A 144,179-nucleotide genomic window follows, 5' to 3' on the forward strand; every position below is an offset into this window, starting at 1 on the left:
CTTTTCTCTTTGTATCATGATTAATCTTGTCAGATATTTTTCTAATTTATCAGTCTTTCAAAGAACCAACTTTTGGCTTTCTGATTCCATTATGTTTACTTTCTACTACATAAGTTTTTGCCCTTTATGACACAGCTCCAGAGTAGGTAGAAATTGGTGTCAATTACAGGAACACTACAAGCAAAAGGCCACACTTTAAACTGCAGGCTTGAGTTGTTTTGTTTTTTCCTTTGTGCCTCTCCTTTGCATGAATTTGGACTGCACACCTATGTGAAAAAACAAACAAAAACCACATATACAGAAAAAAGCCTAATGACATACACTAAAATGTTAACAGTGGTTATCTCTGGATATTAGGATTAGGGATGATGTTCTTCCGCACTCTTTTCTGTATTAAAAAGTATATACTTCTAATAATTAAACACAATTCAATATTCTTTTTTTAAAAAATATTTTATTTGTTTGTTTATTTATTTTTGGCTGCATTGGGTCTTCATCATTGGGTCTTTGTTGCTGCATGCAGGCTTTCTCTAGCTGTGGCGAGCAGGGGCTACTCTTTGATGCGGTGCACGGGCTTCTCATTGCAGTGGCTTCTCTTGCTGCAGAGCACTGGCTCTAGGCGCACGGGCTTCAGTAGCTGTAGCACGTGGGCTCAGTAGTTGTGGCTCACGAGCTCTAGAGTGCAGGCTCAGTAGTTGTGGTGCAAGGGCTTAGCTGCTCCACGGCATGTGGGATCTTCCCAGACCAGGGCTCGAACCTGTGCCCCCTTCATTGGCAGGCGGATTCTTAACCACTGAACCACCAGGGAAGTCCCAATTCAACATTCTTGATTGATCCTAGATTTGGGGGGAAAAAGGCTAAAAAGGGCACTTTGGGGGAAATTTTTTTTAAAAATATTTATTTATTTATTTATTTGGCTACCCCAGGTTTTAGTTGCAGCATGTGAACTCCTAGTTGCAGCATGTGGGATCCAGTTCCCCAACCAGGGATTGAACTCAGGCCCCCTGCATTGGGAGCGTGCAGTCTTGCCCACTGGACCACCAGGGAAGTCCCAAAGATTTTTTTTTCTTAAAAGAAGTTTAATATTATATAGAAAAGGAATAAGTATGATATTTCTTGGTTTCAAAGTTCTGATTTGTAAGTTAAACCAGGTCAATACAAAAACCTTCCTTCAACCAAACAAAAGTAGGAGATTAAAAAAACCTTTTGCAGGGACTTCCCTGGTGGTCCAGTGGTTAAGACTCCACACTTCCACTCCCAGGGGGTACGGGTTCAATCCCTGGTTGGGGAACTAAGATCCTGCATGCCGCATGGCGTGGCCAAAGGAACGAAAGAAAGAAAAAACTTTTTGCAAATCCTTGGTGTTATCAGGTTCCTATGGATCTGAAATATAACACTCAAGGATTATATCCTTAAGTATTATACACTGTGGTAATAAGTAAGTTGAGGAAGTAAAAACAAAATACATGTCAATAAACATGCTTTCCAAAGTAATATAAATAAACTTTTACTTCAGGATCTTGAAATCAAAATTAATTCATACATAATTAATTCAGAATCAAACCTAATGACAAAGCAAGATGAACCAGACAACAGCATAGTAACAATAGCTGATATGTATATAAAACATTACTATGTGCCAGGTAAGTGCTTTTACCTCATTTAATTCTCATAACAACCCTCTAAAGTAGTTACTATTAATATACCCATTTTACAGATGAGTGGACAAAGGCTAGAACTTGCCCAAGGTTATTTAGCTGGTAGTATTGCAGTGGTCCTTTGAGCCCAGGTAGTCTGGCTTTGAAATCTGTGCTCCTAACCTCTATGCTACAATGTTTCTCAATACCAGCTACTAACTAAACAATCAGAAATGTATTCCTTCCCAACCTTAATCATCATGAGACAAGGAATATCCTTTGGCTCCTACACATCTAAATTTTCAACATATTTTGTTCCTTCCAACCTATAAAACTACCCTCGATTTTGAGCCACCTGATTTTACTACTATCCCCCTACCCCAACCCCACCCCTTGTACTTTGCCCTCATTAAGTGGCTGCATTTGTATTAAGTTCTGCTTAGAATACTAACCAAAAAAATGTATGAACTACTTAATTAAATCTTGTTTGTTCAAAATAAAAGAGGAGTTAAACACTTCCCATTACTCTTCAACCACTCTCTTATCAAGGCTTCAAAGACTTGCTCAGAAAAGCACTGCTGATGCTGATAACCAGAGTAGCTTACCAGGAGCACATTATGCGCTGGGCTGCAATGCCATCAAAACAGTATCTTCAATTCTCTTCTGTGTGTATACTGTGTAATAGGATGGGGGGTGGTAGAAATTACGGTAATAAATATACAATATATTTTCTAGAAACACTTCCATTTCATGGAAATACAATATGAAGATCATATCAAGCTAAATATGGAAATGTGAAAGTTTTATTTAAAAAAAAAAAGGCTACACAAATAATTAAAAGTAATATATGAAGAAACTGCCAAAACAAACAAAAGGTCTCATCTACAAAATTATTTACATGTCTAGGGCCCATATTAAAAAAAATACATGGTCCCCTGGGGCCAGTATAGACATAGAGAGCAGTCTATGGTAACACACTTGGGAAGAGGACTTCTGTAGTACTTCCCAGTACATGATATGAACCAAACAAGGAAAACCCTACAAGGTACTTCAATGCTCAGAGGTTTTAAGACCTTGGCTTTGATGATTTTGAAGGTAAGAAACAAAATCAAATCAGCTTCCAATGGGACACGACAGTGGCCTCCAGTCAGTGACCATGACCACAATGCTTCTGAATGGCCCTCTATTTGGGGACAGAGCAATCTGAAGAGATGATAGTTTTGACAGATGCCCTGCTACCTACACCAATATAATTACTACATTATCTTATAAAGACAAACAGCAGTCTTTAAACTCTTTTAAAAATATATAAAGAGTTTCCTAAAGATTTTTTTAAAAGGTCTAGATTCATCAAAGATGAGTAAAAAATCCATTACTTTCCTAAGTTCACTTCCTTACTCTATTCCTGATTAAATGCAAAAGCTGACAGTTTCTGATTCGTAGAAAGATCTAAAGGTTTTTGCTTTTTAGGCAAATTCAGATTCTCCTTCGTTCTTTCTTTCTGGTTTTCAGTTTCGTGACTATCATCGACCACACGTTTTCGTTTCTTTTCTTCAGCTCCATCACTTGCAGTTCCTCCTTTGGCCTTGGCAGCCCATGCCTTTATAAAAATATTGCAGGAGAAAAGTTTTTAGGCACTAACAAAGAAATAGGAAGGACATGATTTTGTTACTTTTGCAGGCAACATTCCTTTATGTAAAGCAGCATAATTAGCACTTGAATTGTTAAACTAATCATTAAGGGTTCTCTTTTTTTTTTTTTTAAACAAATCTCTTATTACTTAATTGCAGGGCACCTTAAAAAATTTACATTCTACCTCTATAACATTTCAATCTAAACTCTGCTTGTATTTAACCATATTAAGTGCAAAACACTGTAACTGCAGGTACTTTTTTAAAAAGAAAACCTTTTATTTTAAGATTATTATAGATTTCCATGCAGTTGTAGGAAATAATACAGAAAGCCACCGTGTTCCCTTTACTCAGTTTCCCTCAATGGTTGCATCTTGCAAAACTGTAGTGCGCTATTACAACTAGGATATTGACATTGATAAAATCCCCTTTTTTATTTCTACTTGTTTGTGTGTGTGTGTGTGTGTGTGTGTGTGTGTGTGTATAATTCTATTGTAGGCTGTGTATTTACCACCGCATTCAGGATACAGAACAGTAGTTCCATAAACATGAGGATCCCACATGTTGCCCCACCCCACTCCTCTCCCAGGTCCTAACCCCTGGCAATCAGTTCTCTGTTCTTCATCCCCATCACTTTGTCATATCAGGAACGTTATATACAGTATACGCTCTTTTGGGATTGGTTTCTACTCACTAAGCAAGAACCTAACAAGCTTCACTCATTTCATTTACCTCTTAAACCTCTTTTAATCTATAACAATTCCTCTTCCTCCTACTTTATTTTCCTTCCTAGTCATTATTGTTGAAAAGGGACCATCTGACCTGTAGTATTTTTCACATTAACAGACTGGATTTAAGAAATGTTTAAGGTTTACACTAAAAATATTGATTACATTTTTAAGTATTCAAAAACACAATCACAACTTTTGCCAAGTCTCTTACTCTTTTCCTGAATAAGGTCTTATTCAGATGTCATTTTATCTAATTCTTTACAATTTTTATCCTTTTACAAATACTTATAAAAAATGAGAAATACAAAGATGCTAATGAGATTCTAAAGGAGGCTAGAGGTGGTAAGACCAGTTTCTAGCTTCCTCATTTTGCAATACTTTTATTCGTAAAAACCAGCTTATCAAGGTAAGTAACTATGTCACAAGGTGCCCATGCTGCACGCAGTCATTCCTAGGGAAGGGAAGTCTGAGATTTATTGATACAACACACACAATCCTTCCCCTTGCAAAAGAAAGCTGCTCTTAGCCTTCTTTCACATGGCAGAAACTGACATGAGGAGCAATAGGTACAAGCCACCTGTACTAATTTCCATATGAAAGGCTAGAACAGAACATCAGATTTTTCCCCCCAAAGCAGTATCCTCATTTCGTATTCAATGTGGAAGTAAATAGCATTTTAAGAAATTCTGCTTACAAGGACTTTAGAGTAGTAGTCCAAAAATGTGAATTAATTTCATTTTTACTTATTAATCTTTTTTGCTTTTGATAAGTAATGCACTTTTTCTTGGGGTATTCCCCTAACTTACAATATGGAGAAACTTATACAGATGTAAGCAGTACATCTGCCAAAAAATTAACCATCAGCACTAAATAATAATTATTATATATCCATAGGTTCAAAGCTGACATTTTGCTTGTTGTACTTTCTCTCCACCAAGAGTTTATCAGAATGTATTTAATTTCTAAAAACAGAAAAAGGCACTTTCTTTAAGAATTTTTAAAACCTGGGAATTCACTAAAGTCCCCATCTCAGTACAATTATCCTTACAAATGGGACCTAATGAAACTTAAAAGCTTTTGTACAGCAAAGGAAACTATAAACAAGATAAAAAGACAATCCTCAGAATGGGAGAAAATATTTGCAAATGAATCAACGGACAATCAAAGGATTAATCTCCAAAACATATAAACAGTTCATGCAACTCAATATCAAAAAAACAAACAACCCAATCAAAAAATGGGCAAGACCTAAATAGACATTTCTCCAAAGAAGATATACAGATGGCCAAGAGGCACGTGAAAAGCTACTCAACATCACTAATTATTAGAGAACTGCAAGTCAAAACTACAATGATGTATCACCTCACACAGGTCAGAATGGGCATCATCAGAAAATCTACAAACAATAAATGCCAGAGAGGGTGTGGAGAAAAGGGAACCCTCTTGCACTGTTGGTGGGAATGCAAACTGATACAGCCACTATGGAGAACAGTATGGAGGTTCCTTAAAAAATTAAAAATAGAATTACCATATGACCCAGCAATCCCACTACTGGGCATATACCCAGAGAAAACCATAATTCAAAAAGACACATGCACCCCAATGTTCACTGCAGCACTATTTACAATAGCCAGGTCATGGAAGCAACCTAAATGTCCATCAACAGAGGAATGGATAAAGAAGATGTGGTACTTATATACAACAGAATATTACTCAACCATAAAAACAAATGAAATTGGGTCATTTATAGAGACGTGGATGGACCTATAGATTGTCATACAGAGTGAAGTAAGTCAGAAAAAGAAGAACAAATATCGTGTATTAACGCATATATGTGGAACCTGGAAAAATGGTACAGATGAACTGGTGTGCAAGGCAGAAACAGAGACACAGATGTAGAGAACGTATGGACAGCAAGGGAGGAAAGCGAGGGCGGGGGGATGAATTGGGAGATTGGGATTGATATATATACACTAATATGTATAAAATAGATAACTAATAAGAATCTGCTGTATAGCACAGGGAACTCCACTTCACTGTACAGTAGAAACTAACACAACATTGTAAAACAACTATACCCCAATAAAAAAAAACAAAAAACAAAACCCTGGGAATTCACTCAAGTCTCAATCTCAGTACAATTAACCTTACTTACCTTCCTTTCTTCAGTTGACAGTACTCTAAATCGAACCATTCCTTCTTTTATTATGTCTGCTTCATCTGAAAAGTCAGGATTGTCAGACAAAATATTACATCTGTTTTCTTCCAGCCACATCTGGAACCCGGTCTTTGGCCTAAAATAGCAGTTACGTAAAAAAATTTTATAATTAAGACACAGTCTTAAAGTGCTTAATGATTTTTCAGGTTAGTGATTAACCATTAGCATACCTATATATAAAGTAAAAGAGACACAGTTAATTACACTTGTTAATATTCATAATTACATATTACTTAAAACTGCCTAGAGACTGCAGGAATAATGAGCTGAAAAATCCTTTATAAGATCAATTCAAAGGGATTACCCACATTTGTATTTTCCAAGTGCAGCAAAACTCTGAACTTTCAACTCTTTTATGAATGTTGACAGGCTCAAGGTCTCCAATCCTACTTAGCCCCTCTAGCCCAATATAACCCTTCCATGTATCTTTGGTAGCCTTTCTCCATTTCCCAAACCAGCTATTTGAAATCGTCACGACTTCTCTCAAGCTCCTCACCCCTGCCCTCACAGCTGACCTGGGAGTGTGTGTCCTTTCTTGTACCATTATTATGTAAAGCATGGACACAGCATACTTGTCAGTTTTATTAGATTTCAGTTCTGACACAAACTGTCTTTAGGTCACAAGTGAAGATTTAGTGCAAACATTTAATATTTACTGAGCACTTTTTTTCTGTATAACCTGTTGATAGTATAAAAAATGGAATCTTCTTAAATAAAAATTTCAGTGTTTAATATCTAAATTAAATTCAGAACAAAAGAGGAAAAATAAAAACCACAGCTATCCCTTCAAATTAAATTGGTTAACATGAGATATTGGTTAAATGAGATACATAACACTAAAAATGAAATGGTGACTTTTGCAATTTAGCTGATGTATTTTAAATAAATCTAGCATACAAGAGATCAAGAAATCTGGTAACACTGAGTTGGCGGACAAACAGGATATGGACAAATAGGAACTCTCATATTGCTGGGGGTGTACAAAATAATACAACATCCATGCAGAACAATTTTGCAATATCTATCGAAATTACAATTGTACATTAGCTTGAACCATACAGGAATCCATCTTACAGCTATAGGTATATAATATTCATAGAGTTATTCACTGTACTACTATTTGTACTAGCAAAAGACTAGCAACTACCTTTTGTCCACCAGTAGAGAACTAAATAAATTATGGTATAGCCATTCAATGGAAGTAAAAAGATTAAAGAAACTCTTCATGTAGTAATAAGAAATCATCTGCAAAAGCTATTAAATGAAAAAAATAAGGCACAGAACAATGAGTATACTACCATTTCTGTAAAACTAAAAAAAATAGATAAATCTAAGTGTACATGCATAGGATAATTCCAGAAGGCTATATAAGAAACTTGTGCAGTGACTATTTGTGGAGGGGAAACTGGGTGGATAGGGAAAAGATTTACTCTTCATCACACATCTTTTTCTATCTTTTGACTGTGTTTCTCCCATGTAACTATACTAACGATTTAAAAACAAACAAATGAAAAAATGTACTAATTATAAAATATAGTGTCCCAGCAAAACGTATCCACAATTTAAAACATGTATGCAGTTTATCAAAGCATACTTTAATAAGTAATATAAATAGACATTAATCAATATTTGTGGCTTCCCTAAAGTTACAAGTGTTCAGAATGCCTACTACCTGTGCCAATGTATTATTTACATGAATGAATAATAGGGCCACATAATTTTGTATTGCTACTTCTGTATGCCTTTTATTGGAATACTACACCTTGAGAACACTAAATTTCTCTATGTACTGACCTTTGGTTTTCAGTGTTTTGAGGACACATAGCTGGGGTTTCAGATGATGGATTTTTAGGATTTTCTTCTTTTACTTCCTCAGTCCTATCAGCTTGGGAAGTTCTTTTCCGGAAAAAGGATGCTGCAGATGCCTGTAAAAACAAACATAATGAATACCGCAACAAAATCTAGTATGATTTTATATGTTACAAGCAAATTTTGAAAAATGTGGAGAAATATTTATAATTATTTAGAATTCTTACACCAACATGTGAAGTCCCGAGAGGTTCTCTGTTGAAAATAAACATGTATAAACACATACACAAAACCCAAAAAAACTGTACCTCAAATTTCATGTATTCTAGATGAATAAAATTATATGAAATGGAAAGTACAAACGATAGGTCTATTTTACTGATGACAAATCTGTGATAAAATACCAAAACTGGGACAAAATCTGGGAGGCAAAATCAGAATACAGAACAAGGAAAGATTAGGGCCAGGTACTAAACCAGCTGTCATTAAATAGGGACATGCATCAGAACCATTTGGAAAATGAAAAAAAATACAGATAGATGCATGAGTCCCTGTCCTGGGTCTACATATTTTTAAAAAGTGATTCTGATGCAAAACCAGAATTGAGAACCATTGCCCTCACTAGACAATCAGTTATAAACAACTGGAGCCTCCTGTCTCATACCTGAAAGAGTGAACAAAACTAAAGTAAGACAAACAGACTATGAGTTGTGTACTGCAGATGGGGGCAGTTGAAATCATACCTGCTTAGACTTTGGTTTTGGAACCAGAGGCTTTATAACTGGAGACTTTTCATAATTTGTAGCTCGATGAAGTGCAGTAGATTTCTTGGATGATTTGTTCATATTGTCTAAAATATTAGTTGAACGTACTGAATTCACTGAAATGGATGGCTCTTTGGAATTGCCTGATACCTAAAAAGCAAACTAATATTAGCATTTAATGTTTAAAGAAGAAAAAAAGAAAATGCCAAGAGATTTATTTTTCCTTTAAATTTCTGTTAAGTTTGTATTGTAGTCTCACCTTCGGAATTGAATATATTTGGTATAATCCAAATTAAGACTGATGCACATATTCCCAAATACCACATCCCCAAGTTTTGAAAACCTTCAAAACTGTAGGTTCTCAGAAGATAAGTAGAAAATGTAACTCTTGGTCCAAGCAGGAACTAGTGCTGCTTTCATCTTTGTTTATTTTAAAATATTTACTTATTTAAATATTTTAAAATTTAATCTGTTGCAGTCTTTAATGCCTCTTAAGTCTGGGAAGGGTCATCTGGTAGTTTGGAAATATTTCTCTGTATGGAAATGTATTTAAATAATAGAAAACATCACTGGAAAGAGTTTACCTTGAAGGGGTTTATTCGTCCTTGGTTGCTAGAGGTAACTGCACCTTTCATAAGAAAGAAACCCTCACTTAATAGTGGTAAAACTCAGAAGACTTATGACTTCTACAAGAATAATGGAATATTTTAATCTGTATTATATGAAAATAATGTACTTTGCAACTTTAAAACTATTAATAACTATATATGACCTCCTTCCTATTTCTAAGACAAAATAAAAGCTATTAGATGATGGGAACTATCCCAATTTGCCACTAGGAAATATACAGATACAATATGTAGAGATCTATTCTTTTCTCCTGTTACCAGGGAAGAATGGTGCCTTATTTTAGCTAGTTAATAACTCCTCTATGAATGCTCTAGATCCCACGCACTCCTGCTTTTCAAGAAACTTGTGCTATCAATGGCTACACGTGTCATCTTTGACTTTTCCTTCTTTATTGGCTCAAGTTTCCCAACTTAAAGAAACAAACAAAAACCAAACACGCTCTCTGCCACATCCCCTTCTCGCCCCCCACATAATTTTCTCTCACCTCCCCTAAGCAGCCAAATTTCTCAAGAGTTGTCTACACAGCTATTCCCATTTCCTCACTATTCATATGTTCCTCCATCCACTACATGGCTTCCAGCCCTACTACCCTGCAGAATCTGCTCTTGCTAAGAACTCAGTAAACTCTATGAGGCCAAAACTGGTGGATCTTTTCCAGCCATCACCTTGTTTGACCTCTCAACAGCACTCCACATAGCAGAGTGTTCCTTTCTTCTTGATACTATCTCCCCTTTGACTTCTGAGATACTGCATTCCCTGGCTTACCTCCTTCCTCATTTTCTTTTCTTTTTTTTTTTGACTACTACAAATACCAACATTTATTCAACATAACTGATAAAAAGTACTGCATAGTATCCTGTAAAGCAGGTCACTCCTTTAAATAAAGAGAGAGAGACAAGAGTTAAAGGCAAAAACACAAATGGAAACTTCCTAGTTTTATGTTGAATACAAAGGCCTCAAATAAAAACCTATGGCTTTAACCAACATCCTTTGCCACTGTCCTTTGTGTCTTCCTTACAATATGACTTGCTAACAGTCACAAAACAGTTTAATGCCTCTGTCAACCACAAGAAAGTACTAAAATCACCATAATATAGGTTATATTAAGTCTACCAGCAATTTGGCAAAGAACAGAATGACTGAGGTAATACAGGTGGACTGCACGTGGTTACTAAGATAACTGGCACTTTTTGATAACATGATTTTTAAGGATCTGTGCTTGCCACACCCATGCTGAAACTCTGACAATTCCAATCCATAATCTACTTATTCTATGATATTAAGTTTGAAATTAATGCAGAGCAATTCAACTTAAATGTGGTGCTTCAATACCACTAGATGCTACATTGTTCGATTTAAAACCCTGGTTTATTTATCATTTAACTAAAATTTAGGAACGATTTGCTCAGACAAATCACATCTTCTGAATCTATCTTGTCTGTTTCTTAGACTTACATACTGAAAACCACAGGAAAGTTATAGGAAAGACACCTACAAAATTTAAAAAAAAGAATTATACATCTTGATCATTTTTTAAAATTACGAATTGCCTGCAAAACTAACTCAGCACAATTTCAAAACAATTAAAAAAGAAATGAGGGGCTTCCCTGGTGGCGCAGTAGTTGAGAATCTGCCTGCCAATGCAGGGGACAGGGGTTCGAGCCCTGGTCTGGGAAGTTCCCACATGCCGCGGAGCAACTGGGCCCGTGAGCCACAATTACTGAGCCTGCGTGTCTGGAGCCTGTGCTCCGCAACAAGAGGCCGCAATAGTGAGAGGCCCGCGCACCGCGATGAAGAGTGGCCTCCGCTTGCCACAACTAGAGAAAGCCCTTGCAGAGAAACGAAGACCCAACACAGCCATAAATAAAAATAAATAAATTAATTTAAAAACAAACAAACAAACAAATGTGCTCTTTAAAAAAAAAAAAAGAGTAAGGAGAGCTTTTAAAAAAAAAAAAAAAAAAGAAAGAAATGAGGTTGCTTATGAACGCCATAGCTTTGGTGACAACTTAGAACCAAACTTTAGATCTGCAGTTGATCCAGACCTAAACATTTTGCTCATGCCTGATGTTCCCATTTATTTGCAGGGCTTTATGGCTACAGCACATTCTTCACTCATTGCACACATGACAGACACCTGCACATCTTCACCTGCATTGTATTTTCCTTCTATTTCTTTGCCTAGTTCACCTTCTGGCAGCTTAAGATCCTCACGAACTTCACCAGTTTCTGTCAGCAGGGAAAGGTAACCATCCTGAATGCATATCAGTTGATAATCATTTCTCTTAATATTTGGAACATCCGTGTTGTGAGTAGAAGGGCAAATATCTTCATATTTTTTGCCCGTGAAAATATCAATTCCAACAAGGTGAACCTTGACATGACCGTGCTTTCCAGTTTTGGAAGTTGACATCTCCACTATTTTGCATGGTCGTCCTTTGAGCATCACGAAGCCGTTTTTGCGCAGGGCCAAACACTGCATAGGGTAAGTGCTGGAAGCCCCAGCATCTCCAGTAGTGATATCAATTTCATCCGCCATGGTGGGCTGGGGAGATGGTTGCTTTTCTGAGGGTACTTTCAGCAGGGAAAGAGCGCCTTTCGCCTGCATAACCGCGCCAGTCCCCCACAGCTGCGGCAGCGGCAGCGGTGGCGACCGCGGCAGTTCCAAGAGACCCCTCATTTTCTTTTGATGGTTCATCCTCCTCCTCCTCCTTCTCTCTAGGCCTAACCTCATTTTTCTCCTCACTTTGATCCTCCCCCAGTGCTCACTCACCCATACCCATGGTTTAAACTGCTATACTTATGTCAACAATTTTCACTTTATATCTCCATCCCAGAGATACTACTTTCCTGAGCTCCTGACCCAAACAGCCAATAGTAATTCATCGCCCTCCTATCTAAACCTACATTTCCCTAGTGTTTCCTGACTCAGTAAATGGCACCATCATTCACTCAAGTACTCAAGCCAGAAACTGACAGTTATTCTTCACACCCTGAACTTCCATACTCTCTATATCATCTTCAGAAACACCTCTTCAATTCCTCCCATTCTTTCTACCAGCAATCACCACCACCCCAGTCTATTCAATCTCACTTGGGACTACCTCAGAAGTCTCCTTATATGCAGTCCTCCTCTTCACAGTGTGCCATACTCTGCCCCTGATTAAAGCCTACAATAGCCTCCCAGCAACCTCAGAATGAAGATCAAAATCCTACCATGGCCTACATGGATCTGCACGGTTTGGCTCCAAAACCATTCAGCACCCCTTTCTCTTTGCTCTCTGTGCTCTTCAAGCCTCTCTTACAGTCTTCACACATGCTGTTCCTTAAGCCCACATGCTTTTCTTCTGCTCCCACCCACCTTTGCCTGGCTGACTCATTCATCCTTTAGATCTCTGCTTTAAACATTCCACGTGGCGGCTTCCCTGGTGGCGTAGTGGTTAAGAATCCGCCTGCCAATGCAGGGGACACGGGTTCGAGCCCTGGTCTGGGAAGATCCCACATGCTGCAGAGCAACTAAGCCCCTGTGCCACAACTACTAAGCCCGCGTGCCACATCTACTGAAGCCCGCGGGCCTAGAGCCCGTGCTCCGCAACAAGAGAAGCCACCGCCATAAGAAGCCCGCGCACCACAACGAAGAGCAGCCCCTGCTCGCCGCAACTAGAGAAAGCCCGCGGGCAGCAACGAAGACCCAACACAGCCAAAAATAAATTTAAAAAATAAATAAACATTCCATGAAGCCTTCCTTGGGGTCCCAAACCATCCCCCACCACTGACTAGATTACAGCCACCTGTTATATGCTCTTTTAATAATCTGTACACATGTAAAAGTATATTAAAATCAAACTTATATATATATACTTTTAAAAGCCAGCTGGTACTATAAGGTTTATGCAGGGATCAAACATGCATGTCTACTTGACCACTGTAGCCCCCCACCCCAGGCAAATACTAGACACAAAATAGGCATTTAATAAGTATTTGTTAAATGACCACTGTTTCACAAACATTTCTGATTAAAAACAACAACGAAGCAGGCCCTGAAGAGTAAGGTGTATTTGAGTAGATGTATCACTGTAAAGACTACTTCAAAATTTTCTCGATATTACAAAATCAAAATTTTCTTACCTGACTTAATAGCTGGCATATCAGAGGAATTTACACTTTTGAAAAATGGGTTTTCTCCTACAGAATAATTAAGATAAAACAATACAATGTAAATGGGAAGATAAAGTCATCTTCTGTAATCAACAATCAGACAGGAAAGATGTCTTGAAAAAGTATGGGTATTCAATTTCCCTCAGCCAAGTAAAAGGGGAGAAGTCACACACATGACACATCTCATCTTTAAACTGCCTTAAAAATGTTATCTTACCATGTTTGTGTATTTCTGGTTTTTCTTCTATATCATCAGCTTCTCCAGTATCCTCTGAATCTTCTTCAACTTGATTTCTGAGCCTTGGCTGACTCCACTCTGTAGGAGTATTACTGTAACTAAAAGACAATATTATTCAATAAAGAGCTATAAAAAGACCAAGTCAACATTCAGGATGGTAAAACTCAAACATTTCTTACCCAGCATTCAACTTTTTTCTGAAATCCTCTTCTTCTTCTTCCTCTTCTTCAGCATGGGTGGCTGCCGATTCTGCTGCTTTCTCTACAGCCAGTTCACTAAGTCTCTGGGCCAATATTAATCTCCGAGAACGAGAAGCATATTTAATGGCTAAACTCACAGCATTTTGAGTCATTAGATCAGCAAGTTCCACACAACGAAATTCCCGCTCCAGTTTACAAGAAAGCTAAAGGAAAAAAAGGGGGAAAGAAGTCAAATTATGTTGAGTAAAACTTTTTAAAAATAAAAGAATGATACTACTAATAGAACTGAGAAAAGTTTTCTTGATACTGTATCCCTGATTCTAAGAGGCACATTTTTACACATCTTAACATCTCTCTCTGAAGTTGAGAAGCGTCTTACAATTGACGGTGAGTCAGTTTAATTGGCAGCATTTCTTTCTGTCTTAGTGACTTAAATAAGTAAAATAATGGTGCATTTTACAATCAACAATGAAATATGACATATCATTTCAAGTTATTGGTTGCAAGGAGAGTAAGAGATTTATTTAAAAATTCAAAAATGGTTCTCCTAAATTTGTTTTCCTGCTCATTCCACCACCTGCACTCACAAAACAGGGTAGCAAATTGAAAGAAAGAATAAATTGTAAGTGATTTGTTATTACTTTGCCTAGAATTGGCACACAAATGCTACTAAGTGAATGTGGGTAGGCAAATAGATTCATCCATTAGCTTTTTAAGTATGATTGTCCATGATCTCTAACTACCAGAAACAGTTATACAACTTCCAAATTAGCAAACAACCTCCTTTTTCTTGCTCTATTTTTTATACTTACAATATAAAATGAAAAACCTTCATTTATCATGACTTTTTCTTTTGGTATGAATTTTGACGACTCAAAGTGAGGCAACTGAAGTACAATGTGAGGAAAACTAATACTTCGAAGACTACTAAAGGTCTCATAATTCATAGAAGTATTACTTTGTTACTTAGACATGTCAAGTCTGATTCATCAGCACAGACGCTTTAGATATTTACCTGCATGTCCTTCTCAAGTTTTCCAGAATCACTTATCTATAAGCAGTACTTCTCAATCAGGGTGGTACTCTGCCTCAGAGGGCATTTGGAAATGAAAGTAGTATGGTTTTCCCAGTAATTAGGTGGAACTATGGGCATCTGCCTGGGGGCAGGAATGCTAAAGAACTAACAGGATGCTACTAGCACCCTGCTGAGGAACACTTCACCCCAGTGGAAAAGCTCCTCTAAGGCTAAATGGTAAATAAATCAAACATGTTTCCTTACATATGTTGTAGGAAATAAAAAGGTTACTAGTTCATGTTGGTGTACAAATGGGACTTTGTGAATGGAACAAAACTTACTCGATAGTAAACTAATTAAATTTCTTTAACACTAAATGCAAGGCAGTGTTGCATAGAGGTGAGAGTAGTGAATGTCACCTTTTGGAGACAAGTTACAATAAACTCTGTGGTCTCAGATATCACTTTTCCCTCAGGAGTTTTTTTCCTCAACTTTAAAATGAAAAGTCTGAGCCATTTACTCTCTTAGGAAATACTGAGGTGCACTATGTATCAGACACTACATCAGTGCCTGGCATACATTAGTGAACAGGACATGGTCACTGCCCTCAAGGTGTTTACAGTCTAGTGCAAGAAGAGCACAGAAGAAATTACATTATACTCCTCCTCATAAGCCAACCTGGAATGAGGACACAAACTCATGAATCTTATGTTTCAAAAAGTTCTTTTGTCTCTAAAGATAACTGTACTTAAATATCCAGGGGACCAAACCTGGTCACTGGCTACAAACTTTTACCTAAGAGGATAACAAAAGGCAGGCATATCTAAAAGCCTGATCAAAGTTCTTAAGACTGCTCAGCCTGCAGACCTAAACGTCTACACTCAAACTTTATTTGCTGCACATGATAAGAGAGGAGCTACAGCCAGTTCTCAAACTTTATTAATAAGCATCTGAATCACCTACAGGGCCTATTAAAACACAGACCAGTCGGCAAAAACAAAAAAGGGAGGTAGCACCAGAAGAGTTTATTTCCTCCTATGATCTTAGATACAAGGCAATGTCTTAAATATTTTAACTGCAACGTGAACTGGGAAACAGAACTTTTAAGGGAGAAAAACACCATCAGATACAACTTAAGAATTCTAGGTTGTGGAACCTGGTGCTAATTCACATACCATTAAGAAATATATGTATAACTGATTCACTTTGTTATAAAGCAGAAACTAACACACCATTGTAAAGCAATTATACTCCAAAAAAAAAAAAAATTATCAGACAGAACTAGTAAAAGATCACTCTGAAGAATATGCCCCTGGAATATTTCCCCTACATGTGGGTCATTCCAGGAACAATAGCAGGTACTAAACTGTATGGGTAAAAGTCAAAGGTACAATAAAGAGATGTTTCCTATACATAGGGGCTCTTGGGTACAAAAACTAAATTTCAATAATTGTAATAAAAAATGGGAATGATTAACAACCTCTAAGTGGAATTTTTATCCTATATAAGTAGAATTTAACATTCAGTTCACATCAGCACAGTATGATGTTAAAGACCAATTGATTAAAAAAAAAAAAAAAAAGAAATTCAACCTAGAGAAAAGCAATTAACTTTTCTTCCCCACTATACTTATTTTACTCACCGCAAGCATTTTCATTAAAAGTTCCTGTTGTTCTTTTATTGCTTGATTTTTAGTGCTCTCTTCATATTCATAACCATTTTTAGCTAAATAATCAAGGTGGTTGTGAAACGTAACTGAACGCCAGTACTGTTCCTGCAAAAGTGGAAAAACTGCTTAGAGCCAACTATCAGCTGAATACCACGCAAGTGTTAAACATTTATCATACGATACCAGTTTCTGAATAAAATATTTTCTGAAATATTCCTTTCTACAGCTTATTTTACAATTCTAATGTGATATTATGCCCTGACTTAATCTTCTATCCTTAAAAAAAAAAGGGAAATACAGTGACCCTTGAATAATGTAGCAGGTAGAGGCGCCTACCCTCTGTGTAGTTGAAAATCTGCATATAACTTATAGTCAGCCCTCCATATATATGCAGTTCCTCCGTATCTGAGGTTCGGCATCCTCAGATTCAACCAATCTTGCATGGTGCAGTACTGTAGTATTTACTACTGAAAAAAACCCATGTATAAATGGACCCACACAGTTCAAACCCATGTTCTTCAAGGGTCAACTGTATATAGCATTTTAAAGTTTCCTAGCTATCATAGCTGATGCTCAGAGAACTTGGTAAACTAGATTTTTATAAGCTGATTTGTTTCTTGTTTAGAATAACTAACTGCAAGATAGCGAAAGACTTTTGATGACACAGGGCTAGGAGTAAGGTGAGGCAAGCCTGGCGCCTAAGGGTACAAAATTCATGGAGGCACGTCCTCTTAGGCACTTGTCCAAGCCCGAGAGTGAGTGCCTTACCCTAGTGAGGCCCTGACAGTCACACCCATTTACCTCTTAGACAAAGTCCCCGGAAGCAGCCCTCTTCCCTCACAGCTACTGCTATTTCTTTAATTATAGAGTAATGAATACTCAACACTGGTCATCAGAATAATTTTAAATGTCTGTGTCACAGGCAGGGTATTCTCAAACTCAGAGTGTCAAGGTAAGATTTGTGCATACCTCCATTTGTCCTTTCTCTGTGGCAGTCTGACAGTAAGGAAGCTTAAAGGATAATACAGCTACAGCAGGGCGTGGAAGGGTGGGAGGAAATCGAGAACCTTTGCAAGGAATACACCTGTCAGGAAAGAAACGGTCTCACCATAAAAACTTTCTAAAATATCATAAAAACTGCTACATTATAAATTTTCCAAAAGTTAGTAACTTGGAATAATATTATTCCAATAGCTGGCTTAATAATATACAAAAGATTCCTCTTTTAAAAAAGTACTTTAGGCCTGATTAAGTACCAAAATTATCCCTCCACGTACTTCAAGAACTTCAAAAATCCCTCCTCACATCAGTTTTATTAAATTAACAATCACTAAAAGTGAAATCAGCTCTTTTCAGATTTTCCTTAGCAAAATGCCCACTTTCAAAATACAGAAGTTGTGCCATAAACACTTGTTATGGGATCCATCTTATAAAACAGACCGCCCTAAGATAAAATGCTGATAAAGCATATTCACTTTCATTCATCAGTTGGAAATACTTGGTACTGTTGGTAGAAAGTGTCATATAAGAGAAAAAGAGGGTGAAATGTCCAATAAGTGTTTATTATTAGATATTGGTGAGAGTGAAGCAGAAAATCCATTATCATTATAAAAAGGTTATACTGTATATCTGCTCTGCTAAATGAAGGGTTGCCTTATGTGGTAATAGTTCATTTGGCAAGGACTTTTCTGACTAGAATATGTAAGGCACTCATATATGCCCATCAGGATGAGTACCAATGCAATTTATGAATTAAAAAGCATTCATCAGGGCTTCCTTGGTGGCGCAGTGGTTGAGAATCTGCTTGCCAATGCAGGGGACACGGGTTCGAGCCCTGGTCTGGGAAGATCCCACATGCCGCGGAGCAACTGGGCCCGTGAGCCACAATTACTGAGCCTGCGCGTCTGGGCCTGTGCTCCGCAACAAGAGAGGCCCCGATAGTGAAAGGCTCACGCATCGCGATGAAGAGTGGCCCCCGCTTGCCACAACTAGAGAAAGCCCTCGCACAGAAACGAAGACCCAACACAGCCATAAATAAATAAATTAATTAATTAATTTAAAAAAAAAAAAGCATTCATCAGAGTGATTTATATATGCAGAATACTCTTTTAATGTATGTACTCCAAATTATTTATAAGAAAAACATAATTGCACACTCTAAGTACTATAGACAAATTTTCTAATTTTTATAAAGTCATTTAAAAAACATAGACCCTTGTTCAATGATTACTAACAGCCATTCGGTAATACAGTCTTTTCATCAGGGCTTTAAGTTATGACTTTCTTGAAGGAAAATACTAAGTAGAAATTAGGCCCTTAGGTTTAAAATTTTTTTCATAAGTATCTTCTAATATTATCAAATGTCCACTAGAACAGTTAAAAAATAAATAAGTGGCATTACCCAGGAATATTACATAGGTTCCCTTTCTAGTAAGATTTAAATACTCCTTTTCCTTCTTTTTGGGAAAATATAATAAAAACAAACATGTTTTTAGAGTTCCAATATTTTTTAACATAAATCCTCATTTCTTTCTACCTCCTCCCCTTTTATGATTTCACATAAATCAGTGGTTTTCACCACATAGTATGAGGTGGCAATGTGAATACTCAGCGTTTGAAAAACCTCTTGTAGCAATTCTGTTATGCACCTATTCACAAAACCATTTTAGTCATGCAAAACGGAAGACAGAACATGTGCATTCAGAAAGGACGAGTGCAATTACATACGCATATATGTACATTAACAAAACTAGGAGGAACATTGGGAGTAATCTTAATTGCCTTAACATTCTTTTTTCTATAAAGTGACTTAGACTCTCCTGTTTAAAAACATTTTACAACTCTAATACTTTATTTAGTCATAGTAAGCGATTATCATAAAGAAAAATTGATAAGGATTTTACTAATAGCTTTTTTAAAGCCACATTTACATCAAAGCAGAGCACCAATTCACATTTCTTATCCTTTTCTTAGCTTTAAAGACTTGAAGTAAAAAGACCTTTTCTCTGTTAGGTATCTCTTTCATGGAAGAAGAGGAAAAAAACTCATTTGACTGCTAATTTGATGGGTTTTGCCTACAATGAATGAGTTTCCTGGAAACTGTGGCTAAACCATTTGGAGGATAAAATGTGAAAAAATAAACCACAGTTTACTAAGGAGACAAAATTACTTCAATTCCTTTCCAAACCAATCACAAAATTTGTTCTCTTCTATTAAAGAGTTGAAAAATATCAAACTGGAGAAAACTGGGGCCAATGTCCAGACTAAGTTTCTAAGAGTTAGTGAGTTTTGCTTGTCTTCTCTGTTGCATGGGACTCTTTTAGTGTTCGAGGGGATTTAACTCTTTTAGAGCACTGACTCAGGAGTAGATAATGATTTTACCAGCCAACTCTTCAAGGCTGCTGGCCCAATTTAACTTCATGTACCATAGGACATGTAGTCAGTACTTTTAGCAAATGCTTGTTAAATGAACATAACTTGCAAAAAAAAGTTTGTTTTCAAGTGCATTAAATAACTCTTAAGAGTTTTTAAAAACCAAAGAGAATGCCTGATATGATATGAAGTGCCTGCATAAAATATCGTTAAATAAATATGTTCCACTATCAAAAAATAAAGCAGAATAAGGTAAAAAACAAAAACAAAACTAAACTAAACTAAAGAGAAAAGGAACGCTGATGTTTGTAGAAAGCAAATTAGATTGTGGCACGAAAATTAGTAAACTCTCAGTTATGTATTAACCAGTGGTGACAATAAAAAAAAATCTTCAGAGGAAACCATAAAGACAATTTCTGCTAAACTGAAGTTCACTTCAAACAGAGGTAGGAAATCAGATACGCTACACAGCAGTAATTAAAGGCAGGTGTTTTGTACTGATTCAAATGAATTTTTTAAAAATTATTTTTAACAAAATGTATTTCCTCACCACAAAGAAAGCATAGATACTGCTGAATCTGGGTTAGGAAATGTATTTTAAATGGAAAGATTATAGAAACAGATAATCATTAACCATGAAATACAAGGCTAAATGCCTTAAAGTAGTGACGGTAAGAAAACTACTGTTGTTATTAACAACTGACATTCAATGAACACTCACTAAGGACCAGGCACTGTTCTAAGTACTCCTACATCACTTCATCTTCACAGTAGTTCTTTGAGATGGGTACTAGCTTCATCCTGGTTTTAGAAATGAGGAAACAGAGGCACAGAGAGTCTAAATGTCATGGCCAGGGCTACACAGTGAGCATTTCAGCCAGGATACTGCAGCAGGCTCCAGCTCTGGACCATTATGAAATGCTGCTTTTCCAGAGGAGCAAGTGGTTTGCTATCTTTACCACGAACACTGAGAGCAAACGGAAGCGTTAGAGATTTAAATAAATATAAGAATGAATTTCTTGATAGCAAGGATAATTAAGTCTCATTAAACACAGCAGCAGGCTACTAAAGATGGTTGTACAGTTTTCTTCCCTGGGCTTTCATGGACCTCTCTATCAATAGGAAGGAAATTAATCATCCTCTACATGTGTCTAAATGTAAGGAAAGCTGGTATGAGAAGTGCAGTAGGCCATACTGAGAAATGTAGCTTCCAATCTTTGAAAAACATTCTTATTCAAGTTGATTCTTCCAGAATAAAGCCAGGAAAAAATGAAAAACATCCTGATCAATTTATCACGGTATATACAAGTACATATATTTTTCAGCATTATCTTCTCAGTGTTTCAAATGTCAGCCGTATGAGATTCCCCTCAGTAATTCAATTATTCCCCTAGAATAAGCCAGTCCTTAGGGGATAAGTTTATTCTTTCAATCTATTTATCAACTCAACTTCCACTGTTCCTGTATTTCAACAGAGAAAATATAGGAACTTTTTTGCTACTAACTAGCTGTGTGATCCCAAGTTACTTAATCTTTTTGGGCCTCAGTTTTCTCACCTGTAAAAATTGGGGAAAAGGACCAGGAGTAAAGGCAGAGCACAGGAACTGGACCAAAAGAAACTGGTGGTTCTCACTTTTTTTATCCCTGTAGGGCTGCTGAGCTTTGCAAAGTGACCATGCATTCACACGGGCACCATGAACTGTCTACAGAATGAATAAAAGAGCTTCCACTTTATGTACCAGAATTTTCACATGCATGTACATGATGTAACTTATAATACAAATTTATGTTCAAATATAATCTTTAGGTCTATAGAAACTTTCTGCTATTATGGATTTTCTCTATCAACTGATACTCACTGTACAAGCTGCTATCATTTGTAGGTCATGAAATGCTTTGACATTTAAAAGGACTCTTATGCTTAAAAATGTCAGGAGCCACTGGCCTAGACAATTTCTAAAATCCTTCCAAGTCTAAAAACTGTAATTAAGAGTCCATTATTTTTTTTTATCCCATGTTGAATTTTTTTTTAATTAATTAATTAATTTATTATTGGCTGCATTGGGTCTTCGTTACTGCACGCGGGCTTTCTCTAGTTGTGGTGAGCGCGGGCTACTCTTTGTTGTGGTGCACGGGCTTCCCATTGCGGTGGCTTCTTCTGCTGTGGAGCACGGGCTCTAGGTGCGCGGGCTTCAGTAGTTGTGGCTCACGGGCTTCAGAGCGCAGGCTCAGTAGTTGTGGAGCACAGGCTTAGTTGCTCCGTGGCATGTGGGATCTTCCCGGATCAGGGCTTGAACCCATGTCCCCTGCACTGGCAGGCGTATTCTTAACCACGGAGCCACCAGGGAAGCCCTCCCATGTTGAATTTAAGTTAAATGTTACCAGCTGTAATTATCATGTCTTTTAATGAGAGTTAAAACTCTTCACAGATCTTAACTATAAAGCAAGGAAAAAAAGCCAGCTGTACAAATTATTAGGGGGTGTAAAAACTAAACTTGATAAAATAGTTTTAATATTAAATGAAAAACCAAAATTATTCATTACAAATGAATAACTTCACATACTTCCTTAAGATAATGATATTAACAAACAAAATGAATCCTCTTACTTGAATAAACATTAGATGGAATAGTAAAAATCCTTCTAGGTTCAAAACTAAACCTCTGATTAAGATAAAATATGAATTCTTTCATTCAAGTTACTAAAAACTTGATTCCTGGAAACAGACATGTAAAAAAAAAATCCCTGAGAACAACCTACACTATAAGAATTGTTAGAAACAGTTAACTAGGAACTTCCCCGGCGGCGTAGTGGTTAAGAATCTGCCTGCCAATGCAGGGGACACGGGTTCGAGCCCTGGTCTGGGAAGATCCCACATGCTGCAGAGCAACTAAGCCCATGCACCACAACTACTGAGCCTGCGCTCTAGAGCCCGTGAGCCACAACTACTGAAGCCCGCGTGCCTAGAGCCTGTGCTCCGCAACAAGAGAAGCCACCACAATGAGAAGCCCATGCACTGCAACGAAGAGTAGCCCCCGCTCACCGCAACTAGAGAAAGCCCGCGTGCAGCAACAAAGACCCAACGCAGCCAAAAATTAATTAATTAGAATTTTTAAAAAGTTTAATAAATTCCTTCTGATACTAAATATGTCAACAATGGACTATCTGGAGACTTTGAAAACACACAACATACAGAAATAATAACCAGCAATTCCTCTATGATTTTCTACTAAGTTCAATTTCACATTCTTTAAGAAGACTATGTCTTCTCAAACATCCACACTGCCAACCAATGCCTTCAAAAATACCCTCTATCTTGGCACCAAAATACCCTCAAAATCTGCCACCAAAACAGAAGGCATCAGACAGGAATTCCTGTCACCTTTCATCCACTAAATCTATCTGCATTTGCACCTATCTTCTTCCTTCTCATTACATCTGATAAAATATCTTTAAAAAAATCATGTATATATACCACATCTTCTTTATCCATTCAGCTGTCGATGGACACTTAGGTTGCTTCCATAACTTGACAACTGTAAATAATGCTGCTACGAACACTGGGATACATGAATCTTCTGCAATTAGTGTTTTTGGTTTTCTTCAGATATATACCCAGCAGTGGAATTTCTGGGTCATTTCTGGGTTTATTTTTAGCTTTTTAAGAAACTTCCATACTATTCTCCACAGTGGCTGTACCAATTTACATTCCCACCAACAGTATACGTGGGTTCCCTTTTCTCCACACCCTTGCGAACATTTATTATATGTGTTCTTTTCCATGGATTATACTTCAAATAGCAAGTACTAGTTTTTCAGCAGGATAAATCATAAAGACAGATCCACTGGGTCAAAGGGCATACGCATTTCTAATTCTGATAGTTCTTGACAAATTGCCTTCCGCAGGGATTGTGACCAACTTACACTCCCGTCAGCAATACATAAACGTGGTTATTTCCCCACAGCCTCACCAGCTAAGAGTGTTATCAAATTTTCAGATTTTTCTAATTTAATAGGTAAGAAGAGAAATCTCTTTTTAGTTCTGATTTGTGTTTAATCTTACTTCAAGTGACATCAATCATCTTTTCATATATTTGAAAGCCACTTTTATTTCCCTTTCTGATTATTGCTTCTTGAAATAGTCTCCACTTATAGTTTCTATGACATGACCCTCTCCAGGCGATTTTTCTCTTAATTGCTTAGCTAATCTTCCTTTTTCTCATTCAAAAGCTTCTACTCCAATAACTGACCTCTAAATGCTGGAATTTCTTTGGGGTTGGACTGATACCTTTAGTCTCTTTCTTCTCATTTATTACTATAACTTTATATACCTTCTATAATCTGATGATCCCCAAATGTATATAACCAGCCAAAATTTCTGAGTTTGAATCATATATTCCAATACCTTCCTTTATTTTTCTTTTTAAAGTTAAGCATTTTCTCTCTTTTTTTAAAAATTTATTTATTTTTGGCCGTTTCGGGTCTTCGTTGCTGCGAGCGGGCTTCTCTCTGGTTGCGGTGAGTGGGGGCTACTCTTTGCTGTGGTGCGCAGGCTTCTCATTGCGGTGGCTTCTCTTGTTGCGGAGCACGGGCTCTAGGTGCGTGGGCTTCGGTAGTTGTGGCATGCAGGCTCAATAGTTGTGGCATGTGGGCTCTAGAGCGCAGGCTCAGTAGTTGTGGCGCACGGGCTTAGTTGCTCTGTGGCATGTGGGATCTTCCCAGATCAGGGCCCGAACCCGTGTCCCCTGCATTGGCAGGCGGATTCTTAACCACTGCACCACCAGGGAAGCCCCCAATACCTTCTTGATATCTTCCTTTGGATATTGTGCAGGCTTAACACACCCAAGAGAGTATTCATTTTTATCTTCCTTATTTCTATAAATGGTACAACTATCTATCTAGTAGCTTTAACTAGAAATGTAGGTATCATTGATTCTTCTCTCATTCCCAACCCCCAAACTACCAGCAAGTCCTGTTTCTATCTTGAATCTGCTTCTCTTCATTTCCACTGCCCCACACTAGTTCCAGCCTACTCTGAATGACAGAGTAAGTCCTAATCCTTGTGACAACTAAAAACAATACCCCACATTTCCAAACATCCCCAGAAGAGTGGAAAAATCCCTGGTTGAAAAATTGGTCTCCCTGCTTCCAGTCCTACCCTTGCCAATCCATTTACCACATACATTTTTCTTTTTATAGTATAAATCAGATGATATCATTCCCCTGGATAAAACCCTTGAATGACCTCTTGTTATACTTCAAAGAAAATCCAAACTTCTCTATCATGGCCTATAATGCAGCCTATGTCTAACTTACTGATACCAACTTGGATTTATGTTTCTTGCTACCTCTTGTTTCTTTGTACTCCAGCCACGTTTACATCCTTTTAATTCCTCAAACACATCAAGTTCTTTCTGACCTCACAGCCTTTGTACATGCTGTTTACTCTGCACGGATTGCTTTTCAATCCATTCTTCCATAACAGACCCCCTTGGCCTCCAGGTCTCATTCTAAATACTACCTCCATTAAGAGTCTTCTATGACTGGGACTTCCCTGGTGGCGCAGTGGTTAAGAATCCGCCTGCCAATGCAGAGAACATGGGTTCGAGCCCTGGTCCACGAAGATCTCACATGCTGCGGAGCAACTAAGCCCGTGCGCTACAACTACTGAGCCTGCGCTCTAGAGTCCGCGAGCCACAACTACTGAGCCATGTGCCACAACTACTGAGCCCGCAAGCCTAGAGCCTGTGCTCCACAACGAAGTGTAGCCCCCACTCACTGCAACTAGAGAAAGCTCGTGCGCAGCAACGAAGACCCAACGCAGCCAAAAATAAATAAATACATAAATTTATTTTAAAAAAAAGGAATATTCTATGACCATACTATCTAGAAAATGCTCTTCTGTTATTCTTCATCATGGGTCTGCTCAGATTAACGAGCAGTATTTATTCTAAGTAGTAATTAATATTTACTTGTTTCTGTTATCTGTCTCCCCAATCAGACTATAAGCTCCATGAAAGTAGAGACTTCTTTGTTCACCAAGTATCTGTACAATGTCACTGACAGTCTTTTAGACCAAGAAGATATCTGGTGTCAAAAAAGAGGTAGGGGCTTCCCTGGTGGCGCAGTGGTTGAGAATCTGTCTGCCAATGCAGGGGACACGGGTTCGAGCCCTGGTCTGGGAGGATCCCACATGCCGCAGAGCAACTAGGCCCGTGAGCCACAACTACTGAGCCTGCGTGTCTGGAGCCTGTGCTCTGCAACAAGAGAGGTCGCGATAGTGAGAGGCCCGCGCACCGCGATGAAGAGTGGCCCCCGCTTGCCGCAACTAGAGAAAGCCCTCGGACAGAAACGAAGACCCAACACAGCCAAAAATAAATAAATTAATTAATAATAAAAAAAAAAGAGGTAAATACTTAACACAATACTGAATAGAGACTATATGTACTGAGAATTCTACACTTGCAGTCAACTACTAAATTTCTACTAGCCCCCTCCCCTATAACAATAATTAAGCTAAAAATCTCAAAAAGCACCTAAATTATATATTCAATTCTAAATCGAAGTTTAAAATAAAAGGCTATTATAAAAGATGAAATGTGATGTTTACCCAAAACTCCCCTCCCTATCTGGCTGAAATAATGCTAGTCACGCTAATAAACTTGTTTTCTTTTCTTTTTTTTAGGCCATGCAGCTCGGCTTGCGGGATCTTAGTTCTCCGACCAGGGATTAAAACCATGCCCCCTGCAGTGGAAGCGCAGAGTCCTAACCACTGGACCTCCAGGAAATTCCCTTAGTTTCTATTTTGCTCAATAGGTTCCAAGTCAAGCAATTGGTTGAAAACTTCAAAGTGAATGTAAACAAATTCCTAATTTAGTGAATATGGAAAGCAAGTAAATGAGCTAAGGTTAAAGATTTTAAAAATACCTTTAAAGATAAGCATAATAAAGAATTTCAAAGTACTTTTTAAAAAGAGTCAACTAAGCATTTTCTAATAGCCCACCTCAGTTGCTGGGGATTTTCATGGATACCAACCACCCAGTAGTGATCAGATTTTCCTTTGCAGTGTTCTCTTGTGTTACATACAGGAGTCCATGTATGACCAAGTCCTCTGTTAAGCATTCGAACAATGCCTTCTGAATCCACATAAAATGGGGTACCTATATACCAACAGAAAAACAAATCACCTGGAAACATAGCTATGTATTTGTTAAATAAATCCTTTTTGAAATACATACACCGATCAATCAACTTTCAATTCAAAAGCAAAACAAAAAACAAACAAAAAAACCCAACCAAACAAAAAAAAAAACCTCCCCAAAACCAAAAAGACAAATAATCCAAGATTATTTCCCATAAAATTTCACTAACCACATAGAGTAAGACCTAACTGAATCAAAGGAAAAAAAAATTGCATGTGATGTGACTAAAATTTATCCAATAAAAAAGAGGAAAAAAAACCCCTGATCAATTCAGTGAAAACTATGCCACCTGCTGGAATACAGCAGTTTTTTAAAGCCAATCTCAGTAAAGAAGTTAAAATTGAATCTGAAGTTTCCTTGGTCAAGAGAGACTTGGAAAAATGAGGAGAACCTAATGCAAGGTGATGATGTAGAGAAATCTGTCTTTAGTACTCTTCTTCCTCCCCCCTCTCTTGACCTTGTTACTGTTCTGTTCCCCAACAGTTCCCCACTGTTCTACTCCTAGACTTACCTAGGAAACAAGTAAGCATCCCTGTTTCCCACCTACTCTGTTCCCATTTCAGGAAGTACATGGCAAATTCCCTAATTATCCTTTATTTATCTGTGACTTCACACCCCTCTTACTCTGCAAACAGTTTCCTCAGGGTCTAGATCTGATTGGTAACTGGGAGAAAAAAATAGAGCTATATGAATGGAAGTTATTAATGATCACATTATTAAAGCATAAGTGACTAATAATATTCCAATAGAAAACACATCCAGAAATGGTTGGGTTTTTTTAAAGACAAACTGGAGTCTCCAATGATGTAATTAAAGGGCATGAATCTCCAATAATAGAAATATTTAAGCCAGAAGACAGGGTTAACAGGTGCCTTAAAATAAGGTACTCCTCAGTGTCCTTCAAATCATCTGTCATAACCCACTATTAAGTGAGTCTACAACAGCACACTGTTCAATAGAAATATCATGTGGGCCATAAATGTAATTTTTAATTTCCTTCTGCCACATGACAAAAGGGGAAAAAAAAGTGAAGTTAATTTTAATAATATATTTTGTTAAATCCAATATATCCAAAATATTATATTGTAACATGTAATCAATGTAAAAGAATTACTGAAATTTTTTACATTTTTTTTTCATACTAAGCCTTCAAAATTTGGAGAGTATTTTATAGTTATAGCACATCTCAACTCAAATTAGACACTTTTCAAGTGCTCTGTATATAGCCACATGTGGTTAGTGGTTACTATAGTGGAAATCAGTAGAAAATTCCTGATTTTCACGTAGAATCTGCTAAAAAAGCCAAAACTTGAACACTGATTTGTATCTCCTTTTTGCTAGCTAATAAACTTTCAGAAAAATTTATTTCCCTCTTTGTAAGTTTTCTAATCAGAATTCTGATGAAGAAGAGATCTTGTACATAGAAGAGTGGCTACCTCGCCTGGAAATTCCAGTTTCCAGTTCTGCCAATATATTAAAATAAATAAATTTAAACATAAAATATAGACAATTTATCTTTAAGCAAATTAATTAGGAATAAATAATGAAGCAATTTTCTTCTTGAAAAATGACTTTAATATAAATGAATTTATCTTGCCTTCAGCTGAAAAGCCAACCCATACAAGGTAGGATTTCCTTGTAAGAGGAAGAGGATCCCCATGTAAAATTTGTTTTTTCTTTTTCCCCAGCTCTAGCAGCTGAACTCCAAGGCACTGATCCCCATCAAATCCTGTACCTAGTGAGAAAATGTAAATATAAATCAGGTATCAAAGGTTATTTAGCTATGATGCAGTTTAAATTATTTTCTCTGAATTGAATTTTATTTTGTGATAAATTCCTAGATTAATTAGCAGTACTTTTTATAGATAATCCACTTACCTGAGGCACCATTCAGGGATTAGAAGCAGAATAGTATTTTACATGGACTATTTATATAAAGTGTTTATAAGTGGTAATTCATTCACTCAAGAAGTATTTAAAGAGAGCTTACTTTGTACCAGGTACTGAGGCTACAATGGTAAACAAGACAAAGTCAGTGTTCTCCTGAAACTCATATTCAGGTAGGAGAGGAAAAACTAATTTAAAAAGAAAGAAAATACTAAGTGTCATTATCAAAGATTAAAATACTAATGTGATACAGAGTGTCAGACTGAGTGGCTACTTTAGATTGGACAGACAAAGGTGGCCTTTTGAGAAAGTGAAATTTAACCTGAGATATGATTTGCAAGTTGGAGTCAGCCATCCAAATGATAGGCGGAGGAGCACTACAGTAGACAGGGAAAAGCTAATGAAAAGGGCCTAAGTTGGGAACAAGCTTGGTGAGTTTGAAGAACACAAAGAAGCCAGCAGGGCCAGAACCAGTAACAAGAAAAAAAAGTGGTAAGAGATGAGGCTGAAGAGGCAGGCAAAGGTCAGATCATGTAGGACCTTGCCACCTGGGATAACAAGTTTGATTTTTATTCTAAAGCAATAGGAAGACATCAGAGGATTCGGAGCAGAAGAGGGAAGTGATTGGATTTGTGTTTTTAAAAAATCACCTAGGCTGCTATGTGGAGAATGGATTGTGGCAGGCAAGAACTGAAGCTGAAAAGCTAGTTAGGAGGTTATTCCAACAGTCCAAGAGATGATGTCTGGGTTGCACTGGGGTTTTAGTGGAGATAAAAAGAGACAGATGCGCAATGTGTCGTGTGAACTGACATGATAATGACTTTGCTGACAGTGATGTGGGGACGTGAGGGAAAGAAAGGATAACTCTTAACATTTCTGGCTTGAGTAGCTAGATTGATAGTATGCCGTTTACTGAAATGGAAAAACTAAGAAGAAAGTTTGGAGGGAAAAAGAAAGCCCAGAGGCTTTATTGTGACCAAGTTAAGTATGAGATAAATATCAAAACTCCACATCGAGATTTCAAGTCGGCAATTGGATATGTAAGTTTGGAGACACAAGGAGGGGGTAGGGCTGGTGATATTAATTTAGAAGTCATGAACACATAGATGTATTAAAGCCATGGGTGTTAATGAGATATCCCAAAGTAGTTTCTCAAACTGCATTTTTTGACCTATGAGTCATGAAATCAATCCAGAGTTACAACCAGAATTTAAAGAAAAATGAAATCAAAGAGTAAATATTGTCCATGAGACTTTCATTCTAGTTATATCTGCAGGTATGTATAGAATAGCAACATAGACTATATTTCTCACTAGGGCTAAGCAGTCGAAAGACTAATAGCTCCTGACCTAGTGAAAGGAAGAGAAGGGGGCTGTGACTGCGCCCTGGAGTACTCCAGCTAAGAGGCGGGCATAGGAATAGGAGCCAGCAAAGGAGCTGAAAGAGTTATCAGCTCCTAAGGAAAAAAAATGGGAGAGTGACGTCACAGAAGCCAAGACAAGAAAGTATTTCTGGTGGAATTACTTAAATAAATAAGCATAAAAAGATCATCGGTAACCTTAATAAAACCAGTCTTAGCACAGCGATGGGGACTGAGGACAGAATATGAAGTGAGGAAAAGGAGGCAACAACTTTTTAAGTCACATTCAAAGTTGCTTTGGTCCTTCACACAAGGAGTTAGTTTATTTTTTGAGGCATTTAAACTCTGATAATTCTTATAAGATATAGATATGGAAGCAATTAACCAAACTCTACCTTAGAATTCTTTCTATAGTACAGTTTTTCTATAAATAAAATGTTTTCATTTTCATTGCTATTAGTGAATACAACAAAATTCTGTACAAAGACTATACTGATTCAAATACTAAAATAAATGCAAAAGGAGATACAATCCAAAACAGAGAGGAGAAAAGCTTAAGTAATTTCCATTTTACTTCAGGTCATGGTAAAACTATAAAATAGTAGAAAAAATCTACCTCTGTGATAAACAATGACAAGCTGTTCTCCATGTCCTGCCACTGATACAACAGGCCCAGGGAGACTGAAGACCTCTTTTTGAACACCTCCAATGGTAAACAAGCGAAGGAGCAAGGCGCTAGTGGCAGCAGCAGCCCATCCCTGACCAAGACATATGGCTTCAATGTTTTCATTCTGAGGCATGTCTACTATCCACTCTTTGCTTGAATCCCATGAACTAAAGTGCAGGCAGTGAAGCTTGCTAAAAATTAAAACAAGACAGAAACAATCAAACTTTCACATTTGATATTTTATACATATATATAACTAATCATTACACCCAGTAACAATCAAATAGTTTATTTTTCTATTATACACAAATAATACAAAAATGGCTTTAAGAAAGTAATTATGAAATATCCTTAAAATGAACTATGTTAAAACCATTAATAGTCATGTTACTGAAGAATATTTAAAGATACAGGAAAATGCTCACAATATAATGTTAAATGAAAAAAAGCAGGATAAAATCAGCAGAGTGTGATCTTAGGCTGCAAATACACACAAAAATCACAACCAAATTTTTAAAAGGGAAGGAAGCATCAAAATGTTAGGCAAGAGTCCTCTCATTGCAAAAAAAAAAAGAAAATTTAATATGGGAGAACAAAGAGAAAAAGAAAAAAAAATTCATAATCCCACCAGCAAGATTACCAACCACTGCTAACAATCTGATTTGTGTTTCCAGTCTTTTTTCTTTGCATATTTACATACATGCAAGTTATTATGAAACTTAAGCTTCAAAATGTAGATACCATAGTATTTAGAATCAGAGGCAGTACTGACTTCCTAAACAGTAATTTTAAATTCAAATTTAAAATAAAGGGAGATGAGGGACTTCCTTGGTGGTCCAGTGGGTAAGACTCCGTGCTCCCAGTGCAGGGGGCTCGGGTTCCATCCCTGGTTGGGTAACTAGATCCGGCATGCATGCCACAACTAAGAAGTCCGCATGCTGCAACTAAAAGATGCTGCATGCCGCAACGAAGACCCAGTGCAGCCAAAATAAATAAATAAAATAAAGGGGGATGGGAATTCCCTGGTGGTCCAGTGGTTAAGATTCCGCGTTTTCACTACCGAGGATGCGGGTCAATCCCTGGTCAGGGAACTAAGATCCCCCAAGCCATGCAGCTCAGCCGGGAAAAAAAAGGGGGGTGGGGGTGGACCTAGAGATTATCATGTTAATCGAAGTAAATCAGAAAGAGAAAGACAAATACCATATTATATTACTTATATGTGGAATCTAAAATACGACACAAATGAACATATCCACAAAACAGAAACAGACTCACAGACATAGAGAACAGACTTGTGGTTGCCAAGCGGGAGGGTGGGTGGGGGAGGGAAGGATTGGGAGTTTGGGATTAGCAGATGCAAACTAGAATATATAGGATGGATAAACAACAAGGTCCTACTGTATAGCAGAGGGACCTATATTCAATATCCAGTGATAAACCATAATGGAAAGGAATATGAAAAAGAATATACATAACTGAATCACTTCTCTGTACAGCAGTAATTAACACAATATTGTAAATCAACTATACTTCAATAAAATATTTAAAAAATAAAATAAAAGGATAACATTGTATATGACTGTGAAATAATATATCTAGGAAAACAAAGAGAAGAACAATCATCAATCAGGAAATCATAACAATCTTAACAATCTGAAATCAAAACTGCACATGGAGCCAAGGGGGAAGGGGGATGTGGGGGGATGGATTGGGAGTCTGGGGTTAGTAGATGCAAACTATTATATACAGAATTGGATAAACACTAAGGTCCAACTGTATAGCACAGGAAACTATATTCAATATCCTGTGATAAACCATAATGGAAAAGAATATAAAAAAGAATGTATACATATATACATAAATCACTTTGCTATACAGCAGAAACTAACATAACATTGTAAAACAACTGTACTTCAATTTAAAAAAATTGCCAGGGAAATAAATGTTCTAATTATGTAAGATATTCTGAGTTAGAGACACTGAGTCAACAGTGATTATTTTAGTAAACTGATTTAATTCAATAATAAAGTATTGAGTTGACTTTACAATGTGTAAAATTAGGAAACCAATTAAAATATCAAAATGACCCAATTTGGTGTTTCTCAGGCTTTAATGCATACTCTATCACCTGATGATCTTGTTAAAATGCAGATTCTGACTCAGAAGGTCTGGGTTTGGGTCTGTGATTCTGTGTTTTCAACACGCTCCCACATGACCCATGCCCCTAGTTTGTGGACCATAATTTGAGCAGCGAGGAACTAATGTATCCAGTCAGAAGGAATTTAATTTCAAATCACCTGGGAGTTAGTAAAATCTATGATCAAGTGTATAACCACTATGATCAGCTGAAAAAATTAACAGGGCAAGCTGGCTGAAATAACGAAGCTGAATAAAATATTTTTTCTTCTTTAAAAAAAAATACAGATTCTGCATCCATTGCTTTCCCATCATAATTTTCTTGTCTCTATATCTGCCTACCTACCTGGCAACCAACCAATATATCTAAGAAGTCTAAAGTTTTTTAAGTTAAAAAGTCAAAATGACAAATAGTACTAATAACATTTTTAGTGTGTTTTTCCTTTTTTTTTTTTTTAAAGAGAAGTTTCAAATCTAATCTATAGTGACAAAACCCACATCAGTAGTTGTCCAAGGCTGGGATTAGATTAACTGTTCATTGTTAACAGTAATTACATCTGAGAGTAGAATTCTGGGGGGAATTTTCATTTTCTAAAAATTCTGTACTACTTAAGCTTGCTTGTTTACAATTAATCCGTGTATTACTCTTATGTAAGAAGGGGACAATTAAGCAAAAACAGACATATGTTCTGAGGTATTACAGGTGTGCTGCTATTTGTACTAAACTCTTCCTTCTGAAATTCCATACTATAAAAGACATAATTTTGTTTTTTGTCTTACAAACTTTTTGTACTGAATTTCAACATTTTAGTATAACAGTTCAACAGTAACAAATTCTTCCTAATAATCTTGAATTTACCTTGCTAGCTCATCAGTGCTTTCACATGCCAACAAAACAGCTTCGTGGGAAAGATCTGCTACTGTATAATTCAAAGTGTTTGATAAGTGTGTTGCATGGTGTATGGAGGTATCATGGAACTCCACATCTATGGCATTGTCTTGCTCATCATTATAGCAGCGAATAATTCCAATAGAGTTCCACACCTACAAACATGTAAGGTTAAATACAGGTCTGAGAAAGAGTAAAGTTCTTAGAATCAATAGACTAAAATAGTACAAATTAACAAATAATGTAGTCTGTATCAGGGATTAAGTTATGGGAGCAACCACAGCTTACTTACCTCTAAATAGTTTCAGGTAATAGTAGTAACATCAGAGCAACAATTACTAATTATTCTTTTCCTCATGAGAAGAAGGTACATATATACTTATTTATTAGCAAATGGAATATTTTACCTAATATTTTTAAAAATTATATTACTGTCATAAAAAAATACTTTACAATTCACCTTTGAACAACCGAACCATTAAATTCCTCAAACAAAACATTTCGAAAATGTATTTACTTACAAATATGGATATAAATGACTGCATATTTCTTTTGGTCCAACTAACTGGTTTATAGTTATGGCATAAATATATACATTTTAAGGCAGCATAGGACTTCCCTCGTGGCTCAGTGGTTAAGAATCCGCCTGCCAATGCAGGCGACACAGGTTCAAGCCCTGGTCTGGGAAGATCCCACGTGCCACGGAGCAACTAAGCCCATGTGTCGCAACTACTGAGCCTGCACTCTAGAGCCCGTGAGCCACAACTACTGAGCCCACGTGCCACAACTACTGAAGCCCACGTGCTCTAGGGCTCATGCTGCAACTACTGAGCCCGCGTGCCTAGAGCCTGTGCTCTGCAACAAGAGAAGCCACCGCAGTGAGAAGCCCGCGCACCGCAACAAAAGAGTAGCCCCCACTCGCCGCACCTAGAGAAAGCCTGCTTGCAGCAGCGAAGACCCAACACAGCCAAAACTAAATAAAAATAATTAATTAAACACGCACACACACACACACACACACACACACAAAACAGGAATTAAAAAAAAAAAAAGGCAGCATAAATTGATACCATTTGGAAAACTTGTCTTCCACTCATGTACACTACAGGCTCACACTAGGCAGGGTAGGCCCTAGTGTTTCCTTTCCTCTACCACAAATACAACTATAAAGTACTTGACAATATTAGAAAAATTAAGATCTATTACTTGATGATGATTACTGACGGCAATACAAAGGTTTTTTTTTTTTTTAAATAAAACAACACCTTTAATATTTATCTACAAATTTATGCCAGGACCATACCATTTAAAAAGGACAACTGTCAAAGTCCTCAATGGAAAACCTCAAATAATCAACAAATAAAAATATTAAACTTTTTTAGCTCTCAAACTTAAGACAAAAAGTTAATATAGTCATTCATCCATAAATATATATTGAATGCCTATTGTGCCATACCTTGTTCTAAATGCTATCAGTAAACAAAACAGAAAAATCTCTGTGCTTGTGGAGAATATATTCCAGTGGCATGGGGAAAAGGGGCAGATAGCTTTTTTTTTCATAGCACTTATCACCTTCTAATAGTATACCATACCAGTGGTTGCTTTCTAAAAAACACCTTCTAATGTTCTGGAATCAGTACAATCTCCTATATAAAAACTAATATGAGAAGTAAAGTTTGAAAGTATAGCCAAGAGGTACTGCAAGATATACAGTCACATTTATTATGTTCATTATATGTCATTTTGCAAAGCAGAATTTTATTTAACACAACATTCAATAATAAGGTTGAAATAAGATTAAAACTGTGAGTTAACCATAAAATAAATCAAGCACAAAATTATAATCAACCAAAGTGCTCCAGGCCAGTTAACCAAGGTTTTTAAAAAAATATTTTTACCAAACAAAATTAACTACAGTGAGATAAAATGCTTAAAAGTGAGATAAAACTATTTAAAAGTTACATGTAGATGCAAGGCTTACCATGAATCTGTGAGTGAGATGCAAGGGTGTAGAACCTGACTGGAATGGCCTTTGCCGGGGCGTTGGCATAGGACCATCATAAAATGGCCTTTGGGATGTTACAACTGGTAGATTGTGAATGCTGCCTGCCTGATCATCTTCCTCCTCTTCTTTGAGAAAACTAGAACCAGTTTTTATCATTGTAACATCTAGAAAACAAAGGATTATAATTAGAGAATCATAAATACCTATTACCTTGAAAAAGAAAAGCATTACGAAATCTAATAACCTTGTCCATTCATAGTTAATAATACTAACATTTTAATACTATTTGCCTCTTTCACTGTGTTAACATCTGCAGTGATAATTCGAAAGCAATGGAGGGTAAAACTGCTGGTACCTTAGCATGAATCAAAGCAGTGGCACCAATCTGTATTAGTAGTCAGTGTATTGTTAACCAATTGCAGTAAAAATAGTAAAAATATTAATTTTATTAAATCTTGATCTTTGCATAGATTTTTTAAAAATGTTCTCTGTGTTAAAATGGGAAGTGTGCATAAAGAATTGTGATGGGGGATTTCCCTGGTGGTCCAGTGGTTAAGACTCTGTGCTTCCAATGCAGGGGTTGTAGGTTCGATCCCTGGTCAGGGAACTAGATCCCACATGCTGCGCAGCACGGTCAAAAAATTTAAAAAAAAACATGCTGCGTGGTGTGGCCAAAAAATTAAAAAAAAAAAAAAAAGAACTGTGATGGTTATCTCAAAAAAAAAGCATTTCTGCAATTGAGTTGTAAGCTGAACTAGCTAATTTTTTCATGTAACACCGTTTTTACTTGAAATACCAGATAAACTATGGTTATACCAACTCAAGTATGTGGCAAACATTTTCTTAAAAATGAAGTGAGCTGGTCATTTAAGAAAAATAACTGACAGAATTTGTGGTCAATGATAAAATTTGAGCTTTCAAGCGAAAATCAGAATAGTGAAAAACGTGTATCTGCCACCATGAGCTTGACTGCTTTGTAATATTTAAAAACTTCTGATGAGATTGGAGATGATACTAACAAATATTATTCTGGATAACGTGTCAATATTAGGAAGGTCTGCAAAGCTCAGGAAACAGTATTTTCCAAATTACCAATGCATATGTGAAAAAATCAAACATGGTAAAAGATCCATTCAAGTTAGACCAATGGATTTTTATGTAATAATAGAGTTGAAAAGTTCACCAAAAAGTTTTCAGATTCCACATCGCAAGTAATCTTTAAGAAACTATCATTTGTTGCGTTTTGGTGCAACATCGAAGAATACCCGCAATTCTTTCAATAGGCTATTAAAATACTTCTCCTTTTTCAAACTACATATTGTGTGAGGCTAAATTTTTTTCACATACTTCAAACGAAAACAAATATATGGCAGTAGACTGAATCCTGAAGCACATGAAAGAATCCAGCTGTCTTCTATGCTAAGATCTGCAAAAGGGTAAAATAATACCATTTTTCTAGAGTTGTTTTATTTTCATAAAAAATGTTATTTACGTTTACATATAATGAGTTTATTAACGTTACTTTAAAGTGAATAAATATTTTTAAAATTTCTCGGTTTTAATTTCTAACATAGTAAATAACAATAAATATAACTCCACAAACAATTTTCTTTGGGGTCCTCAAAAAATTTTAGGAATGTAATGAGCTCCTGAAACCAAACATTTGAGGAGTGCTATCCTATAAACCCTATATGCTTTAAATGCAGCACAACTTACCACTGTACACTGGCATTTCACTTGGTAATGTTCAAATGTGTTAATTTTAGCATATAAGTTTAATAGTCACTTCATTTAAAGGTTTTTCATTATAATCCCAATATCTTTAACAGATACCAAACTATTCAGGTTACCTATTTCTTTTTGTTTAAAAATTTTAATATTTATTTATTTATTTAATTGGCTGCACCGGGTCTTAGTTGCCACGTGCGGGATCTTTAGTTGCAGTACCCAGGATCTTTTAGTTGTGGCCAGGTTACCTATTTCTTGAGTTAGCTTGGTAGTTTGTGTCTTTCAAAGAATTTGTCCATTTTATCTAAGTTGTTGAATTTATGGACACAAAGTTGTTCATAATATTCACCTATTAAACTTTTGTTATTAATAGCAGTGCTATCTTACAGAAATATAATGTGAGTTACATATGTAATTTAAAATTTTCTAGTAGCCATATTTTAAATAGTAAAAAGAAACAGGTGTAATTAATTGTAATAATATACTGCATTTAAAATATAATTTCAACATGTACTCAATGTAAAAAACGACCAAGATATTTTACATTCTCTTTTTTGTACTGTCTTCAAAATCTGGTTGCATTTTATACTTAAAACACACCTCAATTTGAACTAGCCACATTTTAAGTGCTCAAAAGCCACAAGTGGCTACAGCCTATCATATTGGATAGTGAAGATCTATGGGATACACGGTGATGATACCCCTTTCATTTCTTATATTAGTCATTTGTGTCTTTCCTTCTTGACCAATCAGGATAGAGATTTATCAGTTTTATTGATCTTTTCAAAGAATAAGCTTTTGGTGTTATTGACTTCTCTATAGCTTTTGGTTGTCAATTTCATTGAATTCTGTTCTTTATCATTTCCTTCCTTTTGCTTGCTTGGGGTTTAATTTCCTCTTCTTTTTCTAGTTTGCTAAAGCAGAAGCTTAGATCATTGTTTTGAAACCTTTTTCAACATACGTATTTAATGCTATAGCTACATTCTACCAATCCAGTACTGACTTTAAATAACAGTTTTAATAAAAAATTTAAAATATTGATCAGTAAGATGGATCATCACATTCACAAAGTCAATTCATACCAACTGAGTTTTCATCATCTTCTAGGATATGACTTCGCTGTCTAGGACGACCTGAAGCCAGCATGAGGTCATCGTCATCTTCCCCATCATTTATAATCCCTTTTGAAAAAGAGCGGGTTTCAACTGCATTGTCATTTAGAAAATCACCGGCACTATTTGTATCTTCTCCATCAAAAAGATCGTTATAATCCTTTTCTACTCTGCTAGATACCTTGAACAAATGAATACGAATTAGAAAGTATTAGTGAACTACTTATATAAACACAATTACTCAAAAGGCAATCTTTTAATATGCACCTATAAACTCTACCAAGTAAGCAAGTGCCTTGGTAAAAATAATTAGCAAATATGTTTATGAGGATTGTATTTATATTTATATAAGACCTAGTCCTTACTTTAAATGCCTTATAGTCTACGGATAAGGTGGAAGTGTAAGACAGACATGTAAAGAAATACATGTGTATACCCAAATATAAAGCAAGATTTTATTCCTCACAATCATTCTCCAGAAAAGAAGTCACCTATGAGTCCTTACAAAGTCTCTCATTATAAGATATTCTCTCATTTACTTTTATTTTGAACAAGATACTGCTTAGGTAAGATGTTTACTTTAAATGATCTCAGTTAAAGCTCGTCTTTGGGGTATTTTTTGATGCTTATAGAAGTAAACAAATAGAACCAAAAGAAAAACAAAAGTGGCAAATAAATTCAACATTAATCATTGATTCCTAGGAATATGAACATATCATTGCAAGTACTGAATGTCACTGTAAACAATTTTTGAGATCACTTTAAAAAGTGAATAGTAAGCAGATACATTGTAAGGATCACAATTATTCCTATAGAATGAATAAAAACTGTACAATGTTAAGTCAATGGAAACTTATAGTTGGGTATAAAAGTCTAATGAGAACACCATTAATGGATTCAAAAGGGACTATATCACAAATCTTTTAGATGGAAGTGCATATAACTGTGTTCTGGAAAGTTGACATTTAAAGAAATGAGAGAACAGAAAAAATACTTCTAAATTCAAAAGTTTAAACAAATGATTTGAATAATTAAATTAATAACTATTGATAAATGCTATAAGAAGATATTTAACTATTTTATCCATAGTCCTAAAAGTTTATGTACTCAAGTTGGTTAAAAACTTTTTTCGGACTTTATCAAAAATGAGGGTTTTAACTTATGGTGAGAGGTGTTGTAACAGAAACATGTACTATGAGGAGTAAAAGCAAAAAGGAGAGAGTGGGCACTTCTGGATAGAAGGGTTAAGGTTTTATAAGAGGTGACATTTGAACTAAAATTTTTTTAATTTTTAAAAATTTTATTGACATATAGTTGATTTACAGTGTTGTATTAATTTCTGTTGATTCAGTTATACATATAGGTATTCTTTTTCATATTCTTTCCCATCATGGTTTATCACAGGTTACTGAATATAGTTCCCTGTGCTATACAACAGGACATTGTTGTTGAACTAAAAATTATTTCTCAATTTAATTTTCTTTTTTATCAACGTTAGACATGCATATAAATTAGTCAGTGTTATAAGGTTTAATATAAAAATGAAAACAATCCTCTGCACAGCCTCTGACTTACTTCTCTGCTCTCAATTGTTTCTTTTGATACTTTCCTCCACACTTGTAAATCATATTCCAGTGAAATTTTTTGATTTTTCAGTTTTAATTATCTATTTAATAGACGTTACTAACTTCTTTCTGTTAAGGAAGATGAGGATTTGGTGCCATTTTTCAACCACCACTACTCCCCTTGTATGCATATACACCATTCTCCTACTCCTGTCCACCCAATATAGATATATTCTCATTCTGCTTGGATCAATTTACAGTATTTACATTTATTATGACCATGTAAATGCTATTCATAGCTGAACCCTAAAGCAAAGGAAATAACAGCAAAAATAAATAAATGAAACCTAATTAAACCAAAAAGCTTTTGCATAGCAAAGGAAACCTTTGACAAAACAAAAGGACAACTTACTGAATAGGAGAAAATATTTGCAAATGATATGACCGATAAGGGGTTAGTATCCAAAATACATAAACAGCTCATACAACTCAACATCAAAAAAACAAACAACTCAATTAAAAAATTTTTGCAAAGAGGAAATGCAGATGGCCAACAGGCACACAAAACCATGCTCAACATTGCTAATCATCAGGGAAATGCAAATCAAAACCACAATGAGATATCACCTCACACCTGTCAGAATGGCTATCATCAAAAGGAACACAAATAACAAATATTGGCAAGGATGTGGAGAAAAGGGAACCCTCCTACACTGTTGGTGGGAATGTAAATTGGTGTAGCCACTGTGGAAAACAGTATGGAGGGTTCTCAAAAAACTAAACATAGAACTACCATATGGCCCAGCAATTCCACTCCTGGCTGTACATCTGGAAAAAACCAAATACACTAGCTGGAAAAGATACATGCACCCCAATGTTCATAGCAGCATTATTTACAGTTGTCAAGTTATAGAACCAACCTAAGTGTCCATCAACAGCTGAATGGATAAAGAAGATGTGATATAGATAGACAGATAGATATTGGAATACTACTCAGCCATAAAAAAGAATGAAATTTTGCCATTTGCAACAACATGGATGGACTTAGAGCTTAAGGTACTATGCTAAGAGAAATAAGTCAAACAGAGAAAGACAAATACTATATGATATCACTTACATGCGGAATATAAAAAATATAACAAACTAGTGAGTATAACAAAAAGAAACAGACTCACAGATACAGAGAACAAACTAGTAGGGAGAGGGGTGGGGGGAGGGGCAATATATGGGTAGGGGATTAAAAGGCACAAACTATACTGTATAAAATAAGCTACAAAGATATGTTGTACAACAGGGAATATAGCCAATATTTTATAATAACTATAAATGGAGTCCATCCTTTAAAAATTATGAATCACTATATTGTACACCTGTAACTTACATAATATTGTACATCAACTATACCTCAATAAAAATAAAAATAAAAAAAAGAATCTGTTTTGGTTTTTTCTTACACGGATTCCCCAAAGATCTTCCAATCTCCTGCCTGAAAAACATAAGACTGGCTGACAATGCTCTGGGAGCCAAGTATGAAAAGTGAGCTGGGAATTTCAACGTTCAAGTATATACACTTTCATTTAATCCTTTTCAGTACAGTATTCCTCCTTCACCCAACACCACTCAATTGTACCCAGTGTCCCTGGATCAGTGACCTCTGTTTTACCTCATCTTAGAGAATAAATCTCCAGCTTTCTGCCAGAATGTATACAGGGGTGACGGAGGGCAGTTACCTAACTGTGCCCACTGTTGCTGAGATTGGAGGGATCTACTTGCTTGTTAAATCAACCCTCCTGTTTTCAGCCCCACTTTTTTTTTTTTTTTTTTAAGGTAGTTGTCAGTCATATTGTTCTTTTTTTCTCCTCCCTAGCTTATGTATTTATTTATTTATTTTTATATTTATTTTTGACTATGTTGGGTCTTCGTTTCTGTGCAAGGGCTTTCTCTAGTTGTGGCAAGCGGGGGCCACTCTTCATCGCGGTGTGCGGGCCTCTCACTATTGCGGCCTCTCTTGTTGCGGAGCACAGGCTCCAGATGCGCAGGCTCAGTAGTTATGGCTCACGGGCCTCGTTGCTCCGCGGCATGTGGGATCTTCCCAGACCAGGGCTCGAACCCGTGTCCCCTGTATTAGCAGGCAGATTCTCAACCACTGCACCACCAGGGAAGCCCCCCCCACTTTTTTTTTTTTTTTTTAATATTTACTTATTTATTTGGCTGCACCGGGTCTTAGTTGCAGCACGCAGGATCTTCAGTTGTAGCATGCAAACTCTTAGTTGCAGCATGTGGGATCTAGTTCTCTGACCAGGGATCAAACCTGGGCCCCCTGCATTGTGGGCGTGGAGTCTTAGCCACTGCACCACCAGGGAAGTCCCTTCGGCCCACTTTTAAGTACCTACTGCTACCAAATTCTGAATCTTTGGGGACTCAAGCAAGCTAAGTGGCACCTCAGGGGAAATAATGAACCAAAACAAGGAAGTATAAAACAAGGCAGCCTGTTTAAAGCAGTTCAGTCAGGCTGTGCAGCTAAGCATAAGAAGTATATAGTTAGCTCTAAGAGTTAAGGCTAATTCATGACAGAAAAACTTAGGCTAGACTAAGTTACAGTTATTAACTAATGTTCATCTATAAAACATTTATTTAATTAAAAACACCTAGAACACCAGGATACTAAAATATTACAGTTTTTTACAAAGGTATTCCTTGGAAAGCCATGAAATATTAATGGATATTATATGGAGGGAAAGAAGTTCCTTAGTAAAATGTATTTGGGAAACATTAGGTTAAACAAGTTTAAACATTCTTTGTGATAGAGCATTACTGGGCATCTAATAACATAAATTATAATTTTCAAAGAAAGTAATGTAGTTTGTGGTGTTTCCCAAATTAATATGACCACAGAAAGACTCTGAAGAAACTGTTCTACCCTATTACTTATTACCTTACTGCTTGACATCTTTCCATTGGGGTCACAAACATTCTCCAGGACTCCTAGATTTCCTTCTGCATCAGTATAAGCTATTTGACCACAAGTAGGATGCCATGACAGGCCACAAATTGCGTAACCTTTCTCATGTTTCACCCTAAAAATTAAAAAGTGAATTCTTAAAACACTGTCAAGAAAAATACAAGCTATACATTTCTTTAGGTAAATTTTAGTTAGAAAAAGTTTTGATAAACATAGCTATATGTCTCCATTTTAACAATCTAATGATTGCAGATTTAAAATGTTTAATAATAAAAAAACCAAAAATCTGATAGAAATAAGCAAAAAAGAGACAAAAGATTTACTGAATCATACCTTTCCATGCAATCTTTGGTTTCCACATTCCAAACTATAATTAAACCATTAATACTCCCTGCAGCTAAATATTGTCCACAAGGAGACCAGGTTACTATATTTAGGGTCTAGTAAAGAAAAACAATAAATAAATAATAATTCATATAATTTAAAACTAAAAACTCATTTTATTACCAAATTCAAATTTTTATAACCCTTATTGTATGCAATTTCTAATTAAATCTGATACACAAAGAGCAAGACAAAGTTTGCTTAACTTTTTAACTTTCTTTTTCAATAATATTCAACAATCAAAGTAATAGCAGCTATTACTTTATCACAAGAAAATTACACTAGCACAATTTTAAAAGCAAAAGCTAAAAAATGTTTTTATCCTAGAAAGAAAGACAATACAAGTTATCCTCTTAGCAGTCACCATCAAGATGAAGAGAACTAGGAAGTGAAGTGAATCGTACTAAGCCATTGCTGACCTACTGGGCCTCTGTTTCCTAACTGCAAAATGGGTATGTATGAGAGAAGGGGGCGGGGGGAGGGAGAGAGAGAGAGAAAGAAACACAGACTTAACAACCTTTCCTGCTCTAAAATTCCAGTGTCTATAGTCACAAGTCTCAATGAAACTCACTTAACAATAAATATTACTAATAATGTGAGAATTACCTATTCTAATACTATGCTAGGGGTTAAATTTGACTTCTTATAAATTAAAAGATTTTTCTTATCAAATTTCACAAAGGAGAAAGGTCAGATAGGACCTAGCAAAGACTTATCTACTAGTTATTCACTAAGTGAAGAAAGGCTGAGGGGTAGAAGGTGGACACATGCACAGCAGTCCGGAGTTGTTCTCCATTTCCAACAATATTTAGCTGTAATTGTATTAAAGCAAAGTATGCATTAAATATTCCCATTAGCCTACTGAAAGTATCACTTACAAAACCTACCTGAGAGATGAAATTATCTGAAAGATCAAATTGATTACTCCAAGTTTCTCTTCTATATAGCTTAACAGATTTTTCCACAGGAACTGCTAGTAACTATTAGGAAAGATAAATGATTTAAACAAGTTTACACTAAATTAAGTTTAAAGAGAAAAAAAGCAGAAAATTCATCTAAATAAGACTACAAAACATAAAAGTAAATTTGTATTTTAATTGGCAACTAACAAAACTCAGAAAGCTACTTAAAATTTTGATAAAGAATGGGTGATGATCACTGTATTGCTTGCACTGAAAGACAGAGAACTTATAGTTACTAATATTTTTAATACTATTTCTTAAGGAATATAAGCCCTTTGGATCTAAAAATTCATCTTATTTGCTGGAAGGAGAGAAACAGAGCCAGAATACTTTGAATATCTTTGGAAAAGGAAACATCTTCTTACATATACTTCCAAAAAACAGATTAGTAGAAAAAATAAAACTGACATATTCTTTCCATGCTTATCAAAAAAAGAAGAAAAATGTATTATTTATGAATAGTAAAACTATGTTTAAAATTTTTTTAAATTAATTAGATTAATTGATGTTTCATAAGCAAAGAAGAAATACATACTGGATTTCCCAACTATCACTTTAGTGCAGAATGTACCCTTAAAAGTTTACATGACACAAAAGGTCATACATTGAAAAGAAAGTCTCCCTCCAATCCCTAAATCCTATTCCTACTTCCCAAAGGCAAAAAACATAAGCATAGACTATATAAGAATGCATATGTACATATATACAAGTAGACACACAATTAAACAGTAGCATTATCTACTGTCTATACCTACTGCTCTACAGCTTGATGTTTTTAATATATCTAAAGACTGATTATTCCATGTGAAGACACACAGATATACCTCATTCTAACAGTTGCAGAGTATTCCATTTTCAGGAATAAATTCCACAGTTTATTTAACCAGTTCTCTATTAATGAACATTCAGGATGTTTACAATCTTTTGCTACTACAAACAATGATACAACATTTTCATTACACATACTCTGTAGTGCATATGTATAAATATGTTTAGAGAATATATGCCTAGAACTAGTACTATTGGTCATTCGTTCTAATAAAAACTGCCACATCCTCTTCTACACAGTATATATCAAACTTCTGATCTTTGACCATCTGACAAATGAAAAATAGACAATCATATTTCAATTTGTATTTCTTTTAGTATGAAAGGTTGCATGTATTTTCATATGTTAAAAGCCACCTGTGTATCTTTTTCTGTACACTGTCTGCTCATGTCCTTGTTCATCTTTTTACTTATTGATTTATAAGAACTCATTGAATATTAAGGAAATTAGCTCTGTCATATTGTTTCAAACTTTTTCTCAGTTTATCATTTGTCCTTTGACACTGAAAAATTTATTTTTTTACTTTTCATATTGTCGAGTTTATAAATTTTTTTCTGGAAATTTTCACATATACAGAGAAGTTAAAAAGATGATACAGCAAATACCTATATAATGAGATTCACCATGTGATAGGAAGTCTCCAAGATGGTCCTCGGTAATTCTCACCTCCTGGTATTCATGCCCTTTGCCAGTACATTTATTAAATCTCCTTTTCTCCACCTTTATAATACACTAAATTCCCATATATACTGGATCTATCTCTCTGTTTAATAGATAGCTGTCTATTCATGAATTAGTATCACACTTTTAATTCCCATAGCATTATAATGTTATATCTGATTGAATTAGACTTTACCACTTTTCTTTTTCAAGACTTTTGCTTTTCCATATGGCTTTAGAATCAGTTCTATTTGGTCCCCCCAAACATCTTACTGATATTTTATATTGAATGTTTCAAAACTATAGATAATTCAGGGAAGAACTGACATCTTTATAACAAAAATTCATTTCTAGGAATAGGATATATTTTTCTATGTGTTTTTCTAAATGTTGCCATTTGCAACAACTTGAATGAACCTAGAGGGTATTATGGTTAGTGAAATAAGTCAGACAGAGAAAGACAAATACTGTATGTTATCACTTACATGTGGAATCTAAAAAATAAAAATAAGTAAATAAAATGAATAAATATAACAAAATAGAAACAGACTCAGAGATATAAAGAACAAACTAGTGGTTACCAGTGGGAAGAGGGGAGGGGGGAAGGGTAAAACAGGGGTGGGGGATTAAGAGGTACAAACTATTATGTATAAAATAAATAAGCTAAAAGGATATATTATATAGCACAGGGACTACAGCCAATATTTTATAATAACTTTAAATGGAATATAATCTATACAAATTTTGAATCACTATGCTGTACACCTGAAACTAATACAACATTGTAAATCAGCTATACCTCAATAAATAAATAACAAAAAAGAATGGGATATATTTTTGCTATTTAAGTCTTCTTTTACTCTTCTTTGTAGCATGTTTAAATTTTCTTTACATAGCTCTTTCACATTTTTTGGTAAGTTTATCCCTAGTTATTTTATATTTTTTAAAAATTTTTAAATCTTTTTTGATTTCACAGTTAGTGCATTATTTTCTCTCACCATATTTTCTAAATGGCTATTGTTTGTATATACGACTATAGGTTTCATATATTAATTTTGCTTCCAACTACCTTACTGAATTTTCTTATTAGTAATATTTTTCCCCCAGTTGATTTTCTTGGGATTTCCTCGTATACAAGCATTTCATTTGCAAATAATGAGCATTCTCCTTCCCTTCTTTCCAACCTCTCATATCTTTCTATTGTCTAACTGTATCAGCTAGTACCTCCAAAATGTTAAACACTAGTAGTAAGAGTTGATATAACAAGACTGTTTCCAAAGTTGTCCCATTAAACAAGAATGTAAAGAAAAAGGTAAAATCAATTCATTCCTGCCAAATGTACTCTTCAAAAGAGAACCTTTAAAAAGTTGAAATGTTTCTTACAGCATTTCAATAATAATTAATTTGCTTGGAGCTCTAAAATTTATAATCTAAATGAAATAGTTACAATTAAAAAAACTATTCTTACATTCAAAGATAACAAGGACTGGAACATATAATTAAAACAAAATAAGGGACTTCCCTGGTGGTACAGTGGTTAAGCCTCCGTGTTCCCAATGAAGGGGGCCCAGGTTCCATCCCTGGTCAGGGAACTAGATCCCACATGCATGCCAGAACTAAAGAGTTCGCATGCCACAACTAAGGAGCCTGTGTGCCGCAACTAAGACCCAACACAACCAAATAAGTAAATAAATAAATATTTAAAAAACAAAACAAAACAAAAAACAAAATAAGAGTCACTCACCTTCCCACTTTTTGGCTGCCAAGCAAGTCTGCAGATTGATTTTGCATTTATCACATCATTGCATTTTTGCAGCAGTGGCCAACTAATAGCACATGTCTGATTTAAAAAAAAAAAAAAGAAAATGTAAGTCTTGTGACTGAATAATAATCTTTTTAAATAACTAAAAATGAAAAATAAAATGCCAAAAGAAAAAAAAGAAAATTTATTTCCCCTTATGAAAATTCTCCCAAAAAAAGATATGCAGCACTGAATACATTTAATAAGTGGTTTCTTCAAACTGATAGATAGCTCGGAAAAAAGCAACTTAATTCACTTTAACCTAATTATAATATTTGATTTACCTAAGTTACTTTAAGTTTTTCACAGTTATAAAGAGCACAAGTCTTAAATAATTAACTCAAATAGGAGTATTTCCTATGTAGAATAAGCAAACAGTATACTCACTGAATAAACGTACACAAACAAAAAAAAACCCCAATACATTAAAATCTTAAAGTAACTATGAAAATAAACTTGAGAGATCTACTACGAAATGTTAAGGTGTCAAAGTCAATCCTTTTAAATAGTTCAAATGTGAGGGAAGAAACTGTGGCTATGAGCTGAAGCATATCTGTGAGGGATGTTTTTCTCATCAGCCGCATCATTCCTAGAGACGCCAAGCCTTCTCTGATTGCCTCAGGAAGAATTCATTGTTCCCTCTGCCAATCCAGAAAGCATTTTCTTCATACCTCCTTTAAAGCTATTACCAGGCTGGGTCTGAGTAAGTTATGTGACTCTCCAAATCAAGTGTGGCCCATGCCTTACTTTCGTATCCCCAACATCTGGGGACCAACATACGGTAGTTAGCTTATAAATATATAATGATTGAATTTCCCTTTGTGATTGGATACAGAATCAATTAGTCTTCAACATATTTACTTTTGCTTAGATTGTTGGGGAATTTGAGCACAAAACCAGTATTTAATGCTACTCAAAAGAAACAAACTATGAAGAAGAAGAATTATTAATTTGGTCCAATAATATATTATGTAACGCCCAATATATGATGGAAATAGGTAAAAAGTTTTAAATTCAAATTGATGAGCTTACCTGATCTGAAATTTGCCACACCTTGACAGATCCATCACAACTAGCTGATGCCTGCAGGAATAAAACAATAGATTTCTCTATAGTTACAGCCATAATACTATATGGAGACTGGTTCAACTGATAAATTAAAGAGGCTTTTAACAATTGTGTGAAACTTTTTGCTAATTCTCTTACAGTTTTAAACATATTTGTAAAAAATGCAAAAAGAGAGGGAAAAAAATGATTACCACAAAGATGTCCTTAGGGTCAAAGGAAAGACTTAAAACAGGTGCATCGTGTCCTCGAAATGTTTTCTGTTGGCTGCAATCCACCACATCCACAACTTTGACTAGAAAATCACTAAGAACAAGAGTAACGTACATCAATAAATGCCAATACAAAAGGCTCTCAAAAGCTATGACCCAAATATTTCAAAGTAATAAGAGTAAATGCCATAATTTCTTTATAGCAACATGTGAAATTTGGCACCCATATTACCTTTTAGTTTTGGTCTATAAAGATGCTAAATACATAACTCAAGATTTCCCATATGTTAAAATATAAATACTTTTAGAAAGTCACTTCCTTATTTAGATCTTAAGCTTCTATTAGTTGCTAATCTAATTACAGCCACAACCATTTTTAAAAGCGCTATGCCTTTTACTCCAACTCAGCAATTCACCAATTACATTTTTTTCCTATGACAAACAAGCAACAAGAAAAACAACAAAAATCCTGATTGTACAGTCTAGGTTGTATCTAAAATAATTTTTAAAATTTTGTATCCAACTATCATCTTTCCCCAAACTTTTCCAGCATTTACTGAGCAGGCTGTCGGCAAAGCAATATACCTCAATTCACAAAGAAGCACAAGTTTGTCATCAAAAACCTTTACCAGAAAGAAGACTTGAATATAATAATTAAATACAACAACAAAGAAGGAACAGAGTCCTGAAAATGTTACCCTGAATCCAATGAATGAGGCCATTTTGTTCTAATATTATTTCATTTTCTGATATCAAAGAGCTTACCTAGATCCAGCAGCAATTTTTGCACCATCCCCATTAAAGATCACATGGTTTGCATTTGTGGTGAAGCGAGTCAATATACCATCTGGAACTCCTTCAGGAAACGTGTGCACTTGAACAGTATTGTTAGATACTGCAGTGACCAATTTCCCATTCTAAAAGAAAAATGAGAGAAACATTGGCAAAAATTAGTTAATTAATTGGGAGTCTCTCCATAGTTAAAAATCCTGTAAAAAACAAAAAAAAACTTATAAATGCAGTTCATGTCAAGAGAAAAATAATCAATATATAATTTTTCTGAAATGGCTATTAGCGAGAAAAATTTACTTGCTGCCTTTAGAAAACTTAATTCCCTCTTCATCAGCCAAACTTTTAGCCTCTGATTTCTCTTGTACTTCCGTCAAGAAAAATATTTAAATAGTATTTTTGTGGATTCCCAAATGTCATAAGAAGGAGACTCAGAACAAGAAAACATAGCTAATCTCAATGAGGGAAGAGCACAATGGACACTATTAATATTGCCCTGTGTTTCCAGAAAACAATCATTAGATGTCTTTTCAGAGTAGGGTAAAGTCTAAATGTGAATCCATGAATCCATGGCTCCTTTTTTTTTTTTTTTTTTTGGCGTACTGCAGGGCATGCGGAATCTTAGTTCCCCAACCAGGGATCGAACCTGTGCCCCCTGCAGTGGAAGCGCAGTGTTTATTTAGTGTTTTAAAAACACTAAATAAATAGAAAGTTTTAGGATCCGAAAATGATCTGCAAACACCATTGTTCTGCACAGCTTTCAGCTAAGAATCATAAAAGGTCAGGGATCTGCCCTACCACCTTAATTTTATTACTTACCCAAGAGGAATTAAGTCCTGATGGACTAAATCATAGTCTACCAACCTCATACACAATTCGATATAGCATATGGTCAATTTATTAATTTATATTAAATGATAACTACCAAAAGAAACAAACTACTCAAGTTTGTTAATGAACATACTTTACCCTATAGCAATAGGTCTCAGCCGTATTTGCGCACTTAGGACCCTTAGCTTATCTACAGCGTCTGCTCCCTTTCTAATGGGAAAAGAACCTGGTAATACAATGACATGTTACCATATAGCAATATTTGGGGAAATGTATACATCTGTTCAAATAACAGTATAGATGATTCAAATTTGAACTGTGATAAACACCTTCAAGTTCAATTATTGGAAAACTGGTGAAAAATACTGTTTATGCCTACATTGCAACTACTGTATATAATTAAATCCATAATAAACTAAATTCATAATGTTGAAGTTAAGCTAACAATAATTTAAATGTGAAAACCAGAAGAGAATCAACAAAAAGCTATAACCAACTCAATACAACACTGATGCTGCTAAGTGTTCTTTGGCAAAACTGCAGAAACACCATTTATTTGTGTGCATGTACAGAAATTTTGCAACCTTGGCTGTGCTTCACTTCGCAGGCAGATTTCTTAGTAGAATACTGACTAAGCATCCTCAGTTAGCTCTAGTAAAGAATCTTGGTAATTCTTTAACATAACGTTAACTAGCCCTCTATTCATGTGAAAATGTTAAAGTATATAACTGCACTAACTCACCTGGGAGACCTGAATAAAGGCCTTGCTTTGAAGTCATTTTCAAACAAATCTTCTGGGAAATCAAATCACTACCAGTGTACGGTGTCAACTAGTAAAAATTTTTTAAAAAGAAACCATGCAAAGGATCAGAGCTGTGGTCCGGATCTGGTCAGACTATTCTTCTCCCTGGTGGATAGGGAGGAATGGAACCCAGCACAGGATGACTTGGGCCCACTGTGTTCCTTACTATGTCATTTGACTTTCCTCTGAGCTTTGATTTTCCCAAGAATAAAATGGAGATAATTCCACGTACCTCTCCTTACCTTTGTTAAAGACAACGTAAAATACTATGCAAGCGTTAACTATTACTACCTACAAATATGTTGATATATCCCAGTTTCACTATTTTGGAGGGTGATTTTTTTTCTGCTTTGTTCTCAAATAAAGCACCTAATTGTACTTCCCTATACCACTGAATCCATAAAGTACGTATTTATAAGCAATTAGGCTTTAAATGAAATTGTCAACTTTGCATGGCTATTTGGTAACATCATTTCATTGAAGAACTGTAAACTCCATTCCTAAAGCCAAACATTTTAGCACTGAATATGAGCCTTGTAGTCGGTTGAATAGTGGCCCCTAAAAGACATGTCTAAATCCTAAGCCCAGGTACCTGCTACTGTAGCCCTAAGAAACTACCATAAGCCCACTTTCATTTTTTTCTTCTTTAAAGTCTTTTTCGTATACAAAAGCGGTACATACTTATTGTAGAAAAAAAAATATGAAACTGTCCTGAGCAGACAGTGAGTTTCCCTACTCTGAGAAGTAATTTCCATTAACATGTTGGGGTTAAGTCTTTTTAACTTTATTCTATACATATTCAAATTACAAATATTTGTGTACTTAAATCGTTTATTTTAACAAACATAAGACTATTCTATAAGACTGTTATGAAACTCTATTTTTCATTTTTTCAATTAACTGTAAACATCTTTCCAAATGAAGGTATACAGCACTCCCACATTTTTTTAGTGGCTGCATAGTATTACATTATATGACTACCAAAATATATAAAATGTATTCTCTATTCAGGGACACTTCAATTGTTTCTTTTGCTATTATAAACAATGGTTTTACTAATATTCTTGTCCACACAAATGAATGTGTGTACTTCCTTAGGGTAAACAGCCAGAAATGACTGCGTGCATTCTAACTGTGATACATCATATCAATTTATTCCAAAACAAGTTCATCAGTTATACTTCCAGCAACTGTTGTGTGAAAATACTGTGAAACAGAAAATATATATTGGTATCTACCCTCAGTTCCTGGCACAGAGCTCCTAAAACCCTTGAACTGTCCTAAGTGATAAGAGCACCAGGAGCATCTTTTGTTCCAAAATTTGGTCTTTGATTCCTGACACAAAGCTCCCAAATCCCTTGGAACTTTCTGGGTGACAGGAATGTCTTTTGTTCTAATGAGGTGCGTCTTGGTGGGCTCCTGGATAGCTTCAAGATGGTGGCTGGTCACCAGAAAGATCAAGTCATTATCAGAAGCTTGGAACTTTCAGTCCCACACCCCTATCATCCAGGAAGGGGAGAGGGGCTGGAAATGAAGTTAATAATCAGTCATGCCCATGTGATGAGCCTCCATAAAAATCCCAATAACATGGGGTTCAAGGAGCTTCCAGGTTGGTGGTGCACCCCAACTCCACATCTCCATTCTCCAGACCTCACCCCATGTTCTCTTCATCTGGCTGTTCATCTGTATCCTTTATTATGTAATAAACTGGTAAACGTATTTCCCTGATTTCTGTGAGCTGTTCTAGCAAATGATCTTATCCAAGGAGGGGGTCATGGAAATCCGCATTTGCAGCCAAGCTGAACAGAAGTTGTAGGTAATCTGGGGACCTAATACTTGCGACTGGTGTCTGAAGTGGGGGATAGTCTCGTGGGACTGAGACCTTAACCCATGAGGTCTGAGCTAACTCCAGTTAATGTCAAAATTGAACTGAACTGTAGGACACCCAGTATTGCAAAGAACTTATTGATACGGGGAAAAACCCATATATCTGGTGTCAGAAGTGCTGTGAGCATGGTAGTGTGAGAGTAAAGGAGAAACACAGGAGAAGAGTTGTTTTTCCTTTATAAATACTTCTCCAAGCCCTCACTAATACTGGGATCAGGAATATTTTTCATCCTTGTCAATCTTACAGGAAAAAAAATCCAATTGTTTAATTTGCATTTCGTTGCTCATTAGTGAGATTTAGCTCATATTTAATGTACATTAGTCATTTATATTTTTTCTCCTGCGAATATGTTTTCCATTATACATGACAATTTAAAAAAAAGTATCTAAAGACCATCTCATCTACCTTAATGAGTCTGGGTTTGAAAAAAATATGAATTCTGTAGAAAGATTTTTTTTTTCCTATCCAAATACAATACACTCAACTTAAAATTCATCACAAATAAAAAGGTTAGATACTTAGTTTGCAAAGTCCTTCTGAAAACATATCTCCATTCTCCAAGTAACCTACATCTCATTCCTATATTTACATTACATAAAACATTAGAAATGTGAAATAAGTATATATCTTGAAAAAGTTAATGAAACAGTCCTTTTTTCCAGTACAATTCCTCAAGTTATCTGAATTAGTGAGCTAAAAATTTGAAACTGCACTGAGTTTTCTTTCAAAGAAAAAAAAAGATACATTTAAATCTCTTAAAAGATAAAGTATAATTTCCTGCATATATTTTAACTGGCTCATCATTACTATCCATTAATCACCTTTAATAAACCATTCAGATTTTACCTGTAAAAGTTTTGGGCAAATTATGGCATTATTACACATTTTTAAATATTATTATTTCATAAGAGAAACGAAAAAGTTTATCTGTATTCAAAACTTCTATAAAAATATTTTTCATCCAAGTATAAAACATCACATGGCAGTATCATTTCATATCAGTTGCTGTAATTGTTTTAATACCTTTAAAGCACATGAATATGCTTTTTCTCCAACATTAATGGACTTAGGATCATCATCATCCAAGTCTTCCCAAATCCTCACATCACCATCACTTCCACAAGTTACAATACAACTGTGAAGAAAACACACTCGTTATAAAGTCACCCAGTTTTAGGTTTATTAATTTTTTTGGAATGCTACTTTATCTCTTTTCTAATAAAATCAAGGTATTAGCCAATATGTTTCCTCATTTTTCATACATAAACCTCAATAACAAGGACTGTTAACCTCCTATTCTGTAAAATGAAAGGTAAGTTTATGCTTTCTACAGTTTCTCCTTGGCATAAAATTCCTTATATATCTGTAACAATGTAAGAAAAATGAATGTAATCTCTGTAACAACAGGGACCAGGTCTACTTTGCTTACCATTGTGTCTCTAGCACAAAGTAGTCTCTGACAAATAGAAGCTTTGATAAATGTCAAATATTGAATGAATAAATGGATGAATGGAAGAGCTCAATTAATCAAAGCTGATTATTCAAATGGCTATCTGTCAACTCCCAAATCTTGTTTTCTGAGTGCTTTTCTTCATTCGGTATGTGTCCTCTGGGCACATACAAAAGCAAATAAAATACAAAAATAAAATGGTAAATGGTGGAGTCTCGATGTGCAACTGATCCCAGGTTAAGATGGAGCAGGGAGCCAAGGGCCTAAGCCAGTGGCATGTGGCTCTGCACCAGTTCACAGAGACCCGCCCACAGCATTCCCACTCAGGATACTGAGAAGTCAATGTCCATCTTGGACGTGTCTTCATCTCCCGGAAGCAGTGGAGTGCACACCTCTTGGAACCATGGCCCATCAGGCATTCAACATGTTCCTCAGTGCACAGAGCTGGGGAGGATCGCCTTGGGCTCTGCTGAGGCACCCAGGCAGAATGCCAGTGAAATGGGGCCACACTTCAGTATGTCGCTGCCTGACCACAGTGTGAGCTACTGCCCTCAAGTGACTTTCACTCCTTCCCAGATGATTTACACTCAGGGAATGTCTCCTTCCCAGCCAGGAATGATGATTTTCAAGGGGCCCCAGGTGATGCCCTTAGGAGAGCCCAGGATTCCAGGGGTGGCCCCAACCTTTGGTGGAAATCTAAGGATGCCCCCCAGGGGGCCGCCAGTCTCACCTGCCAGTGGAATCCCAATGATGTCCCACATCAGAATGTGAACAATGCCTTATTCTGGCCTCCCAACAGTAACTTCTAACAGAGGCCCTTTGACACCTAAAACATTATTGGATCCAACCATGCCTTCCACTGAGGCCCCGGCAATGCTCCCCTCTTTGGATCAGATGTTGCCTCCTAGAAACCCCACAACTTTGGGATGCCCCCAGCTGTATCCCCATTATTGCTGGCTTTGGAATCCCAGGGCTCTTTTGTGAGCCAGCCAGTCTCCCAGGAAGACCCCTTCCTACCTAAGCAGCCCTTACCTGCTCCACGGAGAGCGGAGCAGTACTCTGGGGCCCAAGAAAGGGCTACCAGGAGGAGATCCCCAGTTTCAAGGCCTTACCGCTGAGACTATGAGAACTGTGAAAAAGCTTATACTAAGCACTCCCACCTCGTGAGTCACCAACGCAAACACACAGGTGAAAGGCCCTATAAATGCATGTGGGAAGACTGTACTTGGTCCTTCTTCCGTTCCAGTGGACTTAGAAGACATACTCGGATACACACCAAATACCGACCACATAAATGTGACCAGTGCAGCCGACAATTTATGAGATCTGACCATCTCAGGCAACACCAAAGGACTCATATGTGGGTGCCAACATCCCAAGACCCTCCGGCTGACAGTGGACATATGGCTGGTCCTCCTCCTGCTCCTGGTTTTTAGGTCAATCTGCTCTTCCCCTCATTTTGGCTTCTCTGCCCAGATCCTGTCTGCCTCTGACCAGCTAGTCTCTTTGATAGGTGTAGGCTTTGATGAAGACAGAAAGATTATGAGACAGTGTGGAAGCCCATATGAGCTCTGGACCTAGCCGGGGCCCCTCAAAAACTGTCTTGGATGTCCTCACATCTCTGGGGCCACCTACTTTTGTGCCAAGTTCAGCCACATGGGAAGATGGAGCAAAGTAGATTGGAGCTTTATAAAAAGCTCTTTATCTTATGTCACTCCCAGCTTGAAACCCTTTAGCCACTCTCCTTTGCCTGCTACATAAAATCCAAGTCCCTTATCTTGGTCTTTGACAGTTTCCAGAGACAGACTATGTTCAAATCCTGAATTTACCACTTACTAGCCATGTGACTTTGGGAAAGGTCTTTGATCATTATGCCAGGTTCCCTCTTCTGGTAAAAGAATAACAGTACTGGACTGTTGTGAACACATCTTATGTACAAAATCAGATTCTCTCCGGCACTCACCAGCCTCATGCCCAGAGTTTGTCTCCTCCCATCATTTCCAGACTTGGATGGAATGCCCCCACAGGACATGGGATCTGGCACCTCAAGTAGCCACTAGCAACCCAGGAATGTGGAAGAGTTAGTGCTCCCGGGGTAACATTTGACTAATGGGAGATGGGAGAAATCCAGGCTGATAAATTCCCTCTTCTTCCCTCCCTTCCCTGAACTGGTGCAAGACACCATTTCTCCCAATGGGGAGACCTCCCAAGTAGCCAGTGGACACACCTCTGTGCCTCTTCCAGGCTTGTCATGAAGCAGACTCAACCTATCACCTGGCATTGCCTCCCATTCTTCCTTGCGTCGAGTCCCTTTTCTCACTCTCAATGCTCTGTATTTGCATCACCCAAATAAAACACTGGTACTTAAAAAAGAAAAAAAAGGTAAACGGTGGGACTTCCCTGATGGTCCAGTGGGTAAGACTCCACGCTCCCAATGCAGGGGCCCCAGGTTCGATCCCTGGTCAGGGAACTAGATCCCGCATGCATACCACAACTAAAGAGTTTGCATGCTGCAACTAAGAAACCCGCAGGCCACAACTAAGAGCTCACATGCCACAACAAAGGTCCTGCGTGAAGACCTGGTGCAGCCTAAATAAATAAATAATAATTTAAAAGGTAAATGGCAAAGAGAAGCCATATAAAAAACTATGGATGTTCAGAAGACAAAACTTAATTCCCACTTGGAAAATCAGAAGGGTTCATAAGCAAAGTATTTACATTGGGAAATTAAAGGACAGGTAGGATTGGATATGCTGAGATTGGTGAAAAGGACAGTTCCAAACAGACAAAACTACATGAACCAAAATATGAACTTAGCAAAGCATAGGGGAGTTTACATGGAGCAGGCAGGCCAGGAAATTGAGGGGAAAAAAAGTAGATTGGGGTCATCCTATTTAAGATGACCTTAAGGCCAGAGTAAGGAGCTTGGTCTCGGTTCTGTAAGAAATAAATAAGAGGACTATAAGTCTCAGTTTGCCCAGGACATTCCTGATTTATGCATCCAGCTGGTTTGGCATTCGTCCTGATTTTTCACTTTAAAACACATTAGTATTAGTTGCATCAAAATTGGTGAGTTTGACAGACTTCTTTGCACTTCCAGCTTCTGCCATGATCTTGTTTGGCAGTATAACATGTGCAATGAATAGTGTTCTCACCTCAACATGTAGGTAAATCTGAAAGACAACCAGTGATAACCCATCTCTCCCTTTCCAACCCTTTCTTGATGTAACATAACACCTCCTTTCAAGGACAATAGGTGTTAACTGATAAAAAACTGGAGTCAGACATGAGCCCTTAGAAAGAACAATTTCTTTCCATCTCCAGTGGTGATGGGAGGAGCATTTCATATCCCCGTCCCTACTGGCTATTTGGTGTATCAGCTAGGTGCACCGAGGGAGATGTTACAGGTGCCAGTTGGAGACGCCAGTGGGAAATTACAATGAAATAATAGCGGAATTAATGAGAAATATATGGAAGAAATAGAGTTAAGCAGTCCTTTGAAGGTCTTTTGGAGTAGTCTGAACATTCTTCCTACAATGTTTTGTCATTTACTGTAGGAATAAAAGTAACTACATATTAATTTTATTGTTGGCTATGCTTTTAAAATTTTGCAAAAAAACAAAACAAAACCCTTTCAGTAATGAGATGGAAAAAATACATCAAGTACATGTTTAATAAAAAATTAAACACTAAATTTCTGCTTCTCAAAAAGTTCATAATGAAAGTATAAGTTGAACTAAATGTTAGTTGACATTTACCATGAGGGGATGTGGTAATAACACCAACCACAACAAAGTCAGTAGACACAGAACTCCTGAAGAAGCATCAGCATCTACTTCATAACTTAGTAGTTACCTCAAGACTGCCTGAAAACGTTGCTTCTGAAGTAGCACAAAGTGAGTCTGCATCTTGTCAAGCATGACTTTTCCTAAGAATTCAGTGCTATTCAACAAAACTTTCTGAGATAATGGAAATGGTCGACATCTGGCTACTGAGCAATTAAAATGTGGCTAGTGTGACTGAGGAACTGATTTTTTAATTCAGCTAATTTTAATTAATTTAAACCTAAATAGCCACATGTGGCTAGTAGCTACTGTATTGGTCAGAGCAGTGTTAAAACAAATGACAGTTGTTTAAATTAATTTTGTTCATATTTCATTCTAAGTTTTCTAGTGCAAGTATGAAAAGTAAAGTAATAGCTATCAATATGTTGTCTCCCCTAGTAAAAAACTTTCCACACAGTTAAATGATACTGGTTTTATATCAATGTTATCAGAGGTTTTAAAAAGAAAATCAGTCAGATAGCCTATAATGGTGTGGTTTTCCCTTCAGTTCATGGAAATAAAGTAAAGCTTCTGGAAGTTCATTCCATAGAAACTGAAATATCTGACATTACTGGGGGTTCTGTCTAACTTCATTTGAAAAGTTCAGTGCTAAACATAAAATTCTTAATTTTTATAGTAATAATACATATTTTGCTAAAGTACAGCACTGTAGTAAAAACAATATTCTTACTAAATTAAGAAATCTATGTCCTACTGTATAGCACAGGGAACTATATTCAATGTCCTGTGATAAACCATAATGGAAAAGAATATAAAAAAAAAAGAATGTCGATACATGTATAACTGAGTCACTCTGCTATACAGCACGGACTGGCACAACATTGTAAATCAGCTACACTTCAGTTAAAAAAAAAGAAATCTATGGAACACCAATGTACTTGGAATTGGAATTATAATTCATAACTGTGCCCAATGAATTGTGATAATGTACCAATCAAAAGAGAAGCCACAGTTGTCAAATTCTTAAATAATTTTATTTATACCCAGAATAACTGAATGAAATTTTTGTAACAAACTGATGTTAAATACACAAAAATACTTCAACACTGAAGACGATACTTTCTCTGCTGCCTATCATCCGTTAGATTTTTTAAATATTTGAGTCTGAAGAGTGACCCTATAAAACCTGTCTTATAATGATGGTATTATTATTATTGGAAGCAAGTTCTCTAAATCTTAGTTTCATTTTGTTCAAAATCAGTTAGAAATCTTTAATCAAAGTATTCAACTTAAGCCTTTGAAGCTTTTAGTGAAATGCAATTAACGATAACAGAGCTTATACAGAGGAGACACTGAAATTTAATCTCTACAGAAGCAAATGAGAATTGAACAAGTTGTATACTAAAACGTGAAATGGTGAATGATTTAATTTTGAAATTCTGTGATTGCTCTTTGGAATATCTTGACTTTTGGGAAGAATCTTTCGATAGACCTCCTCTTTTTAATTATAGAAATTTATGTTCTGTGCCAAAATGAAATGAAGTAGGCTTAAAATTTGTGAAACATTCAAGGGAATCATGAGTAGAGAGATCTTACTTGATGAATTCTGTGTTTAAAAATATTGTAGGCCTTATTATCGAAAAAGGGTATTCTAAAAGCAGGTGAAAAGACAGAACCTGTAAAAATACTGAAGGTGAAATACTTATCCATTTCAGGTAAGGCAAATTTTTAAAAATTGAGACTCTTCCATTTAGTAGAATTTGCTCTAAGCTTAGCAGGTATTGAGAACCTAAAAAGTGTTTTCTCATTGAAAAATATTATGATATAAAGAAAAGAATTAACTGAAGGTCTCACTTCAAATTTATTAACCATAAAATGCAACTCTGAAGAAGACTGCAGCCAGTTTTATAAGAAAAATAAATATGAGTATAGTGAAAAAAACATTTTTCAGAAAAATATCAGCTACATCATGTTAGACAGACTAAAAAAATTGATTAAAGTACATGAATACATGCCAAGAATGACTATTTCACTTATGTTAATGTTTAGATTGTACATTCAATGTAAAGAAAATTTTTTTAATATTTTAATGTCAAATTTTTTTTAGGAAAAATTGTTTTGAAATAGTTTTTGAATAGAAATATGTTACAGACCTACCAAAACAGAATAATTTGCCAATCAAAAAATAATTTTAAAAAAACTGTACTTTTAATTATTTTGAAATCCTTCTCCCCATTCTCAAAGGTGTGCTGGTTTAGGTGATAAATTAAGAAATCCACTGTAAGTTTCAGAGCAAAGGGCTAATTTTTTTTTTTTAATTTTTTTTGATGTGGACCAGTTCTAAAGTCTTTATTGAGTTTGTTACAATATTGCTTATGTTTTATGTTTTGGTTTTTTGGTCTGCAGGCATGTGGGATCTTAGCTCCCCGGCCAGGGATTGAACCCACACCCCCTGTCTTGGAAGGTGAAGTCTTAACCACTGGACCACCAGGGAAGTCCCAGCAAAGGACTAATTCTATCATGCCTTTATCCTCTTTATGACATAACTCTAAGAAGCCAATGATTACCAAGGCATTTCTATCTGGATCCTCCATCCTCCCACAGCAATGTTCTTTCCCTAATCTGACCACCCCTCCCTAACCCTTCCACTGGGCCTCACGAGATTCATCGTCAGGCACGAGCAAAATCAGCTTTTTTCTGAACATTCCTCTGAGGACACCATTTTCTCTTCAGCCCTCTTAAGTGGTGGCTGATTTCTTTTCTACATCCCTCTGGGATCTGGAGGTGGGCCTTTCCTGCACTTCATTACCACTTCCATTCTATTGTCACACCCTACTCTCTCTTTAAAAAAAAAGGCCTGAAACTGTCATCAGACCAGCTACAAATTCCTCAAGAGAAATCCCCCTTGTTCCCTAAAGATTTTTGGCACAAGGCTCATTGTTATTCCTTCTCTAACAACACTATTCCTATCATAATTCTTAGTATTTTCAATAACCATGTAGATGAAACCTTCTGACACTCGATCTTGTCCTCCACTCCATCTCAGACTCCCATGGTTACAGCCTAGATTTTGTCTTTACCAACATTGCAACTGCTTCATAATCTCAACTTCAAGCATCCTAATCACTTATCGTTTCATCTTATACCCTTAATATCCTAACTCCACAATTTTTAAATTCTATTAGGATCTACAATCTATGGAAACTACCTTTCACTGTTTCTCACTCCCTCAAATTCTCACATCCCTCCTAATCTGGTTTAGATTCCATAGTCTGTCATTAAAATCACTCCTTTGCATTACTCTCAAATCCCTTGCCCTTCTTTCACTTTGTCATACTTACCCGGAAAAACCCGAACCCTGGTTAAATCCAACTCTCTGCCTATTAATAAATTTGCACTTACAGAGCTAAATAGGGCTGGAGAAAACACATAACCAGGTTGTTTGATCTCACTTTAAATTCATGATCACTAATTTGAACTAGGTCTTTAGTCCTGCCCTGCAATCCAATTACATTTTCCTAGTCCATTCAACTTTCCCTCTCTACTAACCATCTATCTCATATCTACTTCTCTTTCTTCAAACCTCTACCTCCTGTCCACTCTCGACTAATGACTTTACTTCCTATTTCACTCAGAATACAGAAGCAATCTATAGACATTATTTACATGTTCTCCCTATTCCTCCTAGGTGTTCCTTCCCTCTACTTATAAAATTGACCATGTTCCTATCTTTGGCCAATCTTTCCTGCTTTTCACTGTATTGTAGCTCCTCTCATCTACTCAAAGACACCACTCCAGCAATTCTCCCTCTTTCTACTCTAACAACAGCTTATCATCCCTCTCTGTTGGATCATCTCCACTCACATATATGCTGTAATCTCTCTCACCTTAAAACAAAAATCACCTTTCCTGACTCCACATTCCTATCCGACTACCCTCATTCTTTGAGTGTCATCCTCATAAAACTCCAATTCCTCCCTTTCCATTCTCCTGAATCCACTGCAACAAAGCTTTTATTAACACTGTTAAAAAAAAAAAAAAAATAAGCTCAAGCTCATCCATAGCCTCCATATCACTACAGGCAGCATTTGCCATAGTTTATTATTTCCTTCTCCTTAAAATACTTTATATTTGGCTTACTGATACCATTCTTGTGTCTTGGTTTTCTACTTTTCTAGCCATCCCTTCTTATTCTCTTTAGCTGGATCCTCCTTCTCTTACTTAATCTCTAAATATTCTGGAGTACCCAGGGTTTAGCCCTCGAACCTTTTTTAAAAAATACATTCACTCCCTCCCTAGGTGGTTTCATCCAAGTTCACAGCATTAAATATCACTTGTATATTGACAACTCCCCCATTTAGATTTTCAGCCAGTACCTCAATCCTGAATTCCAGGAGGTATCAGCTGAAGATGTAGATTTCTATCTTCTAACTCAAGTTTCTTCTCTGATCTTTTGACCCATTTATCTAACTGTCTACATCTCTACTTGTATTTCTCAAAGAAATCTTACACTAACTAGGTTCAAATGCAAACTCATAATCTCCACCCCCTGTTCTACCTCTGAAATATGCTCCTCTCCAAATGTTTCAGGTTATCTCCTAATGGCCAATTACTTCCCCAAACATCCAGAAACGCAGATGTTATGCCAGAAACCTCCCTCTTCTTCATCTTTAATATCTGATCCATTCTACTGATTTCACCTTTTAAATATTTCCTGAATATATCCTCTTTCTCCATACCCATGTCTACTCTAGTCCAAGCTTCCATCACACTCAACCGGACTAATACAGATACCTCCTAATAGTCTCTTTGCATCCATTCCTGCTCCTTTTCCAATTCATTCTCTATGTATCTTTTCAAAAACAAGACTGATCACGTCTCTCTGCTTCAAATCTTTAATACCTTCTTACTGCTTTTAGGATTAAAAACAGGATTCCTTAATAAAGCCAAGAAGGCCTTGGATAGGATGCCCACTCCCTACCTTCACAAATTTCTCTCTCACCAATCTTTGCATCACTCTCTACACTTTAGCATGGCTAGCTTTCTTTCAGTCCTTTGAGAATATCATGATCCCTAACCCCACTAGAACTTTGCAGAGTGTTCCCTCTGCCTGGAATACCAACATCACCACCCCACTGCCACCATCACCCATCTCTTTATACTTCTTAATGTCTAACTCAATCTTCAGATCTCATCTGAAGAAACACTTCCTCAGAGACGCCTTCCCTGCCTTCTCAAATTAGACCAACTTCCCCTCATATATGCTTATCACTGCATGTATCACTTAATATTTCTAAGTGTAATTCTAAATGTACATTTATTTTTGCGATTAATCTGTACTCCCTGTCTGTCAATCTACAAAGACCTTAAGGTCAATAAGGGAAAAGACTGTGCTTTGTTTGCGCTATTGTATCTCTAGCCCCAGTGGAGTAGACATGCAAATATTTGTTCAATGAATGAATCAATATAGGAGTGACAGCAGAAGCCATACAACTGGACAGTCCTGCATAGGAATGGGATTTAGAAAGACAAAAGGGATGATGGAAAAAATATTCACATATTGAGGTATGAGGAAATCACTGTGGCTTATACATGATTTAACTTAAATTTTATGCTAACTAGATGAGCCTGTCTTATGGCCTGTCAAACATACACCACACACTTGCTTTAACCATAAAAGAAAAGAATACACTTAAAAATCAAAAAGGAGTAACTACAGTTCAGGCATTCAATATGGAGCTGGGTGGCCATTGGATACGGTTTTAGACACGTTCCTGCATTACTGAGAACTTGAATTTTCTGAACTGTATCATACTCAAGGATATCATCAGCCGTTCTCAAAACAATATCTGAGTGCAGCTGCCAGCTACAACCTTATGGTCTCAAGGTCTCCCCTTACAACTAGGCATCATATTGGACCCTAATCCTTACTTAACAAGCACCCTTACTTCTTGCAACTCCAATTATAATTCTCACAAACAACTTATGTAATTTTGCAGTCTGTGCTGTTATAAGCCTCCCCCATTTTGTAGTCCGACAGAATGCAATTCAAGTGCTTCTTTAATCTGTGTCTCCTGGGCTATAGTCCTCAGTTTGGCTCAAATAAAACTCTTTTCTGTTCCTCGCACAGATTGTTTATTGATTATACCCCTCCACAGGGGCTAGAATAACCCTGAGAAAATATCACCATTTAGGAATCAAGCAGAGGAAATAAATTAGAAAAAAAGCCGTCAGAAAGTTAAAAACAATTTAAAAAAGGAAAGAGCATCACAAAAGGCAAGGGAGGATAAAATACCGAAAAGTTAGAATGGGCCACTAAATTTGACAAGCAGGCAGCTACCGTTCGGACAAAATAACTGATAATGTGAGATGCAGAAAGGAAGTGAACAAAGGGGAAATGTAGGGGAAAGCTCATATCATTCCAACTCCTCTGGAAGTAAGATTTCACACTCGTTGCCTTTCTTGATATACTAAAACTGCCATGCTGGTCCGAATTAAGCAGTAAATCTAAGAACATTTATGTGCCGTTTTAGATATCAACCTTTTTTCTATCTGGACGAGTAATTTTAGGCAGAACTGCTTACATGACATACAAGAATAACTGTGCTAATGTTCACACCTGAAACGTTCTTTTTGTTTCTCAAAGTACCTTACCTCCCAGAATCATCAAAACAGACATCTGTGTGTCCCTCTGTGTGCCCATATCTCATCGGCTTCTGTGTAGCAGGCATTTTTTCCTTTACCTATCTGAAAATGTTTTATAAAAGTTAGTATTATTTTAAAGGACAGGAAAGCCGGGGGCTGAACAGGAAGAAGGGAGGTTAGTCTCCTGCGGGACACGCCCTCGGCAGCCCCTTTTCCCCCACCCGAGGGGCACAAACAGGGAATAGGGATGGGTCTGTCCGACACTAAGCCGGGAAGAGGACACACTTCTCTTCGTTGGGCCGCACGCACGCGGGCAGCGGGAGGGAGCACTCACCGAAGCTCCGCGACTGAGGAAAGGCGACGAGGAGCAGCACTCGTGGGGTAGCAGCACCAATGCAGGGCGCTTCCCGCGCTCGGCGTGCTCCTACACTGCGCCTGCGCCGGCCCGCCCACGCCCGGCGCGGTCCCGACCCAGGTCGCTGGGTCGCGGTGGCGTCAGCTGCGCGCCCGCCGGCTGGGAAAAGCCGGTTGCTGGGGGAGTGAGGAAGAAAGGGAGGTACCCGAACACGGAAGTGGTGGCAGCGCCGGCGAAGCAGGTGGAGGCGGTGACTGCGACGTCTGAGATGAGAACCCCGCACCGAAGGGTGGGGGCTTGCAGACGGGCATCCGCCTTAGAGGACCTACATGAGGTGCCGGAGTGCTTGGGTCTCCCTTCTCCAGCTTAGCGAGCACCCAGAGTGATGGCGGTGGTGATGGCGGCAGTCACTCGGACAGCCCCAGTTAAACTGCGCTCCGAGAGGTGAGTGGGGGAAGGGTGGTTGCTGCTTGGCCTTGCCCAGCGGGGTCTGCTTCTACTTTCCGGGCGCTCCTCACAGGCAGCCATATCCGGGTCCCCGTACGGGTCCAGCCCCTCCTTGGGACCCGGCTAGAGAACGAGATGTTTGGGCATGTTCTTTCGAGAAAAGGAAGCCGAGACCCTTCTCAAGCCTTTAATTTTGGCATCCTTGGCGTCTTCATCTTGTCATTTCTATACCGGTAAAGGAGGGAAGACTTAATCTCAGTTCATGGTTCCTGGAGGTCTGGCGTGTACATTAATGCTTATTCTATAGGACATTTTACATATATCTCTTAAGAAGAAAGTAATTCGGGTTTCCTTATTCAAACCCAACCTAAAGTTCACTGAAGTGCATATTTAGATATAAAAGAAGAGCTAGAACTAAAGTATATTGTTGAATACTTCCTTCGATCCTTACAATCTTTGCTAAGGTCTTGGCCATTAAGTTTATGCTTTGCTTGGGTCTTCACGTTCTCCATGTTGGGAGACCGGTCTCTGATTAAAACCTTCACAATGATATTTTTCGTGCTACCCACCTTCTAGTCTCAATCGGAACTTGTTTATGACATAAGAGAAACGTTTTTCTGTTGTAGAGTTTTCCCCATTGTTTTCCAGTCTAGTTCCATTGGGAAAAGTTGCAAACACATTTAGACAAACCGTGGTATAGTTCTTACCGTGGTGGCATTGTGAAGGGTGTTGCTTTGAGTACTAGGGCTCCAAATAGGCTTGCTAGACACTGAGGTTTGGTACGTGAATGAAGAGGAAGAGTGGTTGGCTGAAAAAGAACTTGGGATTTGTGGAAAAATAACCAACCTATCCTTGGTTTCCCACAAGAGCAAAAAATACCTGAGATGATTCTTTCCGAGTGACTTAATTTTATTTGGAGAGCATTCGTTGTTTAGATAGACTGATTGCTAATTTTTTTTAAATCCAATTATCACTGGATAGACTGGGGTTCAAGAAGAAGTCCGATAATACATCAAATAAATCATCATGAGATTTCAGTGTAGTGCTTTACAGAGCTCAGCATAAGAAGAATCTGCCAATTTGGAACAAGAGTTATAGCTATAAAATGCCGTAACTATAAAATATGTAACACCATGTGACTTTAAAACTATGAATGGTGTTTGCACTTCTCTCCTTTCACTCTGCTTTAGCAATGAACACGTTTGATTCATAGGGTTTTTTGTTTTGTTTTTTTGTTTTTTGGGTTTTTTTTACAAATTTCACATGTATGGAAAGAGCTAGGGCCTTAGAGTTGAACAACCCTAGATTTTAATTTTGACTCTGACAGTTACTCGTGTGACCTTGAATATACTTCTTTACTTTTATTGAATGTCAGATTCCTCATCTCTAAAATGAAGATGACTCCTTCTTCCATAGAATTGTTATAGTATATAGAAGATACTCATGGATGTATAAAACTAATTGTCTTGTGTTATTAATGGGGTACTTTGGGTGGACATTTAATGGTTTCATTTAAAATGGAGTTGTCTGAATCATTATCCAGTAAATTTTTTCAAATGTTAAAAGATGTATTTTTGCTTTTGCCAGTATGTTTTCACGTGTCCATTTCTGTTTCAGTCAGATTTTAAAAAGACAAATTTTAATGTTCTCAGTGAATTCATGATCTTGGTGAGGGAAACAGACATTCAAATAATATGTACAAGACAATAGTGTGGTAATGAAATGTGTAACTTAAATCTTAGTTAAATTGCCTGGTTATTTAAGATAATATAGCTTTTAAAAAGAAACCAGTGTAGCTGTCCATCACCAATGTGGCTGTCAGGTGCATGTCTCATAGGAGTGGATAGCTGAATGGACTCACTGAAAATCATGCCAAGGTCGCAGCTTCAATTGCAGTGAAGGTTAGTTACCGTTTCTCTGTTGTGACCATTCATAGTACCCTTAGGCTCACAAATATTGTTGTTCTCAAGGACAGTAGGGTGAGAAAGCATGAATATATTACCATTCTACTTGTGGCAGTATTATCTATATAAATAATAATGTCATATAATCTTAGTTTATCCAGGAGGCATATCAGTATTGCCTTATGAGAGGAGTTTTTTAAATTCCTTTTTAATAAAATATGTATTGATATTTGATGTAAACATTATTAATCCTATAAAAGATAAGGCTAGAAGAAGAGAGTAATAACAAAACTGAGAACAGAGTATTGAAAAAAAACATTGAAGGCAGTTTAGAAATCTGAAGATTTTTATCTCTCTGAAAGTGTCCTGAATCTTACCAGCCTATTTAATTTATTTTTGGGGTAAATAATACTTGTGCATGTATAAACTTTCTAAGGTATAAAAGGGAATACAGGAAAGTCCTACTCTCAACCTACCCAGTTCCTATCCCAGTTTCTAATATTTGACTCTTGTGTTGTTACAGTGGCAGTGGATCCTTACCACAGCGAGACAGATATTATCATTGTTTTATGAATGAAAAAACCCAAGGCTCAGAAAGGTTGTGAGTTGTCCAAGGTCACACACCTAACCAACTGTCTGAACTAGAAACAGAACCCAGGTCTATTAACTTCTGATCCAAGTAGTCTACCATACTGCCTCTCCAAGTCATAACTGTTGCCATAAAACTTAGAATTTAGTTTTATCAGAACATGAAAACAATTTTATTTAATTCTAGAATAACATTATGCTAGTTTGTAGGTAAAACTTGTTAACCCAAGCTTAAATGTAATCATACATAGTTATCATAAAACAATGAAAAGAATAATCTATGATCAGTTTTTTTAAAAAAAACTTTGCCTACTATTTCTGTTGAAATCTGTTTATTTACTAAGTTAGCTTGTAAGAAATTACAAACTTTTATAATTAAGTTTGGTTATTTACACCCATACTACTTTTCAAGAATTTAAAGCTTAAAAACACTTTTTAAAAGAGCATGTTTAGTATGAGGAGTAATAGAAAGTGCTTTATGATATTTCAGAAATGCGGAAGCATCCTCAGCCTCAGGTATTTGAGATATGTTTTTGTCTGGATTTTCTAGCCTTATACGTAGCCTTTGTTTCCTTTCATTCTTTTTCCTTAATTTTGCCACTTTCCCATCTCTCATTTTTAGAAATTAGCTTATTCTACATGGAAGGTTCTGAGAAGACAGAACGTGTTACAGAACGTAGTATGTATTCTCATTAAGCTCAATGTATGCTGTTTTCGTAGATTTTAATCCTGGCAGTAAAAACATGGGGCAGCTGACAGTATCCAGATTTAACAATGTGAACACTGAAGCTAAATGAGATTCTAAAAATCAGGAGAGATAGCTAGTAAGTGACAAAGTCTAAATTTTAGATCATGTTTGATGATTTAGCAACTCATGCTGTTGTTTCATCTGCACCATGCTTCATTTTTAAATATGGTATAGTGAAAAACTAGATTGTTAATTTTTTATAGATCTTTATAATTTCCTCTTTAGACTAAATTGCACTCATAGAAAGAAAGACTACAAGGAAATTGGCCAAAATGTCTAAATTGATTGCCTCTAGGTAATTGAATTGCAGGGTTTTTTCCTCCTTTTTGAACTTTTCTGAATGTTCCATATATTTTATAATGAGCATATATTATTTTTATAATTAAAAAATTACAAATTGAAAGGAAGAAGTACATCTGTACAATCCAGTTTATTCTCTAAGAGTCACAATCGAATATCTTAAATATTCTGGTTTCTAAGATTCTGTTAAGGTTCTTGCGCTTTTAAATATTTTTTTTAAATAAATTTATTTATTTTATTTTTATCTTTGGCTGCGTTGTGTCTTCATTGCTGTGCACAGGTTTTCTTTAGTTGCGGCGAGCGGGGGCTACTCTTTGTTGCGGTACGTGGGCTTCTCATTGCGGTGGCTTCTCGTGTTGCAGAGCATGGGCTCTAGGCGGGCGGGCTTCAGTAGTTGTGGCTTGTGGGCTCTAGAGTGCAGGTTCAGTAGTTGTGGCACACAGGCTTAGTTGCTCCGCGGCAGGTGTGATCTTCCCGGACCCAGGCTCAAACCCGTGTCCCCTGCATTGGCAGGTGGATTCTTAACCACTGTGCCACCAGGGAAGTCCTGGTTCTTGCGCTTTTAGAAGTTTATAGTGCCAGCTCTTAGTTTTCTGTTCCCTCTTCACACTAAATTAACCCTCTTCAGTGACAGGTCCTAGACGTTTCTCTTTATCTTTAGCTAGCATGCTCAGGGAATGTACACTTATTTTAATGTTAGCCCAAGTTAATGTTTCTCCCACAGTTTCTTCCACAGAATGGCTCTATGATGAGTTAAATAAAGGAAACTGTGGCTTTAAGCAGGTTTCTTAACTGAAGGACCTCTTGGAACCTTTTGCTAAAGGTGCCTTGTAATCTTTCAGAGGGGAAGTGATTCCCAAACTGGTTTAATAAGGAAACCTCTGTTTCTCTAGAACATGTATATATTAACATCTTTTAGCACTAGTGTACACAGGAGTTCAGATTGGGGGACACTGACATAAGCAAAATATAATTAGGAAAGTAAGTGGAGAAAGTTTGGAGAAGGGAAGTAAGGGTGTAGTGGTGCTAATCAGTGTGTGTGTGTGTGTGTGTGTGTGTGTGTGTTTATGTTTGTTTGTTTTCCCAAATAAATCCAGTTAAGTCCCACGAGCCATGGCTTGGTAGCATGAAAAAGGAGATATTTTAAAATATTTACTGGAAAATGAACCTGTATTGCTTTCGTAATGAGAAAAAAACAGTTTATAGTTCAGAGATGTTTCTCATTTGAACAAACCCATTTTTTATGTTTTTTCATTAACATTCCGGGGAATTTACCTCTCTTGTACTATCCAGTATATTCCATTCATGGACTCTTAAGTGTTCCCGTAGAATCCAACTCAAATATTAGGCGATGATCAAACATCAAGGGCTCTAACCCACAGAATCCAATTCAGATAACATGCACTATGACCAGAATGCATTCAGGGAGTTTGGGACACATAATGGCAGGTACACTTTGGAATCACAGATTTGATAAGGAAATTCCCAGGGTTCAATAACTACCAGAATAATAATTTATTTGTGAATTCTTTGTAGTATAGTAAATTATTCTTTATAACATCAAATTTAATATTTACATGAATTCTGGCCTTAGGTAGACATCAGCATTGTAGACACAGTAGTTCTATGAATGATTAATATGTACAATAATGCTCGATTATCCAACATCATAGAGAATACAATGAAGTTTCTAGATGAATGAAGTTTAACCCTTTAATTACTGGCTTTAAAAAAAGTTTTCAATGGGAATTTGAATTAAAATCACCTTCCCAACCTTATTCAAGAGCACTAACTAAATGTTATTTAAATCTGTTGTTAGCATAGAAGGGTCACATTGGGTATTCATTCGTTTATCACTGTTCAGTGCAATTGATTACAGAACCTGGGATCAAATGGCTAGTGAATCCGAGAACTTGATTTTTTGAAAAAGGTTTAGATAAACTTGCTTTAGACGTTTGCCTCTTGCTCATTAAGAAATAACAATTTAAAAAAGTCACTGTGTATTCCCCAGGGCATTGTAACTTAGATGCCTTCATAAAAAATTAATTATTGAATCAAGAGTCAAAGCAACTTTCTCCCAAGTGATTCTTTCACCCTCTTTAAAAAAAAAAAAAAAAAAAAAGCTTCTTTGCAGTTACTAACAAAGATTGTTGATTTGTGAACACTTTTCAAAGTATCATCATTGATTTCTATACTGCATAAAGATGGTATTAAAGTCACTTTTTTTCCATTTTGTATCTCATCTTCTACTTCATTTCTACAAAGTTTGTATAAAATTCCAACAATTAATGATAGGGTATTTGAAAGGACTCATTCAGATTCAGAACCTTACCCTTTTTTTTTAACATTCAGATTTTACATGTATAGGCAAGACACCAAAAGCACTTTTTTAAAACTCATTTTTAGTCTTTAAAAATAAAAAATTTTTTTCACTAAAAATTAATAATGTTAACACAACATTGTAAAGCAATTATATGCCAATAAAGATGTTTAAAAATTAATAATGTTTTTATTGAGAGCAATGTGATTGAATTTTTTTAATTTTATGAATTTTGATTTAATGCAACTTTTGGAAGAGATTAGAAGATCTTTTGCCATCTGTTTAAAGTGTAAAGATGCGAGAGTTATATGCATGATGCATTTTTATCATTATTGTAATAAAATCATGTGATAGTGAAGGAAATTCTGAATATCTTTTTTTCTAAAAAGATCTCACCATAGCATAAGTTTTTTTTTTAAGTTACCTGAACCATGAAGAGACCAGTTAAATGTTTTGTTTTGCCTTTTTTCTTAATGTATCTGCTAAGTAGCTTCTCAGAGCCACTTATTATCCCAATAAAGGTCATCAAACTTAGAACACTTGTCATTTTGTAAAAGAAAAATACATAACTTGTCTTAAAATTTCAGCAACTTAAGTACTTTGCCCTGAGATAACTAGCAAACCTCGTGTGTTATAAAATTTCCGTGATCACGTCTATTTACAAAGTATTGTAAAGATTCTCTTACGTAAGATAATATAATCCACAAATGTATTCCAGCAACATGGAATCATTTGCGGTGCACTAAAAGTGCACAAAGAAATGGAGAGGGTTGCCATCAAGTCCTTAGCTTTTTGGAGCTCCCACTCTTCCCTCAGGAATAGCATCTCATCAGACAAATAACCATCTCACAATGAGTGATGGGAAGATTGTCAATCATATATTCAATATTCATAAATTTTAAGTTTTCTAATTTTTAGACAAGTATAAATAGAAGTTAAATTTTCTTCCTACTTTGAAGATTACAACATTAAGTGACATTCTGGCCCATATAGTGATGCGGTATATTTTACCAAATATGTTTTTTACCATAACAATTTATAAAAGTGGGACTTCTGAAGCATGAACTCAGTTTTCTAGATTGCTATGTAAAATTTATATAAGGCTGTAGTTCTTAGATACAAAAAGATAACCAGTCAGAAGAAGATTTTCTATGCATTAACTCTTTAAGTACAGGTAAATGTATGGAAAATTCATCTAGGGCAATGGCATTTTTTGCTTTATTTTATGGATCCCTGTAGCATTAGCATATGTAAGAACAATTAACCTAAAATCCAGAGATACTTGATGGATTGCTACCTATTATGAACAAGTTGGTAAGCCTTGCTAAAGTAAATCTGTTATGTTAGCATGTAAACTTGTATAGAGTAAGGCTGGAAATCAGTTCTCTGAGGGAAAATGTCAAATTGTTCTATAGCTTCATGGTCTGTTGAGTTTCAGCTATATCTAGTGTATCGATCCTTTTTTATTTTGAAACATTAGTTATCCTGAAAATTATATTTGCTCATAAACTTAATAGTTAGCATGGGCTAGAGACAGAGGTATTTCTGTGATTTCTTCCTTTATGAACTATTTCTATAAAACTGGCTTGGGTGCTATAATAAAACATATGTTATATCTGTTTCATTTTTAAAAAAGAAAAAATATGTTAAACTTTATTGTATACTTGGTACATTTAGAATCTGAGCTAAGTATATACTTCACATACATTATTTCATTTAATTCCCACCAGCCTAATGAAATAGATAGCATCAGTATCTCCATTTTACAGATGAAGAAACTGAGGTTTCAAGGTCATATGGCTAGTACAAAATAAACTGGACTCAAACTGTATTTCTAATGCCTGCCATCATTGTGCTATGGAACTGCATCCTTGTCATGTACATGTATAGAGATACTGAAAATGTTATAATGGTTACTGCTGGGTGGTAGGATTATGGATAGTTTTTACTTTTTTCTTCATAACTTTAAATTTGAATTTTTCACAGTGAGTATAAAGTACTGTTATTTTTATTTATGGTCATCAAAATGATATGTGTACATAGGTTCAAGTTAAATTAAGCTGAAAAGCTTAGATAAGCTAAGAAATGCTGCATTCCTCTCCTACCCATCTCAAAGGCTTCTACTTTCATAATTTCTGTTTTTCTGATATTTATCTTCACATTTCTAAATCATATGCTTATACTTCTCTCTTGATGCGTCAATTATTAGACATTGGTTGAGTTCCTCTTCTGATAGATGAGGATTTACCTCTCTTTTAGTCTCCTTACTCTCTTTCCATTCTCTTATTACACAAAGAGCCTTACGTCCTTATGTGGTTATATGAACTAGTTGCTCTCTAGCAGCGCCAAACACCCTGTTGTCTGGAAACTTCCCTTCTTAATCATCCCAGGAATTCACATTTCCTTTCTCATATGTTAAAGACCTTGTTTCCTATGTTATGCCATTTGTTTTGGGTTTACACTGGAGCACATCCTCCAATATGAGGTAAAATTGTTGTTACTTTGCATGTCTGAAAATTTCTTTATTTTATCCTATTTGATTGATTGTTAGGCTGGTTATCTTCAAGGTTGGAAACTATCCTCTAGCTTCCACTGTTACTTACTGTTGAGAAAACAGATGCTATTTTATTTACAGTCCTTTGTGACTTTTTTCCCTCAGGAAGGCTTTTTTTTTTTGGCTGGGTTACATACATAAATCGATTAATTGAACACTTAACACGAGGTCTACTCTCTTTAACAGATTTATAAGCATACAATACTTATAGTATTGTTGTCTATAAGGTAGGAAGACTTTGGTATCACCTCTTTATCTCTAGGGTTCTAACATTTTAGAATAATGTAATTTGGTGTGTATTTTCTCTTGTGTGGGGCACTCATTGTGCTCCTTCTGTATGGAGACTCATGTCCTTCAGTTCTGGGAAATTTTCTAATATATTTTCTTTTATAATTTCCCTCTCCATTTTGTTATTTTCTGTGAAGTGTCTGTATTGATCCTCTAATTTTCTTATCTTCTCTGTCTAGTTAACCATTTTTTTCCTCTTTCCTATTATTTCCTCAGCTTACCGCCAACTTTCCTATAGAATATTTTTTTTCCTGCAATCATGGTTTTAATTTCCAAGTTTTTCTTGTTCTCTGATTGTCCCTACCTCATTTTATTCATTGGTGTAATATATTCTCTTAACTTGGAAGAAATCTATTTTATTTCCTGCTGCTTTCATGGTTACTTTTTTCTCCAAGTTCTTTGTTTTAGTCACTTGTTTATTTTAGAGGCTTTCCTCAAAAGTCTGGTGACCTGTCATATTCTAGAGTAAATGAAGCACAACAGTGCTGCCTGAAAGCACTGTGTAAGTAGGCTGGGCTTATGGATGGATGAGCTTCACAGCATGCTGGGGTGGCCCTCCAGCTTTTTATTGGAGGATTTCCAGTTATCAGCATCTATAGGTCTTTTCTCTTTGGCCATTCTGTTTCTCCAGCATAGTATCTTCCAGTCTCCTATTAGGAAATGTAAGTTTGGCTGCTGGAGTTCTAGAAGCTGGATGGAAGAAGGGAGCAGGGAATTTTCTTTCTGATTTTAGTCCCAAGCCTCCCATCTATCCTCACCATGCCTAGTATCCAAAGTCCTGAGCCTCTCTGGTTCAGTTTCTCCAAATAGCATTGATAAATTTCCCGTCTCCTCTAAGTATGAGAGTAACAACCAGAGAGATCTAACTGCACGTATGCAAATTTTCAACCTACCTCCCCACTTTCTGCCCTGTTCTCCATCCATACTTTCTGTAGCACCTGGTACCTCTGGGTGTCCTGGACTTTGCCTGCTCTGTTGGCTTGCTTCTCATCAACGTTGCCATTGTGCCTGGTGTCACCTTCCTCTCCGCTGCTGAGTCAGTCATTGCTCCTCTGTTCATTTTCTGTCCTTGTATTTTGTCACTCAGGTTATAGATATCTGCTAGTTTCATTGAAGATGAGGTTTGTTTTTATTTCTCATTTTCCCTTGTTTTGGGCTGACTTCTGAGAGAAAGATGGAGCAAAAAGATTTTCACATAGCCATTTTAAACTGGATCATTATTTCTTTTATAATTAGAGAAAAACAAAACTATTTTCTTTTTGAGAGGAAATCAAGTTATACTACTCATTAAGAAATTTAATATGGAAAGCAGCAATTATAACTAAAGGAAGCATTGGAATCACTAAAAGAGTTTATAGGAGACTTGGTTGTTTTTGAAGGCAGAGAGAAGTTAAGAGCTAGCAATGGAAGCAGGCCCTGGTAAAGGTGGGAATGTCATCAAGAGCAGAGGTACGGGGTGGGATAGGGAGGATGGAGGGATACGCAAGAGGGAGGAGATATGGGGATATATATATATGTATAGCTGATTCACTTTGTTATACAGCAGAAACTAACACACCATTGTAAAGCAATTATACTCCAATAAAGATGTTTAAAAAAAAAAGAGAGCAGAGGTACAGACTTAGCTCTGATATAGAAATAAAGGAAGATGAAGATGCTCACACCCAGTGGAGTAAAGTTGATCATAGAGTTAATAATCTGCTATTTTGATATTTTTAAAGTAAATAAAAACACCAGGTATTTTAAACCTTACATGATATACTTTTCACATTATTATGCTGAATAAAAAAGTTGAAAGTATGTAGTGTTAACAAAAAAATATCTGCTTGGGACTCCTTTTTAATTTTTTATTTGAAAAATATAAGTGTACGCTGTTAGTAACAAGCGTCTGTTCTAATCACTGACTTCATATTCTTCAGCCTACTTTGTAGCTTCTGCCTGTTTATTTTTGTTCAGTGGAATTTAGTCAATGAACAACCAAGACATGCTGTTGAATATAATTTTGGTATACTAAGTGATGATGTTTCTTTCAAATTTAGATGTTCAAATATTTTTTCCCTGTGGATTTTAAATGATTATGTACCAGTGAGCTCACTAAATCAAAATAATAAGTATAATCACCCGATGCTATTCATTGTTTAGTAATGGGGTACTTTATATGGCAAGCCTGTATCATTAGTTCACACTTTTAAGCACTTCCCAATCATATTTGCCTCTGCAGATGCTTGTTTCAAACCCTACTGCTATGAAAATAGATTCACATAGCTCTAAACATTTACTTGACTGTTGGGATTGTTAATGTTCCTCTGATATAATCAGAAGCTTAATCATGATCAGAATGTTGAGTACAACTGATTTTCTCAGTCTCAAAATTCAACTTTCACTTGTAAAATATTTGAGATTATAGAATCCCTCCCCCCAGTTCTGGGCTTAAATCTTTTTCCATCTAAGAATAGTTAAGTAGTTTCTACCTACGACCAATCATTACTATTAGTCTTAATAAAACTTTATTTACATTATAAATTCTAGTATATCTAGCCAATTTCATAGGAGAGGCATTGCCCTATAGAACTTTATCTGCTTGTTTTTTGAAATTATCAAGAAGAATATAAGGAAGTGTGTGTGTGTATAAAATAACAAATTTTTATCCAATTCCAGATTTTCTACAAACTGCCTAGACTGATAGTGAAGTTGACCAAATATTTAAATGAGTTGACAAAAATTGCATTGGGAATTCTTGCATGACATTCCTACTATTCAGTGGTGATTGTTTATTTAATAAATTCTTAACAGCTTTTATAACTTAAAACTGTTCGTATTTTCGATCAATAGGAAAGAAAACAAGGAGAGAGAAGGAGGGTAGTGGTCATCAAACACCAGCTCATAGGTTTCTCATCTCTTAACAAAGAATTTCCTGATCTGCTGTGAAATTAAAAAATAAGGGGAGGAGAGATTGGCATAAGATGTACCTCAAAACCAGAAGTTGTTCACATTTCAGACATATATTTTGGCTGAGAGGATGCTTAGCTTTTTTGATTCACATCAAAACTAGCTGTGGGAAAAGAACTCAGATTCTTGACTCCATGGCACTATGGAATTATTAGCATAAGGTAAAGTAGTTTATTTAAGTGGGAAGAAAATATCTTGGAACTGCCTTCCAACATTTCCAGTAGTTTGTTTTTAATGTATTAATTATCCTTTTTCATCTTTTCATCTTATGTATAATTGGGGCTTGATATATAATCTATACAATGTTAATGACAAACATTTAATGATCTTTTTTTTCCTTAGATATATCCAGAAAGTGCCCAGAAGAAACATTCTACCGGAAAAACTGAAAGAGCAGTATTTATAACACTGGAATTTGTGGACAGTTTGTTAAAATGGCAGAAAATAGTGAAAGTAATAGTAAAAATGTAGATGTAAGGCCCAAAACTAGTCGGAGTCGAAGTGCTGACAGAAAGGATGGTTATGTATGGAGTGGAAAGAAGTTATCTTGGTCAAAAAAGAGTGAAAGTTGTTCAGATGCTGAAACAGTGAGTGCTATAGAGAAAACTGAAGTTCCTTTAAGGAGCCAAGAAAGGAAGCACAGCTGTTCATCTATCGAGTTGGATTTAGATCGTTCCTGTGGGCATAGATTTTTAGGCCGATCTCTTAAACAGAAACTGCAAGATGCTGTGGGGCAGTGTTTTCCAATAAAGAATTGTAGTAGTCGGCACTCTTCAGGGCTTCCGTCTAAAAGAAAAATTCATATCAGTGAACTCATGTTAGATAAGTGTCCTTTCCCACCTCGATCAGATTTAGCCTTTAGGTGGCATTTTATTAAACGACACACTGCTCCTATAAGTCCCAAATCAGATGAATGGGTAAGCACAGACTTGTCTCAGACTGAATTGAGGGATGGTCAACTAAAACAACGAAGAAACATGGAAGAGGTCAACTGCTTCTCACATACCAGTGTTCAGCCCTGTGTCATAACCAATAACGATTCTTCAGGTAGAGGTGGTTCTGGGACTGGCTCTATAATGAACCTGGCTTCAAATAACAGTATAGAAGATAGTGATATGGATTCAGATGATGAAATTATAACACTTTGCACAAGTTCCAGGAAAAGAAACAAACCCAAATGGGAAATTGATGAAGAAATCCTGCAACTGGAAACACCTCCTAAGTACCATACCCAGATTGATTATGTCCACTGTCTTGTACCAGACCTCCTTCAGATCAATAATAATCCATGTTACTGGGGCGTTATGGATAAATATGCAGCTGAAGCTCTACTAGAAGGAAAACCAGAGGGTACCTTTTTACTGCGAGATTCAGCACAGGAAGACTATTTATTCTCCGTTAGCTTTAGACGCTATAGTCGTTCTCTTCATGCTAGAATTGAACAGTGGAATCACAACTTTAGCTTTGATGCACATGATCCTTGTGTCTTCCATTCTCCTGACATTACTGGGCTCCTAGAGCATTATAAGGACCCGAGTGCCTGTATGTTCTTTGAACCACTTTTATCCACTCCTTTAATTCGGACTTTCCCCTTTCCCCTGCAGCATATATGCAGAACAGTTATTTGTAACTGTACAACTTATGATGGCATTGATGCCCTTCCAATTCCTTCTTCCATGAAATTATATCTGAAAGAATATCACTATAAATCAAAAGTTAGAGTACTCAGGATTGATGCACCAGAACAACAATGCTAGGGAAAGGGTAGGAACACGGGAGTGATTATATACATATTTTCATTTAATATTTTATTTTTCTTATTATGCCACTTTGAATTTTTCTACAGGGGCAGTTGAAGTCCAAAATAAACTTATGCCCTAAATTTTACTTCCAGATCAGTTTATTTTTCTTAGAATACAATAATTGTTTAACAATAATAATTGTTTAATAATTGTTACACACTAGGAGTTAATGGATATTTTTGACTAGGTGTTTGGTTTTTGTTTTCACTATGTAGATTGTATACTTAATTTTTTTCTTTTCTTAACTGTAATTTGCATATGATCCAGGGATATTTGAAGTTTGGTAGGCATTGCAAACAGTTAAATAATCTGTATTTCATACTTTTCTTTAAAAATAATCCTGTCCTTTCTTACATATAAAATGCTTTGTTAACCTATGCCATTGGCATTCCTATACGTAAGATATAGTTTCCCCATCATCCTTTTCAGTTGTTTTAAAAGTCTTCAGTAAAGCTGAGTGTGTTGTAATTTACAATCCATACTAATGTAATTGACTTTTATAATTTACTAATAGGGATGTTAAAGGTTAGCAAAATGGCTTAAAATCAAACTTCATGTGTTTTCATTTTAAATATTAACTGTAAAGCAGAATTACTAAATTTGATTAATCAGGTCAGTAAGAATCAAATGAGGACATGATATTTTGGGGGTGAATTTATTCTTCTATAATGTGGCATGGTCATTTATTATTCCTTGAGTAGATCTTTCTCTCAAACTTGGAAGAGTTACCATCTTCAGAACATAAGTATTGTTCCTTTCTCACTGGAAGCTTTAAAAATAATGATAACACTATTAGTAACTAGTAGTTACTAAAGTAATAAAGCAACTGAGGTTTTTCTGTATTTACTTATGAACTGTTGCTTCTGCTTAGCTCTTTTTTAGAAACTCTGAGCCTGTTAGTTTGGAGAGATGCCACAGTTTATAAACAGCCACAAATTTCCATTGGTAACCAAAGAGACCTAGGTAGTTTTTCATTATTTTAAATTGAGCTTGAATAAAGATTCAAGAAGTAAACATGGAGCTCAGTATTCAGGGAGCTTAATATTGGTTTTGATCTTCAGGTTTCAGATAATTATTCCTATTTTCAGAACTAACATGTCTTCAGTATGGCTTCAAAAAAAGGGAAACATTTTGAGAGCTACGTGGCTTATGCCGTACTGAACAATACTGGGCACCAGGCGTAATATTTTGAATTTAACATCCCCAGAACAGGGAAGTATTTTTAGAAATGTTATAAGGTAGATGGAATGATAGCCTACTCTTCTTTCTTAAAGAATCAGTGAATACTAAATTTCCTAGACAGTTATTCCTTCTGGTGAGTTGTCTACCCCTGTGTACAAGTTGGCATTTTTAATATCATAGTAATTGATTTCTTGATGCTAGTTTAGCTCTAGTAGGAAGCTGCTTCTACCTGGATTGAAAGAAATTTGACTCAGATTTCCACGTTAGAATAGATGTTTCTTAAGTATCATTGCTTTTATGTTGAAGTAGCATTTCCCTTTCCTGCAGTTCTACTGATAACATAAAGATGGCATTTAAAAATAATTGCTTTAAAATAAATTTTTAGCAATTATCACAAAATTAAACAAGAAAATCTGTTACCATTGTCTTCTAGCATATTTTTTTCTCAGTGATCTCAAGATTGTCTTGGTTCCAGTGAGGGTTAGCTACTAAAATGGCACCTCTCTTAGCAGTGATGAGGCTCAGGATATCAACACCAATGTTAGGATAAATATCTCTTCTAAAGATGATATTTCCCTTTTACAAAAGTGGGACAGTCTCATACTACCTCATCTTTATTGTGGAGCTTTTGTAGATCACTGAGAAGCTTATCTTATTTACCAATATAGCACTTCCTAAATGTCCATCTTTGGTGAAAGAAAATTAATAGTATGGTAAGACTCTACCCATAATTATAGTTTTTTATCAGAATTTGATATTGAGACTTTCTGTTTCTATGAAACAATATTGTTTTAAATATTTTTCTTTTAAAAATAACTTTTTATCAATACAGAAAAACCTAAGGAATGACTAGCTAATAAATATTCTGTTAAAAGGTAATTTTATAAAGAAAAATGAAATATTACGTTGTCTTTTATAATGGTAAAAATTAGTATTTATATGAAAATCAAGATCTAAGTAGCCTTTTGTATATTCAAACTGGTTGCTTGTGATATATTTTCTCTGGCTTTCTTATTTTTTCAACTTCAAGGTATTGATAGCTGTTAACATTTTCAAAATACTGCCATTTATATAGCCTTGAAGTAGGTGATCTAGTAAATGAGAGCAGGAAGGAGACTCATTTACGCTGAAACGGTTTGTATTTTTTCCTTTGGTATTTGCTACAGAAAAGAAATCGGGAAAGTAGAAATGTAAGATTTGAGAAAGGAATTGTTTACCATGAAGGAAAAAGAAGAGTAATAATAAATTTTTTAAAGCATGAAGCGATTGGAATTTAGAAAGGTTTAACCCTTTCTCAGTGACTTGTGGACACATTTGGAAGAGCATTCGGTATTCAGAAACTTAACTCATTAAAAATGTAATTACTGAAATTATGTGTAAGTAAATGAGTATAATTTTTGAGAGGAACAATGTGGGAAGATACAAATATATCTAAATATATTGGGTTGGCCAAAAAGTTCGTTCGGGGTTTTCATAGTACACAGAAATACCCGAACGAACTTTTTGGCCAACCCAAAAAATTTTGTAACTAAGTTGGACATGGTGAGCGTTTGAAAAGTGTAAATTTCAGAGTTGAGAAAGCATTCAGCATGGTGGAAATATGTGGCATTTATTGGTGAGAGAGGATGGGGCTAAAAGAAACAAGATAAAATATTAAAATTAAGACTTTAGGCATTACCTCAGGGGAAAGCCTTGACAGTGAAAGGGGACTACTTGATCACTAATAGCTAGTCTGGACCAGACACTTAAATGTGCTTTGGGAATCATCCTGCCCTAACCAGGAAATAAACTTTTCTATTTCTCTCTGAAGCTTTCAGGAATACCCCCAAGCCCGCCTCTCCTTTTTTAAGCTACAGCATCTTGATTCATACTATAATTCCTGAAACATGCTGAATGGATTTTTTAGGTTCCTTGAGCATTTTTGTATGAAGAATCATATCTGATCTTTCTATAACCATGCCATTCACTTAAATAATTCACAGAGGGAATGGTTTAATTTAAAGGAAGACCTAATAGGAAGAAGATTAAAGGAAGCTTTTAGTCAGTCTGTGGCTAGATTTATTGATTTGGTGATCAGACCTGTGTTCCTTCCTGAATGTCAGCTAATGGCAAACTGTGGTCAAAAAAATGGCTTTCAATTAAAAGTTTTGACTTCTCATTGTAAATAATATAAAGAATGTCTAAGTAATTAGAAATCCTTTTTAAAAAAGTAGAGCAAATGTGGCAAAAAGGACTCATTACACAAATTACATTTCTTTTTATAAGAAAAACACAAACCATTATCATTTATTCATGAGCCAAAGCCATTAGGAAGATAAATCAAGTTATCAGCTTCCTGTCTCTCTGAAGTTTGGATCATTATATAGATCCATGTAATAAGAGAGCTTCCTTCCTATGAAACAAAAGCCTTGAGACCTAACTCTTAAAAATATACTCTTAGTTTTCATTAAAAAATCTCTTGTGTCACTTTTAGCTATAATCAGAGTCAAATAGGTTATATATTGATTTTGGTAGAGCAAATTTCACAGGAAGTGGACTTAATTATATAACAATCCTGGAGCTAACACAAGGGAAACAGTGTTTAAATGTAAAATAGATTGTGTGTTAGGTAATTTAATGCCCAAATGAATAAAAGATTTTAAGTCAAGCATATTATTTCTACTTTGGAAGAAAATCTTTACAATCTTAGTTTTACATAATCAGTTTTAACATCCATTTTTATTTCTAAAGATTGAACAGAAAGCACAAGAGGTTTTTCTTTTTTAATGGTCTACTAGAAATGAGCAACACTACAGGAGTCTGTCTATACTATTCTTAACACGTGCAGATATTAGAGACAAAATGGAGGTAATTTTGGAAATGGTTTGGCTTCTAAATAGAAATGTAGACTAAATAGAATAGTAGACTAATGGATATAACCCAATGGAAAGGAATTTAAGGCACATGACTCCTGTTTCAAATAAAGCCAGTCTTTTTGATTTACTTTTTAATTTTGAATAGATTACTCAATCCTAAATCTTTCTTTACTTTCATTTCCGAGCACATAAAATATAGATAATAATACTTGTCTCTTGACTTCCTGAAGGTTAATTCTTCAGTTAAGAGGTGACCCTTGGAGCATACTTGAAAATAATTTCTGTACAGCTGTTAAGTACTAATGTGATGATAGGTTTTCAACGTATTCCCTTAGTGGACCCTGCAGATTCACATTCACTTCTTTTAGTCTGTAATAGGCTTTCTTGACTTATTTGACAATAAAGATAATGTTACAATTTGAATTTATGGTTTAGACTCTGCAATTAGATGAACAGTTGCAATTTCCTCCTACCCTTAATAAGGTTTGTGTGAAATTGATGTTTGCCTAAGTTATTTTAAAAGTTGATTACATTTGCAGGAAGTAAAGATAATCACTTTTGCCATGGTTATAATCAAATCTAAGCTTTCAGACTTGAGAGTGTAAAACTCAAGGAGATTTACTTAAATTATGCTGACTTTGCTAGAATTGGATAAATTCTGTATAAACCAAGTACGCACTCGATATATACTTGAATATACAGAGTTTAAGTAGTAACTTCACAAAGCTATTAGTACTCTTATCAGGCTTGTATCCACCCCTTACCCAAAAAGAAGTAGAGTGTTCCCATTTTTATTTCTAATCCTGAAGTTGAATGTTTCTTCTTGGATGTGAGTTCAAATAAATTGATCTGAATAAATTCTCGTTTATTAATTAAAACTTCATATATAATATCCAAAGGCTTTGTAGTTTGTTTTAAAAACATTGTACTGGGGCTTCCCTGGTGGCGCAGTGGTTGAGACTCTGCCTGCCAATGCAGGGGATGCGGGTTCGAGCCCTGGTCTGGGAAGATCCCACATGCCGCGGAGCAACTGGGCCCGTGAGCCACAACTACTGAGCGTGCGCGTCTGGAGCCTGTGCTCCGCAACAAGAGAGGCCGCGACAGTGAGAGGCCCGCGCACCGCGATGAAGAGTGGCCCCCCACTTGCCACAACCAGAGAAAGCCCTCCCACAGAAACGAAGACCCAACACAGCCAAAAATAAATAAATAAATTTTTAAAAAAAAAGAGCTAGGAAGGGGAGGTGGTGGTGGAAATGTAAAAAAAAAAAAAAAAGTACTGTATGTTACCTGGCACATTCAACTTATAAGAGAAATTTTAAAATCTGTATTACACATTTTCCTTTCAGTTTTTTGTGTCATTTTGGGTCTTCCAGAAACATGTCAAGATGTGATTAAATGTGCAAGAGGTTTATTGAAGGGGGATGGACACCTATGAAGAATAAAGGAGAATGGGACTTCCATGGCGGTCCAGTGGTTAAGACTCTGGGCTTCCACACAAACACACACACACACACAAAGAATAAAGGGGAAGAGAGCAGGAGAAGGTGGGGAAATCTTCATACCACACTGCAGGTCTGACATCTGTGAAAAGAAACTGAAGGAAGCATTGGGTAGGGTGGGCAGTGTAGTTCTAAAAATGCTAGGCGAGGATGTAGTTCCCAACAGGTTACCTGTAGGAGCCCACATGGGACAGGAATGGCCTACCTCTAGAACTCCCGCCATGCTCAGTTATTGACTGGGAACACGGGAAAAGCTGGAGGCTGTCGGTCACTCTAATGCACGTGAACAGGAGTAGAGTGAGACACTCAACGTGGGCACAAATTTTTTTTGACCATTATTTTCAGTAATGAAAATAATTTTTTGTGCAACATTTAAAAATCAGAATGCAAAAAAAAAAGCCCTATGATGAACAAAATATCAAAAACTTAAATATAGCACTATTTTGCTGACTTACTCTTGCCTCAGGCTTCCTATGGCACTGCTTCCCGTGCCACAAGGCACTGCTGATTCACTGCCTCCCATTAGGGCAGGGTAGGTAGTTCACACTAGTGGTATCATTTTCCATAGACCACTGCCCCTAACCAAAAACATGTCTTACCCAGGCTTAGGTATTTGAAGTTTCTCTGTTGCTCATTTTTCAGAATGAGAATTATGTGTGCTGTGGAGTAAACCCAAACAAGTCTTCGTTTAAGAAGTTTATAGTAAAATGTCCACCCACCGATCCACTAACAGCAAATGAAAACAAAGAAGTAAAATGTAAGAATATTGCATACTTTTAATTTTTTCATTAAAATATATGTATGTTATGTGTGTATATTTTGTACACCACATAATTATGACATCTTCATTACTAGCTAGCACGTTCCCTGACGGCTGGGGCCATGTGTCAATCAATCATCTTTTGGGCCTGACACGGAGTAGGTAGGTAAAGGTTTATTCAAAACTGAACTGTGGGAGAAGAAATACTGATCAGAAAAAAATCTGCAAAGACATCCGTTCCTTTAGTTAATATCGATTTGTCAAGCCATTTGCAAACGTCTTCCCCTTCCTGTATTGCTTTTAGCTCTCTCCAATTTTGGCCAACGGATCAGTGTCCCGGGGTTAGGCTGCATTCACACCTAGCCAGCTTCGAGGCCTGGCTCTAAAGACCGCAAGCGTAGGGAATCCACAACCTGCCTTCAACCTTCTCTTCAGGAGACAAGTTAGCAATTTCCGCCAGGCTGCCCAGAACGCCACTGGCCACTGGCGTTTCCTCCAGACTGCTCAGAACTCCGGAACATCGGGGCGCTTTCCTCCCGCCCACCGAGAGAAAACAGCCGCCCGGGAGCGAGCGCAAGGAACAGCCGCGCCGCCTGGGCCGGGCGGGCCGCAGTGCCGCCCGGGCCCTGTAGGGGGCGCGCGCGGCCGGGGCCGGCCGACCAGAGGAGAGGCGGAGCGCGGGCGGGGGCAGAGCGCTCGAAGCTCGGCGCTTCCTGTTCCGGCGCCAGGAGGAGTCGCGCGCTGCTGGTGCTGCTGCCGCCCCTGTCTCCGTCGCCGCTGCCGTCGGTCAGTTTCGCTCGGTTCTTCAGCGCTCAGTTCCCTCGGACCCATCGCCGCTTCTAGACCTTGCTGCGGGTTCGGATCTTGCCGGGTGAGGCTGCCTTGGCGCTGGCGGGGTCGTGGAGGGGAGCAAAGGAGCACGCCCAAGCGGGACGCGGGCGCAGTAACGGAGATGCCTGAGTCGCCTCTTTGGGGGGCCGGGGGCTAAGGGTTTTTCCCCGTCGTCTTCCTCCCGGCTGCGGGATGTCGCCTCTCTCGCCCCCCAAGGAGAAGGCGTCGGAGGCGGGTGACGTCGCGCCCGATGGGTTTCTCCGCGCGTGACGTCAGGCCTGGCTGGGGGCGGGGCGGGGAGCGGCCTGGCCCCTCCCCCACCCCTTCCCGGGCAGGCGCGACCCGCTCGGAGGCCGGTTCGCTCCGGTTGATCCCGGACTCCTTTTGTTCGTTTGGCCCTTTAGGGCTGCCGGCCTCCCGCCCCTTGGCCCTGACCCCCTCCCCCACTCAATAATTTCCAATGAAAGGGAGAGGGAGGCCTAAACAGATTCTTGATGGAGTCTGTGACGCTAGTTTAAGATTTTTCGCATTGTGACGTTTTGGTCATTATTTTCTAGAGGAGTTGCTAGCAGATACCTTAGATGAATACCCCTGACAGAAACGATGAGAAGTGTTGAGTTCTGTAATACTCCCTTTTTTTAGGATTTAGGAGCGCTTGGTGGCTTTGGACCGTTTTCTTCTGAAAACCAAGAGTAGTGCTTTTAATAAATGAGGATTCTAATGTTGAAGCATCGAACCGTACTCACCTGACTGAAAAAAAAATTTTTTATAGCATTGCTACTAAAGAAATACACACTCGTACACGTGGTGGTTGTATGGGCCTCATTACAGGGGAAGGTAGCCTTCAGAAGTCTTTCAGAAGTTCTTTGTTTAGGAGTGTTCATTGGGCAAGGAGAACAGACATTTTTCTTGATACTGGTGTCTTGAACCTCCTATTCAAAACTAGTTTGTCTCAGAAACTTGAGCTGTGTGTACTGGAATGTCCTTTTCCTCTCTCCAGGAGGAACGGAGACCCAGAGACGACCCCTTAACCGAAATCCTTGGGACCAGTGTGTTTTGGAATTCAGACATCTTTGGATTTTATCTTTAGATTTTAGAAAGACAATAAGGTGCAAAGATGAGAGATCACACCAGCAGAGTCGGGGCAGCATCCCCTAATCCAACAGTAATATTTGTGCAGCGAATAGGGGAGAATTAATGGAAACTGTAAATAGCCTCACGTCAGGTTTTGCCACCAAGTAAGTTTTATGCCAAACCTGGGAGCATTTCTTGCATTTTCAGAGGTTTCTGAACTGAGAACTGTAGATAAAGGTTTGTGGGCCTATCGTAGCAATTTGTAGAAGCTAACATTTGTTGAGTTTTCGCTATGTGCCAGACAGTGACCGAGAGAGTTGTTTATTATGTGAGTCAGCAAATCTTTGAGGTGGATGCTACTCCTGTCTGCTTTCACCTCTGGGGTTTGCACAGCTCGGCTTGTGCAGAGCCAGCCAGTGAAGTGCAGTGTTACGTAGTCTGTCATACTGTTGGCGTTCACTCTTTTAACCATAAGTAATATGCCCGTACACAGAGGAAGACAAGATAATGTGTCTGTTTTCCGGGCACTTTTATTATAGGCACTTGATTTACCAGTCCCATTTAGTCTCTCCTGTGACTGGCCCGTTCTTTATAGTTGAAGTAACAGGTTCATTCAGGTGAGCTGACTCTGACATTCAAACCTTGGTCTAGAGACTCTCTGCTAAGGCTTTCATATTCCTCCATTTTCTACATTCTAACCAATTTGAACTGCTTACACCAGGGGCCCCCAACCGCCAGGCCACGGACCCATACGGACCCGCACGTCCGTGGCCAGTTAGGAACCCGGCAGCACGGCAGGAGGTGAGCTGCGGGTGAGCGAGCGAAGCTTCATCTGCCTGCCGCTCCCCATCACTCGCATTACCGCCTGAGCCATCCCCCCCCCACCCCCGCTTCCGTGGAAAATTTGTTTTCCGTGAAACCGGCCCCTGGTGCCGAAAAGGTTGGGCACCGCTGGCTTACACTTCCCACAGATCTCTTGTCCCCCTCTCAGCTTTTGCACAAACTGCTCCTTTCCCTAGGGCCTATCGCACCTCATTGTTCTCCCAGACTGCAGAGGCACCACTCCTCGGGACTCCTCGTCTGATACTCCTTTCCTTGATTCCTTTAGGAGCTTTTCGAGGTGCTCCCATAGTGCCCTGCGCTTACTCCAGGTAACCTACTGTTTAAGTGGTAATTCTCCGCCATACTGTGAACGCCTTTAAGCGTTTATTCCATGCAGTACTATTCATTTCCCCAAGGCCCAACGCAGTACCTGGCACTTACGTTCCATTAAGTATCTGAATGTAGAAAATACGACTGACATGAGGTTGTGGGGAAAAAAATTTTTTTAATTACATGTTTTTAAGTAATTTAAAATGTTCAAAAACTTGCAGAGCCCCAATTTCTTGAGTTGCCCAAATGTAAATTAGTGTATCTGATAAACGCCAATACTAAAATTTATCCTATACGTTCATTCAAAATTTATATTTTCAGTACAGTATATTACCACTACTGTATCCTCTCTCCATACTAAACAAAACCATGCAAAAATCCTGATTTCCCTTAGTGACTCTTAATAAATATGTTACTTGTTTATAACTGTAGATTATTAAATATTTTATTTATCTGTGAAGTAGTCGGGAATTATAACTTTTGCTGATGGGAAGATGGTCTCTGGTTAAAAAGTTTGCCTTTGTCAAAAGATTCAGACGAAAGGATTGGTGTCCATGTTTCATAACTGTGTAGTCCCATACTGTTTATGACTCCACTACAATTTGATGGCCTATTGAAATATTCCTTTCCAATAGTCACTAGTAATTTATGGAGTTCAACTTTTTTAAACCTCCCCATGATAGAATTACCATTTTTACTCTAAAGGTCATACGCTTACAGAAATGTTTTACTTTTCTAGTGCATGTTGAAAGAAATTTTGTACTCTTGTTTTAAAATTACTCCTCAGAAAATACAATGATTGGGCTTCCCTGGTGGCGCAGTGGTTTAGAATCCGCCTGCCAATGCAGGGGACATGGGTTCGAGCCCTGGTCCGGGAAGATCCCACATGCCGCGGAGCAACTAAACCCATGCGCCACAACTACTGAGCCTGCACTCTAGAGCTCGCAAGCCACAACTACTGAGCCCTCATGCCACAACTACTAAAGCCCACGCGCCTAGAGCCCATGGTCCGCAGCAAGAGAAGCCACCGCAATGAGAAGCCCGTGCACCGCAATGAAGAGTAGCCCCTGCTTGCCACAACTAGAGAAAGCCCACACGCAGCAACGAAGACCCAACACAGCCAAAAATTTTAAAAAATAAAAATACAGTGATTATTCTTCACATAATGTGTACTGCCATAAAGTATTAACGGAAAGTTTTGGAAGTGATAGCTTTAGATTATTCTGAAAAGAAAAATTAAAATCTTCCTTGATTTTACACTTTTTTTTTCCTAGTTCAAGGTTGCATTGGCCTCATCTTAATTAGCATAATCCATATGTTTGGGAATCGTTTTTTAGAAAATCTAGGGTTTGGAGAATCCCCTGGCGGTCCATTGGTTAGGACTTGGCACTTTCACTGCTGGGGCCCCAGGTTCAATCCCTGGTAGGGGAGCTAAGATTCCAAAAGCCACGTGGCACGGCCAAAAAAAAGAAATAAAAAAAGAAAACCTAGGGGTTTTTGTGGGGTTTTTTTTTACATTCTGCAACTCTTCTCATATTGGAATAGTGATGTCCAACTCTATTTATTAACCTTTTTATGATGAAAGTATTCTCCAAATAATAAATTGGAATGTTTCCAATTAATATGAACACTGTTTATTCTAGGCATGGAGAGCAGGTCACTTTACTATGCAGTTCTGTAGAACAGGAAGTGACTTATTTCTAATCCCTTTGGTCAGGGCTTTATTATTTCCTCTATCTTTCAGGATTTGATTTTGAATTTAAACTTTTGAAAGCCAGAGTTGTGAATCAGTTTGATATTATTAACTAATGGAATACGATATTTTTATGTAATGCTATGATTAATTAACCATAGGTTTTCAAAAACTAAGAGGGAGATGAGTAATTCTGAAAACCCAAACTGTAAGACCACGTGAAATTCAATGAGTTGCTTAGTTGGTTAGGTTTTCTGCTCCAGAATTAGTGTGAACTTTGATACAGAACTATTTTCTGTTTCGAAAAGGCTCACCCTGTTTGAAAAGAATGTTAGTCTTAGGTAGACTTTAAACTTGTTGTGCACGGATAAACTTTAGTCCTAAGAATTTACTATTGTGTGATGTGACATTTTAGTATAAAACAAACCTTAACATGGGAATGACTAGATAATTGTATTTGCTATACATTCATGATGTGTTTTTTAATATTATGAATTAAGAGCAGGGTTATAGCAGTTGCAGCAGTAGGCTTCCTGTTCATTTTCTTTATCATTCCTCATGATAACCAAATCATAAATAATAAATCTGTAAATGCAAGGATGGCTCAATATTAAGCAATATATATGTAACTATATTGTGTATTGATGGGACAAAGGAGAAGAACTGCAAGATCAACTCATTAGATGCCAAAAATCATCTGAAGAAATTCAGTGTTGGGTTTTTTATTTTTAACTAGCAAAATAGGAGTAAGTAAGTCTAGCAAAATAGGCATAGATAGAAACTTCCTTACTGTAATTTTTTTTTAATCTCAAAACTAAAAATGAGTCATATATAAACATTAGAAGCATTCCCAGGAGAGTTGAGAAGAAGTCTACTGTGCTCACACTATCTTATTTAATATTTCATTGTTGTTTAAGTCCTAGCTTAGGCAAAAGAGAAAATAGGTGTAAATACTGCAAAGAGAAGGTAAAATTATTTTTGGCTAATGACATAATTCTTTATCTGCAGATTCCAGAGAGTCAACTGAGAGACTTTCAGGATAAAATAATTCAATAATGTCACTGCTTACAAAAGTAATACACTAAAATTTGAAAGGCTTTCCCATATATGAACAACCAATTAGAAAATATAATGGAAGAACCAATTTACAACCACAAGAAAACGTTTACCATTTAGAAATCTAACTCACAAAAAATGTGTAGGAGTCTTGATTTTTAAAAACTACTGAGTGATAATAAATGACAGTGATGGGAACTAGGAAGACATACCTTGTTCTTGAATGAGAATATTTTATACTTTAAATGTATGAAATGTCCCCTAAATTAATCTGTAAATTTAATGTGTTTTTTTTTGTTGTGTTGTTGGGTTTTGTTTGTTTGTTTTGTTTTTTTACAAAATGATCTAGAAAAAATAAGCATGAAAATATTCAGGAAAATCTGAAATAAACAGTAATAGTAGGTCATAAAGTTTGTTTAAAATTTAAAGCTGCCCTGATAAGATGAGATGTTATAGTGTGGATCAGTAGGTAAGAATAGAGTTCACAATACCTTTGGGAAATGATGGAGGCTCTATGACTTGGTGGTTAAGAGCCTTGGCTCTGGGGGCTTCCCTGGTGGCACAGTGGTTAAGAATCTGCCTGCCAATGCAGGGGACAGGGGTTCGAGCTCTGGTCCAGGAAGATCCCACATGCCACAGAGCAACTAAGCCCGAGCGCCACAACTACTGAAGCCCACGCGCCTAGAGCCCGTGCTCCGCAACAAGAGAAGCCACCACAATGAGAAGCCGGCGCACTGCAACGAAGAGTAGCCCCCGCTCGCCGCAACTAGAGAAAAGCCCGCGCACAGCAACAAAGACCCGATGCAGCCAAAAATACATAAATAAATAAATAAATGTATTTAAAAAAAAAAAGAATCTGCCTGCCAATGCAGGGGACACAGCTTCGAGCCCTGGTCCGGGAAGATCCCACATGCTGCGGGGCAACCAAGCCCATGCACCACAGCTACTGAGCCTGCGCGCCTAGAGCCTGTGCTCCGCAACAAGAGAAGCTACTGCAGTGAGAAGCCCGTGCACCACCAAGAAGAGTAGCCCCTGCTCACCACAACTAGAGAAAGCCCACGCACAGCAACGAAGACCCAACACAGCCAAAAATAAATAAAATAAATAAATTTATTTTAAATATATATATATTTAAAAAAAAAAAAAGAGCCTTGGCTCTGCAGTCAGACGATATCTGGATTTGAATCTCTTCTCTGCTTGTCACTAGCTCTGATCTTAAACAGGGTAACTTGCTAAGCTTCCTTTTCTCCAGCTGTACACTGAGAGTGGTAATAGAATCTGCATCTATTAAATGAGGTTATACACCTAAAGCACTTAGCATGGTGCCTGTTCCATGATATATTTACATATATGTGTGTATGTATATATATTCAGTGTTTGTTGTCAATAGCAACTGTAGAATGTGTTAAAGGTAGCTTGTCAAATGGGTTCGAGCCCTGGTCCGGGAAGATCCCACATGCCGCAGACCAACTAAGCCTGTGCACCACAACTACTGAGCCTGCGCTCTGGAGCCTGCGCTCCACAACAAGAGAAGCTCCCGCTCACCGCAACTAGAGAAAAGCCCGTGCGCAGCAACGAAGACCCAATGCAGCCAAAAATAAAAATAAATAAATAATAAATAAATTTAAAAAAAAAAGAAGGTAGCTTGCCAAGTCTGTTGAAAAAAGATAGATTATTCAGTAATTGTTGTTTGAAAGAACAAAGATTTTAAACAAGTTAAACCATAGAAGTACTATTAGAAAGTATAGGTGAATTTTTTTTGTGTCATATGACAAACATCTAATTTCCTTAATGTCTTACAAAGCATTAAAAAAAAAGATGTACTACTAAGTAGTAAAATGATCAAAGGCAAAATAGAGTCCATACTGTGTTATTCTATTTATGTGAAGTCAAGGAACAAGAGAAAACTAAGAAAGTGCTGAGTGGCAAAGGGGAATTGATTGGAACGTGGCACAAGTAAACCTATGGAGTGAAGGAAATGTTCTGTCTTGGATGGTTACAGGGGCATATGCAACTGTCAGAGCTTGTTTACCTGAACACTGATCCGTGCATTTTATTGAAAGTTAATTATACTTCAATTATAAAAATTGATAAAAGTGGTCCAAGGGCATGAGCATATTCACAGAAGAAGAAGTCTAAATGTGGTATTAAATTTAAATGGTGCTCTACTTTCACTTAATTAAAGAAATGTAAGTTAAAACAAGATGCCAATTTTTAACCTATCATAATGGAAAATGATTTATAAATTTAATAACATCCAGTGGTGAAGAGGAGTTTTAAAAAGGTAGAGTGTAAATTGGCATGGGCTTTTTGAGATGGATTTTAGATGACCTTACCTGTTGACTATGTATTTCACTTCTATACTTTTTCCTGGTGATAGACTCAAAAAGATAGGTGTTTAAAGATGTTCACTGTGTCATTGTTTAAAACAATTCAAACTGTGAACAACCTAAACTGCCACCAACTTGAGACTGTAAACTAAATTATGGATCACTTTTATATGATGTGCAGCCAGTAAAAAGGGATGAAGTTTACAGAGGTGTATGAACTATTATGGAAATTTTTCCTATATAAAGAAAATCATTATATAAATGATTAAGATTCCATTTAAGTAAAAATAGTGTATGCATAGTTCCTTAAAGAATATATAAGAAATTAAACACTGGTTTTGAAATATTCCTTCTTTCTTTTTTTTTTTTTTTTTTGTTTGTTTGGTTTTGTTTTTAGGAAAATGTCTGATGAATTTTCGGTAAGTTGATGCATTTACTCTTCATAAGTTTTTTGGCTCTTAGAAAAAAGACATGGTCCTAACTGTGGGCCCTAAGTCTTCCAATGTAAAAGAGATGCTTTTTGTGATTCTTGGTTTTTGTTTTTGTTTTTGTTTTTTTAGCATGTGATTTTGATAGATGATTTGCCTTAATTTACTTAGCTATGTTTGAAAATGCATTCTGTCGTATTTATTTCTTTATGAATCCTTAAGTAAAAAATTTTTTAAAGGGTTACTTCTGTTCTCTTTTAACCTGATAGTGTTAATAATAGCCAACATTTATTGAAAATTATATACCAGGCACTATGTTAAGTGCATTAAATGAGTTATCTCATTTAGGCCTCAGGTTAACCCTAAACTGTTGTTTTGAAAATGAGGAAACTGAAGCTCAGAGAGGGTATGTAACTTACTTGAGGTAAAGCCAGGATCGAGATCACACTATGTTGATCAGTTGTATTTAGAAAACTTGAGCTTCTCTGAGGAATTTGCATTGTAAAGCTGCTATTCGAGGTAACTCCTAAATTTTGTATTAAATGAGTTGTTTTTTAAAAAACTGAACAGCTTGGCTTTTGAAGAATCCCTGACCCTATAGCTTACTATCCTTTATGGGTTTGTAATTATGTTTGGCATTGCTTGTCCCTGAATAAGGTCAATAAGACACGCCTGTTTTGTATTCCAGTTGGCAGATGCACTACCTGAACACTCCCCTGCCAAAACCTCTGCTGTGAGCAATACAAAACCCGGCCAACCTCCTCAAGGCTGGCCAGGTTCCAACCCTTGGAATAACCCAAGTGCTCCACCTTCTGTGCCATCTGGACTCCCACCAAGTGCAACACCCTCCACTGTGCCTTTTGGACCAGCACCAACAGGAATGTATCCCTCTGTGCCTCCCACCGGACCACCTCCAGGACCCCCTGCACCCTTTCCTCCTTCTGGACCATCATGCCCCCCACCTGGTGGTCCTTATCCAGCCCCAACTGTGCCAGGCCCTGGCCCCACAGGGCCATATCCTACACCAAATATGCCCTTTCCAGAGCTTCCGAGACCATATGGTGCGCCCACAGATCCAGCCGCAGCTGGTCCTTTAGGTCCATGGGGATCCATGTCTTCTGGACCTTGGGCACCAGGAATGGGAGGGCAGTATCCCACCCCTAATATGCCATATCCATCTCCAGGGCCGTATCCCGCTCCTCCTCCTCCCCAAGCACCAGGGGCTGCACCACCTGTTCCGTGGGGCACTGTTCCACCAGGAGCCTGGGGACCACCAGCGCCATATCCTGCGCCTGCAGGATCATATCCCACACCAGGACTCTATCCCAGTCCCAATAATCCTTTTCAAGTGCCTTCAGGACCTTCCGGTGCTCCACCGATGCCCGGTGGCCCCCATGTGAGTGTTTAATTTGTTATTTAACATGCAGTAATAGTCCCATAAGCACAACTGAAAGATTGTCTCCAGTTTCGGATGGAAGATTAGAAAGCTTTTAAACCTTTTTTAAAAAGGTGTGTGTATATTAAAAAAGAGTAAATTTCAAACTTCAGGTAAACTTAGGTAAAGCATTTAAAAGGATGAAAACACAATATTCCTGGTACTAAAAATAGAAAAATTCCCCAAATATCCCCAAAGACTTTGTAATGTAGTAAGCAGTGTCCTCAGCAGCATCGTTGAGGTAAACTCAAAGATGTGTTTCATTGGATTTTTTTTTTTTTTTAACATTTCTCAGTACTGTTTTATAGCATCACACCAAAGCACAAGTTCATTAAAAGTAATCTCTGCCAGTCTGGCTAGATATAGAGGTAGATTTTTAGAGAATCCAGGGCAGTGAATGTGTAACGTTGCCCACCTTTAATGCAACTGTCCATAGTGTTTCTCAGCCAAGGTTTTGTTAGATCCTTAACAGTACTGAGCTCAAGATTATACCACTCTCTGCATTGCCAATTATATGTAATGCTGTGTGCTTTACTGTCAGCCAAGGTGGAGTAGGGTTGACATCTTAGTTGAGGACCCTTTCGTGGGCGTATAACCAAATAGAAAAGCACCCTGTTTCCCCATGAACTGAGCCAAGTCAGATGCTCCATAGGGGCGAAAAAATCTATTTATTCTTAACAAAGTACTAATCAGATCTCCAACCAGAGTAATCAAACATCCACCTCAATTGCAAAGGAGAAATACCTTAATAAAGTGCCCCTAAAACTTCTTTTCATTAGTGTAACTTTTTGCTCTATATATATTGTCTTAAAAAATTACTTTTGTAAATTGTATGCCAGAATAAGTGAGGTGATTAGCTGTTTGGCTTTATTAAGCAATAAGTTTATTTTAAGCCACAGCAAGGAGTTAATAAACTCCATTTACAAAATCTAGAAGTTTACTTTTTCTTTTTTCTATTGCAGTCTTACCATTAAGTTAACAATGGATGAAGAGATGACGCTTTGCTTTTTGAAGTACATATATATATATGCACTTGAATGCATATATAAAAATTGCTGTTTCACTATTCTTAGAGGGCATTCATGAAAGAACAACTCTTGCACCTCTCAGAAGATATCTGCCTCTTGTGCTTGGATGTATAGTACATCTGATGGAAACAATCAGATAAAAATGTAAAAGTAAATCATTCAAATGTGATTTTTATTCGGTTTTTATGGAAAGTTAAAGTAATTAAGTATATTGAATAGCTCTTTGATACAATTTGTTTAAAACAAATTTTTGATTTGTTTAAATTATGAAACTAAATACTTATATTATCACTTTTTTCCCTAAATAAACACACTTTGAAAACAATCACATTGTCATAATTTAAACAAATGATGCCTCTCAACATCTTGAGCTGCTCTATCTATAGGATAAATAAACCTGGTCCTTCTGAGGTTATCTTTTGGATATACATTTTAAAACTTGGTAATTATTGTCAGATGTTGAGTTCATTTTTATCCTTGAGCTTTTAGTAAAAACTTTACTTCATTTTGAGTTCCACCTGATTTATTTTTAGCCATATGGGTCATACAGCTCTAAAATCTGCCCTTTATGGAAACTGTTTTCTTTTTAATGCAGGCCAACATGTATATGTAAATTATATTCTTAGAGAATTGGTGATCTCTTTGTACTTGTAGAATAGATTATGATGTGTCCATATTACTTTGGAAAGAGCTCAAGGAAGGAAATATTTCTCTCCTTTGTCTTGAACTTCAAACTAGAAGAGACCCTAGGAACTGCTTCATAGTAACAAGTAATTTGCATTCCCACAAAACACTCTTCTACAGGACCCTTCCTGTAGGCCCCTCTCCCTCGGTTCTTTAGAAGGAGCACTTCCCTTAATTCCATCCTGATGTGGAAAACTGGCACACTCTAGGGGTCTGTCACAAACACAGAAGTTATGTTTAGAGAACGTTAGTCATACAGACATGACTGTTCTCTTTGTACAAGTGTGATCGAAACACGTTACGTCTTTCAGAGTCTGGTTAAGCTATGTCATCGTCTCTTGCATAGTTTTCCTGGATCTGTTTGTAACGTGCTTATGGCTAACAGTTCAGTTCTGTATTTGTTGACAGGTAAGACAGGTAAATAGGTAGAAGAATGAGTGCCATCCTCAAAAATTACTCTCTAGCTGTAACACTGAGAATAATCATAAAGTGTAGATCTCTGCAATTGAGTTTAAAGCAGTGTGACTGTGTTACTTAAAAATAAGTGTTGTTTGTAACCTCCAGAACAGCTTTTTGGCACCTTATCTTTAAAACCGATTTTTAGATTTGGGATAGAACTGACCATGTTATTTGTCAAATTTTGAATGTATCCATTAGGTTACTAAAATGTATTGTGACTTTCTTGACCAGTATATGAGAGATTTATGCTGGAGCTCTTACCTTTGCTTAGAAATAAAATATTTAGTAGTTTATTTCTCTTATAGTTAAAATGTCAAGAATGCCAAATGCTGCCAATTTAATGGTTTGATAGCTACCTCCTTTTAAGAAAGCAAGATTGTCACCTTTGAGAGGAACACTCAGTATTTAGGCCTCCCTTAAGTAGATGATAGATTCAGGCTTTCAGAATTGAAACTAATTTGTTTAGATATTTTCAGACTGGGGAATTTTAGACAGCCCTTTCATAGTGGCACAGTCTTTTTTTCTTTCACTTCTTTGCAGGGACAAGTGGCAGCTATCTGTAACACTCTTGGAATCTGTTGCAGCCTTCAATTTATAAGGCAGTAGCCTTAGAAGGTGTCATAGCTTAACTTATCAATCAACATCATAATGTCAGCTAACTCTGGAGGGATGATAGGCAAAGTGAGATGGCAGCAAAGGTATCTCTCCTTTTGGTTATTTTGGTTGTTCTACCTTGGAGTAAGTTGACAACTCTGGCTTTAGAAAAATATTTAACACTAGAGAGGATAACGTTTGACTACAAGAAGAATAGGTAGCAAGTTTGGGAATCTGTTATCGTGGAGTCCATTTACTATCAGAGAAAATCTTATGCTAAAGGATTTGAAGGGCCATGAATACCAGATTTGGCATTATTACCCCTTATAAGTATATTAACTGCTGGTGACCCATACTGCCCAGTGTGCCCTAGATGATACTGCCATTTTAAATTTGGCTCTTCGAGGATTTTCCAACTGATTTTTGGGAAATTTTTTTTAAACATAAGAATTGAAATCAAAGGGAATAGAATTTGCTTTTACATTCTTTTTAATTTCCAAGCATCATTTCTCAACTTGAGGGAGGGGCATCTCAATTCTTGTGGGTACTTGGGGGCAAAAGGTATTTTTAGGTTCAGGGTGGAGTTAAGAAAAGCAGAAGTTGTTTCAAGGGAGGAATGGAGGAAAGCATCTAAGAAGGTTTTTGTCTTTACAGGGGGATAATGTTGCTTTTAAAACAAGTTATGCTAGGCTGAGATTGGTTTGTGGAAGAGACTGCTTGTTAGAAAGTATGTTTGGTCTTAAGGGAACATGGAGTACGGAATATGCTGGCATTTGGACTTTCAGAGCAGGAATTTTAAGATAAATTTGATGGAGATAGTTGAGATGTGTTGAGTAATAGTGTTTCTGAAGTTAGAATCTTAGATTTTGAAATGTTGAGCCTAAAAATGACAATGAAAAATTAAAGTATAGACCTTAGGTCCTCATTCACACACTCAGTCCTCAAGAATCAAGGCTCCTTAAAGGAGTGCTTACAATGCCTTGGCTTGTCTGAACTGGACCCGGCCTGACATTTTTTCATGCTTTTGAAGATGGCTGTTTACAGCTGTGACTCCATAGCCCTGTTTTCTGTAAAGTAATATATTGATTATTTGGGAATAGACAATACATTTTTTTAATTACCCAAGGGCCTCCTTCATTCTTTGTCAGTTTTACTGTTTATTGTTTTCAGCAGAGAATAATAAAAGGGCAGAGAAGAAAGGGGGTGAATTTTGGGCCTTGGTCTGTCATACCACTACAATGGGATATTGGAATATTTTCTAGGAAAGAAGTCAGTTTTTCCCCTGCTTTTTTTACCTCACACTTATTAGTGCTACCTGTTGTAGTCAAATGTACAGCTTTTGAAACTACTTGTGTGTATCAACATAGCTCTACTCAGAGTTTCAATTAAAATACTGTGCCTAGTTTGCATATCAATCAGTTGCCTACACTTCCAAAAGATTCGTGCCAGTGTCTTCCTTCCTCACCCTGAATAATCTAGTGCTAGATTTATAAAATGCCTGGTTTATAAACCTTGGAAATTAAACCTAAGCACAGACCTTCAAGTGTTCAAGTTTTTGAAAAGCGTAAGGCTTGATTCAGATGAATCACACTGATCCACTGTACTGTGCATAGAAAGTGGTGGGTGGCTTTCAGGGAAGACTATAATTTTATTTTAATAAAGCAATACTTAGTATTGAAGACAGACACTGTTTGTTTTATTTTCAGAATTCTGCCAAGTAAAACAAAAATTGCCAATAAAATAATCAGTATTAAAGAAATGGCCATGCAAGCTTCTGGCAATAGACAGCATCTGAAAACTGCATTCATTCAGCAGACTCTCAGATGTCCATGATCCAGGTGCTTTGCCAGATGCCAGAGATACGGAGATGAAGAGAATGCCTGTCTTTCAGAGGCTTACAGCCTAGGGGGAGGCATTACAGAATTGATGAGTACATCCAGTATTAGTTTACCTGGACAAACATATTTTAGTGTTGCCGCTGGTGGAATTTATAGACTAGCCTTTGGGCATTTAAAGAACAAAGTAGGGCATACCTTTTTTTAAAGTAAGAAAATGCTTTCAAGACTGTAGTGTTTGTCAGTGCAACTATCAAGAGTGCAAAGTAATGGGATGTTTTTTTCCTCTAATTTTCCCCTGGATAAAGGCACTTTCACTGCCTGTCACTGATTAGTAGATCCTGATCTATTGCCATTAAGTAAACTTGACTTCTTATGCGTGTTCTATAAAGCATTTTTTTCCTTGATATTTTTATATTTTTTCTTGATATTGTGATTTTTTTCATTGACTTAATAATGACAAATTTAATGTATGTAATTGTCTATGCATTTTAAGTTAAACTGCCTAAAATGTGATTTGACACATACACATTTGTTTGTATTATGAACTGTAAGCAATCTGTTTGAGATGTTAGGTTTTATCACCTGCTGCTGTATTTGTAAACAAAGACAAATGTTGCTTTAAGACGTAATTATAATTAGGAATAGTCTATGGATGTGATACTTGATATTTTTTAAGATAAACTTGTTTGCTTTTGTGTATTACACCTGAAAAGTTTTTTTTTAAAATGTATTTTCATGGTTTCACAGTTTTTCCATTTATTTTAATCTTTAGGCCCAATTCTGGGCTTCCCAGAGCAAGTCCAGAGCTTGATTAACTGCAAATTTGTTGTCATAAAGAGAGAAAGAAAAACAGCCCGAGACATCCCTCTGTATGTGATCTGCCATTCACTAAGGCATTTAAATAGGCTGCCTGGGAACAACCCCTCCTCCACAAACCATCTTTCAGCAACACATTGTCCGCTGTGAGGATTTCCTCTTCTCCCTTCAAGGCTAGCCTATGCTTTGTAACCAGTTTATCTACACATGAAGTCAGGGAACTTTCCCTATCTGCCCCTGCTGCCACCACCCCGCTTTCTTTTATGAAAGATACTGCTATGCCTGTAGTAAGGGTCACATTATTAAACTTGGTGTATAGTTGCTGTTTTCTTTCCACAGGGGGTTTGCTAGCCTTTCTTGAAACCCAGTGTGAGTGGGGCTATAAACAAGTGAATAATTTGTGGTATATTCTGTTTTTGGAAAGGATTTCTGCTTTTTGCCTTTGGACAAAAAAAACATAAATTTTTAAAGTTGTATTTGATGTCTTAACATATCTCCTAAAAGTACCCACCTAAAGTGGAGCTGTGAAATAGGTAGTGAAATATAAGATCACTCTGGAGCAGGGCTGGGGGTTTCCCATCGTGAAATGACATTCCTTTGACAAACACATTCTTGCCTGGGTACCTGACACAAGCAGGTCCTTTTTTTACCACCATTTTAAAACTTAGCACTAGTCCTTTTGCAACAGTCCTTTTGCAAAATAGAATCCTAACTATAAGTTCATTTATTTTAGATAAGGCAATAGAATTCTAATACCAGAAGAGAATTTGGGCCTTCTCATAGAGTTTGTTCCTATCGCACCTGAACAGTATTCTCAATGAGGGCAGGTTTTTATGTCGATGCGTTAAACAATTTCTTTTCATACTATATCTTGCAGTTCTCTGGGATTCCCAGAACGAGGAGGAGACAAAGCAGGTTCAGCTTAGTTCCTCTCTGCTTTCTCTAGAGCAATTCACAGTTCCACTGTATGGCAGTTTGGGCTGCCATAACAAATATCATAGACTGGGTGGCTTAAACAGTAGAAATTCTTACGGTGCTGGAAGCTAGGAAGTCCACGATCAAGGTGCTAGCTAGTTCAGTTCTCAGTTTCGATGAGAGCTCTTCCTGGCTTGCAGACGGCTGCTCACTGTTTCCTCCCATGTAGAGAGAAGCAAGCTCTCAGTTGTCTCTTTTTATACAGACACTAATCCCATCATAAAGGCCCCATCTCCAAATACCATCATGTTGCAGGTTAGGACTTAAACATGGATTAGGGTGGCAGGGGCACAATTTGGTTCATAGCACTTACAGATAAGGTGTTTGAGGGGACAAAAAGTTTTGCTGCTTTTAAATTCTTAAAACTATTGTAGATGACCACACCTCCTAGTTGAGGTTAGCTAAAATCAATCAGATTCACAAGTATAATAGAATCTCCATCCATCTAGAATTCTAAGCTATGCTTAAAGTGTTAGTGTCACACAAGAAAAGAGGATTATTTAACATTTTAAGTTTTTGCTCTGCCTTGTTTTATATTAGGCCTTATTTTTTAAGATGGTCATTTGGACGAGCATTCCTTAAAGATAGGTAGGTAGATTTAAAAAACAGCCTTTTTTTAGGGATAAGGAAATCTTTAAGAGGTTAAGTAAATCCCAAGGTCTCCTTACATGACAGTGGCATCAAAACAGGGTTTGTCCACTAGATTATATTTTGCTCAGATATCCAGTCCCCTTTATACGCAGTTCCTTGATTACCAGTCTAGACCCTTGCCTTTTCTCTTCCACAAGACATCCTGACTTGTTCTTGTCCCCTTAACCACTGAGTAGATTCCAAAGCTATGGGAAAACTAGGAAAACACTCAACTGGTTAACTTTTTAGATACAGAGGCCAAGTTAAACTGAGCTTCATGTATTGTCCTACTTCTTACCCAGCTTCATTTCCTGGGAGCTAGTAACTATAGCTCTTCTGTACACTTTACATACTTTAGCTCATGAACTCTTAACACCCTGCATTTGAGATACACACAATCTAGAAGACAGAAACATGTCTAGTTGACTGTTTAAATGCACTGTCCCAATTAAGCCACAACAAACCTCTAAGACAAGGACAGTTCTTAATCCTCATTTTATAGATAATGAAACTACAGCTAAGAGGTAGAGATCACGTAGCTGGTATGTTATGGAACTGAGAATCCTAGGTGTGACCGATAGCAAAGCTTTGCTGTGTTCCACTTTGCTGCAGAACGCTGCTTTCCTAAGAACAGGTTCTCCATCTTACACGTGCCTGCCATGGTTGCCTTAGTGCTGTAGTTCTGCTTCCAAAATTGTATACCTGGAAAGTCAAATCCATCTAACGTATTGAATGTTATGTAGCAGACCTTTTACACAGTTTATGTCATTGAATAAGTTTCATTAGATACTTTAAAAATCTAGTGTTTGTTTGAAATGTATATCCTTAGTGTCTGGTGAATAAGCACAGTTCTTAAACTGCTAACTTGGAGAGTTGTATTTTCACAAACAAAGACAAATAATATTCAAAGGTGTAGCATTCAGGAGTAGGTTAAAATATGGATGTGAGAATTGTTACAAAAGGTACTGGATGATCAAATCACTGGTTTCAGCCCTACCTTTTATTGAAGACACTGGTTATCCAGCTGCCCCAAAGTGGGAAAGGCTTGGACAAGGCTGTCAGAGCGGCTGAGACAAAAGAGGTTTCTGTTAGCAGTAGATGAGCAGCCAAGATGTACAGGAACTGTACAGAGGGTGGGAGAGTCCAAGGGAGGTTCTACCAAGTATGGCTTGACAGTTCTTTTTTTAAACTTGCCGATGCAGGACATGCTAAGTTAAGACATCTAAACTGTTGCTTAGTTACTGCAACACAGAAAAATCCCAAGTACTAAACTTAATGAATACCTGGATCCCTTCTTGACTGCTCAAAGAAATCTTTACTAAAAAAGCCCAAACTACATGACTAACGATCAGGACTTAGTACTTGGGCTCTTTATAGAAGGGGGATGAAGAGGATTAATGTGAACTAGGAGAAGCCTGTTGACAAACTTCACAAGACTTCTTATCTGAAAGGTGGTAACAAGTCTCCACCTCTGGCGAGTCCATAATAGAAATCTGATCAAATTCTAGAATGCAGTTTTTCATGGTTCAGTGAGCAGCACAATTGCTGGGGATTCAAGGGCAGAGTTTTTAGCTTTGAGCTCAGCCTGGCAGTGTGATTTGGTGCAATTGACTAGCTTCCTGTGCTGATTTACCTTATCTATAAAACAGATAATAATGCTCAAAATACTCAAAGTACCAGGAGGGAAAAATGGAACATTCTTTCTTGGAGGGATTCTATTTAGTGTATTAGCATTAACTAAAAGATTACACATCTAATATATAGTATCACTGTTAATGCTTTTTAAAAAAATCAGGGGCTTCCCTGGTGGCGCAGTGGTTGAGAATCTGCCTGCCAATGCAGGGGACACGGGTTCGAGCCCTGATCTGGGAAGATCCCACATGCCGCAGAGCAACTAGGCCCGTGAGCCACAACTACTGAGCTTGCGCGTCTGGAGCCTGTGCTCCGCAACAAGAGAGGCCGCGATAGTGAGAGGCCCGCGCACCGCGATGAAGAGTGGCCCCTGCTTGCCACAACTAGAGAAAGCCCTCGCACAGAAACGAAGACCCAACACAGTCAAAAATAAATAAATAAATAAGTTTATAAAAAAAAAAAATCAGATTGTCAAGCTTGAAGGCTAAAATTTACACAATGTGATGATATATTTATTAAACACAAAGATTGCCTTATAAGTGGTCATCCATGCCAGTTTGCCTGGGACAACTCTGGTTTATGTTGTCCAGGCGTAATTATTAACAGTACCCTCCCTGCATTCTCAAAAGTGTCCCGGATTTAAGGATAAATTATATGGTTATCTTAACTATAACAAAATAGAATGCAAGTGAATATTTTCCATGTTTCCTGAGATAAAAAACATCCTAAACATGTTTTTGCATAGAATTAACCTTTCCTTCACATATATTATCTAGGGTGCAACTTATACTGCATCTTATAAAGGTGAAGAAAAATATCCCAGTCACTTAATTGCAGCCACAATTGTCTTCAGAAAATCCCCAAAGAAGAGAGCACGTTCTAGTCCTAGAACAGGAAGCCATGCCTTTTTTAAATAGAGAAGCTAGATAGAGAAGGGGAGATGGGAATAAGGCTTCCTACTTTTCTGGGCATCTGTCCAAAGGTTCTTGCCTCATAGCCTCAAGTGTGTCTTTTTTTTTCCCCCATTCTGAAAGCAATTTCCCTTAAAGCTCCAAGTTCTTTCCTAACAATCTTCTCACAAACTCAGTAGCACTGAAAATTATGTCCAATTTTGGGGGTCTTTAGCAGCTACATACAAACATCACCAAATCTCTGGTAGAACTGCATTTCATTTCCTCCAGTCCTGGGCTGATGTGAGTGTTTCTAATTCACAATAATGGTGGAGGGGAGGGGACAGTGAAATTATTATTTCATAGGGTCCATTAGTGGCAGGAAATAAATGATGAAAACAAACCATTTCAGAAATATCTGTTGGCTGGAGTAATAGTTTTCCATTTTTTGCTATTTAAGCACATTTTTTAATACTAGAACTTGGGATCTCCTGTAAGGATTCAGTGCTTCAGGGGTTGCCACGCTAGTCTTCATCAAGGTGGTGGTAGAATGTCTGCTGCCACGACCAAGTTCTCACAAGTTCTCTCACATGGCTGCATGGCGAAGTACTTGGAGTTGCAGGAAACCATGTTTCCTCGGTGCTGGTGTGCTAGCACACTCCCTCGCCCCTCCTGCAGTCTGAGTCCTGCCCTTTACCACAGGCAGCGCCTTCTTAGCTTAGCATTCCGACAGCACTGCCATAAAAGTACATGTCTCCCACGGTGGTAAAAATCAGTTTTGCACGTTGACCACAATTTAGTGACACATCTGTTCTCAGCACACTATTATGCTGCAGTGATTGTGAAGTTAGAATTGGAAACAGCTCACTGAAAACGTCCATTTGAATAGAAAGTGAAACCTCAAAATAAGTTTGAATATCCATTTGCTGCTAGTACCTTTCATAACAAAGTACTTGGGAATCACATCTGACTTATTCATCAGAAAATTATTGCTCTCAAACAGCCCATACTCTGTATAATGAAAAGCATATTAGCATTACCAGGGGGAGGGTTGGAAGGAGATGCAATTGGGATGGGTACATGGAGGACTTGTTAGAGTCTGATAATGTTCTATCGAGTGGAGTGAGGGCTATACATGAGTATTCGTTCTATTTATTTAACTCCAAAGATATGTAATACTCTTTTGTATGTACAATTTACTTGTTAAAGCATATGGGGCCTGAGCACCTAATATTGAAAGGAAACCCCAGTTTCACCCAGATTCTCTTTGAGAAAGGTAGAAAGGCCAGGCTTCAGTGTGACTGATTCCTGAGACATGTAACAGTAGCATAGGGCTGTGCCTAGCGTCAGTTCTTCCTTTGTCCTAATAACTGAAGATCTCAATTGCTTTAGGAGACAGATGGTTGTCATTAAGAACACAAAACATAAAGGGTCGGGGCTTCCCTGGTGGCGCAGTGGTTGAGAATCTGCCTGCTAATGCAGGGGACACGGGTTCGAGCCCTGGTCTGGGAAGATCCCACATGCCGCGGAGCAACCAGGCCCGTGCGCCACAACTACTGAGCCTGCGCGTCTGGAGCCTGTGCTCCGCAACAAGAGAGGCCGGGATAGTGAGAGGCCCGCGCACCGCGATGAAGAGTGGCCCCCGCTTGCCGCAACTAGAGAAAGCCCTCGCACAGAAACGAAGACCCAACACAGCCAAAAAAAATTAATTTAAAAAAAACAAAAACAAAAACATAAAGAGTCTGCATAGTGGTCCATTCAGTCTAGCATCCAGGCTGACAATGACAACAAGAAATGTTCTGTGAAAGAGCATAACTGGTACCTAAACCCAGCACGAGACAAGTGGAGAGGCGATTGTAAAGCATTCGATTCTATAAGGCACTGTGTTAGGCTAGTACAAAGAGAATCAAAGAATAAATATAGCCCCTCCCACACAGGAGGAGATGATAGGGATGGTACGCTCCATGGTGATATTAGGATAAGTGGAGAAAAACGAGGAAAACACAGACTGAGGATGAGGTGGTGTAGGACAGTGTAAAGAGCACAAGTTCTGGAACCTGACCAGCCATATATACCGCTTACCAGATATGTCACATTGGGTGAGTTACTTAACCTCTTGGTGCCTCCATTTCCTCAGCTATAAAAGGCGGATAACAATAATTCCTAACTCCATAGGGTTTTGAGAATTAAATGAAACAATCCAGGTAAAGCACGCAGTGCTTGACGTCATAACCACGCAACAAATGTGAATGTACCATGGGACCTGAAAGGCACTTTTCTAGGTGTTAACAGTCTAGCAGAAGAAAGAGAAAAGTGAACAGGTCGTTTTCATTCGGTGTGATGTTCCAAATGCAGGAGGTGCAGATGACTCAGAAGACCCAAGCAGCACCTGATAGTTAAGGGGCTACCATGTTTTGAGCACTGCAGCCTCCTAAGGGCTTGAATCACATTATCCCGTTGAGTCAGGGGGTAAAATTCAGCTCTGTGAATGCAGAGCCGCATTCTTTCCCCTTTGCGATGCAGATCTCCATTAGTGATTCAAGGCGTCTGGCACTTCAGAAGAAGTCCTGTCTCAGAGAAAATGAATACAAGAGGGAGACTGTCCTCACCTCCAGCCTGTTTGCCCCTGGCCACATTTTCCTAATCACATCCATACTCTGTTTGAAAGCAGCTGACTTCGGGGTAGGCTAAGGAATGGATATGTGAGTAAGTTTCCGGAGGGATGCGAGGCAGGCAGGTACTCTGGGGAGGAACTGATTGAAGCTGCTTGAGTGTTAACTATTCTACCGCTGAGGAGCGGTAGAATAGAGCCTGTGTTCCCAACATTCCAGAGAACAGCTAGCCCCACCCTGGAATGGCTTTCCCAGCATTATTTCCCAATGACGTCAGCAGCATACCTGCGAACACAGCTTGCTTCATGGCTGCCCACAGCTACACCATTCCTTCTTGCTGGGCTTTGGGAGTACACAAGACCTATTCATTACTGAGTCTCAGGCCACTAGGAACTCTGAACACCTCATTTTTAAACAGAGAGCCCTGCTTTTCCAAGGCCCCTTTGCTCCAGATTACATGAGAGACTTTAGCCCATATACAGGGATGCCAACTACTACTTTGATCAGGGAATAGATAAGAGAGGCACTTCTTGGAATGAATATGGGAGGATCTGAGCCTTGGATAAAGGGAATTGAGAAGACTTTGACCTAAGGCAAAGGAAGACAGAACAGTCCTAACTTAAATGAGCAAAAATGTATCAGCACATAGAGTTTTTCATTCAACTGGTATTTTTAAAAATTTATTTTATTTATTTACTTTTGGCTGCGTTGGGTCTTCATGTCTGTGCGCGGGTTTTCTCTAGTTGCGGGGAGCGGGGGCTACTCTTCGTTGCGGTGCGTGGGCTTCTCATTGCGGTGGTTTCTCTTGTTGTGGAGCATGGGCTCTAGGCTTGCAGGCTCAGTAGTTGTGGCGCACGGGCTTAGTTGCTCCGCGGCACGTGGGATCTTCCCAGATCAGGGCTCGAACCCGTGTCCCCTGCATTGGCAGGTGGATTCTTAACCACTGCACCACCAGGGAAACCCTCAACTGGTATTTTATTTATTTATTTTTTCAACTGGTATTTTTATTAACCACTTACACTGTGCCATGTGCTAGTAATTCAATAGTGAACTAGTCAGTTTCTGCTCTCACGCAGCCCACAAGCTAGTGGAAGAGACAATCATTAGATAACATTAATTGCACTTGTGATAAGTGATGGGGCGAGAAGCATAACGTAGTTTGTAGGAGTCAAGTAAAGCTCGCCAGAGGAAACAACATTTGAACTGCCATCTGAAGGGTGAGCAAGATTTAGGCAGGAGACAAATTGGGAGAAGGGTGCCAGGAAGACAATATAAGAGGGGCAAGAAGGCAGTCCTTGTGTGCAGGGAGGGAGGGAGGGCCAGGTGTGGGGGTACCTGCCTCCATGTTGATGGTGCTGGGGCAGAGGGTGTGAAATGGAGCACACACAATAGGGTGGAAGCCTTGTGATCGGCTCTACTTCTTTCCCCCGTTTTGTCTACTAGATTAAGTCAGCTATCTTCCTATTGACAAATGCAGAGACCCCAATAAACTCACTTTCAAGCCTTTAGAATCCCTTGACAGTCCAGGGTAACCATACCAGGGAGATCCTTTTCATAGAGATCTGGGTTCCCTGAGGTCTCATTAAACTAATATTTTCCCAGCCTGGTGGAAGAGGAGGTCTTCGTTTTTTGTTTTAATTTCTTCAACTTTATCTTTTTATTTATTGATTGATTGATTGGCTGCGTTGGGTCTTCGTTGCTGCATGCGGGCTTTCTCTATTTGCGGCGAGCGGGGGCTGCTCTTCGTTGCGGTGTGCGGGCTTCTAATTGCGGTGGCTTCTCTTTGTTACGGAGCACAGGCTCTAGGCACGCAGGCTGCAGTACTTGTGGCACGCGGGCTCAGTAGTTGTGGCTTGCAGGCTCTAGAGTGCAGGCTCAGTAGTTGTGGTGCACGGGCTTAGTTGCTCCGCGGCATGTGGGATCTTCCCAGACCAGGGCTCGAACCCGTGTCCCCTGCATTGGCAGGCGGATTCTTAACCACTGTGCCACCAGGGGAGTCCTGGTCTTCCTTTTTATAATCTCAATATCTTTCAAAGTGCCTGCCTATGCAGCTATATAAGCCAATAGTGGAAGAATTATTGTCAGCACTATGCTGACTGGGGGATAGGGAGTCCATCCCTGGGTTTATTCCAAAGGAGAAATTAGAGAAGTCCTTGACTGAATAATTTGGTCAATTCACACCTGAACAACCCCAATTTCCCTATCTTGCTTCTTGCCATAGATTTATTTCTTTTTTATAATATTTTTTATAGTTTTTCTTCTTTATTTTTGGCTGTGTTGGGTCTTCCTTGCTGTGCGTGGGCTTTCTGTAGTTGCGGCGAGCGGGGGCTACTCTTCGTTGTGGTGTGCCAGCTTCTCATTGAGGTGGCTTCTGTTGTTGCAGACATGGGCTCATGGGCTCTCAGTAGTTGCAGCACGTGGGCCCTAGAGTGCAGGGGGCAGGGGGGGCTTCAGTAGTTGTGGCTCACGGGCTCTAGAGTGCAGGCTCAGTAGTTGTGGCGCACGGGCTTAGTTGCTCCACAGCATGTGGGATCTTCCCAGACCAGGGATCGAACCCGTGTCCCCTGCATTGGCAGGCGGATTCTTAACCACTGCGCCACTAGGGAAGTCCCCATAGATTTATTTCTAACCCAGAAAAGCTGAAAGTCTATACCTTATAAGGTACACAAGGGAATTTCAAATCAACTGCTTAGTCTATGGCTGCCTTAGGAAACATCTACATTTCCCAGCCCTCTTTAAGGCCTTGCACAGAGCAGTCCCCTAGGGGGCATTTCCTGGGATGTGTTCTATAGAACACTAATTGCTAGATATATACCTCGAGTAGAGTTCCATGGGTCAGTAAGTTTGGGGACACTACGTGTACTATCACTCATGGAAAGGTACCCCTACATGAGTGCGTTAAGGCACTAACAAGTCCTGCAGTAAAGAAACCCAATAGTTCCCACGTGTATTTAACTACAGGAACTTTTTGTTTGAATAATTATATTTCTATGGCAAGACTACAAGAGGGTATTGCTTATTTTTTAAGATTTATTCAGTGTACACCATGTCCAAAGTAGGTGAGTGTGTCACAGAGAGATGAAGGAATAACAGATGGGGAGAGTTTAGTACATTTGATGTATAGTTTTAATGTATTTAATTCTGTAGACGATAAGAAATGGATGGATAAACTCATAAGATACATCAAGTAAATGTCAGAATTAGTAAATAGAACATGTGTGGGTTAAACATTGACGAAAAAGGGCTAGAAGAACCAAGAGTACATGAGGTAATAAACATACATGAGGGGCGCCTGGGCACTAAATATTCAACGATATATTCAATATCAATATTCATGAGTCCTTAATTCGGCCACCCATTAGTGATACCTAGTCTGGCTCCATGTGCCCTCCATGGCTGTTCAACAGACGATTTGACAAGCTACAACTGTGGCTATAACTTCATGTCTCCAACAGAGCAAGTATGTATCACTGACATAGGACCCCCTAGCTCGAACCTCAACTCTACTCTTTATATCTGCATTGCCAGCAAGCAGGGAAAGCTGATACAGCACAGAAAGAGAAAGATAGAAGTCCTATGAACATAGCACACCCCAGGATTCCAGTAGCACGGTCCTATGAATTCCATTTGTCCCTATCCTAAGTGTTTAACTTAGCCATTTCCACTCCCTTGTTTCTCACAGTGTGTTTTACATTGACTTAATAAACTTTGTGATCCAAGCATTTCGATTTGGTGTGTGATCTTTTATATTCCATGAACCCTGGGATAGCTTGCCTAGTAGTGTATTTAGAGGCTACTATTGGATGAAGGTAATTTTCCACATAACAGAGTGACACACACACATAGATTTTTTTTTTAAATTAGCTAATCTAGTCAATAGCATTGATAAACCTAGGCTAGATTGATCAGGAAAAAAAAAGGAAGAAAACACAAATTACCAATATTAGGAATGAGAGAGATGACATTTCTATACATTCTGCAGATACTAAAAGAAGAATAAGGAAATATCAACAACTTCATGCCAATAAATTCAACAACTTACATGAAAGTGGCAAATTCCGTGGAAGACATAAACTATCAGTGCTCACTCAAGATGAAATAAATAATCTAAATAGCCCTATCTTTTAAAGAAATTGAAGTTGTAGTTTAAAACGTTCCCATAATTGTACAGCCACTTGGAAAACAGCCTGGCAATTTCTTCAGAGGTTAAACCCAGAGTTACCATATGACCCAGTAATTCCAATCCTAGGTATATACTCAAGAAAAATGAAAACATATGTCTACACAAACAACTGTACACAAATGTTCATAGCAACATTATTCATAATAGCCAAAAAGTAGAAAGAACCCAAATGTTCATCAACTGACAAATAGATGAACAAAATGTAGTATATCCATACCATAGAATATTATTCAGCCATAAAAAAGAATGAAATACTGATATATGCTATAACATAGATAAACCTTGAAAACATGCTAAGTCAAAGAAGCCAGTCACAAAGGACCACACTGAGTATGATTCCATTCATATGAAATGTCCAGAATTAGCAAATCCGTAGAAGTAGATTGGTGGTTGCCAGGGCCTGGGGAGAGGGGGGAAGTAGGGAATGACTCCTAATAGGTACAGAGTTTCTCTTTGGGGTAAAGAAAATGTTATGGAATTTTGATTGCAGTAATGGGTGCACAGCTCTATAAATATAGTAAAATCCACAGAATTGTACCCTCTAAAAGGGTAAACTTTATGCTCTACGAATTATGTCTTAGTAAAGCTATTATTAAATCAATCTATATAATTCACCATATTAAAGACTAAAAAGGAAAAAAAATCATAATTGTATCAATAGACACAGAAAAACACTTGGCAAAATCCAACATCAATTCTTGATTAAAAGAAAAAAACCTCTTAGCAAACTAAGAATAGAAAGGAACTTCCTCAACCTGTTATAGGGCATCTACAGCTAACATCATACTAAATGGTAAGAGACTGAATGCTTTCCCTCTAAAATTAGGAACAAGGGAAGGATGTCTGCTTTCATCACTTCTATTTAATATTGTACTGGTTCAAGCCAGTATAATAAGGCAAGGAAAAGAAATAAAAGACAATCAAATTGAAAAGAAAGTAGTAAAACTATTCATAGAGGACATGATTGTCGAAGCAGAAAATCCTATGGAGTCTACAAAAATAGCTTATAAAAATAATAAGTGAGTTTATCATGGCTCCTGGATATAAGTTCAATATATAAAAATCAACTGGATATCAATATATTAGCAAACAACTGAAAACTGAAATTAAAAATCGTACCATTTACCCTAGTACCAAAAATGTCAAATGCAGAACAATAAAATTGACAGAAGTGCATGTCCTGTACACTGAAAACTACAAAATATAGCTGAGAGAAATTAAAGGAGACCTCAATAAATAAAGAGCTACTCTATATTTGTGGACCAGAATACTCAGTATTGTTAAGATGTCAATTCTCCCTGAGTTTACATATAGATTCAATGCTATTCTAATCAAAACCCCAGCAGGTTATTTGTATAAAACTTGACAAGCTAATTCTAAATTTTATTTGAAAATGAAAAAGATCTAATAGCTAAACAACTTTGGAAAAGACACAGTAATCAAGACAGTATAGTATTGGCATGAAGACAGATCACTGGGGGAAAAATAGAGTGTGGAAACAGACCTACACATATATGGTAAATTGATTTTTCAACAAACATGTAAAAGTGATTTAGTAGAGAAAGGATTGTCTTAACAGTGCTGAAATATTGCCTATCCAAGGGGGGAAAAAAACTACTTTGATTCATATCTCACACCATACACAAAAATTAACCTAACATTTATAGACCTAAATGTAAAACTTAAAACTATAAAACTTCTAGAGAAAAACATAGGAGAAATCTTTGTGACCTTGGATCATAATACCAAGGGCATGATCCATAAAAGAAAAAATTGATAAATTATATTTCTTTACAATTAAGAATTTCTGTTCTTTGAAAGACAGTGCTAGGAGAAAAATAAGACAAGTTACAGACTTCAAGAAAATATTTGTAAGTCACATAAAGGATTTATATACAGAATATATTTTTAAAGTCTCAAAACTCAAAAATAAGAAAACAAAACCCCATCAATATTGGGCAAACAATTTGAACAGATAATTCATCAAAAAGATATATGGATGGCAAAAAAAAGCACATTTTAAAATGCTCAACATCATTAGTCATTAGGGAAATTAAAATTAAAATCATAAAGAAATACTACTACATACCTATTAGAATATCCAAAATTAAAAAGACTGATCATACCAACTATTGTCAACAATGTGGGGCTTCCCTGGTGGCTCAGTGGTTGAGAATCTGTCTGCCAATGCAGGGGACACGGGTTCGAGCCCTGGTCTGGGAAGATTCCCACATGCCGCAGAGCAACTAGACCCGTGAGCCACAACTACTGAGCCTGCGCGTCTGGAGCCTGTGCTCCGCAACAAGAGAGGCCACGATAGTGATAGGCCCGCGCACCGCGATGAAGAGTGGCCCCCCTTGCCACAACTAGAGAAAGCCCTTGCACAGAAACGAAGACCCAACACAGCCAAATTTAAAAATAAATAAATAATGTGGAGCAACTGGAACTCTCATATGCTACTAAGGGGAATGGAAAATGGTACAACCACTTGGAAAATAATTTGGCAGTTTCTTAAAAAATTTAACATTTACCTACCTTATGACCCACCCATTCTGCTCGCAGGAGAAACATAAGTTTGTGCCCATATAAAGACTTGTACACAAATGTTCATAGAAGTTTTATTTCTAATATTTCAAAACCGAAACAACCCAAATATCCATCAGTAGGTGAGTGGATAAACAAATTGGGGTATATCTACTTAGCATTTGATATACTCAACAGTGGAAAATTACTGAGCAACTGATAGATACACTCAACAATATAGATGAATTTCAAAATAATACTGAGTGAAAGAAGCCAAAAAAATAGTGCATACTATATGATTCCATTTATATACAATTCTAGCAAATGCAAGCTAATCTGTAGAGACAGAGAGTAGATAGTGGTTGCCTGAGGACAAGTAAATGGATTACAAAAGGATATAAGGAAACTTTGGGGGGTTATGGATATGTTCATTAACTTGATTATGGTTTCACAGATGTGTACATGTTAAAACTTATGACATTATATACTTTAAACATGTACAGTGTATATTACATCTCAATTACTTCAATAAAACTGCTTAGGGAATTCCCTCGTGGTCCACTGGTTAGGACTCCGAGTTACCACTGCAGGTGGCGCGGGCTCAATCCCTGGTGGGGGAACTAAGGTCCCACATGCCTCGCGGCGAGGCCAAAAAAAAAAAAAAAAAGAAGGAGTAAAAAGATCAGAGAATAGATAGAGTTCTCCAAAATAAATGGAGTACTTACTTAAAAAATAATAGCCAATATTTATTGAACATTTTTAAATGCCAAACACTATGCTAGTTAAGAGTTACTACTTCCTTTCATTCCCGGTAACTTTATGAGGGAGGTACTATTGTTTCCATTAAGTAGTTCACTCAGATTATACAAGCCAGTGAGATGCTAAGCCAGTATGTGAACCCTGGACCATTTGACTTCACTACCCACAATTATAACCACTTGATAACATGATTCCAGGAGACCTTCAAGGAATTTGAAGTCCAGGGGAGAGAGAGACACCACCCCTCCCCAACTACAAGAGAATAACTGAAGGGGAAAGAAAGAGAAATTTTAGTAAAGCTGAAACTAATCTCTTGCAAGGTTCCAAACCAGACCATTGGCACTGCATGGGCAAGGCTCTAGATACAGAGTCCTGGTGCTTCTGTAGGGCCACTGGAGAAGAAAGGGGCTGGCAAAAGATGGGAAGCCTCTATGTAGACCAAAGGAGATTGGACCGTGCACACTCGGTGCAGGCAGTCCCACCAGGCAGGGCTCCTCCAGTTTCTGCCCAAGTTAAAGACAGTCAGAAGCAACTGAGCAGACATTGCCTTATCCCATTTCAGGAGTACCAAGAGAGGAGTTGTTTTTTTGTTTTTCTGTTTTGTTTGTTTTTTATTAATTTTTACTGGAGTATAGTTGCTTCACAATGTTGTGTTAGTTTCTACTGTACAGCAAAATGAATCAGCTATACATATACATATATCCCCTCTTTTTTGGATTTCCTTCCCATTTAGTTCACCACAGTGCATTAAGTAGAGTTCCCTGTGCTATACACAGTATGTTCTCATTAGTTGTCTATTTTATACATAGTATCAATAGTGTATATGTGTCAATCCCAATCTCCCAATTCCTCCCACCACCCCCTACCAAGAGAGGTTTTTAATTGAAAGACCTAAGATTTAGAACCTTGGGTGAGTCCTTTCACTGCTCAGTATTCCTACTTCCTCATCTCTAAGATGGGAAAGTTGAACTAGGTGTTGCTGTGGTTCCTTCTAGGTCTCACATGCTCTGTCCCAGCCTGTTATTATTGTTTTCCCAAAGAGTATGAAGGCTCTGATGGCCATCCATGAAGTGTCTAGTAAGGTGACTTGACTTCTCTCAGCAGCTCTGCTGACTACAGGGAAATGTACTGCAATTACAAAGCAGCATCATTAAATGACTAAAAAGGAAAATCATTAACTTCAGATGCCTTTATATTATTAGTTACTTTTCTGATTACCAAAGTAACAGAGGCGAAGTATAGACATTTAAGAAAATTCAGACTGTGAGGAAAGAGTTAACACAGCAGGTCTGGTTGCCTACTCCCTACCTGTCTTCAAGGACCCATGATTAACCCTTGGCCAACCGCTAGGAATGTGGGCTTCGGGTGTTCTTTTTGTTAGTGATTGATGGGTTTGTTATACACACCTGGAGCAATGGACTGTATCATACCTGCTTGTCAGGTTGCTTTGCACAAACATCAAAATCTACGATCTGCACCTGGTTTCATCGTTAAGGTCCTGAGTTTCGGTTGTCATGGTTGGTTGCATAACAGGATATACCTATGTGACCAGCTCCCCATAAAAGCTTTAGACTCTGAGATTCAAACAGCTTCTATGGGCAAAGACATTTCACACGTGTTCATAGTCAACAGTGAGAGAAAGAGTACTCCTGTGTGACCTCAGAGAAGGAAGGACTTTGGAAGCCTGTTTTGAACCTCTCTGGGTGCCATTAATGCATGTCCTTGTCCTGCTGCTTTTGCTCTGTACCTTTGTTATCATAAATCTCAGTGAGTATATAACCTGCTATTGGGTCTCGTGGGTCCTTCTGATGAATCACTGAAGGAAACACAAATATATCTATGTATATGTTTATGTATATATTTTAAAATATCTATGTATATAGATATGTTTAAAACCAAAATCCCTCCACCTAGATATAACCATTTGGCTAACTTTAAAAACAGGTTTTGACTGCGCGAAGATGGCACGTAAGGCGAAGAAGGAAGCCCCTGTCCCTCCCAAAGCTGAAGCCAAAGCAAAAGCTTTGAAAGCCAAGAAAGCAGTGTTTAAAGGCATCCACAGCCACAAAAAAAAGAAGATCCGGACGTCACCTACCTTCCGATGGCCCAAAACACCAAGGCTCAGAAGGCAGCCCAAATATCCTTGGAAGGGCGCCCCTAGGAGAAACAAGCTTGACCACTATGCCGTCATCAAGTTCCCCCTGACCACTGAGTCAGCCATGAAGAAAATAGAAGACAACAACACACTGGTGTTCATTGTGGATGTCAAGGCCAACAAGCACCAGATTAAACAGGCTGTGAAGGAGCTCTATGACATTGACATGGCTAAGGTCAATACCCTGATCAAGCCTAATGGAGAGAAGAAGGCATATGTTTAACTGGGCCCTGACTATGATGCTTTGGATATTGCCAACAAAATTGGGATCATCTAAACTGAGGCCAGCTGGCTAATTCTAAAAACCAAAGTTTTCCCTATTGAAAAAAAAAAAAAACAAACAAACAGGTTTTGACCTACTAAATCATCGTGCGAAACTCCTTCTAAATTGTCAGAAGGCAAACAAAACTGCTAATTGATGATAAGTTGTATTGTGGCGTGAAGATTAAATTTTATGGAAGCCCCATATTAAGACTTAAAAGAATAATTTTGCTGTTTTTAAATAATTACCAAGATTTATTGTACTTTGCTTTTGTGACATAATAATGGCTTAGTCCATTAAATTGGAATCCAACTTTTAAGCTTGATTGGGTTCTGATGGGAAGAAACAGGACACTCTATAAGAAATTGCTTTATAATATCCCCCGGGAACAGGCAGTGAAAAGCAGAGACTGCCTGTACGTGAGAGTTTGGGGAGACAAGCGGGGGAGGTGAGTAAGACCAGCTCCCCTGCCATGTACCCCTCACTCTGTAAATCCCCTTCTTTGACAACGCCCCTCAATAACCTTAATAATAATGACTAACATTTATTGAGTACTTACTCTGAGCCAGACACTATTCTACACACATTTTGTCTTATTTAATCTTCATAATAGCCTATTCAGTAAATATTACTATTTTCTCCTTTATACAAATGAAGAAACCAAGGCTAAATATAATTGAGTAGCTAGTTCATGAAGCTAGCAAGTGAAATGGGACTGGAACTTAAACCTGAACTCAGAAAGTCACCTGCTATATACGTCATGTCTCTTTACATTCAATATATTCAAATGAGATGTCACTGATATAAAATGGAATTTGGACTAGGTTTTGTATTAGTCAGGGTTCTCCATGGAAACAGAACCAATAGGAGAGAGATATATATATATACACACATACACATATATATAGTATATAATATACACACATACATACAGTTGAAACGCTTGAACAATGCAGGTTTGAACTGCATGGGTCCACTTTTACCTGATATTTTTCAATAGTAAATACTACAGTACACTTTTACCTGATATTTTTCAATAGTAAATACTACAGTACTACACGGTCTGTGGTTGGTTGAATCTATGGATGTGGAGGAACTGTGGATACGAGGGCTGACTATGTACTGGATTAAACTGCACGTTGTTGAAGGGTCAACTGTATACACACACAAACACACACACAGTTTTATCTTAAGGAATTGGCTCACACGATTGTGAGGGCTGACAAGTCTGGAATTCGTAGAGCAGGCTGGCAGCCTGGAAATTCAGGGAAGAGTTGATGTTGTAGTATTGAACTCAAAATCTGCAGGCTGGAAACAGAGTTCCTATGTTGCGGCCTTGAAGGAGAAATTCTTTGGGAAACCTCAGTTTTTGCTCTTAAGGATAAGGCCCAGCCACATTCGGAGAGTAAAAAAAAAGTACTGATTTAAATGTTAACCACACATAAAACCAACCATCATAGTTCTGATCTTTCGTTTTTGAAGAGGAAAGGAAGGGTGGATCCCCAAATGTGATTCACCCAAGACTAACCCCAAGGTGAGCCTGCTCCCGAACAAACCAGCCCGGGGTCACAAGCCCCTCACCTTAGCCACAGCCATGCAAGTGTGGCCTTGGCCAGAAGAGGGCACTGCCATCTACTTGTGTGACTATCTGCTTGGGAACCAACAGGTTGGAAGAGGTTTTGACACGACTTTCAATTAATTATTAATTTTTACAGCCCGTGAGTTAGCATAGTACAACCTTTGGGAGAATAAATGGCTGTGAACTTTTAGCTTCACTGTGAGACCAAAGCACCTCCCTGACATTACTCAAACCTACATTCAATAATGCAAGAGGGTGTGGAATGCTCGTGTCCTTTGGCTTTCCTGGTGCCTTAGAACTGGTCCAGCCGGGCAGAGCCAAACCAAACAGTTTTTCCAGATCAGGACAACTCAGGGTGTTGCAGAGGAAACAAAGAAGTTGGGCATTTGGGGACTGAGAGGAAAAACTGGGAGGACCCCTGGGGCTCCAGGCAGGTGAGGAATCTTCTGGTAACATACAGAGGAGGACAGGCTGGGGAGGTTACTCTATGTGTCTGGGTTTGAGAGAATAATATTACAGGCCCCTCTGGCAATACCACTCTGTCTAGCAGAGCAGTTAATCTAATCTCTGGATTCTTCATTGGAAATGGAAATTCACATCAGTATAGTTGTTCTTTAGTTCTCATTAATAATTAAAAGGCTCCCTCCCCTGCTTCCATGTTAATGACAGCTTCCATTCATGCAGCTTGAGACTTTGCAGAGGGCTTTCCCACCCACAGCAAGGAATAGAGCAGGTACTGATTATTTCCAGTTTACAGTTGAGGAAACACAGAGGGTGAGTGGTTTACTCTGGCTCCCCTGTAATCCAAGCCTGGGAGGTGACCAGAGGTCTGGGGTCTGATCTTAGCCCTGTGCTCTGTCCCGTATCAATACTACATTCCTGGGCTTCCCTGGTGGCACAGTGGTTAAGAATCTGCCTGCCAATGCAGGGGATACGGGTTCAAGCCCTGGTCCGGGAAGATCCCACATGCTGTGGAGCAACTAAGCCCATGCACCACAACTACTGAGCCTGCGCTCTAGAGCCCTCGAGCCACAACTACTGAAGCCTGCATGCCTAGAGCCCCTGCTCCACAACAAGAGAAGCCACCGCAATGAGAAGCCCGCGCACCGCAGCAAAGAGTAGCCCCCGCTCGCCACAACTAGAGAAAGCCCACATGTAGCAACGAAGACCCAACACAGCCATAAATAAATAAATAAATAAATAAATTTATTAAAAACCCTGTGACCCAGCAATTCCACCTGTAGGAATGTATACAGCAGAAGTGCGTGCCCATAGGCACCAAAAGGTATGTGCAAAACTGTTCATAGCAACATAATGTGCAATAGCCCCAAATGAAAACCAACCCCAAATCCCACCAACATAGAATGGATAAGTTGACTGTGGTATATTTCTATCATGAATTCCATGTGGTAATGAGAATAATGAACAGAATCTATGCAAAATGTGAATAAATTTCACAAATATATGTAAAGTTCAAAACAGGCAAAATTAATATAAAGTGTTGAAAAGTTAGTGGTTATACCTCAAAGGACTAGTAACTGGGAGGGGGGGATACAGGGGTCTACTGGGGTGCCAATAATGTTCTACTCCTTGACCTAGGTAGGAGTTACGTGGGTGACATAGGTGTGTTCACTTTGCACAAATTCACTAAGCTGCATGTTTATAATTCATGCACTTTTCTGCATGTAAGTTACACTTCAATGAAAAGCTTTAAAATCCTGATTTGTCTAAATAAATTACTTTTCCATGAGCAACTTTAGTAATGCTCAAACGTAGCTCATCCCTGATTAAAGCAGACTTGTTTGTTGCTCTGCTCTGACAGTGACCACACCACCATTCCCCAGAGAGTTCCCAAAGGGTTGAGAGAGCAGACCAACATCTGCCTTTGCATTTGTGCGTGCAAGAATACATTTCAGGAGGCTGCCACATGGGAAGTTCAGACCCTGCCTCCACTACTACAAACATATGTTCATTCTGTGTGTCCAGAAAGTAAAAAAGAAGGAAACACGCAAGCAGGATAAGCCAAACACAGCAAACATCTCCTCCAAACGGCAAAGCTCTCCTGCCTGTCCCATTTTTAACAGCCAATGACACTAGCACTATCTTGCAGGAAAAACAAGAGCTCTAACCCCAGCATCCCAAAGATGCAGATGGCGCCTCTAGACAAGACACCCAAAGCACAGGGCAGCAAACTGAAGCTGTTCAAAATTTCATGGTAGGGCCTGATGAAGTCATAAATGGAACCAGGTTTCCTGTTTCCCAGAGTACAGCCTGCTTCTCATTAGCCCTTATTGCTTCTTACAGAACCAGGGGGCTTGCAAATCCTAAAGGACAAAAGTACAACAACACGTTAGATCAAGGACTGGCTATCTCCATCTATGGGCCAAGGACATTTAGTCTAGGGCTACACACACACACACACACACACACACACACACACACACACACCATACTCCCTGGCTCCCTCTGCTGCTTTGGAGAGCTTCTAACACCACTTCAGCTCCTTGTATCTCCTATGTCAGTTCCCATGGGCAAAAGAGTAAGGATCTTGAAAACCACTTTGATAGGCAGTCACTTTCAGACTTTCTCCAACTGGATTGCATTTGGAAAATCTGGCCTTCTTTCTTCCCTCCCAACGGTCAGAGGGACACTAGCCATACTATTTACACCTTTGCATGATGTGGTGGTGTTGTCAGAACTCTGGAAGCTGGGCCATAAGGTATACTCGACCACAACAGCAGAAAAATAAGATGAGAACAGAGGTCAGGGCTGAGCCTGGTCGTGCTCCTCCAAAGCCTAAATGAGTACTGGGCGTAGCGGAGACACCCTAGGGTATGCATAGTTGAAGCCCAATGCCAGGAGTTTTCTGGCAGTGGCAACACTCAAAGTCAGGTAGATGGCAAAACAACACGCACACAAATGAGTTCACTGCAGCACTGTCGTCATAGAGAAAAATGAAAAGCAAGTGAAGCATCCAACAGCAAAATGTGTTACATTATATGATATCATTATATACAATGGATTATCATGCAGCCATGAAAAAGAATCAGGCAGCTCTACACTAACTAACACAGAAAGTGGTCTACACTTTAAAGTTAAATGATAAAGGCAAGTTGGCAATAACTACATATAGCATGATTCCATTTATATATTTTAAAAATCCTGTATGCATACACACACAATCTCACACACGCTAGCACTGTTAAATGATCTAGAAGGATACACACTTATCAGGTTACCTCTGGGGAAGGGAATGGAAGTAGGAGGTGAGGGGGAATCTTTCCAAATTTGCCATTTTTGTTTCTATATTATTTGTTTATGCTGTACCAGTAGCTCTTTAGTAATTTAAAAAGCAATCTAAAAAACCAAGGCTATGGGAATGGGGTATGGAGGAGACACATCTGATGGGGGTGGTCAGCACAGCCAGAGGCTTCTGTGAGTCAGGACCAAGGGCTGGGAAGTAGATTCACCCAGAATTTTGGGAGAGGCTCCAAGCTCCAAGCTCCTGATTATGCATAACAGATTTTTCTCCTGTTTTCCCTCTTTGTGATCATGTGCTCTTGGTTCTCTTTGGGTCACTTCCAACCCAAGGCAGCTGGAGGAGAAGAGCCCCTCCCTAGAAAGGCCCAGGGAGGATGGCTGGGGCCCATTTGGCCTGAGGCCTTCAGAGGAAACCTCCTTTTCTCCTTGGTGCACATTTCCTTGGGGTTCTTTTCCTGGGCCTTTGCCACCATTGGACAAGATCTCCAGGGGCTGAGGAAAAGGGCCCCCAGCACTTGGCCAACCTTTAGTCAAGCCTACTGTTGTTCTCTTGGGGAGGTTTTTTTTAAAATATAAGCCTCAAATATAGACATACACATTGAAATATAGAATAAATGCTTTGTTATGTTAGCAAATGATCGATGCTGGGTAAAATGGAAATTTTCACCCATTCTGGAATGAGTGTAAATTGGTTAAAATCCTTTCGAAAAGCAACTGGACAATATCAAGAGTCTAAAATATTTTCAGGGACTTCCCTGGTGGCGCAGTGATTAAGAATCCACCTGCCAATGCAGGGGACATGGGTTCGAGTCCTGGTCCGGGAAGATCCCACATGCCACGGAGCAACTAAGCCCGTGCTCCACAACTACTGAAGCCTGTGTGCCATAGAGCCCTCAGGCTGCAACTACTGAACCTGCGTGCTGCAACTACTGAACCTGCGTGCTGCAACTACTGAAGCCTGCGCACCTAGAGCCCGTGCTCCACAACAAGAGAAGCCACCGCAATGAGCGAGAGAAGCCACCGCAATGAGAGAGAGTAGCCCCCGCTCCCCGCAACTAGAGAAAGCCCGTGCACAGCAACAAAGACCCAGTGCAGCTAAAAATAAAAAAATAAAATAAAATATTTGCATACTATTTTATCCACTAATAAAACTTCTGGAAATTTCTCCAAATGAAATACATAATGCCTCAAATAGCAAAACTTATGTGAAGATTGCTCTCATTATGTTTCCTTTTATAATAGCTAAAAATTGGAAACAAACTAAATGTTCAACAAACAGCAGGCGACTGGTTAAATATGTGTGCTCAGGACTTCCCTGGTGGTCCAGTGGTAAAGAATTTGCCTTCCAACGCAGGGGACACGGGTTCGATCCCTGGTCGGGGAACTAAGATCCCACATGCCGCGGAGTAACTAAGCGCGCGTGCCACAACTACTGAGCTTGCGCGCCACAACTACTGAGCTTGCGCGCCTCAACTAGAGCCCGTGTGCTGCAAACTACAGAGCCTGCGCGCTCTGGAACCTGCGTGCCACAACTAGAGAAGAGAAAACCTGCACGCCACAACTAGAGAGAACCTCGCGTGCCGAAATGAAAGATCCCGCGTGCCACAACGAAGATCCTGCGTGCCGCAACAAAAACCCAACACAGCCAAATAAATAAATAAATAAATACATTGGATTATGGTTTTTTTAAAAAAAGAATATGTGTGCTCCATGGAACATTGCACAACAATCAAAATTATAAAGAAAATTTGTAATAATAAGTTCAAATGTACTAGTGATGGCCTTGTAGCTTTTTTTTTTATACAAAAGTACTTTTGTACTTATATAAAAGCTCATTTCATAAGAAAGAATAAACATGTTCAGGCCTCATCCCAGTCTAATTAAATCAGAAGCTCAGGAAGTGGGGCCTGGACATCAGAATTTTTTTAAGTTTCCCCAGATGACTCTAATTGAAGCCAAGGGTGACAGAGAACCATTGGCTTTAGATCAAAGTGAGACCGCCCACTTCAGTTGTGGCCCAGTCCAGCTCAACTGGATGGAGTTCTACATGGGGTACTGAATGGCCTATGTTTCCCTGGCCTTGTCCCCAAATATAATGACTAGTGGTTTGGGTGGTGGCCCGCCCCCCCCAGTAGGAGGCTAATCATAAATTTGAGATTAGGGCCAAATAGCTTTACACTTTATCACAACCAGCAGGCCAGCAGACTCATTAGGAAGTAGATAGTTCAGATAATCTCAGTAAGATGCATGAGTTCAGAACGGGGTGAGAGGCATGGCAGAGGCAGATCCTCCACAGCTAGGCACCTGAGCTAAAGAGTTGGAACCAAATCCCGTAATGTATGTCACCTGTCGAGGAGGGGATGCAGCCCTACAGAGCCCCTGGCTGCCTGCCTGCTGGTGTCAACCTCCACAGTCTTGCTAGCAGGGATAAAAGCAGAAAGCTTTAGAAGATTTGCCACTAGGAGATTCTAGTTTCTACAGGGCTCTTTAGAAGAAGCTGTGACAGCAAATTTGCTGTTGGGCCAAAGGAAACAAATGAAAATTTAATAGGGGAGAGAAAACTCAGGAAAGGTAGACAGCAAAAGGGAACCGTCAGCAGAGTATAATGACCCCTTTATGGCATCCAGGCTCCCTGTTGCCTGTAATTCCACTATGAGATTAATTCCACTTGGGTTAATAAGAATTGCCCCTTCATAGCTGTCCTCTTTGAAAATGCGGACTCCTAAAAGGAACGACACTTTGATTCAGCAACAATTTAATGGAATTAGCTCATGATTTACTCAGCCAATTTGAATGCTTACTCTGGGCTTGGTACTGCACTGGGAACTGGGATACAGTGGAAAGAAGACCTCATTAAGGTGACTAAGAAGACTCCATTTATTTTATTTATTTATTATTTATTTATTAATTTTTATTTTTGGCTGAGTTTGGTCTTCGTTGCTGCTGTGCGCAGGCTTTCTCTAGTTGGCGACGAGCGGGAGCTACGCTTCGTTGCGGTGCACGGGCTTCTCATCGCGGTGGCTTCTCTTGTTGTGGAGCACGGGCTCTAGGTGCGTGGGCTTCAGTAGTTGCGGCACATGGGCTCAATAGTTGTGGCTCACGGGCTCTAGAGCGCAGGCTCAGTAGTCGTGGCGCACAGGCTTAGTTGCTCCGCGGTGTGTGGGATCTTCCCGGATCAGGGCTCGAACCCGTGTCCCCTGCCTTGGCAGGCGGATTCTTAACAACTGCGCCACTAGGGAAGTCCCAGACGACTCCATTTAATTCAGAAGTATCTACTGAACATGTCTTGTCACCGGACAGGGAGCTGGTGCTGAGACAGGAGGAAAACAGCAGTTACCTCCCTCAAGGAGCTTCTAACCTTGCTTGGGGAAATCCAAGCACACAAAAGACAAAACAAGCAACTGCTTATTAAACTGCTAATATAATCAAGGGCCAACATGAAGAGTGGAGCTAAGTGCCTTCATGTCAAATAGCCTTTTCAGAAACCCTCATGATTAAATCACACTAAGTCTTTTCATTAGGGAGCCTGGAAAATAAGCTATTATAACCCCACTCTTTTCTAAATATTAACACTAGTGTGACTTTCTGGTTCTGAGGCCTCACCTTAGTTTCTACCCTACATCCTATAGCTCTGGCTAGGCTGAGTGCTACTTAAGGGGAGTTATTCATTAAGCATTTACAGGGTGCATGGGGTCCACCCACTTTCTCTGCCTGTGCCCCCAACTCTGGCCACTTGCCATGTCTTGGTGGTGAGCTGAGTGGTTTCACATTGACTAAACACCCACAAGATACATGGTTTCTGTCTGTCACAGTCATGCTCACGAGGCTCCAGCTGTCACTGGGAAGGGAGACCTGTGACTGTCACCCAACTGGAGTAAGGAAGCAAGATTTAGGAATGGAGGAATAGGTGTGGCTCAGAATCCAGCCATCGAGCAGGACCAGACAGGGAGACATTACCAAGTGTTGAGGTGCTGTGCCTTTTAATGAAACTATCATTAGTAAATTGTGTTATTCTGGAAGCACATTCCAGGCCAGATATTCTTTGGAGCTGCGTCAAAAGTCCAGTAGGAATGAGGAGTGTAGACTAGTGCAGGAACTGAATCAGCATCTAGCCTGTAGGAGGAGCAGACTCATTGGCACCAGAGATTGCAAAAGACTGGAAGAGGAACTGGAAATCAAATCTGGGATTGCCAAGGAAGAGCAGCACAACAAAATCTAAGTCCAGGCACTGAGGTGGCATGAGCCTTGGAGCGGGAGAGCCCAGAGTAGAGCACAAGATGAAGATGGGGGTTCAAAACCAGGGCAGCCAATTGATGTCTTCAGACTAAGCAAAATACTGGAACAGTGGTTGCCTCAGGTGGGGGGAGGACTGATTGGGAAGAAACACGATGGGACTTTCTGAGAAGATAGAGATGAATGTCCCATATCTTGAAAGAAGTGTAGGTTATGCGGGTACAGCTATTTGTCAAAAGCCGTTGAACTGTATACTTAGGATTTGTGCATTTCAATGTATGTAAATTTTACCTAAAAAAACAGTAAACAAATCGAACCCTGGTTAGGTTTACTTTTAGTAGTGCTAGGAATTAGCAATTCTGAAACTACAATCTGTGTATTCTTGGGCATGAGGTAAGTGGGAGTCTGATTTCCAATTGTTGGGGAGAGAAATTACAGATACAGAAAAGGTATTTTTTGCATTGGAATTGGAGTTATCCATATAACTATATATGGCTAATATATCTCTATATATGTCTCCAATATATTTCTAATACATTATTAGAAATAATAATCTATTTATAGATAGAAAATAATCTATTTCTGTGTGTTTATGTAGGTAATATAATCTAATTCTGTCTGCTAAAAGGGACTAGAAGTAATGACACAGTAGGAATGAGCATATTTAACCCCCAGACCTTGGTTTCTAAATACCATTCCCCACTGAAGGAACCAGGGATCCTTGAGAAATGGCTTGTTCCAGGGTTGGGGGCAGGAAAAGTACAGGATGAGCCTGGAACATCTTGTTGAGCCAGAAAGTAAAGAAATACTCAAAGAATCATGTTGAAAGGACTCAGAAGCTAGCTTGATGGGGCTCCCACTGGCCCAATCTGGGACAATCTCTCATCAAAATAAATAATATTTGTAATGGATTATACCCCACTAAATAAAATAAGAATCCATATTGATCTAAATAAATAAATGAACAAATAAATAAATGGAGGTAAAGGGAAACCTCTTCGCTACAGTAGAACACCAAAATGACAGAGGTAGAAAACTGATAGGGAAAAGTTTGACAAAAAATTGGATAATTACTGGACTTCCCTGGTGGCGCAGTGGTTAAGAATCCGCTTGTCAATGCAGGGAACGCAGGTTCAATCCCTGGCCTGGGAAGATCCCACATGCCGTGGAGCAACTAAGCCCATGTGCCACAACTACTGAGCCTGCGCTCTAGAGCCCGAGAGCCACAACTACTGAGCCCACGTGCCACAACTACTGAAGCCCGTGTGCCTAGAGCCCGTGCTCCACAACAAGAGAAGCCACCGCAATGAGAAGCCCGTGCACTGCAACGAAGAGTAGCCCCTGCTCACTGCAACTAGAGAAAGCCCGTGCGCAGCAATAAAGACCCAACACAGCCAAAAAAATTAAAAAAAAAAAAAAATGAGTCTCAAAAAAAAAAATAGGACAATTACAGAGTTGCAAAGTATGCCCCCCAATTACTTATAGACTACAAAGGAAAAAATAATAACTTCACAGTGACAGAAAGCACTTAAGTCATCAAACCTAACATCGCTATATTGGTATAAACCTATATCCAATACCATGTGCCTCGGATTGGGATGCTTGGAGAAGGACACACCAACAATTCTGTGATATTCCTGCCAAAAATGCAAAACCTGAATCTAATCATGGAAACATGAAACAAACTCACATTGAAAGACATTCTACAAAATAACTGGCCTGTACACTTTTAAAATGTTAGGGTCAAGAAACATAAAGAAAAGCTGAAGGAATGTTCCAGAATAAAGGAAAATAAATAGATCTGACAACTAAATGTTGTGCGTGATCTTGGATTTGGTCCTGGACTTGGAGAGAAAAAAAAAAAGTAAGGACATTTTGGGAATAATTGATGAAATATATAGTAGTATTGGTTTAATGCTTAATTCCCTGATTGTGTTAACTGAACTGTGGTAAGAGAATGTCTTCCTGGAAAATGCACACTGCAGTATTTAGGAGTAAAAGGGCACCACATCTCCAACTCACTTTTAAAAGGGAGGGAGGGAAGGAAGGGGCGGGGAGAGAGAGAGAGAGAGTGTGCGCCCGAGCGCAAATAAGGCAAGAATGCAAATAAATGGATCAAAGATTGTAGGAGTTCCTTGTACTGTTCTTGTAATTTTTCTGTAAAATTGAAACTGTATCAAAACAAAAATTCCTCTTTAGCAAGTGGTGTTGGGAAACTTGGACAGCCATATGTAAATCAATGAAGTTAGAACACACACTCACAGCATACACAAAAATAAATTCAAAGTGGCTTAAAGACTTAAATATAAGACAAGACGCCATAAAACATCTAGAAGAGAACATAGGCAAAACATTCCCTGACATAAATCATACCAATGTTTTCTTAGGTCAGTCTCCCAAGGCAATAGAAATAAAAGCAAAAAATTAACAAATGGGACCTCTTTAAGCTTATAAGCTTTTACACAGCAAAGGAAACCATAAACAAAATGAAAAGACAACCTATGGAATGGGAGAAAATATTTGCAAATGATGCGACCAGTAAAGGCCTAATTTCCAAAATATACAAACAGCTCATAAATTCAACAACAAAACAAAACAAAACAAAACAAAAAACCCAATCAAAAAATGAGCAGAAGACCTAAATAGACATTTCTCCAAAGAAAACATACAGATGGCCAATAGGCACATGAAAAGATGCTCATCATCATTAATTATTAGAGAAATGCAAATCAAAACTACAATGAGGTAGTGACTACCTCACACGGGTCAAACTGGCCATCATTAAAAAGTCTACAAATAATCAATGTTGGAGAGGGTGTAGAGAAAAGGGAACCTTCTTACACTGTTGGTGGGAATGTAAATTGGTGCAGCCACTATGGAGAACAGTATGGAGGTTCCTCAAAAAACTAAAAAATAGAGTTGCCATATGATCCAGCAATCCCACTCCTGGGCATATAGCCAGACAAAATATAATCTGAAAAGATGCCACTGTGTTCGTAGCAGCACTATTTACAATAGCCAAGACATGGCAACAAACTAAATGTCCACTGACAGATGAATGGATAAAAAAGATGTGATATATATATATATATATATATATATATATATATACACAGTGGAATATTACTCAGCCATTAAAAAGAATGAAATAATGCCATTTGCAGCAGCATGGATGGACCTAGAGATTATCATACTAAGTGAAGTAAGTCAGACAGAGAAAGACAAATACCATATGATATCACTTGTATGTGGAATCTAAAATACAATACAAATGAACATATCTATAAAACAGAAACAGACTCACAGACACAGAGAACAGACTTGTGGTTGCCAAGGGGTGGGGGAGGGGAAGGGAAGGATTGGGAGTCTGGGATTAGCAGATGCAAGCTGTTATATTTAAGACAGATAAACAACAAGGTCCTACGGTATAGCACAGGGAACTAGATTCCATATCCTGTGATAAACCATAATGGAAAAGAATATGAAAAAGAATATATATATGTATAACTGAGTCACCCTGCTGTACAGCAGAAATTAACACAACGTACATCAACACTATACTTCAGTGCAATTTTAAAAATAAACAAATAAAATAAAAAGATCCTCTCCAAAATGAAAGAAAGCAAACAAATCTATGGGTGTGGTCAGGAACCAGGCAACACTCTGGCACTAGCAGCCAAGAGGCCTGCGTTTCCTGCTGGGGAGGGAGCCTGTCCAAAGTATGGTCATTCCAGGGACTGCAGGAGGGGAGGGGTAGCCACCCTGTGGGGTAGGCTTAGTGGGCTGGGACTCGTGTTATGTAAATTTTGTCATCCACTAGACCACAAACTGGGGTGCAGTTCCTGGTAGAGCATGGAACTTATACCATCATGTCCTTATAGCAGAGAGGCCTTACAGCTGTTTTGTGTCAGATGATTCATAGATAAGATGCAGCAAACAGAAAATCATTGGGAAATGTGTGAACTGTGGTCAGACTTCATCTCTTTTCATAAAACTGACTATTGTTTAAGTCTACTGCTTTTGTTACAGGCCATCTAGAGGTAGAAATGTGTTTGCATTTTTGCAAGGAGGCCTGAATTTTTTAAATCTGGTAAAAGAGTTTAAGGTTAAAAGAATTTAAGGTAAAATCAGTTAAGGTTTTCCCATTTAGCAGTAGCAGGAATTAAGGCATAAGCTTTCCCTAAGCAATTCCTTTCCAAAGAGAAGCATGTGTTTAAACGTAATTCATTAATATCTCTTCTGTGGCCATTATCCAGTGTTTGGCCTTCTGCCACAGCTCTAGAGCACAGTGATTTCTTTTTCTGTCATATCTTTTTTTTTTTTTTTTTTTTTTGGCCAGAGACTCTGAGAATCTCTAAATTGCTAATTCTTTGATTTCCTCTGGTTTGCCCCCAAAAGCTTAACAGTCAGATTTTTTTTTTTCCAGGGAATTGAATGCCCCACAAATCTAAGACCAATTAGCTGAAAATAAGACAGGCTTCTTCACACAACCCCTAGGTGGATATCACCACTGCCTTTTCTCAGAGTAAGAGATAGCCACTCTGCTATCTCTGACTCTGAGAAAAAAATGGATCAAAATGGATCTCACTACGGAAGTTCTTCCTAACCCTTAACTGGTGCCTCCCAGGCTGTGCCGGGGAAAGGCCAAGAGTGGCTGCAGTGTTGGGGAGTGGGATACACCGGAATTCACCTTCCCTTTCCCTCTGCCTGCCTGTGGGGAGTGTTTCTGACTCGCGTCCCGGCTCAGGCAGGGCTCTGGTGGCCTAGGCATCACCTGGCCGACGTTAGAGGGGGCGCTGCCCCAGGAAGGCCTGCAACACACAGCTCATTAGAGCGAGGCTGAGTTGTGGGGTATGGAGGCTGCTGGGTCCCATTCTTGCAACATAACAAGCAAACAGAGTACTGGCAGAGAAAACCCAGACTGTGGAGTCTGTAAAACTTTTTCAAGGCCAGTTCACAAAGGCATTCACCAGGTCTGTGAGAGTGAAATAAAAGGTTAACAGAGCCGGTCAGAACTGCACAAGGTCAGGTTAGCCCGGGGCTGACCTGAAAGAAGAGGCCTCTGGAAAGGCAAATACCCTTTGGTAGAGGGAGGGCATGAAGCCTTACTTAAAAAAAGGGCTAAAGGGACTTCCCTGGTGGCGCAATGGTTAAGAATCCACCTGCCAATGCAGGGGACACGGGTTCGAGCCCTGGTCCAAGAAGATCCCACATGCCGTGAAGCAACTAAGCCCGTGTGCCACAGCTACTGAGCCTGCGCTCTAGAGCCTGCGAGCCACAACTACTGAGCCCACGTGCCACAACTACTGAAGCTCACATACAACAAGAGAAGCCACCGCAATGAGAAGCCCGCGCACGGCAACGAAAAGTAGCCCCTGCTCGCCGCAACTAGAGAAAGTCCACACACAGCAACGAAGACCCAACTCACACAAAAATAAATAAATAAATTTATAAAAAGATTTTAAAAATAAAAAGGGCTAAAGATTGAGAAGCGACCTCTCTCGGGGCGACCTGGTAATCTCTTACAAACCTCTTGGCTCCAGCTTTAACTACTCTTGGTCTTGAACTCCTACCAGGACAGAGTTTACCAAAGCAGGATGTAGCCCTTCATACCCTGAATACCAGGCAGAGAGGAGTGCTTTGAAACTGAGATCTGTTTCCAGGGCAAAATTGGTTCAGACCTCTGAAACTGGAAGATGAAAATCTGGTACATCTGAGAAGCAGATTTGCTGGAACCTGAAGGTTCACGTAGAATAATTGAGACAGGCCTAACTTGTTTTCTTCGTAGCTTAAAACCACTTCTTTCAGGCAATGATCTGAAGGGGAACACCTGGCCCTGAGACCAAACTAAGCGTTCATCCTTACGAGGAAATGTTTCCGATAGATCAAATAGTAGGAGTCTACGCAAGCCAAGAATGCTGAGGCTAACACACTGGTGTCATGGCCACATCCATCTCCGGTATGGACACCACCTCCCCAGCAGGACATCTTGAACCTGGCATTTAATATGCTATGAGAAACATGAAACATGTTTTCACTCTCATGATCAAAGGATGAGAGATGCTTTCTGCCTTCTTTTTTTTTTTTTTTTTTTTTGGCCATGGCATGCAACTTGCGGGATCTTAGTTCCCTAAGCAGGAATTGAACCCGGGTCCTTGGCAGTGAAAGTGCCAAGTCCTAACCACTGGACCGCCAGGGAATTCCCGCTTTCTGCCTTCTTGCCTTTGGTTAGTTTTCTCCCATTTCCCAAGCTTGGCTGAGGAAAAGAAAAGGAAGGAGAAACCTCAAAAGAGAAGAAACTTCCTCCTGTCCTCTCACAAATTTCCGTTCTGCTCCTGTGGCTGCGGAGCCAGGGCCTGGAATGGGTAGTCTGCTCACTCACATTCTGGTCATTTTCTTTCTAAAGTAGGATGACTAGCACCTCCACTTGTGTTGAACGTTTCTGTCCAGGGCCTGTGTATAGTCCTGCAGATGTGTCGCTGGCAGCAAGGAGGTGCCAGGTGTGGCTGTGTATGGTGAGATGCAAGTCCCTCTTGCCTCTGGGAAAACAAGTCAAAGGCATGCTTTACTCAAGGTAGGCAGACCCCCTCTAAACCCAGTATATTTTACTGTATTATGGGATGCAGAAGAGATGAGAACTAACATTTGTTGGGGGCCAGCTAAGTGTGCTGGACACTTTAGTTATATTCTCACTTAACCTCGCAACAACTCTGAGGCAGACGGCATTATACCCATTTTACAGATGAGGAAACTGCGGCTGCATATTTGATAAGGTACTAGATGCAGGACCTTAGGTAACCAGCAGAGTTAGGACTTGAACCCAGGTGGTACATGCAGAGGCCTGTGTGCTTTCCAAGGGGCCGTGCACGCTGTGCTCGCCTTTTCCACTGGCTTGACCTCCAGCCATTTGGTCATCTCTGGTCACCCAGAGCATCTTCAATCTTCCATGAGTTTTTGCATATTGTCGGGAATGATGGAGAGGTCACTAGTGATTTGAATTTGATTTGAATTTCACCTTCTAGCTATATTTGATTTGAATTTTATATTTTAAATATACCTGGATTTCATTTTTAACATACATTTAAAACTATTTTTTAAAACTATAATTAAAAACACAAACATGCAGCTGTGTTAGCTATCAAATCATAACACAATGGAAAACACTGCCACATAAACTTTTTTTTTTAATATCTTTATTGGAGTATAATTGCTTTACCATGTTGTGTTAGTTTCTGTTGTACAACAAAGTGAATCTGCTATATGTATACATATATTCTCATATCTCCTCCCTCTTGCGTCTCCCTCCCACCCTCCCTATCCCACCCCTCTAGGTTGTCACAAAGCATCGGGCTGATCTCCCTGTGCTATGCAGCAGCTTCCCACTAGCCATCCATTTTACATTTGGTTGTGATTATATGTCAATGCTACTCTCTCACTTCGTCCCAGCTTCCCCTTCCCCCCCCATGTCCTCAAGTCCATTCTCTATGTCTGTGTCTTTATTCCTGCCCTGCCACGAGGTTTATCAGTACCATTCTTTTAGATTCCATATATGTGGCACATAAACTTTTGCTGACAAGTTTATGAGCAAATCTTGGGATAGAGCTTCTTGGGCCCTCCCTGCTTCTCTCTCTTCTCCCTCTCTCTTTCAGCCAATAGGACTTTGAAGTATAATTTACCTATAGTCAAATGCACAATTCTTAGGTATACAGCTCATGAATTTTCATACATATATACTCCATATAACCGCCACCCATATCAAGATATAGACAATGTCCAGCACTGCAGAGAGTCCCCTTATGCCCTTTCAAGTCACTGGCACCCTTCCCCCATCACCATCTGACTCTATCACTATAGACTAGTCAGTCATGTACCACTGATTAGGAAAGTTATGGGTCTGCACTGACCTTTTATGTCTGTTCCTGTAACAAAGTTCCCCAAAATGCAGCACTCAGTCACACCAGACTCAGAAGCATCTATTTGGTCCCTGCTCTTCTCAGGCCTCAGTGATCTTTCACAAGTGAATGCGTAACCTGTCACCTGGCTCTACTGCTTATAAAAAGTGTTGGGTAGTTCATGTCTGACTTTTGTATCCTGGACAAGAAATTCAATAGTCTTAATTATGATTATCTGGAAATTTTTAAATGTTCTGGTACTCCTTTTTTCAAACTTCTGGATCAGTTTAAATAATAGGTGATAAGGCAAGCTGTTTTTGTTTTGTTTTCTAATAAATATTTGTTTACTCTTTGCAACTAAAATAATGTATAGAAGTAAATTAAATGCTGAGCTTATGTAAGATTGCAATGGTCATACCTATATTAATTGTTCCAAATTTGGTATTCATCAAGACAATAATTTTTCCTCATAGATTAACTTTATAAGAAGTGAATGCTAAATAAGTTTTAACTTTAAATGTATACAAAAAAATTATTTAAACATTAAAAAAAATTAGGGTTCATATAAGATTTGTCTGAAAAAGTTATAATACTAAAAAGTTGCAACCCACATCTTGGGACATAATATTTCTGGACATAGAAACTTGATGGCCCTTAAAGTAGCTGGATTTTCTCTTCTTGACATGCAATTGATCTCAGGCTTACATTCTTCTGGACCACCCTTGTTCTTTTCCTATCCAGCATGAAGTGATTTCTCTATTTGTGGGAGCAGTGGAAACAAGGTAGTTAATATTCTACCACTTTCACCAGGAGAACCCTACCAGTCCTCTTCCATGTAAGCCTGGTTTTTGAAAGCCCCTTTTGGAGAGTGGGTGTACATGTATGTGTATGTGTGTGTGTGTGTGGGTGTGTGTGGGTGTGTTATTAACAGCATTAGGGATTGCTGTTCTTATTCCGTGCAGATGAGAAGTATTTTTCTATTCTTAAAAAAAAAAAAGTGAGACCGTTCTCAAAAGTCATTTCCTGAAATAAAGTGGGGAGGGAAGGCATGGGCGTGAGGGCAGTGAGTCATCAGAATGCAGCTTGGGGAGAGCACGGGGTTGCTGGCATGAGCTGGGGGAGCCTTGCTTAATCCTGCACAAGCCTCTCCGATCAGTGAGCTGAGCAGGATATCAGGCCCTTCTGATGTGAGAAGAGGGCCTCGTGAGAGGTCCAGAGGGGGCTGATGTACAGGATGGTGGGCAGCTGGGGGCAGCTGGAGGTACAGGGGGAAGGCAGACAGACAGGTCCTGGGATTTCTGTGGAGGCCACTCAGCTGCTGGAAAATGAGGTTCACAAAGTTGCTTGGACTGTGTGAATCTGCACTTAGGATAGACCGAGCTGTAACACTTGGTTAGGTAACACACACTTCAGGCACCCTGCGCAGGGATGTGAACTGGATCATGGGAAAAGGCAAGACTTCGAAGGTGAGAAGCGCAAGAGGGCAGAGGGAGCATAAGGGGGCAACTCTACAATCAGTGCACCAGCCTGCGGCCCTGAGAGGAATCACGGGGCTCCCAACTTGGACTTGATTCAAGCAATTGCAGAGAAGATGGGCCAAAGGGCAACCAGGAGGCCCTAACCAGAGGAAAAACTGAGGAGGAAGTTCTGAAAGAGGTTGCAGAATCCATGGTCAGGCAACTAGGGCAACCCAATTCTGCTCCCAGCTAAAACTGGAGATCATGACTCTAGCAGCTGACCCTGTAGGTGGTGGGTGAGTGGGAGGATGATATTCTAGACAAAACCTAACTGACAGGGGCTTCCCTGGTGGGGCAGTGGTTAAGAATCCGCCTGCCAATGCAGAGAACACGGGTTCGAGCCCTGATCCGGGAAGATCCCACATGCCGCGGAGCAACTAAGCCCGTGCGCCACAACTACTGAAGCCCGCATGCCTAGAGACGGTGCTCTGCAACAAGAGAAGCCACCACAATGAGAAGCCCACGCACTGCAACAAAGAGTAGCCCCTGCTCTCCGCAGCCGAAACAAACAAACAAACAAACTAACTGACAAGTCCCACTAGAGCTTTGAAGAAGGAATTAGGAAAGAGGGACCACGAGTTGCCTAGTCCCGCTTGCATCAAATTTAGAGTAAGTCCCACATGACCAGTGACTTAGTCTAAGCTTTGCTGTGTTAACTTTTCTGTCATTTGCTACCTTTGCTATCTATTTCTCAATAATTAGGAGTGCATTGCAGTGAATAACAGTGGTCAAGAAATCAGACTGCCTGGGGCTTCCCTGGTGACGCAGTGGTTGAGAATCCGCCTGCCAGTGCAGGGAACATGGGTTCGATCCCTGGTCCGGGAGGATCCCACATGCCGCGGAGCAACTGGGCCCGTGAGCCACAACTACTGAGCCCACATGCTGCAACTACTGAAGCCCACGCGCCTAGAGCCTGTGCTCTGCAGCAGGAGGAGCCGCCGCAGTGAGAAGGCCGCGCGCTGCGATGAAGAGTGGCCCCCACTTGCCGCAATTAGAGAAAGCCCGCGCGCAGCAACGAAGACCCAACACAGCCAAAATAAATAAATAAAATAAATAAATAAATTTAAAAAAGAAAAGAAATCAGGCTGCCTGGCTTCATACTCTAGCTCTGCCACTTATTAACTGTGTGGTCTTGGCCAAGTTTTTTTGTTTTTATTTTTTTTTTGTCTTTAGCCAAGTTTTTTTTAATGTCGCTGAGTTTCTACTTCTTTATCTGTGAAGTTGAAACATTGATAGAAACAACTCATGACATAAATGTGATTAAATCAAATCATGCATGTAGAGCCTTTGGCACAGGGTAAGGGTTCAATAAACATTTGCCCGTTGTGACGATGAGGCTAGAAATAATAGCACTAGGAGTAATGATAGCGACAAACCAAATGGCAGTCAGGGACTTGTTTCAGGGATGGGAGAGTGGAAGAGAAGTTGGGAGTGGTGCCCTACAGGTTTGGGCTTCCTTCTGTGGTTAATCTCTGGGCACCTCATCATCCCAGATTGGTTCCCTTAAGCCTGCGCATAGCTCTGGAAATCCTCCTTTCCTTCAGTCTCTGCATTGGAACCATGACAGTGGATTCCTTCTCCTGCTGGGACCCTGACTGATCCAGTACCTGACGGTGGTTGTGTGTCTTTCCATCAGTCTTTTGTGCTAGGACTCAAACCAGCCCCTTCTTCCAACATCCCCCCTTGGCTGTGGGTACCAGCATTTTCCCAAGCACCCAAATATGACTTTCAGTCATCCCTGACTGGTTCTTCCCTCTCCCTGAGCCCCCCACGATGCAACATCCTGAGACCCTACATTCCCACCTCACAGAATAGCTCACGTCCTCCTCTCATCTCCTTCCCCATGGCTTCTCCTTCCCATTCAGGTCCTTCTTACTGCCCCCTTGGGCTATGACAAGAGCATCCTAACTAGACTCACAGCCTCCAGTTTCCTCCTCCGTACCCCTAATTCAGCCTCTGATTTGTCATCAGATTAGTCTTACTAACTCTGGGGCTTTCAAAATTTTTGGCCATGACTCACAATAAGAAATATATTTTAGGGACTTCCCGGGTGGCGTAGTGGTGAAGAATCCACCTGCCAATGCAGGGGACCCGTGTTCGAGCCCTGCTCCAGGAGGATCCCACATGCTGCGGAGCAACTAAGCCTGTGCACCACAACTACTGAGCCTGCACTCTAGAGCCCGTGAGCCACAACTACTGAGCCTGCATGCCACAACTACTGAAGCCTGCACGCCTAGAACCCGTGCTCCGCAACAAGAGAAGCCACCGCAGTGAGAAGCCCGCGCACCGCAATGAAGAGTGGCTCCCACTCGCCGCAACTAGATAAAAGCCCGTGTGCAGCAACAAAGACCCAATGCAGCCAAAAATAAATAAATAAATTAAAAAATATATATATATATATATATTTTACCTCACAACCCAGTACACACATACAAAACACACAAAGCAATACTGCACTCTGATATTATTTTTATCGTGAGACCCACAAAACTGACTTTGTGAGCCACTAATGGATCATATCCCACAGTCTGGAAACACTGCCTCCCACAGAGCTCTAATCACGTCACTACCAGTGAAAGATGTCAGTAGTCCCCATCATTGACTGAATTTAGTACAAGTTGTTTAACCTGGCATCAAAGGCTTCTATAGGATGCCCTCAATTTGTCTGCCTAAACATTTTTCTCCCTACCTCCATTTATGTCATTTTAACCTCTCTGAGCTTTTGTGGTCTAATATATAGAATAAGAACAAAAATATTTCTCCAGCATGAAGGCCAGGGGTAGACTAGATGATACGTTAAGTTTCCTCTTTAAGGGTTATAATTCTGGGATTGTAAGTGCCCAATATCCAGTAACCAAACATATCTCCTTTCTGGTCTCCATACACTCCCAGATCTATGTCATCTATGCTCCTATGGCTCCCTTTAGCCATCTTCTTCCATCTCCCTCTATCTTCCTGTGTTGAAATCCCATCAAAGTCTAGCAAGGGCAAAGGACACAGGAAGGAAGGATCAGAACATACTTAAGCAATGCAATTAGTCCCCTAAGAGTGGAGCCACTAAGGCTGGTATGTTACACACAGGTGGGAAGAAAGATGAAACTAAAGAGGTGGGCTAGGCTAGATTGTGCCAAACCAAGACCCTCAGGCTGAGATTTCGTCTTAATTTAGAGGTCATGGGGAGTCACTGAGAGTTTCTGAACAAGTGTGATATGACCAAAGGTGAGGTTTAAGAAAACTGATTTGCCTGGAGCTGGGGCATCAGAGGTTTTTCAGTAGTAAAATTGACATAGCCTAGATGTAGTTGGTCTCATGAGAGGCCGGGTCAGGGATGGATCCCAGAAATTCAGGCAGGCAGCATCAAGGAGGTTCAGCTTTGGCCACAGATGAGCATCCTGGAGAGCGGAAGGAATATGGTGTTGAGTTATAAGGAGCAGACTTGAGCAGAGGGCCAAGAAGGTGCCTGGCTTCCACCAGCTCTGGCAACACAGTGCAGGGGCCCAGCCAGGACTTGGGACTCAGGGGCAGGAGGTCGGTCCTTGACAGGGCTGGTGAGAGTAAAGCTTCTGGCAAAAAAAGAAAAGGAACCACACCCTTTACTCAGATCCTGTATGTGACAGCTTCTCTGCCAAGCACTTTTGCACACTGGTCCATCTGACTCCAAAGCCTGAAGTCTGAATGACACCACACTGCTCCCAATGTCTCTGAGGACAAGAAGCGAATTCTCTCTCCTCCTGAGACCTGGCACAGTGCTTATACAGAGTAAGCCTAGATAAATATTTGTTGGATCGAACTGCAAAGAGATTATCATTCCTATCACCCCATGGATATTGCTGCCGGTTCGTCTATCTTGACTGGTGATTCTTGGTATCCTGGGCCTTACACTGTTTAACTGAAAGAGCCTGAATACCAAAGCTCTATGGCTGATTATACTGATACTCTGAATTCATTAACCTAAATGTATTTCTAGATGAAAGGCTTCAGGTGTGGCTTCAACGACTGACTATGTGTGAACAGCCAAGGGAGAAACGAGCATTAGTGTCGTCTTTCATCCCAAAGGTTTTGCGGGGCAGCGAGAGCTCAGCTCTGCAGCAAAACATGAACTATAAATCATCATGAGATTTGTTTCCCCTCGTGCAGTGGGAGAAACCTGCACTATTATTATGTCTCTTTTCACATGCCCTCTTCCAGATATATCTTGGTCTCCCCACCACCCAAGGTGTTCAGTAGATGGGTGGAGCCATTCGAGGAGCAACCAGGGTTGGGAGGAAGCTGAGCCTTGTGCCAGAGCTGCTGGGCTCTATGTGGAGCTCACTGCAGCTCTGGCAGCCCTGGCGGGGGTGGTAGCAGCTGGCTGTGTTCCCTTGGGGGCAGTACATTCTCGGGGGCGAACAGGAGATACAGGACTGCCAGGAAAAGGGTGTAGAACTGTTTCTCTTGGTAAACTCTCCATAATCATGTATTATTCAGACTCCCTGCCTCCTAGTTATTCAGTCAACACTTACTTACTAACAGCCCCTCTGCGAGCAAGAAAGCAGAGTGAAGGCAGGTCAATTCCATCTTTGAGGCTCCTAGTATATTTAAAAAATGAACAATGGCTAAATAAGATTTTAAAGTCATAGTAAGTTTTAATGTTTGTGCATTTAAAATTAAAATTACATGGTGAATACTGTCTTCTTTCCCTCCTGTAACTACAGCTTTGTGTTTGAACTCATAACCTCATTTGCAGGTAGTGCAGAAGTCCAAATTTGAGGCTCTTTATCAATATGGGAACTGGATCTCTTGCCCCTAAACTCCCAGGCCTCCTGCCTTGTTGCCTACCAGGTCCAGGACTGAACCACAGTTCATATGGCTTTGACTAACATCAGACCATCCACTGCTTCCATTCAACCACAGAGGCTCCCTTTGACTTCAAGTCTGGAGCTTTGAACTGCCCTGAGGGGCTACACCCAGATGCAAGACTCTGTCCTTGTCTGAAGCATGTCTCCTGGGTCATGAGAGTCTTTACTGCCAACTCAGCCAATAAACCATGCTACTTGGCTTGAGTTCTATCTATGTTTTCCTCACATGCACTTAAGCTGTGAGGACGCCCTATTTCTAAATGCTTGGACACACTCACCTGTAGCAACAGGAGACAAAGGGATTCCCCAGAGAGGCTCTTATGCTTAGGCACATGACACACACCTCTAAACCCACTGAGCCAGGAATAGGAGGTACCCTGATGTCCAAACACAGAAGCACATGATTTGATGCCATTGTGATAATATGAGGAATCGCCAAGCATCCTCTTTTAAAGAACAGCCAAAGGGACCTAACCTAAAACATTAACACATCTACTCCATAAGATTTTGGCTTTAGGGAACGATGGTCAAAGGGACACATTTCTTTGGGATGGCTGAAACTGCCTCTTCTCCAGCTTTGCGAGGACCCACCCTGGGGGCTCCTACAAGGCCAACTGACCTCCGCGTCAAAACCACGTTGGAATTTCCTCACTCAGACCTTTCCTCTAAGAATCTCAAATCTGTTTCGAGAGAATTAAGGAGTTAGCAACCAACCTGTACAGTCCCCATAAAAAATAATAGGGGTTCTGTCTCTTCAAGAAGTGGGAAATCTGAGGCCCTGGGGCCTGTTCTGTGTCCTGGGGTGGCAGACCTGATTCCTGCCCCAGAGTTCTCTGACAGTTGAAAATATAAAGAGGTGGTGAGGAACGGGGAGTGACGCAGTTAGAGAGAGCTGTCTAAAGATCTCAGTAACCTGGAAACTACTGACATGTGAAAGTGCCTACCCTTCAGAAAAAGCAGATAAGCAGGTGAGAAAGGGCAGAAGGAATAACATAGACTCTATAGTATCATTAAAGGAATAAAAATATTTTTTTCAAACCTCATCTTAATTATAAGGAGGTACAAATATGATGACGTAGCTGCCAGAATTATGTTCTTTTGGCAAAAAGCTATGCAATTTTGGGGCTTCCCTGGTGGTGCAGTGGTTGAGAATCCGCCTGCCAATGCAGGGGACACGGGTTCGATCCCTGGTCCGGGAAGATCCCACATGCCACGGAGCAACTAAGCCCGTGCGCCACAACTACTGAGCCTGCGCTCTAGAGCCCGTGAGCCACAACTACTGAGCCCGTGTGCCACAACTACTGAAGCCCGCGTGCCTAGAGCCTGTGCTCTGCAACAAGAGAAGCCGCAGCAATGAGAAGCCTGCGCACCGCAACGAAGAGTAGCCCCCGCTCACTGCAACTAGAGAAAGCCCGTACGCAGCAACGAAGACCCAACACAGCAAAATAAATAAATTAAATAAATAAATTTTTTTTTTTTTAAAAAAAGCTATGCAATTTTGTTTCCTCACAGGCTATGTCAAAGGGAAAACACTGAAAAAAATTTTTTTAATCCCAAAGGGAAAAAAAGACACAAGTGGAAGAAACACTTTTCCCCCCAGATCTGATCACACTTATATTTGAAAAAATAGTGCACCTCTATTTATTTTAGAAAGTTTCCACCTATCAGAGAAATGCTAGAAGACAGAGCTGGTTACTCTATGTTTGTCTGGGTGTTATCTCTTGAAAGAAAAGTATAAAGGAAGTACCATGTCCATCATTAGTCACTGAGCTTTAGAAATCCTTAGTCACATGACTTTTAGTGTGTATTTCTGAAGGAAATATTGACTGTTGCCTTTCTTTCTTTGTCTTTAAGAGTGAAAATTCTGGTATAGCTTTTATACGAATTCTGGTGAATTTGATCATAACTGGACCACCAGTTTCTCTGCCCACACCTGCACTCTTTACCACCTTCTTTATCACCAGTTAAAAAAGATCGTCTCGGGGCCTGGAGGAAGAGGCTTGTCCAGCAAGAATAGAATGGGTGAGGCGGCTGCGCAGTACAACCCAGAGCCCCCGCCCCCTCGCACCCATTACTCCAACATCGAGGCCAATGAGAGTGAGGAGGTCCGGCAGTTCCGGAGGCTCTTTGCCCAGCTGGCTGGGGATGACATGGAGGTCAGTGCCACAGAACTCATGAACATTCTCAACAAAGTCGTGACCCGACATCCTAATCTGAAGACTGATGGTTTTGGCATTGACACATGTCGCAGCATGGTGGCCGTTATGGATAGTGACATGACCGGCAAGCTGGGCTTCGAGGAATTCACGAACTTGTGGAACAAAAAGTGGCAGGCCATATACAAACAGTTTGACATTGACTGTTCAGGGACCATTGGCAGCAGTGAACTCCCAGGGGCCTTTGACGCAGCAGGATTCCGCCTGAATGAGCATCTCTACAACATGATCATCCGACGCTACTCAGATGAAGGAGGGAACACTGATTTTGACAACTTCATCAGCTGCCCGGTCAGACTGGATGCGATGTTCCGTGCCTTCAAATCTCTTGACAAAGATGGCACTGGACAAGTACAGGTGAACAT

At 38.6% G+C, this 144,179-nt stretch overlaps 6 protein-coding genes, 1 non-coding gene and 1 pseudogene across 10 annotated transcripts in view; 6 read left to right on the top strand and 2 right to left on the bottom strand.

Moving 5' to 3' along the window:
- Positions 1 to 2,971: 2,971 nt before the first annotated feature.
- Positions 2,972 to 66,082, bottom strand: WDHD1 (WD repeat and HMG-box DNA binding protein 1). The gene is made up of 26 exons (XM_061182586.1): positions 66,023 to 66,082; positions 65,698 to 65,790; positions 54,832 to 54,943; positions 50,264 to 50,415; positions 49,481 to 49,592; positions 49,254 to 49,304; positions 48,165 to 48,260; positions 44,857 to 44,949; positions 43,919 to 44,025; positions 43,559 to 43,700; positions 39,029 to 39,239; positions 36,195 to 36,382; positions 34,184 to 34,368; positions 31,138 to 31,379; positions 28,872 to 29,009; positions 27,076 to 27,232; positions 17,670 to 17,784; positions 16,674 to 16,805; positions 13,996 to 14,219; positions 13,796 to 13,914; positions 13,549 to 13,605; positions 9,375 to 9,418; positions 8,770 to 8,940; positions 8,012 to 8,142; positions 6,155 to 6,293; positions 2,972 to 3,237 (listed from the first exon to the last, which is right to left on the bottom strand). The coding sequence occupies exons 2-26, from the start codon at positions 65,772 to 65,774 to the stop codon at positions 3,037 to 3,039; spliced, it is 3,396 nt and encodes a 1,131-aa protein (XP_061038569.1). The 5' UTR covers positions 65,775 to 65,790; positions 66,023 to 66,082; the 3' UTR covers positions 2,972 to 3,036.
- On the bottom strand, positions 11,403 to 12,060 carry LOC133085492 (eukaryotic translation initiation factor 5A-2-like). The gene has a single exon (XM_061182585.1). It carries the CDS (start codon positions 12,026 to 12,028, stop codon positions 11,498 to 11,500), a length of 531 nt encoding a protein of 176 aa, XP_061038568.1. The 5' UTR covers positions 12,029 to 12,060; the 3' UTR covers positions 11,403 to 11,497.
- Positions 55,501 to 56,694, top strand: LOC133085779 (Krueppel-like factor 17; annotated as a pseudogene).
- TRNAW-CCA (transfer RNA tryptophan (anticodon CCA)) lies at positions 57,656 to 57,728 on the top strand. The gene has a single exon. It is a non-coding gene; the product is annotated as a tRNA-Trp (tRNA).
- Positions 66,083 to 66,212: 130 nt separating the features above from the next.
- Positions 66,213 to 80,028, top strand: SOCS4 (suppressor of cytokine signaling 4). The gene is made up of 2 exons (XM_061182587.1): positions 66,213 to 66,487; positions 78,484 to 80,028. Exon 2 carries the CDS (start codon positions 78,576 to 78,578, stop codon positions 79,896 to 79,898), a length of 1,323 nt encoding a protein of 440 aa, XP_061038570.1. The 5' UTR covers positions 66,213 to 66,487; positions 78,484 to 78,575; the 3' UTR covers positions 79,899 to 80,028.
- Positions 80,029 to 86,940: 6,912 nt separating this feature from the next.
- On the top strand, positions 86,941 to 101,488 carry MAPK1IP1L (mitogen-activated protein kinase 1 interacting protein 1 like). Of its 4 annotated transcripts, XM_061180856.1 has the most exons (6): positions 86,941 to 87,110; positions 88,866 to 88,945; positions 89,253 to 89,295; positions 94,773 to 94,794; positions 95,492 to 96,199; positions 97,201 to 101,488. In XM_061180856.1, the coding sequence occupies exons 4-6, from the start codon at positions 94,777 to 94,779 to the stop codon at positions 97,210 to 97,212; spliced, it is 738 nt and encodes a 245-aa protein (XP_061036839.1). In that variant the 5' UTR covers positions 86,941 to 87,110; positions 88,866 to 88,945; positions 89,253 to 89,295; positions 94,773 to 94,776; the 3' UTR covers positions 97,213 to 101,488. The 4 variants fall into 4 exon arrangements, with proteins under 4 accessions (XP_061036839.1, XP_061036837.1, XP_061036840.1 ...); XM_061180854.1 differs by lacking the exons at positions 88,866 to 88,945; positions 89,253 to 89,295 and adding an exon at positions 88,071 to 88,308; XM_061180857.1 differs by lacking the exon at positions 88,866 to 88,945.
- A 16,331-nt stretch (positions 101,489 to 117,819) lies between these two features.
- Positions 117,820 to 118,253, top strand: LOC133085496 (large ribosomal subunit protein uL23-like). The gene has a single exon (XM_061182588.1). It carries the CDS (start codon positions 117,823 to 117,825, stop codon positions 118,237 to 118,239), a length of 417 nt encoding a protein of 138 aa, XP_061038571.1. The 5' UTR covers positions 117,820 to 117,822; the 3' UTR covers positions 118,240 to 118,253.
- Positions 118,254 to 143,662: 25,409 nt separating this feature from the next.
- The window catches only part of LOC133085497 (calpain small subunit 1-like), a 1,036-nt gene continuing 519 nt past the window's right edge, over positions 143,663 to 144,179 (top strand). The window contains exon 1 of the mRNA XM_061182589.1: positions 143,663 to 144,179. This exon is cut by the window's right edge and continues 519 nt beyond it. Within this exon, the coding sequence (XP_061038572.1) occupies positions 143,749 to 144,179 (431 nt within the window). The 5' untranslated portion in view covers positions 143,663 to 143,748.

Source organism: Eubalaena glacialis, chromosome 2, assembly GCF_028564815.1.
Source record: "Eubalaena glacialis isolate mEubGla1 chromosome 2, mEubGla1.1.hap2.+ XY, whole genome shotgun sequence".
NCBI classification, from domain to species: Eukaryota; Metazoa; Chordata; class Mammalia; order Artiodactyla; family Balaenidae; genus Eubalaena; species Eubalaena glacialis.

Excerpts from the sequence above, each read along its gene's own strand:
- LOC133085492 (XM_061182585.1), bottom strand. The coding sequence starts at position 12,028 with ATGCAGGCGAAAGGCGCTCTTTCCCTGCTGAAAGTACCCTCAGAAAAG.
- WDHD1 (XM_061182586.1), bottom strand. The coding sequence starts at position 65,774 with ATGCCTGCTACACAGAAGCCGATGAGATATGGGCACACAGAGGGACAC. Across the intron at positions 36,383-39,028 it reads AGATGATGAAAACTCAGTTG|ATGTTACAATGATAAAAACT; the intron begins GTATGAATTGAC and ends TTTGTTTTCTAG. Across the intron at positions 6,294-8,011 it reads CAAAACACTGAAAACCAAAG|GCCAAAGACCGGGTTCCAGA; the intron begins GTCAGTACATAG and ends CTGCTATTTTAG.
- SOCS4 (XM_061182587.1), top strand. The coding sequence starts at position 78,576 with ATGGCAGAAAATAGTGAAAGTAATAGTAAAAATGTAGATGTAAGGCCC.
- MAPK1IP1L (XM_061180854.1), top strand. The coding sequence starts at position 88,268 with ATGGAAACTGTAAATAGCCTCACGTCAGGTTTTGCCACCAA. Across the intron at positions 88,309-94,772 it reads ACGTCAGGTTTTGCCACCAA|GAAAATGTCTGATGAATTTT; the intron begins GTAAGTTTTATG and ends TTTTGTTTTTAG. Across the intron at positions 94,795-95,491 it reads AAATGTCTGATGAATTTTCG|TTGGCAGATGCACTACCTGA; the intron begins GTAAGTTGATGC and ends TTTGTATTCCAG.
- LOC133085496 (XM_061182588.1), top strand. The coding sequence starts at position 117,823 with ATGGCACGTAAGGCGAAGAAGGAAGCCCCTGTCCCTCCCAAAGCTGAA.